At 38.2% G+C, this 144,179-nt stretch overlaps 2 protein-coding genes across 2 annotated transcripts; one reads left to right on the top strand and one right to left on the bottom strand.

Annotated features, from left to right (window-relative positions):
* Positions 1-29,510: 29,510 nt before the first annotated feature.
* Positions 29,511-31,161, top strand: insm1b (insulinoma-associated 1b). Its single transcript, XM_046856527.1, has one exon. It carries the CDS (start codon positions 29,761-29,763, stop codon positions 31,159-31,161), a length of 1,401 nt encoding a protein of 466 aa, XP_046712483.1. The 5' UTR covers positions 29,511-29,760.
* A 1,873-nt stretch (positions 31,162-33,034) lies between these two features.
* Positions 33,035-137,024, bottom strand: ralgapa2 (Ral GTPase activating protein catalytic subunit alpha 2). The gene is given in 42 exon segments (XM_046855790.1): positions 33,035-35,726; positions 43,902-44,026; positions 59,326-59,453; positions 60,419-60,577; positions 64,234-64,389; positions 64,515-64,638; positions 66,230-66,301; positions 66,673-67,474; positions 68,480-68,663; positions 72,088-72,225; positions 72,402-72,470; positions 72,577-72,687; positions 73,648-73,756; positions 74,492-74,550; positions 74,645-74,773; positions 75,249-75,377; positions 78,305-78,460; positions 78,653-78,751; positions 78,848-79,041; positions 80,024-80,161; positions 81,272-81,356; positions 81,359-81,465; positions 81,889-81,973; positions 82,066-82,160; positions 82,330-82,452; positions 84,874-84,970; positions 84,973-85,046; positions 86,344-86,581; positions 86,716-86,827; positions 87,517-87,665; positions 87,915-88,043; positions 88,665-88,841; positions 89,141-89,371; positions 89,715-89,914; positions 90,554-90,692; positions 92,151-92,266; positions 93,051-93,231; positions 95,019-95,062; positions 97,321-97,378; positions 115,468-115,517; positions 117,625-117,735; positions 136,768-137,024. Coding segments are annotated over 42 exon segments (5,946 nt in total). The 5' UTR covers positions 136,874-137,024; the 3' UTR covers positions 33,035-35,568.
* Between the last annotated feature and the right edge of the window lie 7,155 nt (positions 137,025-144,179).

The raw sequence follows: 144,179 nt of genomic DNA, 5'->3' as shown, positions 1-144,179 counted from the left end.
AAATATCAGTTTTAACTTAATTTCCCAATGTTACAATGTCTTATAAATACAGGACTTTGAAGTTATTAAAATTAAGACTGAAAACTGGATGACAGCATTCACACCTCTTAGTGAACTGACTTTAAAATGTTGTGTTGCTCTGTCCCACCCACTGACAGTGTCCCTGTGTTCTGTCTTATGAAAAAGCAGTGCATGTCAAACCTAATAGTCATGGTTATTTGTCAGGATAGACCTGGAATTTATCATTCTGCTTGACTTCTTTCACATTATTACAAGCAAGATCAAGGTCATGACCAATGGAACAGCAATGTGGTTGAACTGATAGTCCATAGTAGAGTTATTCCACTAAGAAGAGCAACAATATCATTTAACCTTCCTTTGATTAAGGTAAATATTATATCATGACATTTTTACCTACCGCAGGTTGCTGAGACCAGACGCTGCAAAAAAATCATGCATAATCATGGGCTGATGAATTCTCATTGCTGAATGCCAGGTGTACAGTGTGTTAATTCTTTTAATATAACAATATTTCACATTGCTGTGGTATAAGTGGAATAATAAACATAGACTTTCTACAAAATTACTTCTTCAACACGCTGTTGTATTTTTATCTTATCTTAAATAATATATGAACTAATGCACAATTGTGTAATAGTTATTTACTCATAATCATAGCATTAAGGAAATCCATCAGTTTTTGATTTTAGTAATGATTTATTTCATGAAGTGGAATCGAATTACTTTATTTAATTATTCCTATCATTAATGAAGTCTGCCAATAAATCATTTATTAATTAATAATGTTTTATGCAAAACCAATAAAGCATAAACAATAAAAACATAATAATAACAACAAAAATAATGGCATTTATTTTCTTAAAGTAATTGATTATGTGTTGTCCTGACTTTCCAGTCAGAATATTTACAGTTTTTTATTTACAGTAGTCTAGTCACAAATAATTTGTTATATTCTGAAATGATTCCTGGAAGCCATGTTTTCACTTTCACAACCTCTTATTTGCTTCTCATGCTACTTCTTTCTATTCCTCCAGCAAAAACACACATTTGCCAAGTCCCTTGTTAAAGCATTTCCTTGTTGGACACTCTGGACTACAAAAGCTCCCATTATATACAACATGTCTCTAGAAATTATTTGAGGTAATGTTTAAATATACTGGAAAATATAATACAGTAAATATACTGTAATGTGCATCAAAATATGTTCAGTGGCTTTCCTTTTCCAGAAGCAGTGACTGCTTTGACTGCTGCATGTCAAACACTTCCAGTCTCAGTTAAACCTGCTGAATTAGGCTGCCAGATAAAAATTTTCCCCCTCACACAGAAAACAAAACACACAAATATTAAGACGGTCCATATGGAATATGAAAAGCACAGCACTAATTATATTGGCAGCAGTACATTAGGAAAAAAATCGGCCCACAAATCTTCTGGGATTGCAGTCTACCTTAACATGTGTTTATGAAAATAAATTGTGTCTGCTTTTATAGCGTTGCACTCAAATTAGTAAAACCACAATAGTTTGTGTGTTGTTTCGCCAACCTAACAATTTCTATACATTTGCAAATTGTGTTGTCCAGAATCCTTCCAGTCTTTGACAATAAATATTTAATCTCTTGTTCCGCTGTGTGTATTGTCTACATGATGACCCACAAAGCATTTAACATTTACAAAGCTGTTGCAGATTCTGTGTTCGAGTCATGTATAGAGCAGTGATACATCCTCCTGCCTGAGATTATGTTTATCTCTCTCACACACACACACACACACACACACACACACACACACACACACACACACACACACACACACACTCACAATATACATTTATATAGTTTAGGCAGCAGAATTTCAGATCCTATCACTGAGTGTTTACTTTTAAATTCTGCCTTGATAAACATTTAGTTCAAACACAAGTATTCTATTAATTAATTGCACTGAAATATATACACAGTATAGACAAACTTTTGTGGCCACCTAAGATTTGTATGTGCCTTTTAAGCATATAATTCCACAGTTAGTCACCATTTGCTGTTATAATTACCTCCACTATTCTGTTGCACTAGGTTTTGGAGTGTGCTTGTGGAGATTTGTGCTCATTCAGCCACAAGGATGTTAGTAAAGTCAGGTAGAGATATAGGGCGATGAAGCCTGGGGTGCAGCAGCATTCCAATTCATCTTAAAAGTGTTCAATAAGGTCAGAACTCTATAGCAGTCCACTCAAGATCTTCCACTCCAACCTTTGACCATATCTTCCAAAACCATATCTTCATGAAGCTCGCTTATTTATACTGATGCATTGTCACACTAAAACAAGTTTGGGCCTCCTAGTTTAAGTGAAGAGAAAATTCAATTAAACCACATCCAACAGACCAACCTTCTAACTTTGTGGAAGAACCACATGGCTGTAAAAGGCTTGTGTCCAGGGCCATGCCAGTGGGGTGGTGCGGTGGCTAGAGCCACTGCCTCTCTGCCCTCATCAGCTCAAGGAGAGCATGCAAACTTTACTCACAGAAGGCAGATGTGTGATTGAAACCCCCAACCTTCAAGGTGTGAGGCAACTAATTAATTATCATTTATTTAATTATTTTTCTTATTATAATAATCAATTTTCTCCCCATAATAATAATTGAGATAAACTACAACAATAGCAGAAAATATTAAAACAAATTTCTCCTTTCTCCTAAATTTGTAATACTGACACAATAGTACATAGAAGAAATAACCAAAAAGATATATATTTCTAGTATTGCTTTTAAATAGGTCAGTTTAGAGAGTTCAGTAAAAACAGAAAAAAAAATTATTAAATCATGGTTGATGGGGATTAAACCATTAGAGACCAGTGGAGCCAAAAACAACTTCTTCTCCTTTTCCTCTCTGTTTAGAGTTTGAGCACATGTTTTTATTTCTGATTTAGCCTATTCAAAAAAAAGATGTATGTCTAATGAGTTCCAACACATTTGGTGCATTGGAGATTAAACAAGAAGTCGTACATGACAGACTGGGGATCAATTCAGAATTTTTTTTTTTAACAACTGCAGTTCAGCTGCATTTACATTTACCTCATTTGGCTGAAAAGTAGCTTACATTCGAGAATTAAGAGTCTTGCTTAAGAACCCAACTGAGCCAGATTGATTGAACCAGGAACAGATGACTAACTAATCAGTAGCACAATGCTTTAACCACTAGTTACCCCTGTCCCACCACTCCAGCTGCTGGATGTAGTACTTTCAGCTTCTACACTAGTTTCTTTCTTTTGAAAATTACTACTCTAAAGGTGTCCCATTGTAGCTGGAGTAATACACAGATTATAGACTGTATGTTTATACATTGAACGACATACAGTATCTCTGAGTAATATGTGGTTAAGAAATCTTGGGTAAATTGACAATTTATTTTCTATATCTTCTTACCAGGGTACAAGTAACACACAAAAATACTGATTGTTGAATTATTTGTTCCCTCATTCTCAGAGGTCACACACAATCCTAAAATTCACACACTCTTCTCTTCTCTTCTCTTCTCTTCTCTTCTCTTCTCTTCTCTTCTCTTCTCTGTAGAGAAACTAAATTATTCGCTGCACTATATGACATGAAAAGGATTTCACAGTCAAGAACATTTTAAACTCTTTCCAAGGACTGAGATAACTGCTCCACGGTAAGTCTACAGCTGGCTCATGTTGAGATTACCAGAATGAGGGAATTCTAAATTCACTTACTCACTTGTCACTTATACAGCATTTATGGACAATCACAGAATTATAAAGCTACTGGTCTTTAATAGTTTTTATTACACCATGTATTTTTTTTCCAAGCTTGTTGTGTTTCATGTGCAAGGGTTGTTAGCTCATATTATTACAATTCACACAGCGTTCAGGTTAATCCGTTCTGTTAATCAGCTAAATTTTACATTTAACACAGCAAAAATACACATTAAGTCCCAAACCACTAATAAAGGTCTGGTTTTTTTTAAACCTTAATTGACTGTAAGGTTTCTTTCTTTTTTTTATTTTTTCACACAAAGAATGCTGTTAATGAGCTGCATCTTTGGTTCTTATTCTAACATAAACCAGATGCAGATACGTGTCTCCTTGTTTGTCCTTAAGGCTGTCTAGTCAATATATTCTCTATTATAGTGAATGGAAAGAGCCAAAACAAAAGCCAGTGAACTCATTAGGAACTGTGTATGCATGCCATCTTTGACCTTACAACTTTCTATTCATTATGCCTAATTGCCTATTCAAAATAAGAGAAAATAAACATCTTCCCCTTTAATGGAATCTTAATGGGCTTTGCATAACTGTGTTTATGATTTCTCCATCTTTATGGGGAAAAGTAGTTCCTGAGCCTCTGCCTCACATAAGGCTCAACTTGAATAGTGGCAATTTCCCAAGACTATTACATGATTACTTACCCTGTAATCAAACAAATTATCTCTCTACTATTTCCATCCTTGAAATAAGCTTAAATAACAAACATTTGGAATAGCATTAGGAAAGTGCCCATGTGTTTGCTGGAAAAAATAACATATTGACATGTCAGTCAGTGAACCACTAGATTATTAATCTGTGCCTGTTTGATCCTAATTGGTTTAGGATGTTTTTTTTAGGGAAAGATGTGAATTTACCCATTACAAATATAAAAGCGTCAAATCTGTTTTCTTTTCTGTCTCATGCTGTTCTCCAGAAAACAAGTACATCACTGGATGATTATCTGAGATTATCCCTCCCAATAGTACAATTTATCAAAAACCCAGAAAGGAAAGTCTGAATCGTGGTATTCCATTAATTATTTCAGCTCAGGACTAGGAATAAACCTCAATTGATGATTTTGCTATGAGTTTGACTAAATACTCTAGCTGATCTACCACAACTGAGACAATAAATCCAGTCTTTAATGAAATTCATAATCATCATAATATTCATAATTTATGAGTAATGAAATGTAGATTCAGATCAGTTGTTGCCTTGATTAAAAACACAGATTATCATTACTGAATCTTGTCTGCCTTTTCTAATGGCTTTTCCTGAAATAATGTTACCATTGTGTGACAATGTACAGTGCAGAGCAGTGGGGATTAATTTCCGGAGTTTATGCAAATAAGGACTGTAAGAAAAAATGATGAGGACCACGAAGATCGTAATGAAGAAGTTTATAACAGCATAGCAGTGACAAAATACATGAAGCACTTTGGGTTCATCAGAGTCAGAAAGAACCCAGAGCAAACTCTGCCCAGATATTTTATATTGTTCTTCCTGGTATAGACCAGAGTTGTCCTTCAAATGTAAATTAGATGTAGGACATGCATGAAGGAACAACTGGCTGGGTGATCGAGGTGGAGGTCACTGTTGTTGACACCTTTGCTGGTGCCGGCCCACCAGCAGGTCAGGATAGGGTATTGTTTAAATGATAATCATGGTCTCAGACACCTTTTGGTTAGAGATAGTCCTTGAGGCTTGCTGCCTCTCCCAGACTGATTCAATTAAGTATATGATTAAGATTAATACAACTGAAATTCAACATCAAACTACATAACTACTTTTTATCAATTTTAAGCCATTTTGAGGATGAGCTGAATTTGATATAGCGTGGGGTGGAATCTGGATTGAGGAAGTCTGTAATTCTTACAGGACCAATAAACAACCTCCAGGCCCCGGTTAAGAAAACTCCAACAAGTCTTAAAGCAAGATGGTATTTCTTGATTCACTTTTCCATAAGAGTTCTTACTTGTCACTTTTCTCTATTATTTGTGGGTAAATCTGATGACATGGGAGCTGATTTTTAATGACTAATAAAGAAAAACTGAAGGGCTCTGTTTTCATCATTGGTTTGGAAAGTGCTCGAGAAGCCAAGTGGTAGGCAGAAAAACTGTTACTACTGTTTTTTGTGGTTTAAAGGTCCGTAGTATTCATAGACCTCAGGCTTTTACTCTTGAACTTCTCCTGTGTGCGCCTGAGGCACATTTGTACGGTGAGGTTTAATGGGAGAAAATGCACTCATCTGAAAACCACACTTACAAAAGCTACAGTACTAAATAAACCATCAAGAGGAAATTTCATTTTTACAGTTAATTACAAAGGTGAGGTGTACTCTAATGTGGTTAGACTACAACTTGGACTGTTATGTACAGTGGTGGATGACTTACACATACTTAAGTTAAGGCAGAAATGCACTAAGTAAAATATTACACCAGTAAAAGTAAAAGTGCTTCCTTTAAACCTTTTTACTTGAGTAAAAGGACAAATTTATTTACTTTCAAATGATATACTTAAGTGTCCAAAGTACTATGATTTATTATGGCTATAATGTTCCTATTATCATTTTTGTCACAAGATTCTTGCTTAATCAAATCAGTTTATGTGAAAAGACTCTAATATTACTCTTAACACACCAATCTATTAATAGAATGAAGTTGATGAGTCAAACACTGTTTGATATCTATTAAAATTATTATGAGCCCCACTCATTGAAGCTTAACGATTTTCTTTAGAACCAAATGAAATAACAGGATTTGAGAGCAGGCAGTTTCGGTTTGAGATTTATTTGTATAATTACTCTCAAAATGTTCTGCTTGCTGTAAGACTGAAGCTAAACTGTGTATCAGTATGTTTCTGATAAGTAAATACCACCAAGTGGCAATCAAAACAAGTTCAAAACATGTGCTCTACCCTGATTGGTGGCTTGCTGTGTGCTTGACCAGTTACATTTTTATCCACTCATAAATAAAAAGGAACGACTGATTTCACAAAACGTAAACGAGAAAAATATTTGACTTTGCATTGTAGTGAAGTTAAAGTAAAAGTCTCCTCAAATTGAAATACTTCAGTAAAGTACAGATACATGAAAAAGCTACTTAAGTACAGTAACACATTACATTTACTTTGTTACTGTCTACAGGATGTACAAATGAGCAAGTAAAGTAAAGACAGCAGATATGTTTATAAATGTCAATTTCCACCATGCAGTTTAATCTCTGTGCTTATCTGTTCTCTTGGCCCTGGCCCCATAGTTACTACTGTTTGTCTTTCTGCATCCATATATCTATTTATATTTTGACTAAACTCAACCAAGCACCATGTTTGCAAGTGCTAAGCATATTCATCACCTTACCAGCACCACCTGTACAGACCTGCTACATGGCTCACACTTACTCCACCTTTGGCAGCAGCATGGTTCTCAACCTTTCTATGTTTGAGCATGCTTAACATTCCATTCCAATAAATAAGCTTTTGCAAATTGTCATGGATAAAATGTATCAATGATGTAAATAAATTACAAATGTAACAAATCTGTAACAAATCTGTACCTAATGAGATGAGATAAAGGGGTAATGTTGTTTGCTTTAGATCTTATATAAAAAAGATACAAATACTGACCCACCATTATGCATAATCTCAGCTTTAATTATGTGATTTCAGTTGATTTTGATTATTTTTTGTGCCAGACATTCCTGCCTGTATGTCATTTACCTCATGCACAGTTCAAGCTTTAAACTCAAAACACCAGCTTTCATCCATGTGAGACATGTGGAATTGTTCTGCAGATTAAAGAAACTGAAGCTGTTTTAAAGAGTATCTGAGAAACCAAAACATATTGTAGTTATATTCACAAATTATTTATCAGTGTTGCTTTGAATAGTGGTGACACTATTCAATTGGTTTTATCAGGCCATTCGTTGGATTTTCTGGCATGTGTTACTCATCTTCTGCAAAAGTATTCCTCTTTATGTTTGTTGCAGAAAGCATGATGTGCAATCCAGTTAACCAGTTACTATAACATGGCAACATTTTCCTGAGTTAGTTGACATCATTTTTTCCTTGGCTCCAGAGCGTCTGCTAGAAAGAGCCATATGAAGGGAATACATGCCCTCTGTAGTGAGACCTCTTTAGCCCTTTGTGGCCATTGTGGTGGATCATGCATCAGAGGCTGTCTAGACACGATAACAGCCTCCCTGTGATTCAGATATGCGGGGACATGCTCTCAGGTTGATGGATCGTCTTTTTCTTTCAGCTTTAGCATCAAAGCATGTTCCATATATTTTCCTGAGATGTACAGTTCACCATGATGAACAGGGCTTTTCGCCTCTGCTTACAGAGGAAACATATAAAGAAAAGTACAATCAGTGTTATGTCTAAGGTTATGTCTATATTTTCTACTGCAATTATAACTTTAGTGTTTACTTATGCTTTTTCCTGGCAATTACTAATATTGTTTAATCATTTATTTAGTTGTAATTTTCAATTTATATTTTATAGATATTTTTCTATTTAATTTAAAAAGAAACCTAAAATGAGCTTTGCAGTCTGGGTCAAAATCAACAGAAAGTTTATAGTTTCTCTAGTAAGGTCATTATTCAGACATGTGAAATTAAAATAAATGAAACACCTACCTACATATTTAGGTAAAACTCAATTTCTGGTATATTGTATTATGAGTGAGATTTTTTCCTATAATAATATGAATAGCAGGAGGGTGTGTTGCAAAACAGCTTGGTTTAATATTTCATATTCATGAATGATTATTAATCAACTGCAATCTCACACTTCCAAATATAAGAACCTGGACATGGTTAACATTTGTATGTTCACATGTGGGTGCAACAACTCTGACAGTCCCAATATACACACTGTTCAGAATTGGCACTCTAGCACAGATCACAAGAATACTTATTTATTTCTGGAGACCTTTCCTGAAGAAGAAAACACTTCTCTATTTTATAAAATACTGCTTGAAAATGTATATTTTTCTTTTTCGATATATATATATAATATCTGTTAAAGGCTGATATTCCCACAACTAGTTAGTAGAAATGCTTAAGTAAACATTTTGTAGTTATGTTCATTATGTTAATAAAAATTACTTCCACAAGATGTTGTAAACATTACTTTAAACTTCTGGTTCATCCTGACATCATGCAGTTCCTCCATAAGTTCTTGCTGTACTTCTGGTTCTATCAAAACCTGAAGGAGTTCTATTGGATTTACTGTAGAGCTCTAACTCTGACAATGAACTTGTTGTCATGTTCAAGAAAGCAGTTTAGGATGACTTTTGCTCAGCATATAGCACATTTTCATATTTCATAGTGGTCATAAAGGGATGCACATGGTCAGCAACAATATCCAAATTGTCTGTAGCACTCAAATGATGATTTATTGGTATAAACATCCTAAAGTGAGCCAAGATAAAATTCCCCCACACCATTACACAATCTTCATCAACCTGGACTGTTGACACAAGCCAGGTTGGGTCCATGGATAATGGTCTAATGTTGGGAACCAAAGTCTGACACTACCATCTGTGTGCCTCAGCAGAAATTGAGATTCATTAGACCAGACCACATTTTTCCAGTCTTCAACTGTACAGTTATGGTGAGCCTGTGCCCACTGCAGCCTCAGCTTTCTGCTTTTGGCAGATAGAACTGGAACCTGATGTGGCCTTCTGCAGTTGAAGCCATCCACCTCAAGGTTTGACATGTTGTGCATTCTGAGATGCTTTTTTTCTCCCCATAATTGTACAGAGAGGTTATCTGGGTTACTGTAGTTTTTCTGTCAGCTCAAACTCGTTTGGCCATTCTCTAATGCTCTTTTTCATCTACTTGGCATTTCCATCCTTTTTATTGCACCTTTCTGAGGAAACTCTCAAGACTGCAGTGCATGAAAATCGAAGATCACCAAAGCTCAAAGGTTAAGCTTTTAATAGTTTTAACAAATCATTGGTCAGAACATTTTTAAGATAAATAAATGCTCTCCTGAGACTTTGTGTGCCACTATTTTTTTGTTTACTTTTGCTTCAGTGAACTGTTTGTAAAAAAGCTAGGAATTCGATTATATAGTCACAAAGGTGCAAGTTTAATAATAGTAAAATGTCTTCAATTCCAATCAATATGATATGGAACAATTATTGGGATTGACTATTATTTCTGTTAAAAACTGTCTGCAAGTTTACCCACAAGGCTTCACAAATCAAAGGGGAAAGTTTTCCCATACTAAGTTTATTATTCACACACATTAGTTCACATAGATTAAGTTTGCAATTTTACATGCTTTATGTGAAATTATCTTTCATTTCCTGACCAATAATTTGGGCTTGCCCCTTTTTTTCTCTTAAACAAGTTTGTCTAACAACAATAATCATTCCACAGTCAAAATCACTGAGACCACATTTTTCTACTTTCTGATAGCTGATGTGAAAATTACCCAAAGCTGCTGCCCTACATCTGCATGATGTTATACATTGTACCACTGCTACATGATAGAGTGATAGATAACTGCATGAATGAATAAGTGTACAGGTGTTGTTAATAAAGTGCTGTGTGAATATAATTTGGTCTGTCACAAAGATCTGCTCTGGCCTACAGCTTTCTTTATATACACTATACATTCTATGTAAACATGGTATTGGTTTCCACTGCTATGATAATAACACAGTTTTGTGTTTCAGCAAAGCCAGTGACAGACACCAGTTTAATCAAGTTGTGGAATGTGTTAAGGACATTCATGCTGGATGGTAAGTAATGAGAAAGGACTGTAGCTTTCTGATTAATTGTTGGTTTTTCAGTTACATCATGTGTGGTAGTAAAAGATCTTCATATTTAACAGTGCTTAATACTCATACTTCTGTTACTTCTGTCGTTTCTTCAGCCTAATTCACATTGTCACTAAGTACCTATGCTAAGAGAGATGATCCCACGGATATCCTGAAGAATTGCACTTCCAAAAATAGTTTATGATAATTGCTCCCTCTTGTTTTAATGGATAATCTCACCTGGATGCTGTAGATTTGTGCTTCAAAGAATTGCTGCTATACTCATAAAGACTGTCCTGTTTACTTTAAGTCTTCAGTATACTATAATTTATATTTAGGGTCATACCGAAGAGGATGAGTTCTCTTTGAGGCTGTTTTCTCTTGAGGTTTCTTTCTTGTGTTGTCTTAGAGAGCTTTTCCAGGCTCTGCTTGCTCTTTAGTGATCTAAATTTACATCCAACATTGTTTATCCTAAATGCATTATAGAAATAATGTAAAAGTTGTTTTCACCATTAATTAGAAAGTCTTTGTGAAAGTCATTAGCAATGCTAGCAAACACATGATTGTTCTAAAAGGAATGTTATTTAAGAAAAGGCTTCACAATGTCTTAACATGCATTTCTGAGAACTGCAACTGATGAGTTTTTTAGCACGGGCTTAGATGTCATTTCAATTAAAATTTGTCAGGTTTCTAAACTTTACTCTGCTATCTCCTATTGCTATTAAAATATTATTTAAAAAAAAGAGGGCGCAAGATTTTATTTTACCTGGTTATGGCTGTGATGCAAGAATACAAAAGATAAACATGTTTTATGATATCAAACTAGTGAAAATCAGAAGAAGTGGTGGAGAGAAAAAATCACAGCAGAGAGATTTATACACACCACAAGACCTGCAAAAGTCTTTACACTGACAGACAATATTTAGATAAGAGCTTGGGCCTGTCAGTTTAAGGGTGAGTCAGTGGTAAGATGTTGGGAAGAGGGGAAGGAAAGAAAGAAAAACATGTCTGTCATATTTCTAAAAGGGAATTTATTTTCACACTGCTTTTCCCTGCTCATCAGAACTGTGTGGTTTTGGAAGCTCTTCTTTCTCCTCCAGTTCATTTGTAGCCTTAATAACAGTGAGCAGAGGTTTATTTTAACAGCCAAGCTGTTCATCAGGCCCGTACACCCTGCTACTGCATACATTTTACATTTGCCTCAGTCCTACTTAGCTAAATCCAAATGTTACTTGACATGTTTCATTGACTAAAAGCCATGAATTGCTGGATCGGTTCCCATACTCATTAAAAAGCAATAATTTGACTGAACAAATCAAGCAACAGGAAGTCAATGGCTTCCTCCTTTCTCTGCTAACTGGCTCTGCAGTTCTAAAAGGCATAGTATTGGAAAGAGATGTTAACTTACTTAGACACAAATGTTTACACTGATTATGCCACTGAGAAAAGAATGAGTATGCTATTGTTATAATGTATTTATCAGTGACACTCTGAAAACTAAACATATTGTTGAGATTAGATACTTACGATATGCTGAAAGCAATTGATTGATGGTTTTCATGAAACCATAAACACTATAAATATTCCTATATATATTCAGTGAAAAATTGCATCTTCAACTAAACTAAATGATTAAATAAAGCTTGGACACTTCGTATTGACTCAGATATAGTGTTTTTGTGCAATTCTGTTTTATGACACACTACTTGTTTTTGAAACCTTGATATAATATTCAGAATGTTACATTTACACTGATTTTATGCAGAACCACAGTGTTTTATTAGGCAACAGCAGCATTTGGATACTTACTTTTCCATTGGACTGACATGCTTCTTTCTTTTTTTAATGTTACAATAAGTGCTCACTGTATATACAATATTATACTATACAAAAGTAGTGTATATATAATATATAAACACTGTGATTAAATGTAAAATTCTTACAAGGCTCCAGATCCGAGGCCAGAGTCAGTGTAATGCAGAGTCAGTGTAATGCAGGGTCAGTGACACTGTTCTCATTAATAATTGTACACTTTTTTGTACTATACAAACTATTGGCACCACATGGGCTAGTATGTGTATTCAGAAACTGATGATCTCCTGGGAATTCCACTTAAAGTTTATACAAAATAGTGCAAAAAATTAAAAACATCCTGTGTAACAGCATGTTGATAAGAGAGATCAGAGGAGAAATAGCAAACCCTCCTTAGCTGACAGGAAGTCCATAGTAACTCAAACAAACACTCTTTACAAACCAGACTGAGCATCTAAAAACACACAAAACATCAAACCTGAAAGTGGATGGGCTACAGCAGCAGAAGACCACATCTGGATCCACTCCTATCAACAAGAGCAGAAGTCTTTTCCCTGAATTTAGATGGTTGAAGACTGGAAACTGGCCAGGTGATTTTGGAGAATCTGTGACCATGATAGCCTTAGATTCATGCTCTTGAAAGAAACAAGTTTTTAGGGAAACTGCTGAGAGTATGAGACATTGATATGAGACATTAACATCTTAAAAGCTGGTACTCTCTAATCAGCACGATCGTATTTGGAAAAAACACCTTACGCACCACATAAATCGACACACAGGCACCCTGCCATACACATGTCATCAACTGAGCCCACACTCATGCTCACACATATTGCAGACAGGCAAGGATTAGAATTACTCACACTCCCCAGGCAAGAAATCCAGAAGAGAGGTTGTGCTAGTCCTCATTAATGTGCATACAGTGTTTAGCCTTGGGGGGTGTAGGTGTCATTTTTGGATTGTTCTTGGTTTCTACATGTATAATTATATGTAGTGTACAATACTAAACTTGCTATGCTATATTTCATGAACACATACAGTAGGATGTAATACTTGATGCTGTACAATGATTAAGCTAAATAAATGGGCTGGCTGGGTGGGATAAGAGCTAAAAAGAATTTCCATGACATTTCAGTATGTCATGCCAAAACACCTAAAACAGGAAGGCAGTGCTTTTCTAAGCCTCACAGTTACTGTTTAGATTGAGTGAAATCTGTTCAGTGTTATTGTTCGTGTGTGTGTGTGTGTGTGTGTGTGTGTGTGTGTGTGTGTGTGTGTGTGTGTGTATTAATATTACTATACACAGTCTTAAACAACTTAAACGCCCAGTCAACGTGTGTGTTTCTTATAAAGCCTGTGAGTAAATCCTCTGTATAGTACCAGTGCTTTTCTCATCAAAATAGTGCTGCTTTTTCTAGGCCTTATGTTTAGCCGCATCAAAGCCATTTTACATGCTCAATGTTTATTAAATGCTCGTCAGTTAAGGCACATGATCACAAGTTTTACTGCTTCATCACAGATGTAAACACAGAGAACGTGACACAGCGCCGAGAACGCCACACAAATGTAAAACAAAAAGTAAAACTATTTAATGTATGGAAAAAATAACGAGATTTATTTTAGACTTCTCTTTAGCACTGTAATAAGACAGGTCCTTTTTTAAGTTTGAATTCAGATTAACACAAACTAACACACACTTTATGATCATTTGAAATGTCCTGCATCTGGCAAAATTGATTTAAAATCAAAACGACCGAAATACTAATATCTAAATCAGCTTTTATACGAGCAATTATATTCGTTTCTATATTAATTTGTCACGTATAATCTTACTCTCATATCTACAGTAATAACTCCAGCATGTGTGTGATGACAGAGTGATTGTAGTAATTACTCATGTGCATTCATCTGTTTCCTGAACAGTCTGATCATCTCTGCTTTTCTCCTGGCCAGCCAGACACCACATGTCCACATTTGCTAAAAGGGGCGTGCCACATTGCCACCTAGTGTTTTTAAATAAAACTAGCAGTTTAGGATTAGTTCCACTGAAATGTTATCAGTTTTATTGTGTAATTAGCAGAATGCAGTTGTTACTAAGGGCAAAAAATTTGAGCTTACCTTACATCTCAATATACTTCTACTAATACTACTACTACTACTACTACTACTACTACTACTACTACTACTACTAATAATAATAGCAATAATAAAAATAAAAATAATGTAATTACTTATGATCACTTCAGAAAGAGGTGCATTTGGTTTGTGTATTACCGTTTTAGTGACTGTGGCTTTGCAGAATTACAGAAAAGCTCTCTACCATCTATTAAGCCGTGTCCCTGCTGACTGAGCAACCTCCCGCTGGATACTGTTTATGGTGACTGCCACTGAACAAAATATACCATAACAGTCATTTACTGTGTTTATACCTAACGTGGCCATGTGTTTGGTTTTTGCTTTAAGTGGTTTCTCTGAGGAACAGATGCATTTTCCCTGCCTCTTCATTGATGTTTACGTTTCCATACCAGCCTCACGCTAGGCAAGGATGAGAAAGTTAAAAGGGCAACATGTTTATGGAAGGTGGTGTCCTTGATTATATCCAGGGGGTGGAGTCGGGTTTTTTTGTGTACACTATACCACAAATGTACAGGATTATGTTACAGTTATAACAGCATAAAAGAGGTCCTAGTGACAGTTACTAGGATTCAACTAGGGTTCACGTCGGAGGTTCGTAAAACTACCCAAACTTAAGTGCTGTGTCACACAGAAATGCTTTGATTTATTTATAGGATATTTGACTGCATCCTTAAAGGAGAACCTTTCTAACATAGGCTAACAGTCAGGACAAACTACACCTGTGTGAGTTTTAATCTGAAAAACCCACCATATATTCAAACTATTTGAATTGATGTATAACTAGGTGTATATTTTAAACATGTAACTAAAATGTGGTAAAGTTAGCAACACCATGCACGGATTCTACAGTAGGTTCTTTTACAAGGACGTTTTAAATGCTTTGAGAGATTTTTTCCCATCTGGAACAAACTTACCCATTTTTCCCATCTTCTGGAACAAAGTTGCTGTTGAGTATTTATTGGATTTTTTTTCCTTTCCTTTTTCCTGCAGTTATCCAGCATGGGTGAAAATGGCTTCATTTGATGTGATGTTATCAAAGTGAAGCTATCCCGGGGCTAATTGAAAGCAGCCCAGTGCAGGAAGGCATGTAAGCTTTCTATGTTTTCAAGCAGGCCATAGAGCACCTAGACACAGCTGAAGAAACAGCACTCCAATGTGACCTGAGACAGATATGATACACACAGAGATTGTTTTTATCTAGCCTGGACTTTTTGGCTAAACATACTAGTATGTTTTAATCCTTAAGTCTATGTAAACTATGGAAAGAGTAAATAATCATTAAGAATAAATAGCTCAGGTTTATTCTTGTAAAATGGTCGAAGCTTAAAATGATGTAGTAGTTTTAATTGTGAGAGATTGTGCTGTCAAAGTATGATTGATAAACATCATCAAACTCACATAAACAAAATGATTTTTAGTTCTTATGGCCTCAATCAAAATGAGCATTGCATGACTATGTTGCTGTGATTGTGGCAGCATAGAGCTTAAAATGTTGGATTTGCATCCAGCCTTAAAAAAGCCAGTCTTGCACAAAGTAACACATCATTTCCAGATGTGTCTGAGGAGGACTGTATATCATGTTGCATTAGGTCACTTTAGGTTGGTTTGACTTATTTCCACATTGAATGTATTTTATTTCTAGCATTTAAACACATATACAAAACAAACAAACAAAAAAAAACGTGAACATTCTCTATATCAGCTGTGTCACTGAACCCTTTTAATATCAAAATACAACTAGTATGATGTTGACTTGCACATGTAAATTTTATAAAACTTTTTAAATCTTTGTTACATCAGCCAGATAAACCAAAAGTAAAAAGAGAGTCAGCATGTTTTATACATATATTTGAAAGGAAAAGACAGTTATATCATCTGATATATGTAAGTTGAATGCTTGTTGTGTTGGCAAAAAAGGAGACCTCAGCATTATATAACATCCAAAACATGTGGGCAGTGTTGCTCCCTCACAGTTTCACAATTTAATGGTTACTGTCTGTTGAGTTTTACATGCTCTCTCCGAGTCTGTACAGGTTCAGATTCCCCGGTTTCTTCTCACCTACCGAATACATCTCAGTAAGTGGACTGAGAATGATTAAATGCCCCTAGGGGTGAATTCTGAGTGTATCTCTACCTTGTTCCTGGTGTTCCTAGGATAGATTCCAGATCCACCATGATCCTGACAGTGTTGCAGTCAGAAATGGGTGAAGACAAATTAACAGGTATCACTTACAGTATAAGAAACTGTTGTGGAGAACAAATCTGGAATATACAGTGCAGGAAAATAAAATGTGACATTTGAAAAATGATGTTTACAAATAGGAAATGCTCAATCAAGAACACAAATAATATAACAAAAGCTTAGAAGTCAGTGGGAATGCCAGATTTATTCAGGTGCTGGAAAAAACGCATGAGAAACAAGTTTGTACAGTATGTGGATCAGACCAGAATTTAAAAACATAAATGTTGGTATGAAGCAGGCCTGTGAAAAGCACCACATGGCCATAAAAGACCGTATGTCAGAAGCTGTTACTGTGGCTAGATGTACATTCTAGTGATATATAGCACATTTACAGAGCTCCGCATTCCAACCGCTGCATGACTTTATAGAGACCAGGACATTTTTCCCTGTATTCATCTGTTCTTAGTGCTCAATCAAACTACACTATGACTGATGCAGCTGTAGGTGTTGTTTTGTGTCAGACTCCTGAGACTGATAAGGCTGAACTTAAACCATTGCCATGACAGTTCAGTCTGCACAAAACACCACACACATTTACAAACAACCTCTAAACACTTGCAGAATCAGGAGCATTACTAACCAGTACATTTCCACACAGACTCTTCATTCCAGATGTGCTTCCAGATGGGATATTGGCTCCAAATGCTTAAAGCATTTTAGGAAAACTTTGCATAATGTACAATATGTAAGTTAACTATTATCAATAACAAGTTGATAAGATATAAGTCATAATCTATTATCTGTCTATTAAAAATGAGAAGTGAAGTATGTTGTTGTTGTTGTTGCTGTTGTTATTTGTTCTGGATCTCTTTGCATGCAAGTGTACTGCTAATGTGAAACAAGTGTTTAGCAAAAAGTGAATCATGTTCTGCTGTCCATAATCTGCAGTGCAGTAATGCACGGACTCCTGATATCACGCAATGCCAAGTAAACAAGGAAATAGCCAAGCATTTCAACAGCAAATGTTTATCACAATAGTCAATTATCTACAAAGCTGCAGATGACGGGATGCTTTGGATGACGAGCAGCAGGTACACAGGTCAGAGCCAGATGCATTCTTTAACCTACAGAAAAAAGCAGTATAGGGCCACAAGTACATTTTGTTCACAAAATCACATACCTTAGCATTACAACACAATGCAACACAAGAAACAAACAAACAATGCACATAGTTGTACAAAACCTGAGAGAATCATTCAGAGAATCATTTAGCAGGTCAAAGTTTAGTGTTACGCAGACCACCAAACAGTCAAATCTGTAGAAAGTTCTGTCTGTGTCATGCTATAATCAGAATCAGAACCAGCTTCACACACCAAGTGGGATTCACATACGAGGAATTTTAATTTTGCCAGTTGTTTACTTTAAAACAGACAATGCAACTAGCAAAAAATGAAAAAAAAAATATAAAGAACATAAATAAATAAATAGTTTTTTTTACGTCTTCTTTGCTTTATGTAGAAGAATACATGCAGCATATACAGAATGTTACAATTTGGATCTGACAGTAACAACAATTCAGTTCTCTTTTTTTGAGAAAAGCTTTTCAAAACTAAAACGTGAAAGAAAATTGATTTGAAATCTATTGTTAAAGACCAACATAAACATGAAGGGCATACATGTACAGTAACATGAAGACATAGCATAAGATGGCCGGTAGTCTTATGTATGTGTGTGCGTGTAATAAAACTGTCACTGGTGATGAATCTGTGGGCAGAGTGAGAAGCCGAATCCAAAAGCTTGGGGTAACTGAAGAATGTCTGTACATACATATTGCATAGATATAATCATGAACAGACTGGAGAATTGTCTCAGCAATTATTCACAAGTTCCATTTCATTAAAGCAATGCCTCAGTTTGCTTATACATTCCACTTACATGTATAGTACTTAAAATATTTAAAGTATTATAGCGTTTTTCTTTGTTGTTTTAGAGGTTTGTGATGGACAGCCTGTTGCAGAATTTACACTGTCAGAAGGTTGATGCTCCTATATAGTGGGTTGGCTAAAATAAAGTAGACTGTTAGTGAGGAAGTGAAGGCAGATACTATAGGGAAAGAGCAGAGCTTTCTGGGATTTTTAGATGCTGCAGGAAATGTATTCTCTGCCAAGGATTCAGGGACGGTCTGTGGTCCCCAAAAATATGGTTGCACGAAATCTGAAATGTTACCTAGGTTATTGTTGATCCATTAATTGGTGTGTATAAAATTATTGTTCCCCATAGGCATGGGAGTGTTTAGCTACAATTTGTTGCCCATTACACATGATGGGCCACTTCTCATCTATAATATATGCGTCAAACTAAATAATGGGATAGATGTTGGTGTTCCCCAGTGCAAACAGTGTTATCCACAAAATGTAAAAGAACAAGCTGCACAGTATGTCTTTTTGACTACTCGTGAATTGTTATTCCCCACTATGACCAGAAGAGGGCAACCTTATTTTGTGTCTACATATTACTAAAGCTGTACACTGACAACTCAGTTATTCATCTGTGTGGTTTGTTATTGTTACCACGCTGCTGATAGAGGTATCATTTCTTTTTCAGGTATCTTAAACAAAAATTGTATATGTACTTTGGAAGAACGCACAGAGAAGTTTAAATCTCAGGGCTGCTGTTTTTACCCTTAACTCTAAACACTCAAATATTGGATTGTAAATTGTTTGAGTGATAAGTCACTTTGGATAAAGACTTATGTAAAATAAATAAATGTCATTTGTAATTATGACCTAGCTGTCACATGGTGAGCATAGTTGATTGGCTTTTTAAAACCGAATAAGCAGAAATATTCATCTAAATTTCAAATGAAACGCCCAGTAAAATCAATATCACTCAGTGGAAAGCATTACTTTTCTTTTTTCCATTCGAGGAAAAAACTTACTGTGTGTGTGTGTGTGTGTGTGTGTGTGTGTGTGTGTGTGTGTGTGTGTAAAGGCCGAGAGAAAAGCTGGAGTGTGTGAGGAGATTTTCAGAGGGATGAAGGCTTCTCTGGGGAGGATGTGCTTCTGCACTGAATCCTTTCAGAGTGTCTGTTAATCCTGCTCCACTCCTCGTGGAGAGCAGCTCTCCTGAATGCACTGCCACTATGACAAACCCCATTCACATTAGCTGTGTGAAACGTCCCAGCTCTGTATGCACTACCCAATACTGATTAGAGATTAGTGTCACTCTCTCTCTCTAGGTTCTCAAATTGAATGCCTCATCTTCTCCTAACACCACAATTAAGTATGGCGCAACCCCTCACTAGTGTAGAGACTTCCTCATATTGTTAATTTTCCTGAACAAATGTGAATCAGATAACTTGATTAGAAGGTTGGAACAGAATTACAGTGATCCAAAAGGAAAGGTGGAAACGAGGCAGAAGAGAAACAGAGAAAAACGAGAGCGCAGCAGAGAAGTCCAAATGATGTGCTCTAACTAAATTAGGCAGTGGAATTCTAATGTGGATCAGTAAAGCATGGCTGTGATTAATTCTCAAAGAAAAAAAAGAAATCCTTCAAAAAAAAAAAAAAAAAAAAAAAAAGGAAAACAGCTCTCCATGTCAGAGCTCTTGTTTTCCCCTTTCCATTCCCATAGAGACAGTAATGTAATTACTCAGCTAATTAGCATTATTAGTACTGGCAGCTGTAGATGGTTCATAGCTAGAATCTTGAAAGGCTTGTTTTCAAACAACCAAACCAGGCTTTGCACTGAAACGCCTTCTACATCTGCACCTTCTCCCTTCTTTTGTATTTATTTATTTATTTATTTATTTATTTATTTATTTATTGTTCATTCAGAGATCAAAAGTTAGGACAGCTTGCATTTACCTGACATCTCCACAAAACTATCTGAGGTTCCTTATAATTACCACAAGAGGGCACTAAACCACAAAACTGCTGATCTACTGAAAGCTTCTGTACTACTGAAAGATTATTGTACTGAATAGGTTCGATTTGACGAAGTAAGTTTTCCCCCATTACTATTATTCAAAGGATGACCTGGTTGACTTGCATGGAAACATATTTGCTCTTTAATATATTACAACTTCTATATTTTTTTTATTCCAAATTCTAATTCCTAATACAACTTTCAGGTGTTTGAAACTGAATCTAATAGATACACTCGTATTATTTTTTTATCAGCCTTGAACATAAAGTGCCATTTATTTCAATACCAACTTTATATAATCAATTGCATGTACTTTGTAATAATGCATGTAATAATTCATTACATGTTTTTTATTACAGCTGCCTCAATTCTTTAAATTTTCTCATTTGTTGTATAAGACGACATTGAATTTACTCTTTAACAATAAAATCTTATTTTAGATTATGGTGTTTTTAATAATATTATTATCATTATACAAAACCCATAACATTATACACCAGACAACTATTTACAGTTAGTGTTTACTGTTTTTAAGATATAAAATATACTGTAAAATAAAAACGTTTAATCTTCAAAAACAAAGCTAACACGATTGATATTGATGTTTAAATTATTGTACAAAAAAAAGAAGAAGAAGATGAAAAAGAAGAAATGAATACTTACTTGATCTCCACAGTTTAATTCCTTATGCCTCCAATGCAAATAATGTCACTTCCTTAAAATCTGGGGATGTTTTTTTATTATTTAATGACGTGACAAATATGTGATTTGATGTATTACAATTATTGATACAGTATATTTATTGAGAGTAGATTTCATTACTGTAGATTTTTTTTTTTATATCAGTATAGTTTGGCTGAACTTTGGGGACATTGAAAACCCTTGTTTTGAATAAATCAAAATATATATTTTGAATATATATATATATATATATATATATATATATATATATATATATATATATATATATATATATATATTCAAAATATATATTTTGATTTATTCAAAAACTTTATCACAGGCAATACTCATACATTATAATTATACAACAGACATTTAAAATGTAAAAGTTTTAAAATATTTTATAAAGCAGCGATTTGGTATAATAACTTATGGATCTCAGGTGCATAAGATATTTCACAATGTCTTTAAGTGGCATGTTTAAGGAAAGCATTTGTTACTTTGCTCCTGCACAGTTTAAACACACTATTTATGGTAAATTCAAATTCAAATTTATTTGTCATGTGCATACTTCCCATCAACCGTGACACAAATGTAATATTAATAAGCAACAAAACAGACATTTTGATGAGCTGAAGTGCATCCCATGAAATTGCTTTTTTTTTATTGGCAACCTCTCGTGACAATAGGCAACCTGTATAAGGATTGTGTTCTAGAGGGTATAGGGAAGTAAATGTCATGCACTGCTTGTCTTTATTGAAGACTACAGTATGATCTGCCCTTTTCCGTTCCTGGGTGCTGTTGTTTAAATAGGCACTTTTAATACTAGGCACCAGATGGGCCCTCAAACAAGTGTGGACTGAGGCATGTTTACCGCTCGGCAGTGTACGAGTGCGGAACAGGTGAAAATATCAAATCCCCTGCACCGATGGCTGCACGGCAGATGCCGGGCCTGTAAAGCTTTATTGGGCATATGCAATTGTTTAGGCAATTTTTTTTTTTACCACAGGAGGTAAGACTGGATAAGAAATGTGTAATGATCTGAAAGACAGTCTGGTGTGGAGCTGCGGAAATTCTACTGTGGGTGTATAATAGTAGTTGTTTTACTAACAAAAAACAATTAATTTTTTGTAAAAGTTAAGTCTCCTTTAAATCAAACTAAACAAATAAATAACATTTATTCAATATAAGATCAGCACCTTTCTTGAACAAGTCTTTCCAAGCCCAGAAGCCCACTCTTTCCAAGAGTGGTTCACACAAAATATTAACTTTTTTTGCTTTACATTTTAATAAATGTCTTGTTATATATGCACTCTATGTGCAAATATATGAGCACCTGGCTCATTCTGTCAGCAGAGGATCAGATTATTGTGTACATGGCAGATCACACATGCAACCCTACAGGGTGACACAAAAAGCTGCACAATTTCCTGTAATTAAAACTAACACACAGTCCATAACACGCATAACTTCGATTGACCTACCTCACAGTTCTTGACAACCGATTTATGGGACTCTGATTAATGTAATGCAGGATGCTGTGTTAAAATAATTCAGGTGCATTGAATTGATTATCTACATCCACGACAATATACAGAATTTTAGGAATATTAAGAGGTGACTGCTCTGATAATGCTGTGACTCATTAACTGAGACCAGTTTATATCTTGATAGTTTGAGTTTTTGATCCATTCATTGGATATGTTGATGTTGATTTTTCTTGTAAAACAACCACCCAGACTGCAAATATGAAGAAGTGCAAGGCCAGTGGGAAAAACCCTCCAACACCAACATAAAAATAAAATGAGAGATCAAGTGTGCAAATATTCAAACTATATAATTTACACTAGCAAGCCCAGGCACTATTACATGCAATTACATTAAATAGAATTCTAGTTGTTATTGAATATAATAATGACAATAAATTAATAATAAAGTAAGCCACAGTGGTGCTCGGAGTATCTCACAGCTCCATGGGTCCTTTGATCCTTGGCTTGAGTTTCTGTGCATGTTCTCCTCATGTCCGTGTGAGTTTTCACACAGTTCTCACATGTGACTGGCATCCCATTAAGTGTGTATTCCTGCCTGATTCATAATGCTCCCAGGACACACTGAGACTTAAGCACTACTAAAAATGAATGAATTAATAAAAGTGTTAATTTCAGGTGAACTGTGTTTACTTTACCTGTTTAGATACATTTTAGACATAGTATTATTACAGGGTTGGGCAAAGCTACATCAAATTGTGTTTTAAAATGAAATACCAAAAAAATTTACTTTAAGTGTATCAAACATAACTACAAAATAAAGCAGCCACACCATGTATCAAAATAAACTACTGTATTTTTGTATTTGTAAAATACAAAAAATACTTTTACAAGGGACCATTCCATTTATTCGCAAATTTTCCATCAATTGGCCTGTTTGATCTTCTTCACCATTACACTGACTCAGTTTATTAAGTTACCAATGTTTGATAGCAACAGCTTTTCTCTGGCGGATCCATCAAATAAATGTGACAAATGCAACCAGTTAACAGATCAAATATTCACATACAATATCCCAGTGATCTCCCAGATAAAGGTTAGTTTTAAAGTGACCAACAGTTTAATATTTAACAGTTTGCAAATGTCTCATATTTGTATTCTAATTTAGTTACTTGGTGCTTGGAAACGAATTACTACTTTACATCAGCAACACTCACTGACAAACAAGTCATTCATAAGAAGACAACTGATGGCATTTGTATTCATAGCAACTAGTTTCTAACTAATCATTTGATTGTTATTCATAAATATAATAATATATTATGTGTCAGGCAGCCATTCATGCAATGGTATGCAAATCACGATCATACTAAACAGCTACTTTAATTAGGGTGTAATATCCCACAATTAAATATTTATTTATCAATCATTAGACACCTTTTTGAAAACTGGCAGCCTGCATGTTTCTTACATTTACCACCTTCTATTATATGGATCAATTTTCTGTTCTGATCTCAACAAGTCTGGGCAAACTAGTGTTAGCCACATTTTTATGGTATCATCATGAAGACAAAGTATTTTACAGTATTTTCAAACTACAAAAATACAAAAAACTAAAGTATTTTGATACAAAATATGGTGCCATTTTCATCAACCCTATTAAATACAAATTACATAATTTGATTTTATATTTGAAATATGTATTTGAAATACATGTACCATAAATACTGCCCATCCCTAATTATTGGTATGCTTTTACTGTACAGTACATGAACATCTTGAATGCCTCTATGTGGTCTTCACATACTTGTGATGAAAGAAACATAATGAAGGGTCAGGTCCTTTCTGCATTTATGCATGAACAAATGATTGTTTTGTAGTAAACATTTAATTATGATCGCAATACAATTATGGTGAACATATAAATGCGTAAACATGCATGCATAACATGTTGCCCCTTTAATCTTACCAGCTGCTTCTGACCCTTGATCATGGCCTTTGCTGAGATGTCTCGAGCTCCTCTGCAATCACTCACATGGACAGCTTCTTTTTCTAATAGAATCAGACAAACAGCCCCTCCTAATCCCTTCCAAGACAGAGACAAATGGGGTCCTGCTGACCTGCACCCTCTCTCTCTCCCTCACTCTCTCTCCGCAGTCTCAGTCACAATGGGCATCTGTCACAGAGTAATAATGGCAGCAGCCAATGGCACAAAGATCAGGTCAAGTTTGGAAATTTCCACATGGGGCCACAATCAAGCTCATCAAATCCATCATACTGCACACTCACTGTCAGTGTACACATTTCAAATGGATAACTTTGGGTTCGGATCACCTTATTGCCCAAATTGCTGTTCATTACTTGGTGATGTTATTTGCTGAAAACACTGATAAATTCTGAAGCAGAAAAAAGGAACTGCACTATTCTGTCCAGATCTTAAGACCAACAGGAACTCCTGATATGTGAGTATTTGATGGGATGGGCACAGCATCCCTCTGTCCCTTACATCTTACAGAACATCTGTCAGCTCAGCTGGCCCACTGCTGACTGTGCTGGAGGAATGCAGCTGTGGATTAGACCCTCCTGCCAGGCAGAGATACCAGAGCACTACATCACTGACATTTCCACATGACATTTGAGATCCTCTCTTTCTCACAGGAGTGCATTTCTCTTGTATGCAGTCATGTTGTTTGAAGGATAGATCAAGCTAGAAAACAATAAACACTCACATTTGCACACCACACCTGCAAAGGAACTGTGCTATGATCGACAAACCGATTAAGGTGTATATTGTTTCAAACAAATGTCTGGTGGTATCCAAACAAGAGTTTGCATATGCATAGGTTATGGGGTGAAATGTGATTTAATAAGAAGGCCAACAGTGAAACAAGATAAAACCAAATGAGAGGATTTTTTTTAATTATCTAATCACATGCTTTGTACATCCCATCAGTCTTTTGAAATTCTATCATTCTTGATCATCATGGCTGATCATGAGTAGACAGTTAAAAATCAGCTCGGAGAATCTTAAGTGCTATGCAGAGAATGGGAGTGATTAGCATGACAACAATGACTATGAGTTTATTTTAACTCAACTAACCATGCGGCAGCTCATCAACAAGCCTTGATAATCAAGAAAATCAAGGGTCATACAATATTTTTTGAGGTCTCATATCACAGAAAATGCTTATTGTGCAGTTCAACTTGTGTCATTTATATATATATAAATATATATATATATATATATATATATATATATATATATATATATATATATATATATATATATATAATAAAAAAATTATAATAAAGACCTTACACAATAACAATGCTAAATGTCATTACTTCATTTCCAGTCTTGTATTGATCTTATCCAGAACTTGATTGGTGTCACTAGTATAGCTACTAGTAATCCTGTATTTTGTGGTTATAGATCTTTAGCTAAAATTCTCAGTGATCTATGAATCTACACGCAACAATCAGTACACACTCAGTATCTCGTCTGCACTGTGATATGTCAGACAATCCATGAGGGAGATGTAAAGGCATTGCCTGAAGCACAGGGTCTGGTCTCATTTGCTGCTTCTTATTATGCAAACCACTCCCTGACGCCCACCTTCTAATTAGGCCTAAATTAATTTGAGTACAATCTTTCATGTCTCAGGCCTGGGCTGTGGCTCTTCCCCCCATTTACAGAATCATATTAATGTTTGTGTGGGAACACTACTCCTGCAGATGAAAAGACTGATACAATTAATTAAGTCCTGCCTCTGTTTTTCCCCTCCACTCACAGGAGAAATGATAAGTGTGATGAGCAGGCTCTGATTAACCCCATTATATTGGCTAATAAGGAAGATCATATAAAAATCAAGGAAGCTGCACAATTATGAGGGAATGCAAATTATGCAAGCTAACGAGTTACATGTCAATTTAGGAAATGCTTTGTTGAGGAAAATGTGATGTTCAGCATTCTCAACACAGGGTCATTAATTAATTTGTATGTATGTGTGTGCATGCATAATTGCAAGAGGCATACGAGTGCATGCATGTGAGTTTGATATTGCCTTTGCAGCTCTCTCATGCTGAGTCTGTGCACTGCAACACATCAGAGACACCAATGAGAGAAGCTTTCAGAACCATGGACAGCAGCAACAGACCCATGTATATACCTTCTGGGCTGAAGAAATGTTGAGAAATACATCAAATTAAATGCGTTTATGCCATTTTAAGTTAATTAGTATTATTTAGTCTGGCAATAATTAGCGTACTGGCTACGTGTTCAGAGATTGTACATTGATAATTCTAAAATGGGAGTTTGCTTACTGCTCTTAACCTCACACACTGTGATATATAAAGCAAAAGCATAACCTTTGTACACCACCTGACATATTTACTAAGAAAGTATGCCAGGGTTTTTATTAAGATGAATAAATTACATGGAAATCTGTTCTGAGAGATTCAGATTAACACACACACACACACACACACACACACACACACACACACACACACACACACACAAAATTGCATTAATTATTTCATTCTGACATTTCGAAAAATATTCACAGGATTTTGTGTTGCAAAGTTTTAGCATCTCTTAAATTGTACAATGTACAGTACAGTACAGTAAACTAATGCCTGCATGAAGTTCTAAAAGTATTCAACATTTATGAACGTCACCTCTGCATTTTGGTTTAAAATAAAAATATGTTTAAATCACAGACAATGCAACATTCATCTTGTTTTGAACAACTCAAAAACCTGTTTCAAACAAAGATTTTATATAAAACAATACTAGCAAATGAAGCTTGATAAAACTCTAGGCAAAGAGTTTGCGTGGAGAGTCTCTGGGGAAAGCCTATGGCAGCTGTATGCAAATGAGAGGCCAGACAAGCATGCGCCACAGAGCAAACACACACACACACACACACACACACACACACACACACACACACACACACACACACGCACAGAGGAGCCTACACAGTCTCTTTATAAATGCCATCGAGGCAAAGAATCTGCAGCATGACATAAGACTGAAAGAATATTAACATTAAACTTGAATCAACATAAACATTTGTTAGTGAATATAAAAATATAATGTGTTATAGTGTGTAATTTAACAATGCAATTGAAATTACCAGTTCTTGAATAGTTTGTCATACATAATCAGTACGCTGCTATTGGACAATCTGTCAGGCAGATGCTTTATGGGTGCACAATTAAATATTCCAGCCCATTCTTCTATGTGCATGATGTGAAATCATACACTTTTAATAAGTGCTGAAAGCAGAACAATGAAGCATTGCAGCATTGCAGCCTGGGGCAGCAGGAGTGTGATGAAGGTGGAGGCCTGTAGCTCACAGATGATTACAGCACGCTCATGCAGTACAGCTTTATGCTAATAAGCCCCAACAATATGCCATGATGCCTGCACATTCACCAAGATCGGCTTTCCCCAAACAACCTGACCTGCACCACTACAATGCAGTACAGTTTTAATAACTACACACTTTATTCTTTACAACATCAGAGTAAAAGACAAGGCTGGACTTGTGACCTAAATCAAGTCATCTATATTAAATTTTTTCCACTTTTTGTAAGAAATGGTTTATGAATAAACATTTAATAGTGCATGATTTTGTTGTGTTTGTCTTAAAACTTTTAAAAACATTGTGAGATTTAAGTCCAGGTCCAATAGTGTGCTTAGAAATAAATGCTTGTGCGCTGTGTAGAAACAAAAGCCATCAAACAAACAGAAACTGCACTTTCCTGTCAACCAAACAAAACCAAATGAAGCAAAACAGGTACACAATGCTGGATAATGATCATTTCCATTCTTTCTAAAACATGCTCGATGAATCTATTGCAAAACATGGTTCCCGAAAACAGTTGAAATGTGGTTAATCCAGGGGTTAGAAAGATGTAATGGTGTCTAACTAGTGGAGTGACCTTGAGGGCAGCACCCATCTCCTGATTTCCCCCAGCACGCGCCTATATTTGGGCCAGATTGCTTGTGTGTTGTTTCACAGTGGAGAGGTCAATTTGCTTTTCAAACGCAAAAGGCTCTGACGGCTGGGCAGACGCGGCCATTGTGTTAAAAAAGATGAGAGCCCTTCTTATTACTTATGTATGCGCTAGCCGCCTGATTTATAAGTTAAGTTAAACTACCGGGAAAGACACGTGCCCTGTTACATATGTGTCTGTCGTTCGATTTCTTCTACAGATGGCCTTGTTTTCAGGTTGTAGTAAAAAAAAAAAAAAAAGTGAAAATTAAAAAAAAGAAATTGTATGCATATATACATTTTTTATTTAAGCTTTAAAAAAAGCAGGAACAAAAAAGAAATAAAAAGAAAGGACAAAATAAAAAAATGTATATGCCGTTACGGCATCTGAAGGAGAAAAAAGGTTGCCTCTTTTTATTAGCATAAAGTGCTCTATCTGGATTCCATTTAATTGTGGTGCTGAGAAGCGTTCCTTTCGGCAGATCGGCGGCCCCTGAAGACACGCACACCGCCGCGGCACGTGTTCCTCTCTATAGAAAGCCATCAGACCGTAAACGGAGAAAAAGTCCCGGCGTGTGTTCTCTTGAGGGAGGGGCTTCGAGGGCGAATTAATATAATAAAGCGCAGGTACATCTGCTCAGCAAATCGCCAGCGTTTTCCTGCGCAGCCCCCAGCCCAAGTGCTCCATTCCCTCCCACGGGCAATTCCACAGAGATCCTCCGGGCGCCTGATTGGATGAGAAGCAAACGGTAAGGGGCGAGAACAATAGCATCATCCCTCCTTAAAAAGAGTGCAGCTATGTATTAAGAGGGAAGAACAAGAAAAAAAAAAAAGAAAAAAAAACCTTACAGGGAGGGGAGGGAGGCACACCCTGAGCAAAAGGTACCGCACCCGGCGTGTTTGGAGGCGAGTGCACCAGCCGTGGATCACATTCAACACAGAGCGCATCCTCCTCTCCGAGTGCCTTTCTGCATCCGCCCGCCGACATGCCCAAAGGTTTCCTGGTGAAAAGGAACAAGAAAGCGGCGCACGTCTCTTACCGGATTCGTTGCGATGATGAGGATGGACAGGAAGCGACTCTGGAATGTCAGATTCAACGCGGCGCGTCCCTGCCGCCTCTGTCCGGCACCTGCAGCCCGGAGATCGCAGCATCATCACCATCCGATGCAGCGGACACGCCGGCCCACGGCCACGGAGCCAAACCGGTGCAGTTTGGTAATCCAGAGGCGGTTTATCAAGCCCTCTACAGCCCCACCCGCCCCATCAGCAAGGACCACGAGAGGAAATATTTCGAGAGAAGTTTTAACCTGGGCTCGCCCATCTCTGCCGAATCGTTTCCCACTCCTACCTCTCTCACCAGCCTGGACCACCTCCTTTTCGCTCCAGTAGACTTGAAAATCGGCTCGAGCAACAGCAGCGCGCTGAACTCGGCTGTCAGGAGCTCAGGGAAAAGGCCCTCCACAGACAACGAGCGCAAAAGTAAAAGCGGTGCCAAGAAACCCAAAGCCATACGGAAGCTGACCTTCGAGGACGAAGTGACCACTTCACCGGTGCTCGGACTTAAAATCAAAGAGGGTCCCGTCGACCTGAAACCGCGAGCCTTATCAGCGGGGGGCAACAAACCTTTGGGAGAGTTCATCTGCCAACTCTGCAAGGAAGAATACGCGGACCCGTTCTCTTTAGCGCAGCACAAGTGCTCGAGGATAGTGAGGGTTGAGTACAGGTGTCCCGAATGCGACAAAGTGTTCAGCTGCCCCGCGAACCTGGCCTCTCACCGCCGCTGGCACAAACCGCGCGCGCAGCCTGCACCCGGCGTGCCAACTTCTCAAGCGGCCAAAAACGAGGCGTCCAAAATGCCCGCTGGCTCCAGAGGCTTCGGGGAGGAACTCAAAGACGGAAGAGAGTACTCGAGTGAGAGGGACTCACCGAGCCCGGCTTTGTCCGAATCCGGCTCAGAGGACGGGCTGTACGACTGCCAGCGTTGCGGGAAGCGGTTTAAACGCCAGGCGTACCTCAGAAAGCACGCGCTGGCTCACCACGCGCTGCACAGCCAAATAATGGGCGACACTTTTCAAAGCGTCGAGAGAGGAGAGAGTCCGGAGATGGCGCAGCGCTCCGGAGAAGGCAGCCAGACTCCAAATTTGAGCCCGCTGAATTTAAGCCCCGCTGAGTGCACGCAGTGTCCGGTCTGCGGAGAGATCGTGGCGGACAGGGCGAGCTTGGAGCGGCACGTGCGCGCTCTGCACGCTTCGCAGGTGTTTCCGTGCAAACACTGCCCCGCCACTTTCTACAGCTCACCGGGTCTGACCAGGCACGTCAACAAGTGTCACCCCACAGAAAAGCGCCAGGTTATCCTGCTGCAGATGCCCGTGAGGCCCGCGTGCTGAAGAACAGCGAAAGGGTGGGGGGGTGGGTGGTAGTGGGTGTAGTGGTTGGGGTTTGCTAAATCTGCAAATTTCTACACTCTACAGTGCACCAAGAAACATAAAGGCGTTTTATTATTATTTATTTAATTTACATTCGAATGCGCTTTCTTGCAGTTTTAGACGTTGCACAGCTTCACCTAATCTGCAATTTTTTTTTTGCCATCGATCTACAGTTGAAATGACTATATTTTGAGATTCCTCACGCCAAGTAGCCTAAAGAAGAGTATTAGTTTGGTTGTGAAATGGTATTTTTCTAGGGCCGACGCACACGTGGTAATGTAATAGCTTCTAGACCTAAGATAACGTTCAAACGTTGGTGTACCTCTGTGAAAGCCTCGAATTCACATGCTGTACGTTTCTCTCGTCTGTAGCTTTAATCTAGTATGTGAATTGCAGGATGTGAGAAGTTCTCTCTCAAAAAGGTTCCCTTTAGAATAGCCAGAAATGCCTTTAGAGACACACATCACACACTTGCTGTATAACTGCCTTAAGAACTCGGTGTAATGATTGTTTTGGATTTATTTTTTTTATTTTGTTTCTTTTTTTTTTTTTTTTTAATGTCGGCACATATTTACAATTGACTGTCATTATGTAAGATGATTGTAAAATGTTTTAATCGTTAATATTTATTTATGTATTTATTTATTTACAACTGTTTCATGTAAGTTATTGTGTTCTTGAGTAATTGAAATCCCCTTTTTGGTAGTCAATGTTGTGGTCGGGTTTTGAGTTTGTGTAGGCCTGTGTCTGCTCTTACAATCTGATCAGCTTTTGTAAACGTGAAGCTCTTAGAGATGCAATCCTTTTCTATAAACAAGCTTATTTTCTTAAATGTTTGTAACTAGCGCTGTCCATGTTGTGTTGTCTACTGAAATAAAAAAAAAAATATTTTTAAAAATGAATCTACATTTATGAGTGTTTTATTAAATACTGGGCATCCATAATTCTGGGAAAAAAAAGGCCAGATAGATGTGTAAAAAAACAAACAAACAAACAAACAAAAAAAAAAAAAACAACAAAAAAAACTTTGACACTTTCTGCAGTTTAAATCTGTTTCTTTTCACAAACACTTGTGTCCATATATTCCTTCATTTTCCAGTCTGTGCGCATATAAATGTAAATCAACATAACCTAATTTTAAGACTATAAAAAATTTATTTTATTTGACTAAGAAAACACGTTTTTGTACTTCAAATGGACAGGCAAGTAATAATTCTTTGCACTTACTAGCCATAATTTAGGAAAAACACAACTGACTCGATCAAAATTTCTACTAATGACATGAAACTAAAGTAAACATAACAGGATTCAGACTGGCTTCCACAGGTTCTTAAGTACACTCTTAGCTGTGTTTGGCAGGTTTTTCTGCAGCCTTAGGTGTTGGAGTGTGTCCACCTTTTGTGTGTGTGTATGTGTGTGTGAAGGGGATCGCCTGCTGGAAAGTAGTGAGGAGACAGATGGAGGGGGGTCAGGTTACCCCTGCTGCGCTCTGGGCTGCAGTTAAAGAACAGGACAACCTCTAACCCTCAAAACACCCCACAGCCCCTCCCACAGCAGGGCCAACCTGCCAGCGCATCACCCGCTGCTGAGGGCCTTTTCACTCATTCACACATCTCCAAGATACATGCAGAAATGTCCCTTTTCCCCTCACAGGTAAATAAAACAAAAGGAGGTGATTTATTATTTCTTAAACTGTTTTGAATGATAAAATATGACAAAGGCACACACATTCCTTTAAATCTGTCAAATCTGCAAATCGGTCAGAACATTCAGAAGAAAATAAAAGTGATAAAAAAATAGATTATCCAGACAATAATAATGCATTAGACATTTGGATGTTTCTAATATTTAAGATTTAATTAAACATAAAGATTGAATTATATTAGTAGGTAAGTACTTATTTATACACAAAATGTAAAGTTTAAGTTAATAAGTAAACATTAAGAAAAAGGCATTGAATAAATACACTCAGTTTGTAAATCTCATTCTGATTTAATGAAATGTTCTGATTTCAGTTTCCTAGTAAAGATAATGATTTGTTTCCCCCATTAAAAACAGTCTGATATGTTAACAAGTCATGATGAAATCGTCACGGTTTTGTTTCTGTTTTCTTTTCCCCAATATCTTTTATAAAGGTTATATTACAGGCATTAATATAATTTTATCCTTCAGGATTTGGAGCCCTCACAAAGGACACAATTTACAAGAACAACAACTAAATGTAGCATAAACACGGATGACACTTCACGTTAATCAGGCCGGTCGCAGTAGGACAGATCCCTGGCACAAACCACATCAGCACCTTAAAACCTAAACACCAATGGAGCCTACATAGTAACCATACAAACCTAGAAGAAATAAGAGTGTGTGCACTACATGCTGCAGTGCTTACAGTTTAGAGAAACTATCTATGGCCAGGTGTGTGTTTGTGACTTGGAATAGTGCTGTGGTTTGTACACATTCTTCGGTATTCTTCATTTGACATTAAGGAACTCCTATTTTCCTTACCAGTGTGTACAGGTAAGGCAAAGTAATGCAGCACGTGTCTTGCTACTACTTGGGTGCGGCTTATGGTGTGTATAACACCTGGCCTCCATGGCAACTCAGCTAGGGTGCTAGGGGAACAGAGGGTAGGTGTCATGGAGTTGGCAGCACCGGGCTGCCGCCTGCTATAGGGAGAGGGAGGATTTTGGGGGTGTGGAAAGAAAAAAAAAGAAAGATGAAAAGAAAGTAAAAGAGAGAGAGAGAGAGAGAGAGAGAGAGAGAGAGAGAGAGAGAGAGAGAGAGTGTGTGTGTGTGTGTGTGTGTGTGTGTGTGTGTAAGACAGAAACAGAGATGATGCCATTTGCCCTATTTCCCTGATGGTATGGTAAAGGGGACTCAGAGTGGCACAAGGGAATGAAGCGGAGCAGATGGAGGAGGACTGGCGTTTATAGTCCAATCAGCTCATACAAAGCAGTGAAATGTATGGAATGATCCCTGAATCCCTCTGCTCAACAATTTCTCCCAAAACAGAAAAAAGGTGTTAGATAAGTGAGGTGAGAGAAAAACAAAAACAAACCCCCCCTCGCCTGATTGCAGATAGTAGTGAGCAAAAACTATGAAGTTCTTTACACAGGCACTGTCAGCTTTCAAAAGTTATCCAAACCCCCATTCCCTACCACCCCTACACACACACACACACACACCCCAGTGCATGGAGTTAAAATTCACCTGAGGCTCCGTGGCAATTTAGCATGTGGTCGGGAATAGATCATAATTCTAAGGGTGGATATTATGCTGTATAAACACACACATGACACAATCAAAAATAGCAAATAAAAATTCAAAAATATGTACATACAAGAATTCTAGGAAGAGAGCAACAAAAACAAACAAATTCTCTGTGAGTGCAATAACACCCCTGAATGAAATGGAAAATGGAATGTTATAATAGTATTACAAGAGCAACAGGACTTAATTTAAAGATTATGAACAGAACCATTAGAACCGATACACATATACAAGCACAATTATAGTTGCAGAACAGCATGATTACATAAATCTGACATAAAACGGTTACATCAATAATTTAAAAAGTACATGATCGCATAACCAAAAAAAAAAAAAAAAAGAAGAAAATAGAAACAGACATTCCAAGTCATCCCATCTTAAAAAGGCCATGCACTTCCCAGATAAAGTGGGTCATTTTCATAAACTAATAAAGTATATTCAAAACTTGATATGAAAATTGGACGTAGTTCTTCTAGAGGACCTTTTTTAGAACAACAGACTGCTTTAAACACCCATTTTCTTTCGAAAGAAAATGAGTGAATGGTCAGTGGAGAGCCACAAAAGACAAAAGTGTTCCACACATGTTCACACACCTCCTCTTAATGGCTTTGCCATTTCTTAACCTTTCAGTGTTTAAGACTTGGTAGGGTAAAGGAGATTCACACACGCTACTGGCAAAGGTTTTATGAAAAGGGTGGATTGTTGCCTATTACAGTCAGTCAGGAGAAAATCACATGTATATCCCAAAGTTTCAAAGCCAAGTTTATATTATGTGCATCATGGTCAACATTCAAAGACGTCTGTTTAACATTTATTCCAGCAAAAAAAAAAAAAAAGGAAAAAAGAAAGGGACGAGACACAGAGATGCCACTCTGTACGAGAACTCAACCTTACAGAATCATTGCACTAATGTGACACGGACTCATCTCCCAGTGCTACTGAAACTAAACTAAACAAAAATCCAGTTAGAAGTGACAAGAACACTACTCACAGACACACACACACACTTGCGTGCGTGCGCACACACACGGCACAGCTTTACGTTCTCTGCAGTCTGAAGAGGTTGATGAAGTGCTTATTTGTTAAAAGAGGAGCTCAGTTGGAGGACTTGCTGATGGCGCTGGCCGAGCGGCGGAGTTTTCCAGAAACCCGGTTCTTGGAGGCGCGCGGCATGGTCGGTGACGCTTGCTCAGTGGACTCGCTGGTCGTCACAGTAACGCTTAGCTCAGCACTCGTGCTGCCAGTGAGGGAGCCTGAAGAATGGCAAGTGACAAGACAAACATCAGCCATGGTGCTGTGACTACAAATCAGCTCAACATGCTTGCTTATGGAGGAAAGCTGAATTTATGTGAAAACATGCCACTGTAGGTCCGGAAATGTCTCTCAAAGTTGAAGGAATTAAGAGAATAGTAATAGTCTTAGATTAAAAAAACAAAAACAAAAAAAAGAAAAGCACAAATGCATAATTGAAATGCACCAAAAAGTTTCAGTGAGAATAGAAGAAGCAGGGAGATGCTACAGGTTGACTTGCTAAGCCATTACAAATATCCTAATCTGACCTGTAATGCGTTAAAAAACAAAAACAAACAAAAAAAAGGATTTCCCTTTTTTTGAAGCAACATTAAATATCGAAGACACCACAAATACTCGAATTGTACATTAAAAAACTAGTTCTTCCAGGCCGACTTCTTGAAATTGTGAAATTAAAATGAGCTTTCCACATGGTAAAGCTGGCATCTGCTCGGCTATTTTATTTCTGTCGTTCTTTTCTGCCATTTTCCTTCTTATTCTTTTTTTTTTTTTCATGGGCATCTCAAATTACTGAGAGCAGATGGTGTAGGGAACATGTACTCAGCAGAGAGGGCCACAGCCTCTGCAGCCTCCCTGCCCTCCACTCCAGGGCTTCTCGGAGTGAGGGGGAGGAGAGTGCAAACAACGCTCCCTCAGCGGCTCAAAGGATGATGAGAGGAGGGAATGAGGGTGGGGAGGTGTCCCTTCCAGGCGTCATCCACACAGAGTGCTTTGTTAAGCTGCCCAGCCTGCAGGATGCCAGCAGTGAGGATGTAGACTAATCCATATGTCTCTCGCATGGCGTAAAGCTCGCTTGCTAACTCTGACTCTCAAAAAAGTTAGATATTGTGCTTCTGAGTCAGATTTCCATTTATTTACTTATTTGTGAAGTTGACTCTTTTTTAATGGAAGCTGTTTGGAGAATTAAGTATGGGCAAGAGGAAATGAAAGTGAAAATAAAGGCGAATAAATATAAACTTTTTACATTGCTAATGCTTTCAATTAAAGGAAAACAGAAAAAAACACACAAGTGTGAGAATTGCACCTTAAAATAATAATAAAACATGGTGGGGAAGATAGACAGACAGAGAGATAAAAGAAGAGAGAGAGAGAGAGAGAGAGAGAGAGAGAGAGAGAGAGAGAGAGAGAGAGAGAGAGAGGTAAAGAGAGAAAGAAAGAGGGAGGAAAAACTAGAGTAAAATAGGCTTCATCCCTATTGGCTCCCAGCAGCAATCCAAACAAAGCGTAAGTGGCAAAGACATTTTCCAGTAGGGCAGGTGTTAGTGTCAGATGTGGCCCCAGGCAAATAGGCACACGCCAAAGGACAAAAAAACAGCAGGGAGAGAGAGAGGAAAAAAAGAAAGGATAAAGCGGGGACATGCCAGACAGAATAAAGAAAAAACAAAACGCAATGAGTACACCCATACCATACATGCTGCTACTGTGTTACCGGTCCAGCCGTGCATTTCTCTCAGTAATCTTTACCAACCTGATCTTTACCATCCCCAAAACAATCGTCGCTCTGCATTCATTTCAAAGCTCTAGGCAAATGCGGTTCATTAGTGAAATAAAGATAGAAAAATGAGTAGACCAGCAAAAAAAAAAAATAAAATTAATAAAAAAAATTAAGAGGTGGGCTTTCTGTGACGGTACACAAGCTTTGGGACAAAGGGGCTCTTACCTTCATTTACTGAACTGACACCTGTAACATTTCTAATCTATAAAAGGAGAGAAGACAATAAGCAACACGTAAGACGCACACAGTAACAGAGAAGAGGGAGGTGTGTGTGTGTGTGTGTGTGTGTGTGTGTGTGTGTGTGTGTGTGGAGAATAGGAAAAAAAAAACAGGCAGGAAGAAGCAGGGGAAGATGATGATGAAAGGTGTTGAGAGAAAGTGTGGAAAGGCTCAAAGAAACTTGTGTGTCGTTACAATGTGTTAGCAGTTTCCTGTGAATAAAAGTAGGACATCGGGAAAGAAACGCATATAGAGAGAAAAGAACTTAAAAACAGGGCATTGAATCATGGTTATCAAAAAACTCAAAATAGGAAAACACCTGTTATCTGTTCAGTCTGTCCTACTTCAACCTTCAGCATAGTAGTATTTTGGGGGAAAAAAAATATCTTTCACAGTAGAAACTCTTTGTGCAAAACTAAAACGGTGAGAAAACAATCGCCTTCCACTAAACTAACACACACACTATATGAAAAAAACTTTGTAAACACCTGATGATTAGATTTGTATTTGTGCTTTTTGAACACCCTGCTCTAGTCCCCATTTGCTGCTATAGTCACCCCCACTTTCTGGGAAGATGTTCTACTCAATGTTCTCTAAGGATCTTCTCAAGATTTTGGAATGTGGTTTGCAGATTTGTGCTCATTCAGACACAATGGTGTTATTTGAGTCTGGTACAAATGTAGGGTGAGGAGCCTGAGATGCAGTAAGCATTACATTTCATCCCAAAGGTGTTCACTCCAATCCATGTAAACAATATTTTCATAGAGCTTGCTTGTGCACAAGGGTATTGTCATGCTGGAACAGGTTTGGGTCTTCTAGTTCAAGTGAAGGGAAAATGTCATTTTACTGCATCCAAAGATTCTATACAATTGTGTTCGAACTATGTGGTAACAGTTGGGGTCGGGGACATATGGATGGAAAAAAAAAGTCAGGTGTCCCAATACTTTTGTCCATATAGTGTGTGTATTAATTTACTTTTTGCCTATTGACTACTACCTGCTAAAGCAAGAAAGAGTTTGCAGCATTACCATTACAAAACAGAAATAAAAAAAGGCAAGGGAAGTTATTTTATATAATTTTACACTAGATATTTGGATATACTGTAGCTTTGATAGATTTCAGATACATGATTGGTTCGTAAATGCCTGTAAGACTGAAGCTTTAAAAAGGTGCGCTATATGCAACTATAGGTTGTACACATGGTACCACCCAAGCGACAAGAAATAGCATGGCTTTAAACTTCTCTTATCTGCTATCATGCTGAGCATTCATTGCTATCAGCGCATTCAATACTATAAGAAACTGCTTTTACACTTAGCAAAAAGTTAGAGGAGCATCATCCTCAACCAGCTGTAAATGTTTGATTGTCTCACAGAGGAACGCAAAAGAGTCTCTTCAGGTGCATATAAGTGCATGTGAAGCTGAAGGAGATGAAACCAATTAATACTTCAAATGACTGATGCCGTTAAAACAAGTAACATTCGTTTCATGGGGTAAAAAAGTTCAGAGTGGCAGATAATTTCTTGTTCCTCATGTTTTTTTAATCCACTGCTCCCGTAGCAACAGCTAGTAGATGCTATTTGAGTACAAATTTAAAATTAGAAATCCTCCATTCGCATAGTATGAGAGTAGTCGACAAAATGATTAGCCAGGCTTCTCTCGAGTTCTCTGATGTAATCTCGTATAGAAAAGACAATAAGTGAATCTTGTGGTGATGCATGAGTGGTCAAGGGTGACAGAACTGATCCCTGTGTTAAAAAATTGACAGGTGGGGCAGCTTGAATGGTTGCATGCTGAAGCAGTGCCTATCAGCTATACCTGATACGGTCTCTGACATTTCTTCCTGTCTATAGGAGATGACAGATGTTCTCAAAAAGCAAACAGTCTCAGTATATAATCTGAGCCAGTTTTCTAAGTGATAAGCAACAGAGGAATGCTCTCTCTCATACCAGTCAGGTGATCATTGGTCAAAACAACTGTTCTCTCAGTGAATGGTAACATGTACAGGCGCAGCAAAATGCTTTGCCTAAAAATCTACTGAAACGTTCGGTGCATAACATTTACCACATCTACTATTAATATGTATGATACCGGGCTATTATACCATTTCTGTTCTAGTCTGTGACCTGCATACGCTGAGGGCCAACTTTTAAGATGGAATACATGACTAAAGAGCACGAGCAAGATATGCAATAAGATATGCTGTCGCTTCAATTAAATCTGAAACGGCTCAGACACACCGGGCATGCCTTTTTCTTATTCTTCATGTACATGCTAATACTATTCCTGTCCCTGTCCAACCTGCTAATAAAATATCTTCATTTGTGATACTGGAGATCTGTTGTTCAAATATGTTCAAATCGAAAACTGAATTACATGAGAATTCAGCAACTACTTTCTAAGCAGAACTATAAGTGTATGATTCAGTGTAAACTGAACTGGATTCCTTTTATACATATTACTGGCACCTGTCATGAAGGGAAAAAAAACAGATTTATTATTTTTTTTTTGCTGAATAAATATTACATATCTAATGCTTCATTATGATGCGTGTGCGCATCAGTTTTACACGCTTTTCAACAAAGAGCATATGCATCACTCTGACCCAACATAGCAGCTTTACTAAGAACTCATTCTCTCCCCAACCACCATTAAACAGTCTACAATTTTAAAGGGTTTTTATTTATTTATTTTTTTTTAAAAGAGGCTCACACTATATGAACAAAAGTACTGGAACACCTGAGTCCTCCCACCATATATGGTACTCCCCTAAACTGTAACCACAAAGCTATTGGAAAAACAATTTTATAGTGTGTTTCTAGATACTATAGCACCCTTCACTTAAGCTAGGAGAGCCAAAAATTTTCCAAAATGGAAAAGCCCCTGTATACAAAACAACCCCTACGAAAATAGAGTTTACATTGGAAGGAATAGAAGATCTTAAATGGCCTGCTAAAGAGCTCTGTGCTCAACCCTACACCTTGGGAATTGGAATGCTGATTGCCCCCGAGGGCTCCTCATCCCACCTCAGAACTCTACACCACTGAAAAATCTAAACATCTTTCCAGACGTTTCGAGATTATTATAACAGCAAAAGGGTAACAAAAAGTAAAAATGAAATTAATAGATTTATGAACCATACATTATACATGTTAAACTGCAATTACTACTCCTACTACTGAATTATTTATAATAACAATTCGGGCACTGAGATCAGTTGTGCACAGCCAGCATTCAATTGCATCCCAACATTTATCAATGATGCTGAGATCAGCTACAAAATGCATATACAGAAATTCCCCGCTTTACCGCTGTTCGAATCTCGTGCTGCGGTTTATCGCGCAATTGAACTAACTGATTTTCCCGGCCTCTCGCAGATAGCACAATAGACCCAAAAACTTAAAGGGAATTGCTTTAATGGAGTTTTATGTTAAAATAAAATGTATTCATGAAAATATAATTATTAATTTCAAAATTTAAGTAAAATGTTAATACAGTACAGTACTGTATATATAATATATGGTTTTTCGTTTATCGTGGGCGGTTTTGGAACGGAACCACCATGATAAACGAGGGATTACTGTATTTTTTACACAGCTGTGTGCTTTCAATTTTGTAGTAATACATGAGAGAAAGTAATTGATATGATGGTCAGGTGTCAACAACTTTTGGTCACACAGTGCAACTCTGAAGTCTAGCCATTCACTGTGTTTATTGCAACACTACTTTCAATAACAATTTCAACTTTTATGCTACATTAGGCAGTTTGATGGAGTTTCCATCATGTTTCTCTGAAACATGAATTAGGTGAGTGAGTAGAAAATAAGTCGGATTCCTAATTCTGATTTCAAGAACAACCCGACCAACCAGCTGACAGCAGGTAATGGCGAATATTTATGGAAGTCCTAATAGACCATGCATTAAAATATATTTTTCTTTCTTGATTTCTCGTGATCGTTTGTGGCAGCGGGCACGCCTACGTATTATTCATGATCCATGAAGTTGTGATCCAAAACAACTCGTTTTGTCAAGATGACGAGAAAATTACTTTGCAATCACGAGATACCAAGAAAAAAATATTATAATGCATGGCTTCTTGGGACTTTCATAAATATTAAAAGGTTTTCTGGAAAAAGGAAAATATTAAAGAAAAAAAAACAATCACAGATCAACAGTAAACATGGAGGATGCAATCTGACTTGAAACTCATCCAAAACATCCGCCTTTATGACGAACATAATGCTACAGGTGGTACACAAAACACTGGCTCGATGTGTATACAGAGTTCACAGTGTCACTGTGCTACAGGCACATGCAGGGTCAACCAATCTGGAGAACACTTGAAGGAGAAAGAGGGTTTGGGTGATGAGGCAAACAGGGATGACATGCCTAAATAAGGAAATGGGGAAAAAAACAGTCTTACACTCCAGTTTAGCCCAAGAGCACTCCATGTCCCAAACCATGCCTGGCCATCTCCTGCCCGCTGTCATGGATGAGATGTTAATGAAGAATGGAGCAGGTATACACAAATTACACACACTAACAAACACATACACACAGTTAGAGCAGCCTGACAGTAATGGCACTTTTTTATTCAAGACACAGTATGAAGGGATTCCTGCTGGGAAAACAGTGGTGGTTTAATATCCAGCCCAGATATTAAAGCTAAATTACTCTCAGCCACAAGTACCCTTTATATATATATATATATATATATATATATATATATATATATATATATATATATATATATATATATATATATATATATATATAAATAATTTTTACATAATAAATAAAACACATTTCCACACATTCAGCATGGAATACTTTGTATGATTAAAGTGTGTCAAAATACACTTCCATATTGGGAAGGAATTACGTGTTTGTCTATTTAAATTCTGTTTTTCCCATCAGAATTCTTTTTTTTAAATCACCGAGAGGGAGAGAGAGAGACAATAAGAGGGAAACCATTTTCTTCTTTTCATATTTGCAGAATTATAACTAATGGCAAATTTCTTCAGAATAAGCCTTTTCCATTAAACCTTGACTATCTTCATTTTAAACCTGGAACTGCATTATGTTCAACAAAGCTTCTGCTTTTGCAACAACCATCAGACCAAGCTCACGAGTGTTATGTGGGTAAAAGTGTGCACAATGTGAACTGTCTCTCAGGTCATGGTCTAGATTGGGACTCCACAGCATTAGGCAACATGTACAAATGTGGGGAATGTTTACTATGGAGCTTTGGGTTAACTGTGTGGTGGTTTTCATCGGCGGTTTAAAAATAATAAAGCAGTCGTTGCTACGAAAACGTAACCTAGCAGACATCTGTAATGCAATTACTATAGAGACATAGAGTGATTATTTCCATTCCAGCTCTCTGTAGGTGCCTAAATAAATTGTGGCTTGAAGATGACTTCACCAGTTTTTAACAGATTACACGGCATATCTCATTGTGCTTCTTTTATCCGAAGAATGTAGCTATTAGTAAATACTCATAATTATTTAAAATAAATGAGCAACAGCATAAACCAGAGCAGAGAATAATAAATAGCAATCTAGTTCTTTACAATGTGAGTAAATGAAAAGCGAATACCAAGAAGATTTTAAGCTGATGCCAATATCTAGGACGTTCCCTTTCACCTCATCTAGTCTGCAAACATAATAGTTGTATAATCTTCCTTGAGTTGGCATCAGATCCGGTTTAGAATGGTTAAATTTCACTGCATAAAAAAGTGTCGATTTGTCAAAGTGTCGCATTTAATTATATTATGAAGCCACGCTCTGGAGATCAGGCTTACGATTTTAAGAGACAGTTCAACAATATGCTTACAAAGCAATCTTTATGAAAGGGATTCAGCATGAGTAATGATATTTGATGTTTTTTTCCATGAGTCATTGATCCTGATATGCATGTTCACTTGCAATTTTCTGCTATGTGCTGCTGCCCCCACCTCACGCATTTTGGTTGGTTAACACAAACTCTGTACAACATCAACACACCTGTTACACGAAGACTGAGTGAATGCCTGCTTACTATTAGCACATCATTATACTAACACATTTAATTCACTAGCATGAGCGCTGTATGAGTGAACAATCCCTTTAAGATCTGGTACTAATAGTGCCAGCTGGACTGCGTATATACACACACACACACACACACACACACACAAACATTTTGGTAAAGAGCAGGATGGGAAAATAGCAGGGAAGAGACAGGTGCTGTAAGGACAGGGTATGTGTCAGGTCTCTATCTCAATTTGATAGATTGATAGAGAGATAGATAAAGTCAGACAAAGAGACAAAGAGAGAGAGAGAGAGAGAGAGAGAGAGAGAGAAAGAAAGAAAAAGAGAGGCAGTGAGGGAGGGAAGCAGAGACTGATGAATAAGTTCTTACCTGTTCCACTCATTGGATAGTAGATGGGGGATGGTGAGAAGACCTGAGCAGCAAAGTCCTCAAATGTCAGGTTTTCCTTGTGGTTCAGAATTATGGCCTCCAGGTAGAGAGCCCGCTCCTCATAGCTGAGAGAGAGTTTGTTAGGGAAAATGAGTCTGGTAGGAAGAAAGAGCAATATGCGTAGCATATACACTAAAAACTCCTAATCGATACAATCTGGTTTGGTGAAAACAAGGCGTTGAGGTCGGCACAAAATTGCTGGTCATTTTTTTATTAACACAGTTTATCAATATTAATAAATAATTAAACACTGATAAATGTTTGAACAGTTAACTTATTAAAACAATTTAAAATAAAATGCCTGCTTGGTAAAATAATATATAAAATAATGTTTTATAAAAATCAAATAAATCAAATATATATAAAATATATTTTACACTGGAAATTGTTCTTTTAATATAACTTTTTTAAAGTCATGTTTCAATAGTTATTTGTTCTTTTTTGTGGTTGTTTAATTGCGGCTGAGGAGAGGTCAATGCTGAAATTGTCTGGGAAGGCAATGTTTACTGATAAAATTATATCTTGGTGGAGTTTATTTAATTGTTATATCTCAGTAAAGAAAGGACATTGTGAATAAATACGTGTTGTGTTAAACATTTTAATTTCACCTCTTTTATATTGATTTATTTTTATAATGAAAAAAATGGTCAAACAGATGTGTGCGCTACATTAATCGCACACTTAATTTGCGTTAACTTGTTATTAACGTGTTAGTTTTGACAGCTCTTTATATATATATATATATATATATATATATATATATATATATATATATATATATAAGAAATAGCTTTAATTACAAAGGTGCAATTATTTCTGGTATTCACACATTCTGCAGATCAACAGACAGCATATTATAATACGCTGTAAGCAAAAGGAAAGCTCAAGACTCAATTCAGTTGAAAAAAAGAAAACCAGCAGAATACAAATCACATTAAAGCCTCTTCTTATAATCTCCTCATTAAATCTGAACAAAGAGCTCCAAATGTAAACTTAATCTGCTTGTTTAAACAATGAGCTCATTTACAGCAGCCTGTGCAACAAATTACTCATGCCATATGAGGCAAACTGAACTGCCTGCTACATTAACACAAGGATAACTAACAAAAAAGCTAAATAGTTTTCAACTTTTTAAAGAAAATTTGCTATTTACCCCTTTATTGTATGATTGCAGTTTTGGGGTATAAATGATTAATAATTACTAAAAGGCAGAGGGGGAGAATAAATGATAAACAAGGCTGATATGTGTAGTAGAGCTTTTCTTCTGTAGTCTCAATAAACAAGGGCCTGGTTCAGACAGTGATTGGGAGCAATCTATTTTACTTTCATTCATGTGCAGCATTTCAACGATGCCAACTGGTGGCCCGGAGCACAACGGGAAAACATACTCGGATGTCCCCAACTCTCCTCACAGGCACTTAATCCAGTCTTTTTTCTTCAAGTGTTTCACTCATGCAAGTTGTCCCAGAATTCATCTTCACATGGACTACACTGAACATTAAATAATACCTGTGGCTTCATGTGGAGCCTTTGTTTTGGTCTAGGATGTACAGCTATAGTAGAATATTAAAAACATTGTCGTTCTTCTAACTTCTAAAACGTCAGGTGGACCACACTGTAGTTCCTTTCACAATTTATTTCTGAGTTTAGGTTTTTAGTCTTTAAGAACCTAAAAAAAAAAGGAAGTCTCTCTCTTTTCCCCCCATTCACTTCAGATTTTTTTGGATTGTTTAGATTCTGTGCAGCTGACTTTACACAGATCCAGTTTTGGCACTAAAAAAAAAATTATTAGATATCGCCAAAGTGTTCTATGTTTTTGACTGTCGTCTGATGGCCCTGTGCAACTTGCACAGAAGTTTCAAAGCCATCATGTACTTCTGAATGGGTTACCTCTGCCAATAGCAATTTTGACTTGATGAGACTTGATGAGAAGATCCTGATCATGTAACAGGGAGATAAGGTGAGTGAAAACCAGCAAAAGAGATAAAATCATTCTGCTAATGAAATTTAATCATGCTTCTAAAGTGGCTGGCTTATGAGTCACCCCAGATATTAGGAAAGTATCTACATTTGCAGTTATCAGCCACATGCTGGGTGTCGACTTGCACTGCTACTACACTTGACCTGTGTGCTTTCCTACTCCATGCTCTCTCAGCTTTTATACAAACCTGTACAACAATTGTGTCAAATAATGGTTTATGCCACTGTGCACTATAAGGAGCTGTGTGTTTTTGTGTGTCACAGCTGAAAGGTATGAATAAGTGTAGAAAAAAGAAAGCACATAATGAAAAATACCACGTGTGCATGTGTTTGTGTGTGTGTTTGTGTCTCTGTGAGCAGAGATGCTGATGACTCCACTCTAATGACTGGGCTAGAGTGGAGGCCGGGCTGTCTACACGCCTGCCTGCTGAATTTCTGAAGGACCCCACTGATGCCATTCCCAACTCATTAGAGAGGCTGCTTATGCTGCCAGGAGCTAGACTGTTGCCAAGCCCCTGCACTTCATCATGACCATGCTGCCTGTCACACACCCCTGTGAGTATGTGAGTGAGTATGCGAGTGAGTGTGTGACCAAGTGTGTGTGTGCATGCCACGTGCCGGCGCAGCAGGGGCTTAGGCAGCCATGACAAATTGTTGAAAAGGTCCCTCTGAACCCGGCACTGACAAGCACCTGAGCCTGAAGGCTGTACACAGGGATAGAGCAATCTGCTCCACTCCTGCTTTCTTTCTCTCTTCATCCCTTCATCACCAAAAAGTGGGAAAGAAAAAAAAAGTCCACAAAAGTCCTATATGGCCACATACGACATTAACGTGTAACCAGCCGAGTCTTGGAAAGAAAACTGCTGAGTTGGGCTATGACTTCTAAAAACTAACTCACTTAGCTGCTATGGCAACGTGGGTCATATTACAGTAACAGGTCACTTGTGGGGGGCTTAAGGAAGAAAAGGCATTCTCTTAAATTGGGATATAAATTTCGGCTTGTGTTTTAGAGAATTAAACGAAATGAGGAAACATCTGTGCCGAGCGAAAAAGAAAACAGTGAAAGAAATACCAGGAAAAAGAAAATGGGATATGAGAACAGAAATAAGGATGAGGGATAATAACCCTGATCTCACTAGGTCAACACAGCCATATGGTGCTCCATTATGGGCTACGCAGATGACACAAGTGTGCCTCTGCTATTGAGATTCCTAAAACAAATATTGACTCGAGGCCGAACCACCGCTGCCCGCAGCCTCCAGCCTGCACTGTGCTTCCTGTGTACTCCCCCGCATTTCAGAGATGAACAGACGCAGTAAAAGAGACAGAGGACGCAAAACAGAGATGATCAATAACAAGCATGCACACCTGACAAACTCTGAAGCTAACAGGTGAACAGGCATGACTGCTTACAGATCATTTATTAGGAACTTCTCTTTAGTGGTATGTTAACAATACCATTCTGTAACCTGGTGGACACGGCCTTGGAATTTTTTTTGCGTCATTCTATCTCATTTTCCCCTCACTCTCTCCTGCCTAGACACTCAATCACTCTAATTGTTGTGCACTGGGTACAGCATGTTCTGATTAATACATGCGTTATGGAGAGGTGAATGTTGACTATGTTCATTAATTCAATAAAGTGGATGACCGTAATGTGGGCAGGAGAGCAACCATCAGTAAAACTATCTGTGTGGGAGGTTAGTTACCCAGAAACCTGCAGCTGTCAGCATCTAATCCAAATAATAGTACAACGATCAGCACACTATATCCAAACAAACAAACAAACAAAAACATTAAGCATGCCTATAATTACACTTGTGTTTTCATCTTTATATACTGTAGATTCTGCATGGCTTAACATCACAGAAGGTTTGGAATATTCCAATGGACGGTAATCCAAGTCATCCTTTAAACACCAAGGACGGAAAAACACGTTAAGTTGGTAACTAAGCAATGAGCGAGCAGGGAATTTCCAAAAGCATTCATTGCTCCAGGGTCTCTCTGTACACTGTATGAAAATATGAATTGTTCGAAAGGCTAAAAATAAAGGTGAAAGGAAAAAAAAAAAAACTTCTAAGAAACATAGACCAGTGTGGCCATGGTGAGAGGAGCACAGTTTTAAAACCACCCTGCCATGTAAAATAATGTGATGACCTCACTGGCCCACAGGTCAGACTGTGCAGAGATGGGAAATGAGGGGGAAGGAAGAAAGACAGAAAGGAAACACAATAGCACTCTTGTAGCAGAGAAAGAGAAACAGACAGCTCAAATCCACTTAATGGAGAAAAACGTCCTCTATGCATTTTACAGAAGAGCTTTAGGAGATAATGCTCTTTTCCTACTCTTGGTGGCTCTTTGGCCACCCTGTGGTGCACCAGGTGATGAAGCAGGGCATTAAGAGTCAGATAAAGCAGAAGCCTAGGGAACAACTCTGACTCACCCCAGCAATCAGAGACCGGCATAAACAAACTCCTCTGCTTAAATTAGTAGGCTATGGAAGGACATGGAAGCAGAACACTGCAGGCAATGCAGTGAAAACCTGATGTTAGAGAAAATGTATTAGAGGTCAGAAGAGATGCTTTCAGATGTAGGTAGCCATTTACTGGTGTGTGTTTAGGTGTGCATTTGTGTGCGAGAAAGCATGACGTGTACGCAGGTCTGAGACCGAGAGTGCACAGTGTTGTCCAGATGGTTAGAGGTGGTCAGTGGGGAATTGAAAGGTCAATCAGTTTGCCGGATCAAAGCCAAGGTCAGGTGGCAGTGGTGGCCATGTTCAAGGTGCATGGGGACTCAGATGGCCTCTCATTAGCAGTCCACTCAGGCCCCAGCAACCCCAGGGACTTTAGAGGCCACCCCACCCTCATACTCCTCCCCTTTAGTCCTCTGTCAGACTACTCAACAATAGAGCTCGCCACACTGGAGACCAGGGCCTTGTACAACCTCATTGACACAGGGTCACAATGCCAGCAAGACACCACACATATATCTGCTATTAAGTCATATGCATAAAAAAAAGGTTATGACCACCAATGACAACAGTGAACTGAGCGTTAGATGTATAACCTAGCTGAAGAATACAGCGAGCCATTCAATTACAACGGAGTTCAGCATTCTGTCCTTGAAATATGGGATTTTCTGTGATTTATGGAACCATTTCTTTATTTAGGAAAAGCCAAGCTGGTAACAAGTGCAATTTCTAATGAAAATAAAGCTGAACTTTATAAAGCTATCTTTATTATATCCTTTTAGGGAACTATTCAAAGTGTGAAAAACATCACTTCAGTGTTCTGTCTTCACATGTATTTAACAAGGAGCTTATTAAATGTGTGAGCTGAAAACTTCACTGGAAAATCTGAGTAAGGACCAAATACATCAGCATAAGCACCAATCGAGTTCAAAACTAAATGACGTGTTTATACCGCAATTTACCAGGAAAAAGTGCTAAGTAACTCAACTGATTATACAAAACATGCTACGTTCAACCTAAATAACAAACTAACCACAATTAAACTTGGGCCTTAACATTTTTCAATTTCTGGCATTTGGAGATACAATTGTACCGCAGATGTAGTACAAATTCAGTGTAGTATGCAGTAGGCTTTTAGAGAACATGGATATTTCTTCAAATGACAAAAATGTATTGTGAGGTGAAACGTTTGCCAGTCTGGACAAACACTTACATACAAGATATACTTTATCTATTAGAGAAACTAGGTGCTTAACTAGGAGAATTTCTAAGCGACACCATCAGTGTGATGCCAATCACTTCAATGCTACATTAGGCAGTTATTAAGCAAATAAAGACAAGGAAAATCCTTCACTTTACCAAAGACATTATCATGACCAAAGCCAAGGTTAACAACACATTTCCTTTTCCTTCTTTCTGGTGGTGACTAAATGGGCTCTTGTGTGAAGAGTGACAAGTTGAAGAAGTAGAGAGTGGCCATGCATGCTCGACCTCCACTCTAGCCAAGCACCAGCCATTAACCTCAGCCAATCACAATGACCTTGCTGTCCGGCCAAGGAAGAGGATAATTGGCTAGTTAGAGAGGAGGGAGGGAGGGAGGGAGGTAGGGGGGGGTGTCGAGGGGCGCTTTTGAAATACTGTCTGGACTAGTTTATTGCTTATACTCTCTTTTTCTTAAATTTGGGATTTCATTGCACAAAAAGCACATCAAGTAAACAGCCACTACATTCTAACTACTGTTAGCACTCCGTAAGATAACAAGTAGATGCAAAAGAACAGGCACTCTGATTGCACTCTAAGGCTACTAAGGTACAATAAACCCTTAGGACATCTAAGCGTATCAATGTAAGAGGTGCTACTGTTGCTAACAAGAAAATCCCAGCGGATAGAGAAAGAAAAAAATAACTGTAAACTGTAGTATCTCAGTGGACAAGTTTTCTTTTTTATGCTCTATTTATGATTTCAGCATAAATAACAAGCTGAACAAATGCCCAACAGTCCTATTCTTGCTGACAAAAGTTCATAAATTCAAAGTTCACCTCAATAAAGTAAAGCAAAAGTTTTTTGTGAAGCAAAAGTAAATGCTACCAATGATAAATACTTCCCTCTTGCACCATATACTTTCATCTTAAAGTGTAAGGGCTGTTCAATAGGAAAATGTTTACGTTTGATTTAGTTGTAGCTTTAGCTGAAATATCAGCCAAATATCAGAAAAGCAGTTTTCTGGTACCTCCCCGATTGCAAAAAAAAAAAAAAAAACAAGTTGGCACCTATTTTAATCCAAATAACTACTGAATACATTTTGTATGGAAATATGCACGATTAGAGGAATAAATCTCATTAAGAATAAATAGAATTCTAAAAAAGACAAAAAACTTTCCTTTCACGCCTATCACCTGCTTCACACATTAGACCATTTTATGGGGGGAAAAGAAAAAAGACTACATATTTATATATTTTTTTTAGCCAAGCCATAAGAAGGAGGAAAAGAGGAAGCGAGGTATTATGTCCCCGGTGTTGGACTATATGCCGTTTTCTGTCAGCTACATAAACCCATGGGACAGCAGGTGTTGATTGGTGAATTTCTGGGCCACTGCTGCAAGGGTACCTGTTGTCACGCCATTGGACTGAGGCGTGAAGTTTGTCCCAGTGGAAAAAACCAAGAGGAGGTGTGAGGTGATTATAGGTTGAAAAAAGAGACACAAAGACAGAATGACATGGAAAAAAGAAGAAAATATAGAATAAAGGAATGAACAAAAAATAAAAATGAATATAAAAAAAAAACATGCACAACAACAAAGATAACGATTTTTTGAATATTTTTTCCCCTCAAAGATGCCGAATAGCCGGTAAACTGTCTCCAAAAGCAAACAGAAAATGTATTTGTATCGACAAGTATGTGTCTTTACACACCTAGCCTAATTAAGCCCAGAGCTGAGGGGCTGAGGTGCAGGGAAGGGGTGAGGGGCGAGGGTAAGGACAGGTTAATTGAACCTCCAGGGGGACGTCCTTTACATCTCACCTCACCAGCATCCATCTGAGAACCAGACGCAAAGAAATGGAATTATGAGCATGACATCACTGCCAGCGTGGATTCCCACAAAGACCCGACAGTCTCGGGCTGGCATGAACACGGATTTATACGCTCACTAAATCAAACGTCTGTCACGTCCAGAGTTGAACACGTAACATTAGCTCTCCTAATAGCACAGTAACTATTGATCCGAACCAGGGAGCAAGGAGGAGGGCTTGTCAGAATGGAGTGAGAATGGAAAAGGTCAACAGGTTGCACCATTCTAATAGCTCCAACGAAGGGACATGGAGAGCACTCATATACTACATCACTGAGGAGTGGAGGACCAAGGAAAGGTGTGAAGTGACTAAGCACTTTATTCCTCTGAGATTCACAAATCTAGGTTACTCAAAAATTTGCATCATCAGTATTTTTGTAACACTTGGAAATTTATTTGGGCAATTTCTTAAAATGAAAATCTGAAAATGTTCACATTTGGATAGATATTTATGATGTTTTATGTGTTGCTAATCTGAGTTTTATTTTTATTCCATCACCAGTGTTTTGCTGGTTTCCTGTGATGCACATTGAGCCTTTTTTTTTTTTTGTCAGATCTGAGCTTCACATTAGTTGTTCAAGATTTGGTTTCTGGTTTATCCAGATGAGCTCCTGAACAGCCTCACCACTCTTTTATAAGAGCCCTTGTGCTAACAAAGCAGGGCTTTAGATCTGGAACACAATGAGGGAAAATATAATTAAGCAAACAAGCTGATACTATAAAAGGCAATCAACAGTAACCAATGCATTACAAGGAAGTTATAACAAGATGGATGCATTAGTGCGGACGAGCCTCAAGTCATAGGCGGGCGGTGTGGACCCTCTATTTAAAAAAAAAACGGCTCTTTTATATCCGACACAGGGATCCTCAGGATGAAAAGCTTCACCATTCTCATCACTCTTCATTTAAACAATGAGATTAATTCATGAGCCATTGCACACAGTGAATATTTAATAATTGGCTAAACACGAATCTCTCAATAGACTCGGGTTGACAGAGACTTTATATTGTTAATCATGATGAAAAAAGCGGCCTGCCATTAGACTTGAAAGTCCAGTCAAACAAGACATCTTTGCTGAAAAGGAGAAACCTACACTACAAACTGGGTGATGGTGCTGTGGACAGCTCCTTGCATATTCACGGTGGAGCAGGGTCAGAGGCAAAACCTGGGATCTAGGACACAGACGGAAATACATGAATGCAGCTGCCTCAAAAATTTAATCCAAGATGGATGACAATCCATTAATCCTCCATCTTGTGGATGAAAGGACTTGGCTTAGTGTCAAAACAGAGAGGGCCAGTCCTACCTGAAAACGTTAGAATAAAGTAAAAGGCAAGAATACATTACATGAGCAAGGAAAGGGAAGGAAAAAAAAAAAAGAAAGGCAGCAAACAGACTTCTGGTTCAGCTTTTCTTCCCCTTCATCTTCTTTTCTTCCTTAATCCTCGCCTTGAGGCATTCTGTGCAATCAAGCGCACTATTACATGGCAACAATTAGCTAGACTGTGGAAGCTGGCACCTGGTCCGAGGCATTCAGCAGCTTTCAATGGCAGCTGACTGTACAGCCCCCCCCCACCAGGTGGTCCTCCTACAATGACATTAGCCAGTCACTCCAGGGTTAATCAAGAGCCCGTTCAAAACAAGTAAGCCTACATGGAGCTCATTTAGTTAGCCATAGACGTCAGGGATGAGGTCTTAAATGGGCTAAACAGACAATGAACTTTTACAACTGCTTGTAAAAAGGACAGATGATGGTTTGAGAATGTTGCTTCATTCGTCAACAGAATACAACATTTTGAACAAAGCTTAAATTCAACCATATAAAGACTTATAGCGGTTTACCCCAAAGCTGCAAAATATTCACCCAACTCCTTTTTGATAGAACTGTGCAACATAAAGTGACTGGTTACAGTGACTACAACTACAGACGTTTGAGCTCAGCTGGGATGCTGGTTAATTGATTAAATCTGTTTGTCACCATTGTCTGGAGTTCTCAGGATAATAGGGCTTTTCACAAGAAGACAAAACTGTCAGAGGATATGCGAGGATAAACACAGTTAGTGGAAGAGTAGACACTCTGACTGTGAAAGTTTTTTGAGACTGGACACAAACATAAGAGGGAGATACTACTTTATATGCTGAAGATTCTTGCAAAGCTGATGGTGTCCTCAGCTCAGGGATCTGTGCACTCAGCATGAATAACACAATCTGAATAACAATAGCTATAGATTAGTAGGGTCTCTCAATACTAATTAGGGGCTATATGCACTGTTTGTTGCAAAGATGTGCATGTTGAAATGAGATGCTAAGTGCTTTATTTCAGAAACAAATTGTACGCCTTACAGTCCAATGAAAGAAATGAAAGAAAGACCTTTTCTACCAAGTATTTACAAAAGGTTCTTTGAAGCCTCTGTTGATGTATGTGACAGATGGGGAATGCTTAGTAAATAATCGGGAAAAGAAATATGAATAATGTAATACCCAATTATTTTCACATGGACTATGGCATGAGTATGAACACAGGCCAGTTTTCTGTTCATGCCTTTACACACCAGTGTGCAGTTCACTCATCAGAAACACAACAAAACTCCAAGAAAATCAATGATGCATTGCAACCAAGCCGTCTGCTGTCACTCTTAAGCAACAGACTGCAGTCTTCTACTTCAGAATGTAAAGAAACTTCATTTCCACATCAAAGACCACCTCTGGTATAGAGAAGGGCTGGGCAAAGGCACGATGCACACTTTTATGTTTGTGCTCGCGTTTTCTGCTGTTGTGTTCTGTTTATCTTTAAATGCAGAGGACTCCATTTTGTACAAAGATGCAAATGGCAAACATAAGGACATCCTTTAGCATAATACAATCATGTCCAGCTTGTAGAGGAGCCCTCAGTGCCTTTGAACTATTTAAAGTGGCATTAATGCAGAACTTATAAATAATCAACCAAACCATCCTCTTTTAAGATTGGCAGTAATGAGAAACTGAGTGAGACCCTGGTCTTTAAACAAACAGCCCTGAAAGACCTGCAATTCGCTATCGAATAATCTGCTTAGTCCAAATGAGTCTAATGAAAAGATCTAAAGTGTGAACTAGACTAAATGTTACAGCATAAAAAAAACTTTAATTTGCCTGCCTATTTAGTTTAATGTTCAGTGCATAGCACTGAAAAAAAGATGCTAATTAAGAAAAATAACAGCATGCAATAAAATTTATAATGATTATATTAAATTAATAAAATACAATCCAATGTTTAAAATACTTGGAGCCATTTTTCAGACTGTAATAAAAAGTAAATAAATAAATAAAAAAAACGGAGCATAATACTGGTGGGTTACATGGCAGGTGACATTTTTGTGACATTTAGTAGAAGAATTGGATATGTGTAGGATAAGCAAGGATAAGCGAGCAGTGCAGCGTTCTATTCAGGCCCAGCCTGGTGGGACAGAGCACAGAGGCCTGCTTGGAACCAAGGAGACTGAATAGTAATCAGTGTGGTACTGATAATGAATGATTGAAGGCTCTTTCTCAGCAATGGAGAATTTCAATATCACAAGAGCCCTAGAGGCAGGATTCTTATCAGCACAAGACTCAGACAAAGGAATCCACAGAATAGGAAATGTGCTTAAACACGGGCCAGTCGTGAATGACCAGGCCGATTAGCAAGCGGAAAATCAGAGATGCATAGAAGGACGTGCTCGCACGCACACACACACACACACACACACACACACACACACACACACACACACACACACACACTAGAGGAAGCATTTGGGAGTGATGATCACATAGAATAGAGCAGATCCTGATGAGAAACAAAACAGAACAAACTAAAGCCAGACTGCCAGTCATACTCTCACAATTGCAATCACACTCAAACATCCTCTCGCAGTTTCAAATGCTCCTACACTTAAATACTGAAGCCTGCCTGTGCTCGCTCGTTATCACCATGTTTTAGCAGTGAGTAAAGCGTAAAGCGTGAAAGACAGTTCGGGAAATCCCAATACAGAACGAATCAATGAGAACACCGTTGCATTGATGGGGACAAAAAAAAAAAAAAACCACCACAAAGCAACATCCAATTGATACCTGAGAGGACTAACAGCTATGTTCCAGGGTTAGCAGTCTGGCAAGGAAGGGGAAAGAAAAGTTCATTAATTAAAGAAAGCTTGGCCAGACAGATGGAACGGCTAGCTGGATACTAATTACTCTGAGAAGACAAGTCGGTTTAACACTCCCTCTCGTCTGCTATGCCGTCAATCACAATTAACGTGGCTCCTAAACGCTCACCTAGCTCACGCAGTCAAACGCAAGCATGATCTCAATCATGCCTTCTCTAAACGACTGGTAGTGATTTATTATTTTAACCCCAGAAGGAAAGCACTGTTAATTGTGCAGTGCGCACGCTCATTATTTAAAACTGCAGCGTCTTATTCTCTTTTGAAATAAAGACATTAAAAACAAACAGTAAAACCGTGTAATAATACTCTCGCAAGTTCAAGTGTGAATTAACAGATCCATCCTTCATGCTTAAGGGGTGATTAAGTAACGTTTTCCCAGCTTGCCTGTGTGTGATTCCTGAGGGAGCAGTAATAATGGAGTGAGTTCAAAGTAACTCTACCCCTGCATGTCCGCAGAATTCCCCATACTGGAGGATCTCACCCAGATCTAGCCACACCACCCCCTTCACCCTTCACACTGCCAGAACGTAGACAGCTGTCAGGCACAAATGCCTAGTGGAGTTCACTACTTTTGAGGGAGGGGCGGGATTGTTTTCGGCGGGGTGGGGACCATATTTAAAGACGCAGTGCAGGACTGTGAAGCGAGGAAGGAAGAATTGTTAGGTGATATTTTAAACATGCGGCTTGTTTTTATAATGGATCGCTGCAAATGAAGTACACAGCTAATTTCTTCTAATGAGTGGTGTTGAAAGACAGTACTTGATAAAGATCATTCAATGCTGAAGAGTTTGTACAACAACACACACACACACACACACACACACACACACAAACACACAGAGCACCATTGTATCCATTGCCACCTGCCAGTCACTCAGTTGTTTACAAACTTATCTACCTGTGTTTAAGCTATTGTTAGCCAATAGAAAGCACCGCCCCAGAGTGATTTGTGTGTGAATGTTTGAGCTTGTGTGTGTGAAAGAGAAAATACAGAAAGGGAGAGATGCCTTTGTTCCATCATGAGCAGAAGGAGAGTTAGAAAAGAGAGAGAGAGAGAGAGAGAGAGAGAGAGAGAGAGAGCAATAATGCCATGAGTCATTCAGCATTAGAGGAGTGCAAGAGAGAAGAGAGGGAGGGGAGAATGCTTGTGCATTTCATATGAAGCAGCAGCTATACGCCATATGCCATATGGGACTGAGTGACTCTCTAGGCAGGGCTGGGCATGACAGGCCTGTGGATGAGAGCCACCCACTTCTGAAGAGTATGCATCTGTGTCTGTGTGTGGGTTTGAGAGGTCATCAACTTAAAACCAAATGTACAGACCCCTCTTGTAGGAAAAAGAGCGGGGTCAGACTTTATGAGTTTGTGCTAAGGTTCTAAAAAGAGTGGGTGAAAAAGTGGGACCGGGATTCGTCAGAGGGGGCTGCAGTGGGGTACGGGGACTCCCAACACATTTGATATTGTAAGGAGCCTCTGGGAACAGCTGGTGAGTTGGGAGGAGCAGAAAGGCAGGCAAAAGGCGGGGGTGTACTGGAGGGAAAATGGGATTAGAGTCACCACAATGTGATTGGGTGAGGGTACCGGACTCTTAACTCACATGCGCCTGCCTTGGACACCATACATATAGGCACTAAAAGTTCAATACATTCAAAATAGTAGATGTTAAATATTTACTTCACCCCTGGAGAAGAGATATTTTTGACAAGTAGAAGGGAATTAAATTTTTGCTATATAATTCCTGATTCTAACTGGGTGGATAATTTTAGAGCCTGGGCATGAGCATTTCTTTCTCACAAATATATCATAAAATACTTATTAAAATGTAAAAGCCTTGACCAATTGTGTCAAGAAGCTCATTAAAAGTGATTAATGTGAAAATAGCAATGAAGAACGTATCAAGAAAGGGTATTACTACTTGGTATTAACCCTCCTCCCTCACTTCTCCTTCTGATGAGTGCTGAAAGCTGGAGCTTGCATGACTGGCGATGGGTAGGAACAGATTATAGCTATTGATTGTTGCCTGGAGCTGGATCTGACTGAAGAAAAAAGGAAGAAAGGGCCAGAGCAGGGAGGGAGCAAAAGCGAGAGAAAGAAGTCAGGAAACATGCTAACACCATCGATTCCGGTCAGCAGGGAAGCTAGTGAGGCAGACTCGCTAGGTCAGTGAATCTCAGTCCATTGCTCTCAGTCCCATTGTAATCAATTCTATGGAATAACCATGACAGAAAGTCATGAATATTCAACAAATTAAAATGCCAGTAAGCATATATCCTTAATGAATACATAATTGTATGGCATGTATATTATTTAAATTAAGCTTATTCACATGCATTCTGGCCATTTCATTCTATAAAAGACTCGATTTGTGACATTATTTTTTCTTGAACATCTTTCTTTCAGGACATCTGTGGGATGAATTTTGAAATTACAACCTGTCCACTCCCACTTGGAAAAAAAAAAAGAGGATCTGGCATGCCAGACTTCAAACTCACAGCGGCTATTTTTTTTTCCAGTAGAGCTGAATCAATAATAGATGACACATTATGTGTGATTTGAAAGGGCTGTGTAATACAGTGTCAGCAGGAGAGAGGCTTCTCTGTCCAAAGAGCTCCCACCAGGCCCTCTGGAATAACACTACTCTTTTGGCTGCAGCAACCTGAGAACAGCACCAGTGCACAAGGTGTGGCAAAGACATACGCATGGGCAAGAGCACACTCAGCTAGACAAATGCACAAAACATGGCATGGGGCAGTTTAGGGCAAGGAGGTGGACTGCAGTGCACCTTGCCAAGTGCTGGTGGCCATTTCTCTACAGCCCATCCAATTAGAGGTGAGTGATAGTGTAGCAGAGAGGTGGGCTGCTGGAGGCCTCTCCAGAGCAGGACCTCCTTTTATCAGCCTGCACCCCGAGCACAGCCGCTTCCTTTGAAGAAAAATTCAGCTAATTACCTTGGAGCACTGTCGCACAACAAGACGGTAGATTGCACGGACCCCGACCATTGTTAGATGAAGAAACTCCAGAGGAGATTTCATCTCTGCACGAATACAGTCGGCTTTCAGTGACAGAGCCAAGGCTATTGTTCCGACCGGTGGAGGAGAAAGAGACATAAGGCAAGAGAAAGAAAATAAAAGGAAGTATTCCGAAGAGGCAGAAATCCTGAAAGGGGTAAGAGCAAAGGAGGCGGACAGAGATAAGGAGAGAAAAAAAATGAAGGTCTAAGTGGATGTGTCCATGTATGTGAAAAAGGTACTTTAGAGCAGCTGTTCCTGCAATGAGCATGAGTCAGACAGTTTAATTATTCATCAGAACAGATCAAGCCTTTGTTCAAAGCTGTGAAAAGTGACCATCTTTTTGCCCTCTTATTCCCCTTTTCAGGAGACATGAGAAACAGAACTATGGCGCACACACACACACACACACACACACACACACACACACACACACACACACACACACACACACACACACAAAATATAAACTAGATATATAAAGAAAAGCTGAATCCTGCTGTGTGTTACCTGTTTCTGTTTAAACACTAGGAATACATATAATCATATTACATTTTTACAATTAATCTTTTTCAGATCCTACCTTAGTAACCGTCTTATTTTTCCTGAGTGCAGTTAAATTATTTGAGATGTGAAAAGTGCTAAAAGGATACAAGCTCTGGTAGAGCGTTAGTCGAGACTTTACTGCCCTGCTGGCGTTGATGCATGTGGACCGTACAAGACTCGGCAGCAGCGTCCCTGTAACTATTGCTCCATCAAACAGAGGGCCAAAGAAAGGGACCTGAAACAGGAGGAAACAATTTGATTTAAAGGCATCCATCAAAGGCAGATGATTCTTCAAAGGAAGACGAAAAAAGCATTAACAGAATCGAGGGATGAGCATGAGCCCCTAAAACAAATGCATATTATCACATGGCGGCTAAGCTGAGATAATGATCGCTCTATTGTAGCTCTATGGCGATTTCACATCGCCAAAGAAAATCAACAAGAATGACAGACCAAAATGACTCCAGTCAATATGGTATGCTGCACTTTCCTCTCTCAAAGCTTGTACTCATTGAACACAGTATTGAGTTATTTGTCTTGGCACTGATGTAGCCAAGGGAATTTCAAGTACAGCTCTGCCTTCTGTGCTTTTATGGATGCTTTTACCACTATGGAGCCACAGGATAATTTACTGTGTATTGTTTTTTTTTTTTTTTATACTGACTTTCATAAGTGCTTAAAATATGATATTTTTACATTTAGTATCTAAATGCTCCCCACGTGTTACTGTATAATTCAATTAGTCTGGCAGAGAAATCACTAGCAGCCCTATTTCAGTCATTCGTGAAGCTTTTGACCTATCTGATGTCCAAGCAAGCAACAGATGTGTATGTTTGTGTGTGTGTGTGTGTGTGTGTGTGTGTGAGTGAGTGTGTGAGGGACAGTGAGTAGAGTGAACAGTGAAGATGAAAGCCAGTCTGGCAATGATGAGAGCGGCAAGCCGACAGTCCAGTAATGGTCTCAGGTATGGGAGGGGGCGTTTATAGATTCTTGAGTTGAGTAAGGCATGCAGTGGAAGCAGGCAAACAAACCATCGAGTCAAGCAACCAAAGATCACTGAGTCAAGGCGAAAGCATAGAGCTCTAAATATTCTGATATTGATGTATATTTATAACAGTATTAAAAGTTATGAACATCACACATTAACCTTTTTGTTGTCCGTGAGAAAATGCAGCATGTAGACATGAGCAGTGGGCATACCTGTGGTTTCTTCAGGATCTGAATAAAGAACATGTGGTTCTTCATAGGGTAGATAATGATAAGAACGTCTCCAAAGTCAGTAGGGATGATGCCCCGCCGGTAGTCCCGCGTGTGCTCTGACCATACGATGTGCACTTCATCGTTTCCCAAATGACGAAGCTGGATAAATGAGCATAGACAGAGAGAGAGATTGATAAATAAAAACAAATTAATGTAATGACATCACACATTACAGACAAACTAAAAAACGAAGCGTCTGAGTAGAAGATAATAGATGTGCCTCGACAGATTCTACAAGCCATTGAAACTGCACTGAAAGGATAGACATTAAAGCATATTCTGTCAGCTGGAGTTTTTTGATGATGGTGGAGAACATGTTCATACAAAATATTCCACAGGGGTTTATTTATACTTATACAAATTTAGTATAGTAAATAGATAGTAAAGAATGTCTTTGGTAGCATTTGATTTTCCCGTTGCTTGAACTAGGAGACCCAAACCTGTTCCAGCATGAGAAAAGCCCTGTGCACAAAGCGAACTATATGAAGATATGCTCTGGAGTGGAAGATCTTGAGTGGCCTGCTATAGAGATTTAACCTTAACCCAGTTCTCTGATCTTAAAAGTGCTAATCTAAACACCTTTGGGATGAGCTGGAACGCTGACTGCACCATAGGCCTCCTCACTCTAAATCAATGCCTAACTTTACTAATCCCTTGTGGCTGAACGAGCACAAATCTCTACAATCCGACTCCTAAGTCTAGTGGAACCTCTTCTCAGAAGAATGGAGGATTATTATAGCAGCAACGAATATTACAGTCAGGTTACTACAAATTTGTGTCTATATAATGTAAGAGTGCATACAGAAACGTGCATACAAACTGTGAAAAAAGCCAATGCCCCGGTCTAAGGCTATGTCTAAACTAATCCGGCTACATTTGAAAACGGCATTTTTTTCAACTCTTTCATTTTCAATCATTTCCCAAAAGTTGCATATACACACTGAAGACGCTTTCATCTGCGTCATTTCCGCCTGCCGAATATTTACTTTCCGGCTCTTTAAAACGATCACTAAAAATTGTTTTCATATTTATCCACTTTGGAGAGTGTTTTCAAAATCTTTGTGGAGTAAAAAAGGCATCTCAGTGTGGACGAAATACCAAAGCGGAGAGAAAATGATGTGTTTTGAAACAAAATGTATCAGTGTGGACACTTTGTTTAAGGCCAACTAGCAACTCATCTTTAGTGAGTTATTTATTTTATTTTTATTTCTTAAAAATAAACTGACTGATCTTTAAAGCACAAAATGTACTATAGTCTTTTTTATAGTCTTATTTAATTTAGCAGGAGATAGTTATGATGTTATATAATTGTGTTATAATAATGTGTTAAATCTGAAAACTGTGAAATGTGACACAATGCTATCGAAGTGATTAAGCTATAAAAACCTAAACTTGCTCAAGGTCCAGCAAGCACATGTGATGTTACTTTAAGAGCCCTTCGACCTGATTCAAAGAACACACTAATGATTCAATTTCCACTGGACACTGGCGATGTGGACACACTTTAATCAGATTTGATTATGAAAATTTGTTTTGAAGAACCACTAATTTTAGGTTTGGGAAAAAAGGCCCTGCATCTTCTAACAATGCTTTCAAATGCAGAGAAAAAAATAAGTGTAAGAAATTGGATTATAATGAGTCAATTACAGATTAAATTGACTGCTCTGCCTGTCAAATTGCTAACATTTTCATTTTATATTAAACTAGGAAATGCATTTCAAGAAAATATTTTTTTTTCTCTAGTTTGTACTTGGAGGTAAAACAACCATTACAAAACTAAACGCTAGTGAATGAATTAAATTGTAGTCCAATCTCGTAGCCCAATCTTACAGACAGCACAGTTTATATTAGCATAAAACAATAATTATACATATTAAAAAATAAAAAATAAACACTGTTCTTTTTATTAAACAAAAATATTCAGTCTGAACTTGCAATGATGAGTATGTAGTTAGAATGCCAGGTTCGATCATGTAGCACAAGTTTAACGAGTTGATATTTCAATTATTTTTCTATATACGAATATATGCAAATGGCTGAAATTGACTGAAAACAACTTGAAGCTAAGGTAGGCTCTTTTGATAGGCTGTCGAACATCTGCCAATGCACTGGCGCCTAATGAGCCATTAGTGAAACATGCCCTCTCCAGCAAAAAAAAAAAAAAAGAAATGCAATTACTACATTTCCCCCAAAGCCCTTAATTATGCTAATGGCCTAGAATTAAATAAATCCACAACAAGCTGATTGGGCCAGTGCAAGCTGATCCATTTCAGTGACAGCAGAAGAATCAATGGCATGTAAATAGGTCAGGGGAAAGAGAGGAAATACAACATGTTGTACACATATTAGAGATTCCAACTCAACTAAAATGTGGCAGGTGTTAAAGACAACATTGTGATAATGCATGATTTGGATGACTGAGAGCTGAATACTGGTGGAGTTCTGAACGGCAGTCTTGTTGATGTGAATGTTCAGTGTTATTAGCCTCATTTAACCCCCACCTGGCTTCATTTGCAAGAGTGAATTGCACATACTCACAATATACTCTCCAAAAAAAAATAAATAAATAAAAGAGCTACACACGCCTCTAATACAACAGTTTTCCTTGTGCTCTCATACACGCCGACTGCATGAGGGAGATAGGAGTATGAGAGTGTGAGTGGGTGTGCTTGTGAGTTTGTGTGTCAGGCTGACCGGCTGCCTCCTGACAGGCTGTGGCCTTGAATGGCTGAGCCCTTCAAATAACTGCATTACTAGCACAGCCAGCTGCTCTGCCCCCCAGCACAAAATTGAATTCAGGAATTCCTCTCTTTTTGCCTTTCTCCTTCTCCCATCTCCCCCTCCTCCTGACTGAAAGTTACATTTGTAATTTAGAGGGTAACTTCCTGCCTGGCTGTGGCTGATAAAGCGGAATTATGACCCCCTCCCTCTACACCCTTGCAGCACATACTCGCCCCCTGGTTACCACCAGAGAAGGAGCAAAGCAATTAAGAGTCCAAATGAATCAAACACAGCTTACAGCACACACCCTTCCACCATGAGCTTACACACACACACACACACACACACACACACACACACACACACACACACACACACAACTACACTCTGCCGGACCACGCCCCCAGTTTCCGGGAGAAAAATCGAACGTGGCTGAGACAGACTAATAAAACACTAACAGTGAGCCGTGTCAGTGTGATCTTCCTGATGAATCTCCTCTCTGTGGGTGCGCACATGATCAGATTGGCGGCATTCGCAAAGCAGGGGCCTGGTGGCTCATTTCGCCAGTGCTAACGAGCTAACGCCTGTCGATCGCTACCCCGCCAACACGAGCGGAATTTGACAGCAGGGCATCTAGCAGGACCCTGGCCCTGGCACAATGACTTAATGGGATGATCGGGGCCCAGGTCACAGCGCATGCAGGAATCGAGAAAGTCAGAACCATTACTGAGGCAGGACATGACTACTGCTCTCTTTGGCTCTACAGCGCTTCAGCTAACAGCAAGCACACAGCGCATGGTAATCAACAGCACAGTCACAGAGTCACGCCTTACATGTGCCTGTCACATGCTTTGTGAGACTAATCTACTATCAGCCTAACAGTTCCCTAGACTTGGAAATTGTATTAATATGTAAACAGATGCAGAATAATATTGCATGGTTAGTTGTGGCAAAACCTGTGACAGTGCTTTTAACTACATAAAGACAATATTCTCTAAATATTAGTGAAGATGAAAGGATGTGGTTAGCGTTACTTTTTTAGTGATGGAGTCATCCGAGTCAGAAGGCATACGGGTGGACACATGAAAGATGACCTCCACGTTTGAGGTAGCGTAGTACGGTGCAGTGTTTCCCGTGCTCCCGTTCCTCTGCAAACCGCCCATGAACCCACAGTGCGTAGCCAAGTCCACCTGCGGGGTTCGAGACAAGAGATTCATTCAAGAAGTGAAAATACAACATGTTATGGCATGTGTTTTGTGTGTGTGTGAATGTGAGATGATGTGGATGCGGCAGAGAGCGGATGTCTGATTTGTACCTCCCATCCGAGTCCAGAGACAAAGTCCTCATAAGCCTGGCTGCCCTCACTATTGGACAATATAGAGCCCTTATCCTCCTGGCCTTCAGCAATATAAAACACAGCAATTTTGTGCGTCTCTCGACTGAAACACACGAGAACAGCAAAATTACTGATGCTCCATTTAGACAGCATGACTTTCATGTTATTCAGAATTATTCAAAAGAAATTTAGATCACAATTTTCATACAGAAAAAAAATGCATGAATCATTCAAGCACAAATAACTGATCTGGAATCCAACATATATAATATCATGTGTCAAACATAATTATTTACAGCAAATAATATTGTCTGGAAAATCTTAACAATAGCAATAAAATGCAATAAAATTATACTGCCAACAAACAAATACTCCAAACTAAAATATTGGAACACCTTATGTGGTTCTCCTTAAATTGTTACAAATGTGGAGGCGCACAAATGTATAGGATGCTTTCAGGTATGGTAGCATTAAATTTTCCCTTCATTTGAATTAGGAGACACAAACCTGTTCCAGCATGACCATACCCCTGTTCACAAAGCCAGACCCATGAAGATATGGTTTACATGGGTTAGAGTGGAAGATCTTGAATGGCCTGCTATAGAGCTTTGACCTTAACCCTATTGAACCCCAGGCACATCAGCATCAGCACATGAATTTTGCACACCTTTGTGGCTGAATGAGCACAAATCTTCAAAACACAGTCCAAAATCTAATGGAACATCTTTTCAGAAAATGACTTTATAACAGCAAATGGGAATTAAATATGGAAGGGAATGTTCAAAAAACACAAGACAAATCTTATGGTCAGGTGTCCACAAACTTTGGTTCATGTAGTGTATATTAGTAACACGATATGGCACAATATTAAAAACGTCTTACAGAATTTTTACATAGCTGACCAAAAGGGAGACATGCCAACTTTTCTTATATGAATGAAATATTTTTTATAAAAAAATTAATGAAAACAAGTGTTCATATATATATAATGGAAGGAAAGACAAAAGAGGACAACTCAAGTAAAACGAATAGTCCTCTTCTCCATCAGTTGAGCAGCGTTGCTGTGGAAGCACCGTGCCCTGGCAATGTGATGCTTGGCATGCTCAGACAGCGGTTGCTATGCACAGGGCAGGTATGCGCACGGGGAGAAAGTTTGGGCCGATCCTGGGGGTATTCTTTAATAAGCCTCTGTAATTAGCCACTCTGAGTGCCTATTGATCGGGGAGGTTTGAGGAGTGCTGAGCTGTGTTCAGCCAGAGATGGGCAGGATTAGGCTAGTGGGGGGTTGAAAGAAAGGAGTAGCTAAGAGTGGCCTTAAGACATGTCTCACTAATAGTGCTCTTAAAGGATTTAGCCTGCTGTCTGTAGTCACACTGGGTATTGCACTAGGTGAATTTATTCACTAAATGCACGCGATAATTAATGATTAGTAATCAGCGTGGTGCAATAATGTATCGCAAAAATGACAGCTTTACAACTGATTTTGATTCGACTTTACCAGTACATTAATGGGGTAGTTTCATTCTGTGCTTTATCATATCCGAGCGTGCTTTAGTATTTTCCAGTGCAATTGTGAATAGATAATATGGCTAGTCTTTGTTCACAAAGAGTTGGTAATTGGAGATAAAAGCTTGCATACCATCTGAAACCTAATGAAGCACTTAAATATGAGCATGAGAGCATTTGAAACCTACCACTGCCTCGAATCCAAATTCTTCAGTTCCCTCAAGAGCTTGGAGTTCTTCTTTAGGAGATGAAAGCTTTTTCTGCAATGAAGAAAACACAGTCAAGGCAATATCTCTATAGAATGATTTAATGCATTTCATTCGCTCGCTTATCGGTATTCTTCTCTCAAAGCCTTTCGAACAACTGTTCTAGTGAAGATAAGATTTACAATATGTATGAAACTGACAGTATAAAAAAAAAACAAATCATTCATCCTCAGGTGGCCACTCAACACTGCCAATGGCATAATCTTTGCATTAAAGACAATGGAATATGGTGTTCTAAGTTCCTCCATGAGTTTATTATCAGAGATTAAATAAAATAATTCAATAAAATAATTAGTGAAAACATTGTGAGACAAAAAAACCTCTTTCATTAGTGGGAAAATGATTCTACGCTTATGGACATATACCTGCGGTCCCAGGAGTTCATGCCAAGCTCATTGAGCAGAAGGCGACAGAAATAGAATGGTGCTTTGGGATCCTGGTGAATGGGTTCCCTCTGACTGGCTGCTTTGACACTCGGGTCTTCATTACGTCTGCAGGTTTGCTCCTCCTCCTCCTGCTGTGCTTGTCTACGAATGGCCTCCATGATGGCGCCCTCCGTCTCTGGGTTCATGCCCACAGGTGGTGGAGCTGGTTGTACGAGTCTCTGCTGAGGCTGAGGCAGGCACTCAGGACTGCTGTGACCTAATTCCTCCAGAAGCTGATCCAACACATCCACACCATCTTCAGCCTCCAGCTCTGATGAGCATCTACTTGCATGAGATGAAGTCTGCTTGAAGGATGTGGACAGATAAGGATGTGAACACTGATCCCCAGTACCGCTACAGTGCAAGCTGGTCCGGTCTAAAGTCTTGTAAAGGACACTGCCGTCCCACGAGTACTTCCCCGAGATGTCCCGTACAATCACTCGTACCTCAGAGGGGTTCTCTTTGGAGTTTGTGCTAGATGGAGACGTAGCATCGGACGGAATCTGCAGGTAAGACACGAGTGTGCTGTCGTTGAAGACAAAGAGCTGCAAATTGGGGCTCTTGAAGACCTCCGAGGAGAGTTCAGATGACTCGACGTAGGGATTGTCATGATTTTCGTTGACCATGCTGTGCAGTAGCGCAGGGCCGCCGCTGAGGGGTTGGTGGCCCAAATGGTTGACAAGATGCGTCATTATCATTCTAGCCGTCAGGGGAATCAACTCCATATTCCTACGTTTCTTTTCTGTATAAAAAAAAAAAAAAAAAAAGATGTACAATTTCAGGAACATGAGTACACGTGAATATGAGGCTCAACATAAAACCAGCTTGATTCTGTAGAAATGTATATTCCCTCAGCTAGCTCCACTCATGGTTATAAGATACTCTAATATAAAACGACTGTGTTGCTTTAGCATGAAGAGTCATGATACATGCTATTAGCACTAAGCAAAAACCTCTCTCCGTGTCACTTTTGTGCCGTCACGTTTGGGTTTTGGTTGTCTTTGGACTGAATCAAAGACACCTTCAAAGGATCTATTCAGTCTCCACAATAAAGAGGAAAAAAGTACTCAAAGAGCTGCACTAATGAGCATCACACCTTTTACAGTGAGCTCAACAGTACTCTATGAATAACAGCTATGCAAATGCTGAGGGCCGCTCAAAGGGGAATTCTAGCATTGTGATTAGAGTGAAAAGGATGCTCGCACACGACAGTGCCATCAATACCATCACAACCATTAAAGTGAAAAGAAAACCTGTATAGGAAAGCTAGTGCACTGCATTAAGGATGGAGAAAGCTTTGAGGTGAGCTAATCAATACGAGGGTGCGAGAATGTTGCTTTTAATTTTTTTTTTAGCAGGGGTTGTTTGTTAGGTGTGTAGATGTATGAAAGAAGCTACATATACTATGATAAAAGGCATGGCTACTGATAAATAGTTCTCTGTTAAAAACCTATTAGGTAAGTTTTAAATACTTACCTAATAGACGTAGCAAGGTCAAATAACGGGAAAATAAATTTGCATTAATGGTCTGCTATTGAATAGAGGACTAATGCATTCGTTTTAGTAGTTGAATCTTATAATGTATTTTTTGCATTTTTTTGCATATTGTACTCTCAAAATAGCTCTTATTGTCTAAACACACAGTATAATTCAGGACAAATACATTACAATTGTACATAAAAAAAAAACATACTAAAGTTCTTAGAGCCCAGTTTAATCCAAGTCATTAAGCATAGCATGAACTTACCCTCGGCCACTGTGAGAAGGTTGCCAAATTCTCCTGTGCTATTGTGCATCAGTGGTGGCTCAGAGTTCTTTACCTGGCCCAGTGTCAGAAAAGGGTCATAGTCTGTAGACAGATCTGACAGACTCAGGAGGTAGTGGCTCTGTTGCGTGTGCAGGTTAGAACCGGATACACAGCAGTGGAGCACCTTTAAAAAACACACACACACAAAACAGAAAAACAGATGTTACTGTCTAACACAGACACATGTTCCATGGGGGCTTCAACAGCTGGCCATACACAGTAAAAATAAGGATGAAAACGCATTAGCAAGGATAGAAAAACACTGAGCTTAATATATTTCATTCAGTCACTCATTTACACTTTTTTTTATATTTGATCACAAAACTGTTCAAGTGTAAAGTAAAAGATTTAGATTTCTATGTGATATTTATATAGTCATAATATTTATACAAGTTGTTTTATGCTATAAAATATCACAGCACATATGAGAAAACATACTAAATACATCTACCATGAAAGCGTTTCAATTGTTTTAACCTATTTGAAAAAACACATTCAAAAAAAAAAAAAAAAAAAAATTAATAAAAAAAAAAAAAAGGCATGATCCTAACATTATCATTTCGATAAGACAAGAGGCCTTTCAGTTAATAATCACCACCACAGGATCGCATTTATTACTATTGAACACTGAGGTAATAACGTTTAACACGTTTAATGAAAAACATGCAGACAGATAAATGCCTCATAAAATATAAATGCGAATACTGTTCAAATTCACCAAAAAATTTATTCTCAGAATTCTGTCTGTGTTAATTAAGCGCTAGGAAATTTTAAATATGGTTTACACCGTTTGAAAGTTTCATCAGCTAATTTTTCTTGATCTCTATAAACGTGCTTAATGGAAAGTGTTATTTTCAGCTCCTGATGGTGTTTTGGCGTGACAAAATCAGAGGGGGAAAAAAAAAAGCAGAGAGGAACATTCTTTTAAATCGAAACATTATGTGAAAATGTCGCCACATGTGGATTAGTCGAGCTGAGCCCTACAGTAGGCCACCATATGGAAGCGAGACATTATTTACTGTGCTAAGCCAGAAACCCTAATCAGAGTGGCTTTTATGGACTAATAATCAATTTCTCATGCAATATGGCAGCGTATGAATGTGCTTAAACAGATGGCTGTGCCTCTGTTGGCTGGACAAGATAAGACACGGTCCAGCACAGTTTATCACAGTGCCTGAACAGGGCTGCTTTGTTTGATTTAATTAAGACTTTATCCCTTTGGCTCCTTCTCAAACACAGCACACACAAGCAACAAGCCCAGAAGGTAAACAAACATGATCAGATATTGCCTAAAATCTATATTAAAAAGCTTTACTGATTTGCTATCTGATGTAAGTCACAACATGTTACTACTTCATTATTTCAGCATTTCCAGGGACGACAAATATGTCTCTGCATGAAATAATTGTTCCTGGACTCTATATGGACGGCACAAGAAATCCTATAACGCACAGTTTCACAAACCTACTACATCATATACAATTAGATCTCGGTGATGAACGCTCAATAGAAAACGCGCCACTGCTTATTTTATCTAAAACACAATGAGAAAGCTGAATTTTTAGCATGAGAAATGAGGCAGATGCTCTCCTAAGAGGTTGTTTGCTTGGTGACTAAGTGGTTGTCTTGCATAGCAACAGTCCACTGGACAAGAGTACAGGAAGCTACTCAAATAGAGCCATTTGAAGGTTTATACAAACCAAATTTCATACAGATTCATTTTAAAGCTGCACCATTAGTAGAACACACAGTGTATCATAAAAAGTGGAGAAATCTAGACTCTCAGCATTTAGTCCTAAATTATGGTTAAATGATCTTTTGTTGTATTTATATCATAGAGCTGTGAAGGTTCGTTTGTAATTGGCTACAGGATGCTGGTTTACTATTTCTAATTGTCTCTAACAGCACTTCATTGATAGTACCGACCGTTGCAATATTAATATTATCATCATACATTTCTGTTTCTAAAGGATTTAAAAAAATTACATGAAATTTATTTAAACTATGAAGTTAATAATTTTTGGTTTTTGAGCCATTTTATAACAAGCAATGCCATATTACGCTTCTGTTCCAAGTGATGAAACGGTGGATGGATGGATGGATGGATGGATGGATGGATAGATAGATAGATGTATAGATAGATAGATGTATAGATAGATGTATAGATAGATAGAGAGATAGATAGATGTATAGATAGATGTATAGATATATATATAGATAGATAGATAGATAGATAGATAGATAGATAGATAGATAGATAGATAGCCCAATCTTTTACCACAAAGTTAAAGAGACACAATTTTATAGGATGTCTTTGGATGCAGCCCAAAACTGTTCCAGCTTCACAATGTCCCCCGTGCACAAAGCAAGATCTATAAATATATATTTAGATGGGTTGGAGTGGAAGAGTGGCCTATAAAGCTCTGACCTCAACCCTACTAAACACCTCTGGGTTGAATCGTGACGCTGGCACCACCCCACCTATATTAGTGCATGACTTTACTATCACCCTTGTGGTGACAAATCTCCACAAGCACACACTAGACTTTAGTGGAACATCCTCCTAGAAGAGTTTATTAGGAGGGAATTATGACAGCAACTAAATGTGGGATGGGAATTTTGAGAAAGCACTCTGCTTAACTGCTTGGTAAAAATGGGTGATGTTAAATGGTCATAAAAACAGATAACGCCTTTAATAACAAAGAACAAATTTGTTCAGTACATGCTGTTATTAGGAAATAATCAATTTCGGGTTTGCACAAGGTAATCCAATTTGCATCGGACCATTTCAAGTCATGGATTATTTTCCTATATCCGCATGCCGTCTTAATTTATTCACAGTGTATTATGTATTGATGAACACTCAGCAGTTCTTGAACTACAGAGTTTCTCAGCAGACATCGTTAAAAACCATTGAGCTTCATGTAAGAATGTGTTTTTTTCTAATCAGCTGAAACTAAAGTGTCCTCCAAATCCATGCACAGTTTCACGTTATCCTTGCAACAAAAGACAAATTAAGGCAGGAGTTAAGTGCACTTGCAGTGTACTGTTAGGATTAGTGATAAATTGGAAAATAAAGTAAGCCCACTGTACATATAATAATTAATTGCAAATGATTAATGGTCATATTAGTGAAGGCGGAAACTAATGACCTTTATTTCATCCGTATATATATTTTTTGTCTTTGCACCAGGTGCAGTTTCTCTCATATGATGATGAGTTGAATTCTGAAGTTCAGCATTCATTGGCAGGCTTATCAATTGAACAATAGGGTATTTAAATAATTTGGCCATTTTTTTCTTCTGAGCATGACATCTGCACAAAGGTCTGCGGCCGACCGCATCTGCTCAACAGCAAGGGACTAATATCTCATTCACTCTGTGCCCCGGTCCCCTCATCAGCGCACGCTTTGGTGCTTAACTATGAGCTTTCTCTGCTAGAACCTTTGTCTGGAATCAGGGAAGAACACACCATACCATTAAAGCACTGCATTTGATTATGCAATACACTATATTGAGGCTTTTCGTTTATTAAATGTGGACACTCACCCTGTATATGTAGTCCAACAAAGGGGTTTTGTGAGAGGCAGGGTCATCCAGCATTGGCATGGTGATGGGCTCCAGTAGTATGGATAGAGGGACAGTCATGCACCAGTCAAGCAGGCAGAGCAGCAAGGATACCATTAACTACAGCATTAAAACGAAGGGGAAAAACACTTAATTCAGCTAATAAACACAGCACCCTTTCATTAAAAAAGTGAAGGGGAAGACAAGAAGACAAAATGTATGAAGAAAGTGAGAGAGCCACAAGTAAAACAAATAAAAAGGTACAAACGGTACTCCTTTAAAGCATCTGAACTTACCTTTTTATCTGCCTCTACTGTAGAGTGCTCGGCACTGGGCAGAAGGAATGCTAACGTTGCGACAAAGATCTACAAAGGGAAGAAAACAAAAATCAATCACTGGTCTACCACAGTGAAAGCAAGGCAAATTATGTTCACATTTTGTCCAGTCAAAAGGAGACCCACATGCACTTACTTCAATTATTCTTTTAGGAAGGGACTGCTCCAGTTTCTGCAGGTGCTGCCAGTGACAGATCAACAGCTGGAAGATGTCGCATGCTACATGGGCCACAACTTTATTGCCAAACTGAAAAGAGGGGGGAATATTTAAGAAATATTTAAGAACTGAGAAGTGTGAGGAAACTGTTCCAGATGAAAAAAAAAAAAAAATGATGGACAGAATTAATAATATTATGCTGCATGCTTTTAAGATGATCTAAAATATATCATTACTTGTAAATAGAAAAATGAAAGCAAGAAAAACCCGGCAGAGCTACATGAATTTTAGTGTAATGGATTTTGACTATTGCTATATACACAATTATCTCTAAGCCTAGGGTTTGGGCTTTTGGAATTTGATTAAATTCTCCAGTATTGCATGAATGGTTTTCTAACCATGACCTGATAGACAGTCTAATAGAAGACTAAATAGCGAAAGAGAAAATAAATGATGCTCCAATAATCCTCTAGCTGCTTTTAGTGCTCTTAGAGGATGGCTCCCTTTACCCACCACCTACTACCTCATTTTTTTTCCACTCTATGTCAAGTTGTGCACCTCAAAAAGGTCGATTTTTGGGTGGGAGAGGGCAGGGAATGAAAAAGCTTAAAATGGGATACATCATCCGAGTGTAAGTGGCTGAGAAATGATTGTACCATGTCCCTGCACTTTTTGTCGCTCTCAAAAATAAAATATAAAAAAAAATATAGAAAAAGAGAGAGACAGCAGAGTGGTCTATTGTTCTCCTCAGGTATTTCACTAATCATGTGTTAACACACATGGACACTCATGACAATACAACAAAGCATGTTCTGTTTGCAAAGTGGGGTCTACATTATATTTATTGTTGGGTTCTTACAATTACCGTTGCTTAACTGGTCATGTGAATTGAAACACGTGTCTTCATAAATAATGAATGGAAAATATTTCAATAGTTGTATTATTTAAAACAAATTGCCATTCATTTTTTAAAATACAGGGGCCTCTGTCTCTAAACCATTAAGGAAACCACCACACTGGAGGACTGGACATTACAGGACACACACTAACCTTCAAAGTGACACCAAGAACATTAATGGCATCGTTCACGTGAAGGTGTATCTTCTCATGACGCAGCTCCTCACACACCCAGAGACCCAGACTGCAGATTGCAACACACCTACAAGGATACATAAACAGACACAATTTAAAGCGCAAACGTTGATACACACATACAGAAAATACACAGTTTGCAAACACATGGAAAATTATAACCGTTAAAAAAATCACTTATTTTTAACCCTTGGGTTCTGTTGGGTCACAAGTAACAAGTGCAATAAATAACACTAAAAGCAGGTTCTTGTGCTTGACTCAGTTTCACAGATGGACAAATTATATATTATATTGTAATCTTTTAAAATTATACCATATATTATAAAAGTTTTTTTTTTAGTTTGCTTGATGCTCAAAGTAACAAGGTAGTGTTATGAATGCCTGGTGAATCGCAATGGTGGTGTGTGGGTGTGTGTGTGTGTGTGTGTGTGTGTGTGTGTGTGTGAGACAGAAAGTAGTGAGTGAAGCTTTTATTTACACTTCTGCACACACGTCTACGCGCTTTTGGGACGGCGTTTCAATCACCACTTTCAGCACGGATCATCGAATATTTATATAAATGCTACATTTGTATTGCCATAAATCATTCAGAGATGGCATGGAGCAAGAGCAGTAGAATAGAGATTTCCAAACTAAATCATAATGACAAGTTACTTTTTGATAGCAATAAAGCTCAAAGATCAGTGGAGATACAAGGGGTCTTCTTTATCTAGCAGTTTATATATTAGTAATATGTTCATATCTTTATATTTTAGCAGTCCATACTATTTTAAAGAAAAATAAAGCAAATGATTCAATCTACCTGGCTCCTTCATTTGGCTCATTACGTGCCGTCTTCAGCAGGATGTTTACTAGGTAGTCCTAAGAAAAGCAACAATCACGTGACTGAAGGCATTGCCATGGCAACTAACCAAAATAAGGTTACATGGCTAGTGAAGAAAAGACCATAGCATACCTTCAAGTCGTCTTTGCCGACCGCAATATCCTGAGATTTTGGTGTAGACTGCAGTGAAGGCATTTGCTGGTAAAGGTTGGGGAAGCAGACCAGAGAGCCGAGTACTGTTTGAGCTTCAATTCTTGGACACTATTAAACAAAACCAGTTCAATTACTTTTAATAACGTTTACTATTTCACGTTTTATATAGATGAGAAGTGGGAATAAATAAGTCAAAAATATTTTTAACAAAACAAACTACATGTCCAGTAGCATTTCATGCCTAATCTGTGTGGCACATTAGCATAGGCCAATCAGAGAAACATAAATATCATGTCCATACTTCCATATAGAGCACCGATTAAGCTCAGTGTTGCCACAGTCTTATAAATCACTACCAATTATAGTGTATCCTGTATTAATTATTTAAGCTTAACAGATCATTGGTTTTCATTCTTATTGTTTCCAGTGATTTTGCAACACAACTGTCGGGGGGAAAAAATAAAAAATTAAAATAACTCCACTCCAGTCAGACAAAACATTTCTCCAAAAAGCTTGAACTAATGCCTCTGATAGTGCAGACAGAGCTAAATTAAAAGTGTGCACAGGATACAGGCTTTAATACCTCAGAGTTATCTGTGATGAGGACGCGAGCAGCAGCGGCGATGAAGTCCCCAACCAACATGGTGAAGCCGGGCATGCCGAGAAAGAAGAAACGTGGTGAGCACCACCTGATCATTGTGTTCAGCACATCCTGGATGTAAACAGGGAGACAAAAAAGACATTTAATAAAAGACACTTTACTTTTATCTATACTGTAGAAGACAACAGACTGCACACAGCATACTTTGTTGAATTTGTGTATAAGTAGGTTTTAGAGTAAAATGCACTTTTTAACAGAGCAGACAAAAGAGCAGTCACAGCCGTTACATACAGTAACAGCAATGACATACAAACAGGAACGCACATCCGGACAAAGGCACAAACACACACAGCCGACATGCATGACTGCTTTGTGTCTCTGCATTCATCTCCCTTAATTGAGTTCTTTGTGTAGAACGGTAGGCAAAAATGCATACAAAACAGAAAAACACAACCAATAAAAGATGAAGAGGGATAAAAAATAAATAAAAAAAGAGAGAGAGACCTGCTGTGATAAAGATGTAAAATTGGTAGAAGCGTTGAGTTCACATAGACATTTTATGCTCATTTTGCAATAATTGACCTTTGCGATGCAGAGCAAGTAGTAGTAATTAACTGCCATAAAACTGCAGGATGATTACTTGAAATGAATGCTTTGCAGGAAGCGGCAATTCTGCCAAAGCGGTTCCATTATGCAGCTGTAAATACAGCAAACTCAATCAGAACGTAGTTTGTTTTGAAAAGGAACACGCAGACCTAGAGTTTGGGGCTACTGACAACAGTGTGCAAACAGAAACAGCCTTGCAAGAACTGAGAATCAGACTTATATCTGATATTGCCAATTACAACATATTTATCCCTTCTAATTATTCCACAAACGCCTCTAATTTAATATTTAAAAAAAATGGGTGACTTTAAAACGCCTAAAACATGTGTTAAAATCTGTGTGGTGTCGATCAAGTCGCCACACACCTGCCAGATTTGTTGACTTATCGTTTCCCCTTGTAATGTGCAACAGGAACTTGCTAAACATTAACCACAGACCCTATTTGAACAGAATAGCTTATCTATGAATTGAAAGCATCTCGGATTGAATTCTACATCCACACGTGTCGTATTTATGCAGTTGCAGTGATATCCATGTCTAACAGCCAAACACAAAGATATCAGGCATGGACTGAATATGTGGCATTATATATTACGCCTAAAATCTAAACTCTGTGTGTCCATCCAGTTACTTTTTGAGCATACATTGGTTTGTTAAGGTTTACCCGTCTAGTAAAGGGTCACAAAGTTACTCTTGGAGGTCATGTACTGCTACCAATGTAACCATCAAACTTTACATAATCCCACACACACATGACAAAGGAGCTCTCATTAGGCTTATTTACATAGAAAATATTATGATACCATGGTCAAAGTAGAAACCCTGATACTATATATATAAATATATAGATGTAAAGTTCTAAATTTCTTTTCTCACAGAAAAAAAAATGCTATTTTAATAGTAATGCCATTATTTTTTGTACATCATGTCACACTTTCCTCTGAAGACAAGCAAGTGAACAAATACATTTATTAACACAAGAGAAAGCAAAAAAATAAACACCTGTATAAAACTAGCATTAATACTACAAAATTAAAATTATATTCACTAATGTATTGATAATAGATGTAAATACTGCAAAACATACTGTGACATTCCAAGTTCACCATCTAGAATTTATGGCAGTTATTACTAGAGTAAAAAAAAAAAAAAAAAAAAAAAATATTCATAGCACAGACTACAGCACCATCTAGCGGCGAACGCTTGATAAAAGACTTCTCTTTACATTAATCGATGAAAAACGTAAGTAAAATCAAACTTGTACTTCGTAATTTAGATGGTTAAGTGTAAATTAAGTTTAGTGTGCAGTGGACTGCTTTAAATCAATCAAGAACAGCAAAATACAGTGCAGTCAATCAGCAAGTTACCACAGACCAACAACGTGTAGAACAGGGGTCCCCGACCACTGGGTTTCCATGGAAAAATTGTAGCGTGAAACTGGTCCGTGGTACAAAAACAGGTTAGGGGCCACTGATGTAGAAAATACTGGCGCCCTCTAATGTTCAACCTGTGATTGCAAGACTTCTTGCCTTTTAACTAATATAGAAACATCCATCAACCAGGAATAATGACCAGGTATAACATTATGGCCACCTGCTTAATATTGTGTTGGTCCCCCTTTTCTGCCAAAACAGTCCTGCACCTTAGAGGATTAACAGAATTAACTTCCACAGCAATTTGAGCCACGGTAGCTAGTCTGTTGGTTCAGACCACGCCACACTACACCACACCACACACTTCGCCTAATGAGGCTTGGCCACCCATGGCCCTGTCGCCAGTTCACCACTGTTCTTTTTTCGGACCACTTTTGATGGAAACTGACCACCGCAGACCAGGAACAGCCCACAAGAGCTGCAGTTCTGGAGATGTTCTAGCCATCACAATTTGGCCCTTGTCAAACTCTCTTAAATCCTTCTGCTTGCCAATTTTTCCTGCTTCTAACACATCGACTTTGAGAACAAAATGTTCACTTGCTAGTTAATATATTCCACCCACTAACAGGTGTCACGATAAAGAGAGAATTCGTGTTTTCACTCCACCGGTCATAACGTATTAATGCCTGGTCGGTGTATATGACACATATTAACAGCAAGTGGTGGCTCAGAAGTTAAGCTTTAATTACTTATCAGAAAGTCAGGAGTTTAAGCCCCAACAACACAAGCATTAGCAGGGCCCTTAACCGTTTTTGCTGTATCGTGCCTGACCCCGGACCGTTCCTAATAAACTGGGATATGCAAAAAGTTAATTAATTAATTAAAAATATTTTTTTTTAATTGTGCGTCAATGTGTATGTGACAAATAAATGTATAATGTACTAGTAATGAAGTTACAAAAAATTTTTTTCCAGCTCGACTTTGATAAAATGAAAGAAGACAAAGACAAACAAGGACAAACAATGAGTAGAAGCACTTAGTTCCCATGTAAACTGAGACCTGGTCATCGCTGGTGAAGCCCTCGTGCATGACGTGGTAAAGATGTACCAGGAAGTCACTGTTAGGCGGCACATCTTGATGTTTAGTCATCATCTCACAGATTAGCCTGTAAGCCTGCAGTTTCCCGTTCTTAAACTCTGCAGGGAGCATGGTGGCCTGGGGACACAGAGAAAAGCACAGGAAATCAATAAGAAAATGTGAAAGCAATGATTCATAAACACCTGTGGATAAAGCCACACCAAAAAGGATAAAGCTCACCCTTCCGTAGATTACTCAATCAACATTCCAGTTCCATACCTCGATTCAATCCTCACAGAAACACGCATGCTTCAGAAATACAGGACTCACCTTAAAAAGCCAGGAGGCTAACATTCGAAGCGGTGGAATGAACAGGGTTTTAGGCAGAGCTGACTGGTTATCCACACTGATTCCCAGGTTATCTCTTATCTGGACACAAAAAGGCATTTTTAATATGCTTTCTCCGATTAGACTATATCTGAGTCACAGAACATCAGATCTGTCATGAATAATCAGAATGATCACCTTTGCCAACTTGTGCCAGAGCTCATATAGGTAGCTGAAAACCTTGGAATGGATTCGAGGGCACCGGATGTTGTTAACATCACCCAGGATGCCCAGAATCCTCCTCCAGAGTACAAAGGCAGAGTCTGCATGCCAGCCAGTCAAACAACCACCGGCAATGATGCTGATGTCATCAGCCAGAAACTCGCTGCTGTCTGTAAGTAAAACAGGTCAGACATGAAGGTCAGCGAGCAGGACAACAGACAAGATTTTAGCAGTGAAATGATTTAGTTTCTCAAAGGAAATAAAACAAAAGCAGAACTTCTGAAAGGTTTCGACCAATAATTTTCCCCTCATACACTATATAGACAAAAGTATTGAGACACCTGACTTTTCCAGCCATATGTGGTTCCTAACCATTACCACAACGTTGGAGGCACACAATTGTATAGTATGTCTTATGGATGCGTGAGCATTACATTTTCTCTTCACTTGAACTAACCTGGTACAGCATAACAATTCCCCTGTGCACAAAGTGAGCTTCAGGAATATATGCTTAACATGTGTTGCAGATTTCTAGTGGAACAACTTATGACTGAGGCTTTATAACAGCAAACGGGGATTAAAAGTGGAATGGGATGTTCAAAAGCACATAGGACACTCATGGTTAGGTGCCCACAAACTTTTGTCAAAAAAGTGTATTTGCTAATTTCCTGAGTGATTTCTAAATATCTGCATAAGCGGTCTCAAGAGTTAATTCCTACTTAACAATAAGAAAATAAAAGCAGGCTTTAAAAAATATGCCAATATGTTTTTATGCCAAACCTGATTATTGTCGACTACATTTGAATTTATTGTTGTACTTCTTTGACAGTGGATGGTTTATTCCTCTAATAACACAGCAATGTGCCCTACATTTAATTTATATATATATATATATATATATATATATATATATATATATATATATATATATATATATATATATATATATATATATTATAATAGAATGACTAATAAGTTTTTCATTTGAAAGCGCGGAGTGCATGTTTCTGCAGAACGCTTTCTTGATTGTTCAGCTACATTTAATTTAATTACTTAATTGGGTTTGACCTGTTTATGTAACAGCATGTGAACAAGAGACACGCGAGTTATTTTAGCGGTCAGCGAAGTTGGAGAGGAAAACTGGTTCAGTACCCAGATCATGAGGCATGTGCATGGCGTCCTCCAGGAGCTGAGGGCCGTCACTGTAACCCTGGGGCAGGAGCAGGGTGGGAGAAACGGGGGGACATGGGGACAAAGGGGCAGAGTGGAGCGAGTGGACACACTCAGAACCTACACACAGTGATGAAAGCACAAGGTGGAGAATCACGCACACAATCAATCCACAGAACACAAACAGGAAACAAATGTAGTGCTTTGATTGATCACAGGGCTGGAGATGATTCACCATCAGCAGCATTACCAAATGTAAGAACCCTTAACATTTGGATGTCATCTATAAAATTAATCTGTTAACGACATGAAGGACTCACACAGGAGGATGGAGAAATGTTCACAAATACAAAGGAACACAAATATGCAAAACCAATGGGATATGGGATACAATAAAAAGCCATGGGACACTCCATCATGCAGAGCAATGGATTCACATATAGAATTAGGGGGCAAGTATGGAGAAAGATAGATAGCATACTTGCTTGCTGGAAAGTTGGATATGGGTTAAAAGATGAAGGGTCAAGATGGGCAAAGCTAAGTTGGGTTGAGATTTTCATATATTCCATTAAGTAATCAATGATATGAGATCATTGATAATCAATTGATAATTCATCTATCTATCTGTCTGTCTGTCTGTCTGTCTGTCTGTCTGTCTGTCTGTCTGTCTGTCTGTCTGTCTGTCTGTCTGTCTGTCAAGCCTCTATGAAAAGCAGATCTCTGTGTCTTTTGGCTCAAGTTCAATTCCAAAATATCTTAATTTCTTCTTACATCAGTGAATAAGTGAAATAATACATAAACAAATACAGTAAGTTACAACTATTGGCCGTAGTGGTAGTGGGAGCATTAATAGTAGAAGTAGCAGTTGTAAGCGTATTAGTAGTTGTTGTAGTAGCAGCAAGGTGTAGTTCTAATAGCTGTGAGTGCATTTTTCATTAGAGGAAAAAACAAGCCACATATTTGGTGGAATATTTGGTATCTGAAATGCTAATCTATTTCGGTTTTCAGAACTGTTGTACAAGTAAAGGCATCGTCACACTTGCAATCACGTTGTATCGGATATAACCATGTCTGTGATTTGGCGGTAGGCACAAGGCTCGGTGGTGTTAGTAAACACAGCTGTGCTAATGTTCATTACAAAAGTGCTCTTGCTTGTGAAATACACCTTCATAATCAACCAAGATGCAGGGACAATAAAGTCAGGTCCTGTTTGTCAACTGAAAGTTGTACCTGCGAGCGCCTCACTCTGACTCAGCAGTAGACTCCTCTGGCTCTCCGTATCTGTGGTCATTCCCAAGTTAACGCCACACTGACATCATTGGTAGAGGAAGAGTCTTGCTCCTCCTCCACGGCCTGCCACGTCAGGAGATTTTCATCAGCGTCGTTGAGGTAGGAGTTTGAGGTCTCACTGCTCACACTCTCACCTACAATAACAGGAATTATTTAGCATAATTACACACCACTATATTTAAATATTACTTTTCAGTTTAAGCGTGTTACCAAGATTAGTATATAATGTACACATTTTTCTTAATTGGAATATACTGGACATATTAGAATTGAAAAATTTCCAGGACGCAGCATACTTATATACACAGCTACAAAAACCAGAACTCATTTTAGATTATGTAGAAAAAAGCTATTCAGTTCCCTGTAGATTTGTACATTATTTAAAATTCTAGAATGAGAAAGAATATTTTTAGTTCAGTCTACTTTACAAATCTTAATAGACTTAACCTTAAATCATTCTTAATCATTATCAAGAATTTTTTTTAAATTAATTGGTGGATTACAGACATTTAGAGAAAAGTCAGTGTTAGAGAAGAATTAAAGCGCAAGCTGCTTACTCTTCTCCCGGATCTTTGTCCTCGCATTCACAGCGTCTCCCGGATAGTCAATATCTCCTGGACTACTGCTCCTCCGAACCAGAATCTAAGTTACACATAAGAGAAACACACAGTGTTACACTGAATGATCTACAGAGGACTAATAGTTATTACAAAAAGGTGTACAACAGTACTGACCATAGGTGTTTCCCTCTTGCCTATTGAGCTGTTGTCACCTATCCAGGATTTACCATCAGATTGGCTTGCATTTGGAGAATCCCCCAGATTTTGACCTACAAAGCCAGAATAAATGATGATAGGGACTTTGTTTATATATATATATATATATATATATATATATATATATATATATATATATATATATATATATATATATATAATGTAGACTGAGTCTAAACGAATGCAATATCTCCACAATGAGTTGTGTATGTGTTTGTGTACCTGGGAAGGAGTCTGTGAGTTGTTGGGTAATATCTGAGGTGCTGCTGCTACGTGGGAGAGGATTGTCTCCCTCTCCCATCTCTCCTTCTCCTCCACATTCAGACAACTGACATTCTTCAACATCTGATGGGGTAAAAAAAAAAAAAAAAGTCATAAAATGGCTCACACATGAAGTAACCAAGACTCAAAAAAAAAAATTTTATTGTTAGTTTGCTGACAGCCTAGCTGATAGCTGGTCTAAAATGCTGAATTCTGTGCATAAGCATGCGGAACAGGTGTTATATTGAATGACATATTAAAATTAAAAATAGGTGACAAAAAAAAAAAAATCAATCCAATCTATGATGCATTGCATAACTTGGAGCATTTTGACACTGATTTTAGGACCTGCTTATTTAAACATCAAGAACCAATTCCTGCTGTCCTTAAAAACATTGGTCTGGTGAGCTCCCGAATGGAGCAACAAAAAAAGTGTCCTTAGCGTCTCTAGATAAGGCGTTTGAGTACCGTCGATGCCACAGCCAAGAGAGTACAAGAGATCAAATTTGGCCAGGGAGGGTGTGGTGGCATACTCTCTCATCACTATAACTGACAGTGACATTAGCTGTGAGCGTATGCATGCTAAATTCCTGTGTGTAGTTACCATGAAATTCTCAAAGTCTGATTAGCAGTATTTATGGGCCAATACACAGGGCTTAGATATTGCTATTGCATTAAAAAAAATCTGTGCTAAGAAGTTTAAAGTAATGTTTAAAAAAGATGCTTGAAAAATACACTACTTTATTTAGCAAGTAGATGAGAAAGAAATTGAAGGTACTGGAAGGACAAACAGACAGCAGAGTTACCTGAGAGTCTGTGAGAGCAGTGAGAGTTGTGAGAGATACCAGGCAAGAAAGAGCTGACAGTGTGCAGCAGCATTGGCACACTCTTGGTGGCCGGCAAAGCTTCACACAGATGTACACAGTTGCTGATAGACTGGCTTCGCTTAGCTACCCAAGGAATGGAAATAGAAATAGAAAAACAGAAAAAGAGAGAAAAAAGAAATAGAAAGCAAAGTCAACCATGTGATACAGTGGGGAAAGAGCGCATGCTGAGAGATTTTTATTGCAAGTGTTGAAAGCACAGAAAAACAATATCACATTTTACAGTGAGAAATGATCCATACAAACAATTCTGTCTACTGTTTAGATTGAAATGCAGATAATCATTTTAAAAATATGGGACGTATTATTTACTAAAGCAATAATATTGCACATATATGTCAGATGCATAGAAACATATTACAGTAACAGCAATGAATACTGAGATAATAAAAATCTGCTTAAATATGTTGACATTTATATCCCATATTCTAGGATGTTCATCTTTATGCCAAAATGATTCATTAAACCAGTGCTTTTCCATATGAGCTCTGCTCAGTTTATCTGCAAACTGTTCGCAAATATTTGTTATTTTCTCTCGAGTCGTAAGGTAAAATAAATTCAAAACATGAATCATAAAGGTAATGTTTTTATATGTCCCTGGTTCTTCTTTGTACTCCCACTTGTACACCCACAAACAAGGCTCTTTTTTAATAAAGGTTACAATGGTATGTTTAAAAATATTAAAGCAATAGCGTGTGCCGAGAGACATAACATTGCAAAGAACTGATAATATGCGGGACTATTCATCGAGCTTAGTGGCATATTTCATAAAAAATACTTTACAGAATGTCCTTATGTGGTATTTTTTTTTATGCCAAATATCCTCGATTTAAAAACGGGATTAGTTACAATAGCATGGATACATGGTGACTTACACAGTGAATCCAATAAACAAGAAATTAATCTTAAAGTTGCTTTTGCAATGTCCAGATTTGGGATTTATTTATTTATTTTTAGATTTATGGGTATTTGCTTTCTCAAGTATGAATCACTTGGTTTAAGGAAAATATGTGAGAAGCATAGTTAGAACTGAATTAGCTTCTCTGCATGTGATAAGATTTCTATTGTGTTAAGACACCACTCTTCTACAATAAACCGGTCTTCACTTCTCTACAGCGTACTTTAATCATCAGCTTTGCTTGCGGCTAACATCACTTTCAATGTATTACCTAGTTATGCATATTAATGTGAATTAATTACATTCGTAATGAAACGATCAAAAACAGCCCACCAACTGATGTAATGGCTCTCTTAACGGAGGCAGCGGAACGCTGGCTTGTTTGAAGATAAATGTGGAACAAATCCAATTAGGCAAAAGGAAATGAGACATATGGAGCCATGCTGTTTCATGTGGCTCCTTCACACACGTTTGCTAACACGCATATCTATGCACAGCTCAAGAGAGGCTCAAATGCATCTGCTCCAAACTCGAGCAGCTCTCCACATAAAGAGATGCAATCTCCTCCTACACAGCAAAGGCAAGGCAGCCAGCGGTAAGCATCTAGTTAGTGAGAGAGTGTGTGTGTGTGTGTGTGTGTGTGTGTGTGTGTGTGTGTTTCAAGTTTGGGGTGAGGGCTAGACAGAAAGAAGGTAATGAAGGAAGTCAGGGTCGTGTTCTGACCTGATGCTTTCTGTCGGACGTTATTGCGAGCCTTCTCCACAGCAGGAGCTCCGGTAGTAGTGGCACTGCGGATGCGCATGGGCTCTGAGAGGCAGGTTGCTCACCTGCATTCCTCCAACTCAGAGAGAATGACCTCGATACCACTGATGATTTCTGAGAATCCTGCATCACTCCTACACAGGCGCACACAGGATTACAATTTACATCACAACCTTATGCAAAAAAGCATGACAGCATATTTGTACGAGGCTTTTACAAATTCTTCAGTCTAAAAGAGGTCATTTCAGAGATAGAACTCGAGCAAAGGAAAAAAAGTGTCAGTATGTGTTTCTGACATCTTAAGGGTCCATACGTTTTAATACAGTATTGCTTTAATGTTGAGAAATTTGGAATACAAGTATATTAGGGGTGTAACGGTACATGTCGTCATACCGAAATCTTTTGGTAATCCTTTTAACTTGCGGAACATAGTTACAATCTGAGTTCCCACGGGAACGTAACTTTGTTTAAACTTTGTCTCGCACTGTTGTGTAGGGGTCACTGTTTCTTTTTTATTTATTCTTATTATTAAACTTGAAAACATACACAATGCCAGGGGTATAAAAAAAGAACTGGAGTTAGTGCAGTGTCACTGTGGCTACTCTCTCTGTACCAGAAATACGATTAGTAGTGTGCCAAAATACGATTTGTATTGTGTTGTAAAACTTTTGTTGTGCATGCGCCAAATCGCGCCACTTCCTGATTATCGCTAACGCTATCGATATGGATTCTTCAGCATTTTAAATACAGCTTCAAGAATTTCTCTCAAAAGAAAAAATATTGCCAATTCCGCATATCTAAGGAATGAATGAACAAAGGATGGAAGAAATAATGAGATTTGTTAAAGTATGCTAAAATAACAGTTTAGTAAAACACACACACACACACACACACACACACACACACACACACACATCTGTATTACCCAAATGAGATCTAACAAATATAAACTATTTCATAAAATTTGTTCATGTATTTAATTTGATTTAATCAGTTAAAATTGTCTTAATTAAATTGATTAGTACATGTAAAAAGCGTGTATTGCATTAATTAGATTTATTCTTTTTTTATAGAATATTATAAAATTGTATATATTATTTAACCAAGCAGGCATTTAATTTCAAATAGTTTTAAATTTAAACTGTTCATGTTCACAAATGTTAATAATAATAAACAGCGTTAATAAAAATTGCTAAGCAATTTGTGCATTTCTTCCTCCTAACTGACTCTTTTTCATGTTCATTTAATGCTTCGTGTTTTTATTAAACCGTTTTCTTTCCTAGCATTAATTGAATATAGACTGCAAACATTTTGATTACTAGTTATTATAATAGGAGCCACTGTACCCCTGACCAATTCTCCAACCTGCCGATGTGTCAGCAGTGCAAAATCATGTCAAGAGTAAAGCTGACATTAACACACAACACACACCTCTGCCACGCTGTTTCTTTTCCTTTTGTTCAGAAAGCTTGTCAAGTGGGAGGTTGTTGAGGTCCAGGCCATAGACGCAACGGGCCAGCACAGCGGTCAGAGAGTCCATGATGCTGGCCCACTCGATCACCAGCTCCTCCCAGTGGCTGAGAGAGGACAGCACTGCCAGCAGGTCATCCCACAGCTCACGAGATATGAACACACTGAGATTGGCCCGCACCCACGCCACAATGATAGTCTAAAGAAAACAGGCAGGGTACAATTCAGACCACGGCAAAACAAGAAACAGAATGCAGAGGTCCGTTATCAGTGTACTACAGGCACTGGTCTGTTATTAGAGTACTACAGTCTGTAGCTCCGTTAGCAACTTACTCTAAAAAGAACACTAGCCAGGCTCTGGGCAAAAGCATCTTTTCTTTGTTCATCCTGAGACCGCTTCATGACTGCTTCAGTGATTCTTAACAGTACCTGCAGCATCTGTTCCCTAAAAAAAATACAAAAAAAAAAAAAAAACACATTCAGACGCATGTGAATATACATTTAAATATGAGGCTTCCCACCTCATTAGAGTTTAGGAGCAAGATAAAATGTATTGATAATAACAGTGACAGGCTGCTAAATTATTGTGTTTTCTTCCCTACCTGATGGCAAACAAATCATCTTATGATTATAAGTTCAAATATGACAAATACATAGGAAATATACACCTATCAGGCATAATATTATGAAAGGTGAAGTGAATAACACTGATTATCTCCTCATCATGGCTCCTTATAATGGCTGGGATATATTAGACAGCAAGTGAGCATATTGTCCTTAAAGTTGACGCAGGAAAAATGTTCAAGCGTAAGGATATGAGCGAGTGATGGCTAGACGACTGGTGACAGTGGTGAACCGACGACCGGCTCACGGGTGGCTAAGGCTCACTGAAGCCTGTGAGGAGCGAAGGCTGGCACGTGTGGTCTGATCCAACAGATAAGCTGCTGTAGCTCAAATTGCTGAAGAAGTTAATGCTGTTAATGCTCAAAGGATCAGGACTGTTTTGGCAGCAAAAGGGGAACCAACACAGTAATTGGAATGTGGTCATAATGTTATGCCTGGTAGGTGAATAAATTGTAAATTGCTATGTCACATTTGTTTGTTGGTGCATGTGTGTAATAAAAGAAGGTGTACCAGGTCTGTCGATTCATGTTGTGCTCCATAATCATGTGGCGATAGATACTAAGCACGGCTTTGCACACCTCCACTTGGTTCTCAAGCAGTTTGGGCACATCGTGGCGTGGCTCCAAGAGAAACACGTTAAAAGAGTTTGTCAAAAAAACCTGTAAACGAGAATAAAATGTAGACACCGGTTACAGGTCACATTACTGTAGGACACAGTTATGCGAACTCAAAACCTCTTTGCTATAAGAGCAAAGACAATGCATTAAGACATTGACGTGTTTTTAGCTGTTAAAAAGCCATGTACAAATAGGAAATGTAATCTCCCTCTCCCACCTGTCTAAAGAGAAAAGCTATTTCTTTAGTTGAACTCTAAACACTAAGCAAGTGTACTGTGTGCATGTGTGGACCTGTAGGGTAGGCTGAACCCCAGCTTTTACATCAAGGTTCTGTTCCTTAGTCAGACAGCCTCTGCTGATGGCACTGCTAAATGAATAAGTACGGCCCCAGCTTGATGACCTCTTGTGCCCGTGGATCTCCTAAAAATAGATGCACCACAGGCTCAACAATCAATCCCAGCTTTTCTCTTCCCAAAAATATAATAAAAAAATCGCCTGTCATTAATTTGCACAACAAATGTAAACAAAGGGGGCAAAATGGAGAAAAAATAAAAGCCGGCCAGGCCTATTTAAACCAACCGGCCTGCTAAATCACCTTTATTTTATTTTATTTTTTTTTGTACATTTAAAACTCAAAGGTCATGTTGTATTGTCCCACTCTGAGCAACATTTAGTAACCAGAATACTAATCAGATGATAAACTGAATTGGGAAAAAACACAGATAGCTGGGTTGGATCGCATCGAATCGAATTACTGAACTAATCAAGGGATATTATAAAATTGTGCTAAATAAAATAATTATATGACTTAAAAATATATTAAAAAAAATACATATAATTAAATAATAAATAAATTGTAAATGCTAAATAATAAACAAAATATCAGGGATTTGCCTCTAGAGGCCGATCTTGTACTGACAGCAGACCGAAAAAACTATGCTATCAACTATCAGTGCCGGTCAACCACTAGTAAACACCTCCACGAAACTCTCTCTGCTTTACGAATATTCACTTAAGTAGGCATGTATATGTGTGCTGCACCTGTGAGTGGTGTATACTGTCAATCTCAACAGGTTGCTCAGCCTCCACTGTCTCCTCATCATGGTCAGTTTTTTCAGGCTCGGACATAAAGGCAGGCCTCTCCTGCAGAATCCATTTCCTGTACACTTTAATCACCTTACGGGTGGCTGATGCTTCACAGGATGGCAAAAGAAAAGCCTGAAGGGTGACACAACAGGAGAATTATATACCTAAATATCACTACATTTTTACAATATCTAAACAAATAAATAAATAAATAAATAAATAAATAAATAAATAACAAGCAATCAAAACAGATTTTGTTTACAATAGTCAAGCCAAAAATACATTTGCAAAACAACATTGAAACCAAAGCCACAAATATTATTGCAGCCTTGTTTAAATGCACAAAATGACCACAAGGTGGCAATAATGTCACATAAAACAATGCCAACTGAGCCAATATTAAACAGAAAGCAGTTAGTATTCTGTCTGACCTGGTGGAAGACCTCGTTGACGAAGTTGACGTTATCTCGTGTAGAGAGCAGAATGCAGTGCACCATGTCGTAAACGGAGCGGTGCTCCTCCTCAATGCTACACAGACTGGAGTTGCTGCCTCTGCGGTCAGACAGAGTGCTGCTGTTCGAATGGTTTTTCTCCTGCTCCGTTGGCCCGTTGGGTTCTGACTCGCTACTCTTCTCCTGACTGCTACTGCCTGCAGTTACAGTCTTTTATGAACACACACGCACGCACACACACACACACACACACACACACACACACACACACACACACACACACACACACACACGTAATGCTGTTCTTTAAAGGTTAGTTACTCTGACAGAATTTACCAAAATATACAAATCTGAATTCAAACAAATGCACATCTTTTATTCTTCTTTTTTTTCCAAAAACAAAATTCACAAGCTCAGCTTTTTGGCAAAAAACAGACTGGTTTCCTTTTTCACACGTTTATAATGCTTGGGTCAGTCACAGAGAGGTTTTCCACTGAACAGCTTATTTATTAATGGCTGATGAAATGTGAGAAAAATATCTTGTTGCTCCTACCTGGATGATCTTGGGAAGAACTTCTCCTCCATTCTTAGTGCTGGTTATAACTGAGCTCACATACTTCTTCTCCAGGAAGAAGTTGACCAGCCAGGTGATGAAGGCTACGCGGGGGGCTAGGTACTGATCGCGCGTGCACGTGCCCTCGCTCTGTTGTGACACTCGCTCATATTGAGGTTTTGGTCGGTGGTGGGGGAGGTCTAAGAGAGAATGTTAGAAAGAAAGAAAGAAAGAAAGAAAGAAAGAAAGAAAGAGAGAGAGAGAGAGAGAGAGAGAGAGAGAGAGAGAGAGAGAGAGAGAGAGAGAGAGAGAGAAGGGTGGGTGGAAAATAGAGACAGAACATGATGTTGGGAAGGAGAATAAGATAAACACATGAAAGAACACAAACATTAAAACCAGATATGAAATAAATAAGAAATAAAAAAACCCCGACTCTGCTTGTTTCGTCTGCTCAGCGAATTATTTGTCTAATGAGATATAGCCAGGTGGCAGGTTGCCTTTAATTTTAAAAGAGGATGCTTCAAAGCTAATAGAAATATAAATACAGCTCTAAGCAATGGCATGCTGCTCTCTACAGTTTGTAACAGTTTTGTGAAAAAGCTCACTGCAGACTAAACATTACTGTAGAAATTTTGTAATTTGGCAATAATTCGTCATTACTTATACATACTGACAGGAGGTTCAAGTCTAAATAATGCCAGATATCGAGATAGGTCACTGCTGGTTTAGATTCTAGGGAAAATCTTTCCAGTGTTTACTTTATATAATTTACTTTATTTTACAATCAGGAACACATTTAAGGGGTTAATATGCTTGAATAAGAATATCTGAAGACTTACCTAACAATGGCTTATAGAGGTTCGTGAGCTTGGTGAAAGAAGGAAAGATGTGTGGCAGGTAGTACTTCTTAAAAAGGGCAAAGAGAAACCTGAAGCCTGAGTCCTGTTTGTCTTTCTTGTTCCATTCCAGGCTAGATGCCTATAAATAGAGATTCAAGTCAAAAAAAGCATTTGAAATGCAACAACATTGAGTTGAACTTAATGCTTTGAAAGAAAAGGGAAAAAAAGTGGGAAATACGTGAAATCTGCCTTATACCCAATTTTAGAGTACCGTAATTTCCGGACTATTAAGCGCACCCAAATATAAGCCGCACCCGCTGCACCTGTTTATAAGCCGCAGGTGTCTACATTGAAAAAAATTAACTTTACACAGGCTTTAAAAAAAGACAGTGTCTGTTACACGGCTTGTATCCAAACAGAAATTTCATTTTGATGCATTTTCTGTTAATCCAATAAACCTCATTTCACTACTGAAATATTACTGTGTTCTACAGTTATTTGATAGATCAAAATTAAATTGCTGATCCAAACACCAAATTTTTATACATTTAAATCATAGACATTGTCAGGGGTTCCTAAACTTTTGCATACAACTGTATTTTGCCTGTGAGGAGAATGTTTGTTTATTGAGGTTGAACTGTCAGAGAATGTAATGGTTGCGAAGTTCTTAAAGAATAGTGCAATTTGGGGTCAAGTATCAAAATCTCTAATCAAAAACAATCTATTTGGAAAGTTTTCTAATCCTAAGTGTGGACTCTAACGATATATATATATATATATAATGTGTGTGTGTGTGTGTGTGTGTGTGTGTGTGTGTTTGTATATTATATATATATATATATATATATATATATATATATATATATATATATATATATAAACAAACTACAGTGGTCCTCGACATACAAGTTTTTTGAGATACGAGCGGTCACTCGGTCGATTTTTTGCTTTGATACGCGAGCAAAAACTTGAGGTACGAGCTCGAGACGCCACTGCTAGATGGCGAATCGAAGCCAGAAAGCGAAGATTGTGACGAAAATTAAGATAAGCAAAGAAGAAAAAGTACAAATTTTAAAGTTTAGGGATAAGTAGTATGCAGGAGTGATAGTAAAAAAAACTAGTTTTCCCTCCGCCTCCGCTTAACGCCTCTAACCCCCCTCCACACACACACACACACACACACACACACACACACACACACACACACACACCCACCTGCATTTTCGTTCAAGTCGTCTCATCTCCAAGGAAAATACACTGAATAAAACCTTATTATATCTTTACATACTCATTTCTTATGTTTTTATACAATATTTGTCATTTATAAATAAATTTGTCTTATTCAAAAACACGTAACAAAAACAACTGGGGTGGCATTTTGGGGGCTGGAACGGATTAATGGCATTTCAATTAATTTCAATGGGGAAATTTGCTTTGAAATACGAGCAATTTGACATACGAGCAAGGTTACGGAACGAATTAAACTCGTATGTCGAGGTACCACTGTAATTGTTCAGAGATTTACAATTTAAGCAAACTGACAGGAATCTGCACTTCAATGTTCACAAAGCACTTCATGGTATCACTGCCTTCTCACCTGGACCACCATGAACTTCAGCACAGTCTGAAGAATGTAGCAGGTCTGGTCATCTACAGTCTTCTCCCCAGGAACAGCAGGCACCAGAGGGGTAATCTCCTCAGGGACAATCTTGGCTGCAACACCAAATATAACAAAATAAATAAATAATTACCAGTGTAAAAAAGTAATTTGCCAAAAACTTGTGCTCATGAAAAAAAAAAAAAGCAATTAAATTTTTTTTAAAGCTTTGAAACAACTTGCTTTAAACGCAATGAGAGGAGAGGCAGCATTTGTTCAGAGACAGCATACGTCAAATAATAAAAAAAAAAGTTTTAAAACAGTTTGGGCCTGTAGATGCTTAGAAATTTATTTATCTTTTTCAGTTTAGTAATAAAGTTCTGTCACTACTGAGGTAGTCATGTGTACATTAAAAAGGTATACCTGGGAAAAAAAAGTTTCCATTCAGTCCTTTCAGGTATTTAATCTATTCAGTCACAAAGCACTGCATGAAGATTATTGGGTATTTGGACAGGTCGGGTCACAAACTTTGTGAAATCCATTCACTATCCTGGTCTGGCTTTCTGTTTTGTTCCATTTTCCCAGGTGACATTTGAATGCATCTATGTGCTTTTGTGCAAAAATTTTTATATCTAAGCACAATGAGAAACCGTGTTCTGCTAAATAAGGTCATAGGAGTTAATAACAACATGTTGGATGAAGTCCAGCAAGAGCACACTTTGTAAACTAAACAATGGGATCGATCCATTTCGCTTCCACAGTTCTTACCCGAATTACTGTTTCTAGGGTAAAATGTGGCAGCTGAAATAATGTACAGGTCTTCAATTATCACCACACGCAGCAGATTTAACAGCTAATACAGACCAGGCTACTGTGAGTATGTACTGAATGTGCTCTTACCATCAGGAGGATTGGAGAAGGGGCTGTAGATGATGGTGTCTAGTGTGCAGGGACCTCTGGATGAGAGAACTGCAGGAAAACCAGGCACCAGACAGGCAAAGATGAGCAACTGCTCTTCGGCACAGTTCGTCTGCAGAGCCTGTAGCCACAGCAAGAACAGCCGCATGCCCTCGCAACGAATCTACAGAAATACAAGCATACAATATTATACATTGTATCAAGTGACATAATGCAACACACTCCCTTAGCACATGATTAGGGATACTACACTAATTCTGGGTTTTCTTTTTGTTCTCAAAACAGCCAAATTTCTTCATGGCATGATTTCCACACGATGTGGAATAAAACCGTTTCAGAATTTTCTATGTTGACACGAATGCATCACATAATTCCTATATGCTGCAAGTCTTTCAGATTTCAGCATGATTTAAACATTGCACAGCTCCCACGTGATCAGCTGGTAATGATCTAAAACTGCAGAAATTTGTAAACAATAGCTGTTCTTTACATAGTGCATCCGGAAAGTGTTCACAGCGCTTCACTTTTTCCACATTGTGTTATGTTACAGCCTTATTCCAAAATGGAATCAATTATTTTCCTCAAAATTCTATAAACAAAACCCCATAATGACAACGTGGAAGAAGTGTGTTTGAAATCTTTGCAAATGTATAAAAAAATTTTTTTAAAAAAAGAAGAAAAAAAAAAAAATCACATGTACACAAGTTTTCACAGCCTTTGCTCAATACTTTGTTGAAGCACCTTCACCACCAGGTACAGCTTCTAGTCTTTTGGGTATGATGCTACAAGCTTGGCACACCTATTTTTGGGCTGTGTCTCCCATTCTTCTTTGCAGAACCTCTCGAGCTCCACCAGGTTGGATGGGGAGCGTCGGTGCACAGCCATTTTCAGATCTCTTCAGGAATGTTCAGTCGGCTTCAACTCAAGGACATGCACAGAGTCGCCCCAGTCTGAGGTCTAGAGTGCTCTGGAGCAGGTTTTCATGCAGTATGTCTCTGTACATTGCTGCATTCATTTTTCCCTCGATCCTGTCCAGTCTCGCAGTTCCTGCCACAGAAAATATCCCCACAGCATGTTGCTGATACCACCATGCTTTTGGATGCTATTGGGCAGGTGATGAGTGGTGCCTGGTTTCCTTCAGGCCAAAGAGTTCAATCTTTGTTTCATCAGACCAGAGAATTTTGTTTCCCTTTTGGCAAACTCCAGACCGGCTGTCATGAACCTTTCACTGAGGAGTGGCCTCCCTCTGGCCACTTTACCATACAGGCCTGATTGCTGGAGTGCTGAAGAGATGCTTATTCTTCTGGAAGGTTTTCCTCTTTCCACAGAAAAACTCTGGAACTCTTTCAGAGTGACTATCGGGTTCTTGGTCACCTCCCTGACTAAAGGACTTTCTCCCCCGATCGCTTCTCCAGATCTGTTCCTCGATACAATCCAGTCTCTGATGTCTACAGACAATTCACTGGACTTCATGTCTCGGTCTGTGCTCTGACATGCACTGTTAACTGTGGGACCTCATATAAAAACTTGTGTGCTTACCCAAATCTGGTCCAATCAACTGAATTTACCACAGGTGAACTCCAATCAAATTGTAGAAACATCTCAAGGTTGATCAGTGAAAACAGAAGGCATCTGATCTCAATTTTGAGTGTCATGGCAAAGGCTGTAAATACTTCTGTACATGTGATTTTTATTACATTTTTTTATATAAATTTGCAAAGATTTTAAACAAACTTTTTTCACATTGTCATTCTGGGGTGGTTTTAATTGTAGAATTATAAAGAAAATTATGAATTTAATCCATTTGGAATAAGGCTGTAAAATAACAAAATTTGGAAAAAACTGAAGCGCTGTGAATACTGTCTAGATGCACTGTAAAGTCTATATGTGCAAGATCCATGTGGTTTATGAATGCATAGATATCAATAATATATCACATGGTTATCTCACCTTGAAAGAGTTGGCAGTGTGTAAAAGTTTCTTCAGAATAGAACCTGAAAAGATAAAAAGCAAACAGGGATCTTGTAACACTAACACTGCAGAATAAATTCAAATGTGCATTAAAAAACATTTGTCACAGCAATTAGGAGAATGCTGTAATGAAATGATTTAATGATGTAAAAGATCATTGTCCTATAACAGAGGGAAAATTGCTCGCTGTTCATTCAAATCAATTCCAACCCTAGAAATATGAAGGTATTATGTGTTAGTGAGTCAGAATGTAATATGAAACATATAGGCACTGAAAACGCAAAGAAAAAGTATGTAAATTATGAAGAAAGAAGAGTTTGTATAACTTCCCTGCACTAATAATAAGGTGGGAAAAATTCACCACTGTTGGTGTTTTTAAAACCACTAAGGTAACAGCAGCCCTTGGATTATATATATATATATATATATATATATATATATATATATATATATATATATATATATATATATATATATATATATATATATATATAAGGTGCATCTCAATAAATCAGAATATCATTAAAACATTGATTTATTTTAGTAATTCAATACAAAAAGAGAAACTGTTATATTTCACCGACTAATATATATTACAAGTGTTTATTTCTTTTAATTTTGAGGATTATGGCTCACATTTAGCAAAAACCAAAACAAAACATTTGAATACTCCATAAGAAATTTTTGTGAATTTTTGGCCTTCTGGAAAGTATGTTCATTTACTGTATATGTACTCAATACTCTGTAGGGTAGTAGGCAGTAGGCAGCAAATTTCCTACACTTCTTTTAGTTGCAGTTTTTTTTTTTTTTATGCATCGATAAAATATGCTTACACTGATTCTGCATTACATTGAGTTATATTTACATAATATATGTAATAATTAAAAAAATAATTTAATCCTAGAAAATGTTTAATAGTAAAATAATATGCACGCTTTTGTGGTTATTTATGCACGTGCCTGCTGCTCTAAACCACCATATTCCTGTACCACATACCATGAGGAGGTAACATGTAGGGCTGCTGCTATCGATTATTTTAGTAATCCAGTATTCTAACGATTATTCTGTCGATTAATCATGTAATCAGATAAGAAGTACTTTTTCTTAATTAAAGCGCAATACTAAATAAGAAAGAGACAGGTCTCTTAAAAAGAACAAGTAATATGTTTTTCATTTTTAGAACATTTTTATTGCTGAAATTCAATCAGTGAAAACAAAACCCATTTAGCGCATTTAATAGCGAAATTACATCAAAATACAAATATAGCTGCGTTTAAAAAGCCCCTCTGCAGTGGCTGTATAGAGGAGGGTATGGAAAACTATTCGTAACAGTATCGTTAGGTGCTATTCTTGTCTCCAGAAAAGCTGCCTGAAAAGGTACTCCACTACCTGCTCTGCACCGCCACTGTGGAGAGGCTTTTTGAACACACTGTGTATAAAAAAAAAAAATCAATTCCAAATTACTTTAAAAACGGTAACCGCACTACACTGTTTCCTTAGGTTTTAGTTTGAAATGATCCCTTTGGAAAACTTTCTGGTGTTTTCTTTGGCCGGAATCTTCTCCTCGCCGTTTTCTTCCCTCTATTCTGCAGCGTCTTATGCGTCACCTGTCCAGAGCGCTCCAGAGTTTAGCGGTTAGTGCGTCACTAATAATAGTCCGTGGGAAATGCAGTGCTCTGTGTTTAGTTAAATGGACCAAACGAAGAATTTCTATCATCTAATTACTCGAGTTAAGATGAGAACAGCAGTGTTTCGCCCATCAGTGTGTTTTTGTGCATTTAACAGGAGGTTCATGACTGATAGTGAGGTGCACAAAGTTCAGAGAGCAAGCGACTGCATCGATCTCTGCCTCCTGCAAGAGAAACTATAACTAAGTGACGCATAATTCAATTAGCAATCTGCATTTCAACCCATGCTTCTCGTTTGCATTTTACATTTACTCACTTCACTTCGTACAGCAGTTAATTATTTTCTCTCGGAAACCAAGTGTTAGGCTTAAGCCCGATTACACAGAATAATTTACCTCGACATCTCACATCTACATCAGCCTATCCAATCGGAAGAAACACCAGGATGTGAAATTACCAATAGCATATTATTAGCAAATAATACAGTCTGTGGCCTCTGAACACTTTATTCAAATAATTAATTTTGAAATGTTTGGCGGTCTAGGTAAACCAGTCAGAAATACAGAAATGATAAAAAATCTATTCTCTGGCAATGTTTTTCTATGTTCTGTGGATGTTCTCTGTTTTTTTATGGCTGTTTTAAATGCACTCACCTATACTGTGGAACTGCCATCGACTGTTGATTTTCTCGGGTAGCAGTTGAAGTATTTTCTGCAAGAGACCACAATTCACACTGTTAGCTCTTAAAAAACACCAAAACCCAGTGTATTTCTATAGAACAAATTTCACAGTCCAAAAATGAAATAAATTCTTTGGTTGAACCCTGCAACATCACAATCTCACGCTACTGCAGTCAACACTTCATCTATTGACTGAATTACTGCGTCTTGCCCTTTTGACACTACATCATTATGGCAAATTCAATCGGTCCACAGGGAGACTAAGAGCCTGGGGAGCTCGGGAAGCGAGCAGGGTAATGACATTAACAGAAGTGTTTTATGGGTAATGACAGCATCGCAGTCTACTTTGAGCTCTTCGTGGTAGAAGAGATAAATAAAATGGACAAACAAATAAAAGATCCATAAGAACAAATGATGACACTTTTTTACCATTAAACATTCTGCAGTCGAAAATTCATCTATTCTCTAGCTGTATCAACTGGAAGTGAATACAAGTCCCCACCCCCCTATCTGTCTCCTCAGTCTCAGGCAAGATGTGACAGGCATCAATCAGCACGTCAGCATCACAGTCTCAGTGTGTCAAGCTCATTTACTGCCGGCTCTGATCTGAAGCGTGATGACACATGAGCTGTGCCGCATTGTAGCACGTAGTTATTGATCCACTGTGTGTGCTTGTGTGTGTGGAGGACAGCTCAGGATTAGAGCCTGTCCTTGCCTTTAAGAAGCAGACGCATTATTAGAGGTGATAGCTGTCGAGGAGGTTTGGTTAAAGTCTCTGCACAGGGAGTCCACAACAAAAGACAAAAGGTTTCAGTAATACTTCAGCCGGGCTCACGACGCTGGCAGAAAACGATCCCCTGCAGAGCCGCACTGGCTGCTGAGACAGTGGCTGTGAGCCGGGAGGAGTAGAGCCCCGGAGTGGCCATGCAGCCCCGGTTGCTGAAGTCTGCTCGTAATCTGCCACGGCTCTCCGGGCATAAGGATGGAGCATTACAGCGGGCTGCGCCTCGCCTGCCTCTGCATTTACATGATCCGCACTCGGCTTTCCTGCCAATGGCGTGCATGACTGAGAATACAGCAGCTCCAGAACACTCTCCTAGCAGGGATTTAGAGCAGCACAACCACAAATACTTCCAGAACTTTTACAGCCCTTAAGAATAAGCAGCACCATAGTAACATCTGAGGATTGCTATTAGGATTAGTCAGAAACAAGCTAAATATTTTGAGAAAAAATCGTTTCATTCTTTAAAAATAACAGTTTTTGTTTCAGTGTCAATAATTCTGACATCACCTGCAATTAAAAGAATAGATGTTCGAGACATTGGGGCATGCACAATCAGATAGAAGCTAATAAAGCTGCATGAACATTTCTACTTAAATGCAAAGAAAAATCTGAGCCAATCAGATTGCCTGTAAGTCTCTTAGGGCCCCTGAGCAAGGCCCTTAGTGCTCCAGGGGCGGTGTATCATGATCGACCCTGCGCTCTTACCCCAGGATATGTGAAGAAAGAAAGAGTTTCACTGTACTGCGTCTAGAGAGTGTCTGGGATTGAAGGAAGGGGACAAGGCTTCACAACACCTATGCTAATCATTCCAAATGAATGTGGCCCATCTCCTGTTTTATCAGGGAGAAAAATACCACTCTATTAGTGTGCTTCTGAGTGTAACTCAAACGCCATAATGATTAAAGGTTTGGAGTAACGTAATTCTGACATCCAGAGTAATTCTAGCCAACAGGCTTGTGTGGTAAAATAATATTGCCCCATACACAAAGTTACACTGCTGTAATATTCACCAATGTTATATGTAAAAGAGCTGCAGAGGTTGTCAGCTAATATATAGTCTATAAAATGTGTTCTGTATAATTATTTTTTCACTGTGCATGCCCAATACATGTATTGTTTAGTTATATGCTGGTTTAATGCTCTACTGCACAGCACTTTGCTTAGTCAGCACTTCCACATTCCTGCCTTTTCCAGATTCTGTAGAGTATCCGTAGAGTAAAAGCAGCTCCTACTGACAACCAGGTCAGAGCATGGTTTCTTAGTAGCATTTTATGTGATAACACTATTAACTTTGATTTAGCTTGGGTTGGTTTTATGTTTTATTAATTTAAAAGTCAAAAGAGAGGATTTTACTACTATTAAATTACCATGCTACAGAAATTCACTACTTCAAACCTGGAGGCATATTACTATTATTAAATAATAATAATTAAATAATAATAAGTAAATAAATAAATAAATAATTTGGGGGGGAGAACCTGAGGGAACCTGAGGCTGTGTGGCAATGTACTTTAGGGATTGGTGCTGGGAGCTTCTCTTGCATTTGATGAGGTTTTCACAGCAGCTCTGCATTACTTTACCGGTCCAGAGAGTGGCAGCAGCACATCACAGTTACCCTCGATTTATCCCTAATCCTCTTAAAAATCTGAGCACTGAATCTAACTGTTGATCTCAGAAAAGACTTAAGTCCTGTAGCCCTGCCATGTGACTACAGGCCACTGAAAAATATGTCCCTTTATAACCTTCAATAAATTATCCATGGAAATGATCCCTGGCTGCATGGAAAGACCATGTGAAATATGTGTCTTATTTTAGTCAGCTGACTGGTGTTTATAGTAAAGGGATGAGAAAAAAAATTTTTTTTACGGCAATTTGTAAAAGATTTGCTCTCCGACTTAAATGTTTTTATGAGACCATTTGAAAGAGTGAAACATAAGAATGATGTGTCATCTGAAACCATCACCAAACTATGGTGCAAAATGGCACATGAAGAAACTTAAAAAGAGGACGAAATGAGTCCGGATTATGACTACATGCATCCACGGTAAAAGGTAATTTCTCTTTAAAGTATCTCAGTGTTCTTTTATTCATAGCCTATTCGGGCCAGTTACAAAGCGGCCTCGTTTTAATGGCCTGCCGGAGTCGAGCCTGAACATCGATCATAGCTAATCTCTCTGTGATCCGGCGCGAAAAGAAAATTGCAGAATAATGAGAAATCCATCGGCCATGTCCGCCTGTGAGCTCATTTCTTAATTTAGTACAGTAGCACTCTGAGCAAGCGTACATTAGCTCACAGAAAAAAATGATTGGCTAAACCTAATGCCTGCTCATGCACTACTGTCTGTTGGTACTGGATCAGAGTGAACCCCTTAAACGCGCATTAGATATGAAAACCTGCGTCATAGTGCCGTTCTGGAGCCTTGACAGGGTCATGTGTTGAGAGAAGGTACGAGGGGGGAGGACTGAGGAAGTGTGTCCTGTTTTTCCTATCCATGCTGACTCATCATTATGCTGGTCAGCAGGTCAAAGAGCACAGAGCTGAAATAAATCGTGGTGATTAGTGTTTCCCACAGATATTAAATATTCCTCGGTGAAAGCAATAGTGGTTGGGGTTTGGGCGGGTGTGTGGTTGATCTGGTACAGTTAATATAATGCTTATTATTCCAGCTGTTCTTACTATTCTACTTATTGTTATTTCAACCTATTTAGGGCATTTCATTTATCCAGAAATATATGTTTCACAGCTTTTTTTTTTAGTAGCTAGCAAGATGGTACTCACTAACCGTGTTGCGTATTCATTAACTAGCATCATAACTCGCTGGTGCCCACTATGACCACTTCACTGCTGTCAAGGACTCCAATCTCAGAGCATTAAACACTATTATCTAATCTAATTTACTGTACTTTTTAAATTCTACATTGCTCATTACCGTTATCCTCTACAGCAGGTTATAGATGACTGCCACAAATATCCACAAAAGGGATCAGCACTTACATACTTATTAGGGATAGATATCAGTTCCCTTAAACATTCTAAATATTATTTGTGCAATTTATATTTCTCCCAACCACACTTTTATTTTTCTTTTTTCTGTGTGTGTGTGTTTACATTCCGCTGCTTGGAAATGATGCGCTCAGTAATTGTAAACTGGCGACGAGACGGCTTGGCAATATTGATTTTTTTTCCCCCTTGCATCCTTTATTCTCATTAGAAAAATATCCTTGTGAGCCTGAGTAAAACAGGAAAACTAGCATTCTTACCAGAGAACAGGAAAAGAGGGTAAAATTGTACAAAAAAAACCCAAAAAAAATAATAATAATTTCCAAAAAGGAAAACTGTATTCTGGATGAGAGATGAAGGGCATCCAAGGAATGTCAAGGCAATGACACAAATTCTTCCTGATTCATATAAAATGATATAAATTCCTATGTTAAATTGCAACGTGTGAAAATACTAAACATATTAGCAGGTCTAATATTACAATAATAACAACATAAACATAAATGGATATCATGGCAACCTTGGCAGCTGCTCAGCAGATCAGTCTAGTTTATTGTTTATGTATGCACAAGTTATGCATTAATCACTGTAGCTGTAAAGTGTACAGAGAAAAAGAGCAAATTATACGTTTTTGCACCTCATAGTTACTTTATATCTACACTCTATGGACTAATGTTTGTGGACACCTGACCATAAGATTCATCTGTACTTCTTAAAAACCATCCCATTCCTCACTTAGTCCCCGCCTGCCGCTATAATGACCTCCACTATTCTAGAAAGATGTTCTACTAGATTTTGCAGCGTGCTTGTGGAGATTTGTGCTCGTTCAGCCACAACAGTGTTAGTAAAGTCAGGTATTGATGTAGAATGAGGAGTCCTAGGGTGCAATCACTATTCCAATTTATCACAAAAATGTTCAATAGGGTTGTGAACAGAGCTTTATAGCAGGCCAGACAAGATCTTCCACTCCAACCCATGTCGGCTGTCCTAATACTTTTGTCCATATAGTGTATTCTCTTGGGTTACATTCATCCCCCATTGTTAGTTTTTCACTGTTGTTAGCTTCTCTCTGCCTTTCTTTACCTTGATTCTCTGTGTATTTTTTAAGGATAATTTTATTGGGGAAACCTGCGAATAAAAACCCTGAGGGACACCAAAAATCTCTACAACGCAAAACAAACTGTTTTCAAGTGTAATTAATTTATTTACACTTTTCCAATGCTAAACTAAATATGCAAATACAAATACAGCAAAGCACAATATAAAATTATTAATGAATTTTGTGAAACAGTTTCAGGCTGAAAAGCAAATTCTAGCTTAAGATTAAATAGTACAGAGAAGCATTTATTTCAGAAAGTGCTGCTTTGCCACTTTAAGGGATGAAGAACTCATTCAAATGTGTGTCTTGTTTTGCCTGACTGCCTCCCCAGTACCATGAGAGGGCCTTTGTGCGTGTGCGTGTGTGCGAGTGTGAGTGTGAGACACCTGCCACAGTGAGACCGGCTCACTGTCTACGAAATCCAAACACTAAGGCACTACTATAGAGAGCTCATGGCAGAGAGGAAGCAGCCATTAATCCTCCATCTGGATGTGAAAGAAACTAGTGAAGCTAATAGCAGTCAAGAGCAGGGACTCTTTAAACATGCTACCACTTATCACACACTATTCATGCACTGGCTATACTTGCCCTCTGATAAGTCTTTTACAAACCTTACACACTTTATTAAACAACAAAATCTGACTAATGACACAGGTCATGTCAAATAGTAATGGCAAATGTTTTTCAATTCTTGTCTCTCTGGTGTTCATTTCTTAATGAATACACTGCACCACAAGGGAGATGCGATACTAACCTTAGCAAGCAACATGAGAGTTTACTGGCCTAACAGACTAATGTCAGAAAATTAGATGTTATGTGAGCACTGAAAGAAACTTGAGAAGAGCTGGATGTCTGAATTATTTACTCCAGTTTCTTGTAATGTGTACCATGCACATATTCAAAGTAATATTTATAGTTTTTTTTTCGCAAGAATATTTGAGAGTAATTATCTGTCTGGCCATTTATATATATATATATATATATATATATATATATATATATATATATATATATATATATATATATATATATATATACACACACACATACATACATACATACATACATACATACATACAGTGCCCTCCACAATTATTGGCACCCCTGTTTAAGATGTGGTCGTGGACTTCAAAAATTCTCCTTTTTTAAAACAACATAGAACCCAAATGCAAAAAGAGAAAATCCAACCTTTTATTTAAGTACATTACTTTGGTGGTAAAAAATCACACATTTAGAAAAAAAAAAAACTTGAAATCATGTGTGCCACAATTATTGGCACCCTGATGTTAATACTTTGTACAACCTCCTTTTGCCAACAAGACAGCACTTAATCTCCTCCTATAACATTTCACAAGATTGGAGAACACAGAGAGAGGATTTTGACCATTCTTCTTGCACAATCTTTCTAGATCATCCAGTGTCCTGGGTCCTCTCTTATGCACTCTTCTCTTTAGCTCGCCCCACAGGTTTTCGATTGGGTTGAGGTCTGGGGACTGAGATGGCCATGGAGGACCTTGAGTTTGTGACTGCTGAACCACTTTTGTGTAGATTTTGCCACATGTTTTGGATCATTATCCTGCTGAAAGACCCAATGACGACCCATCTTCAGCTTTCTGGCAGAGGCCATCAGGTTTTTATTTAAAATATCCTGGTACTTCAAAGCTTTCATAATGCCATGCACCCTAACAAGGTTCCCAGGGCCTTTGGAAGAGAAACAGGCCCACAGCATCACAGATCCTCCACCATACTTCACGGTGGGCATGAGGTGCTTTTCGGCATACTCATCTTTTGTTTTACGCCAGACCCACTTAGAGTGTTTGTTGCCAAAAAGCTCAATCTTAGTCTCATCTGACCAAAGCACACGATCCCAGTTGAAGTCCCAGTACCGCTTAGCAAACTCCAGACGTTTACGTTTGTGAGTGTTAGTGAGAAAAGGCTTTTTCCTTGCATGCCTCCCAAACAGCTTGTTGGCATGTAACCAACAAGGGGTTGGTTCCCTGACTGGGGATCGGGCCCGGGCCGCAGCGGAGAGAGCGCCGCATCCTAACCACTAGACCACCAGGGAACCTAAATATATATATATATATATATATATACACACAGTACAGACCAAAAGTTTGGACACACCTTCTCATTCAAAGAGTTTTCTTTATTTTTAGGACTATGAAAATTGTAGATTCACACTGAAGGCATCAAAACTATGAATTAACACATGTGGAATTATATATGGAATTATATACATAACAAAAAAGTGTGAAACAACTAAAAAATGTCATATTCTAGGTTCTTCAAAGTAGCCACCTTTTGCTTTGATTACTGCTTTGCACACTCTTGGCATTCTCTTGATGAGCTTCAAGAGGTAGTCACCTGAAATGGTCTTCCAACAGTCTTGAAGGAGTTCCCAGAGATGCTTAGCACTTGTTGGCCATTTTGCCTTCACTCTGCGGTCCAGCTCACCCCTAAACCATCTCGATTGGGTTCAGGTCCGGTGACTGTGGAGGCCAGGTCATCTGGCGCAGCACCCCATCACTCTCCTTCTTGTTAAAATAGCCCTTACACAGCCTGGAGGTGTGTTTGGGGTCATTGTTCTGTTGAAAAATAAATGATGGTCCAACAAACCGGATGGAATAGCATGCCGCTGCAAGATGCTGTGGTAGCCATGCTGGTTCAGTATGCCTTCAATTTTGAATAAATCCCCAACAGTGTCACCAGCAAAGCACCCCCACACCATCACACCTCCTCCTCCATGCTTCACGGTGGGAACCAGGCATGTAGAGTCCATCCGTTCACCTTTTCTGCGTCGCACAAAGACACGGTGGTTGGAACCAAAGATCTCAAATTTGGACTCATCAGACCAAAGCACAGATTTCCACTGGTCTAATGTCCATTCCTTTAGCCCAAACAAGTCTCTTCTGCTTGTTGCCTTTCTTTAGCAGTGGTTTCCTAGCAGATATTCTACCATGAAGGCCTGATTCACACAGTCTCCTCTTAACAGTTGTTGTAGAGATGTGTCTGCTGCTAGAACTCTGTGTGCCATTGACCTGGTCTCTAATCTGAGCTGCTGTTAACCTGCGATTTCTGAGGCTGGTGACTCGGATGAACTTATCCTCCGCAGCAGAGGTGACTTTTGGTCTTCCTTTCCTGGGGCGGTCCACATGTGAGCCAGTTTCTTTGTAGCGCTTGATGGTTTTTGTGACTGCACTTGGGGACACTTTCAAAGTTTTCCCAATTTTTCGGACTGACTGACCTTCATTTCTTAAAGTAATGATGGCCACTCGTTTTTCTGTACTTAGCTGCTTTTTTCTTGCCATAATACAAATTCTAACAGTCTATTCAGTAGGACTATCAGCTGTGTATCCACCTGACTTCTGCACAACACAACTGATGGTCCCAACCCCATTTATAAGGCAAGAAATCACACTTATTAAACCTGACAGGGCACACCTGTGAAGTGAAAACCATTTCAGGTGACTACCTCTTGAAGCTCATCAAGAGAATGCCTAGAGTGTGCAAAGCAGTAATCAAAGCAAAAGGTGGCTACTTTGAAGAACCTACAATATGACATATTTTCAGTTGTTTCACACTTTTTTGTTATGTATATAATTCCACATGTGTTAATTCATAGTTTTGATGCCTTCAGTGTGACTACAATTTTTCATAGTCATGAAAATAAAGAAAACTCTTTGAATGAGAAGGTGTGTCCAAACTTTTGGTCTGTACTGTGTGTGTGTATATATATATATATATATATATATATATATATATATATATATATATATATATATATATATATATATAAAAATAATAAAACACAAACATATACATACAGTGCATCCGGAGCAATTGTTTACAGCACTTAATTATTTTCCTTAAAATTATACAAACAATAGCCCATAATGACAACGTGAAAGAAGTTTGTTGGAAATCTTTGCAAATTTATTACAAATAAAAAACATAAAAAAAAAAAACCCAAATAAAATAAAAATCACATGTACATAAGTATTCACAGCCTTTGCCATGACACTCAAAATTGAGCTCAGGTGCATCCTGTTTCCACTGATCATAGTCAGGGAGGTGACCAGGAACCTGATGGCCACTCTGGAAAAGCTCCAGCATTTCTATGTGAAGAGAGGAGAAAATCTATCTCTGCAGCACCCCACCAATCTCTCAAAAGATCCTCAGTAAAAGGTATATGACAGCCCGTATGGAGATTGCCAAAAGGCCCCTAAAGGACTTTCAGACCATAAGAAAAAAAGATTAAACTCTGGCCTGGATGCCAAGCGTCATGTCTGGAAGAAACCAGGCACTGCTCATCACCCGGCCAATAGCATCCCTACAGTGAAGCATGTTAGTATCAGCATCATGCTGTGGCAATGTTTTTTCAGAGGCAGGAACTGGTAGGCTGGTCAGGATTGAGGGAAAGAGGAATGCAGCAATGTACAGAGACATACTTCATGAAAACCTATGAAACCATACTTCATGAAAATGGCTGTACACAGACGCTCCCTATCCAAACTGTTGGAGCTTGAGAGGTTCTGCAAAGAAGAATGGGAGAAACTGCCCAAAAATAGGTGTGCCAAGCTTGTAGCATCATACTCAAAAAGACTTGAAGCTGTAACTGATGCCGAGGTGCTTCATCAAAGTATTGAGCAAAGGCTGTTTTTTCTGTTTTTTATTTTTAATACATTTGCAAATATTTCAAACTCACTTCTTTTACATTGTCATTATGGGGTAATGTTTATAGAATTTTGACGAAAATTGATTCCGTTTTGGAAAAAGGCTGTAACATAACATAAAATGTAGAAAAAGTGAAGCGCAGTGAACACTTTTCAGATGAATTGTATATTCTTTATATGTATATGTAAAGTACGCTGTATAGACTTTGTGGCTGCACGGGTTGTTGCTGGGATCCTCTTCCCTCCTTTAAATTGACATCACACAGCTGCTGGATGTTAGATACATGTCACTTCTTCACCTGCCGATTGAGGATGCCCAAAATGCGCTTATAATCAGGTCTGGATACTTCCTTTGACCTCATGATTCTCATTTGCTCTGACATGCATTGTGATCTGTAAGGTCTTATATAGACAGGTGTTTTTAACACATGAACTAGCTCAGTTTCTGACAGACTGATGCTGTCGAGTCTGGGACAGTGGTCTGACAAAACATAACCGCTTTGGATTTGTGTTAAATATAAGCATAAACTAATCTCTACTGGTAACGATTAAAAAGAGAAAATAACGTTTTGCGTTAAATTTGAGTCGAAGACCTCGTTACCAGGACAAGGACTTCTTAAAGAACCATATGCAACTAAAATGACATCAATTAGTTTTGTAATACAGTAGTAAATGTTTCTTTTGTGAATTCTTCATTGACATAATTATTCAACCCCTTAAAGACTACCACTCTGAAGAACAGAGGTTCAATTAAGTGTTTTCAATCAGGTATTGAAAACACCTGTGGATATCAGGGAGCAGCAATAAAGCCTAATAAGCACCAATTAGGCAGCTTTAAAATGACTGTGATACTCAGCTCCTTCTAGACATTTACTGGTGTGGTTACAAACATGGTGAGGTCAAGAGAATGGTCCAGGAAGACAAGAGAACAGGTGATTACTCTTCACAGGAAGGGCAATGGCTATAAGAAGATTGCAAAGATGTTAAACATACCAAGAGACACCATAGGAAGCATCATTCGCAAATTCAAGGCAAAGGGCACTGTTGAAACGCTACCTGGTCGTGGCAGAAAGAAGATGCTGACTTCGACTGCTGTGCGCTACCAGAAGCGTAGAGTGGAGAAAAGTCCCCGTGTGACTGCTGAGGAACTGAGAAAAGATTTGTCAGATGTGGGTACTGAAGTTTCTGCTCAGACAATACGGCGCACCCTGCGTAATGAAGGCCTCCATGCCAGAACTCCCAGGCGCACCCCCTTGCTGTCCCCAAAGAATAAGAAGAGTCGACTGCAGTATGCCAAAAGTCATGTGGACAAACCACAGAAGTTTTGGGATAGTGTTCTGTGGACTGATGAAACAAAATTAGAACTGTTTGGGCCCATGGATCAACGCTATGTTTGGAGGAGGAAGAACAAGGCCTATGAAGAAAAGAACACCTTGCCTACTGTGAAGCATGGCGGGGGGTCAATCATGCTTTGGGGCTGTTTTGCTTCTGCAGGTACTGGGAAGCTTCAGCGTGTGCAAGGTACCATGAATTCTCTTCAGTACCAGGAGATATTGGATGACAATGTGATGCAGTCCGTCACAAACCTGAGGCTTGGAAGGCGTTGGACCTTTCAACAGGACAATGATCCCAAGCATACCTCCAAGTCCACTAGAGCATGGTTGCAGATTAAAGGCTGGAACATTTTGAAGTGGCCATCGCAGTCACCAGACTTAAATCCGATTGAGAACCTCTGGTGGGACTTAAAGAAAGCAGTTGCAGTGCGCAAGCCTAAGAATGTGACTGAACTGGAGGCTTTTGCCCATGATGAATGGGCGAAGATACCCGTAGATCGCTGCAAGACACTTGTGTCAAGCTATGCTTCACGTTTAAAAGCTGTTATAACTGTAAAAGGATGTTGTACTAAGTACTAAGATTGAATGTCACTTGGGGGTTGAATAAAACTGATAATGATGTGAGCTCAGAAAAGACATTTGTGGTTATTTCATTATAAATGTTATGTTATATTTGTCTGACCTACACATGCCTCTTTGATTTAATTGTAAGCAGGATGACTGAATGATCATAATCAATGTCAAACCGACCAAAACAATCAATTTCAGTGGGGGTTGAATAATTTTGAACACAACTGTATGTTTAATTTTGCCTGTACAATGCATGAATATATATAGACACATCTGTAAATGCCAGCATGGAGCCAGACACAAAGAGATCAGAGAGAAGCAAAGAGAGGGAGGAGAAAACAATAGTCTTCATCGTAACTCTGACAGTAGCCTCAAGGATGAGCCCGTATAGAAGCAGGTCACATACATCACCATACTGAGCAACGCTAACTAATCCTCTATGCTCCAATCATTGCCAGAATATAGCTGATGGCTTTTGACAAAGGACCAAGTTTCCGTGTGAACGCAGCTCTGTTTCAGCGTGATATGGAGATTACCCAGACTGCACCTGGAAATTCCTCTCTTGTAGATCACATCACAATGCCGATAAACAAGCAGCTTTTCTACCAAACCAAGCTTCCATCTTATAGCTAAACTTACACCCTTCTGGTTGACAAGAAGAAATTCAAAAATATGACAAGATGTGCCCAAACAGCTACATTTCTCATATTCAAATCACAGCCAGTTGGAAAACCCAGATCCCCAAAATCACTGTGGCCTCCAAAAATGGCAGATGCAAAATCTCCAACTCCCAACACACACACACACACACACACTCGCCTGCTCTGCACCTCCATGCTACCAATTAAATCTCATGCACACAAATAAATGAGGCTCCCATTCACAAACTCTCTGCTAATTTAATATTGTTTGTGCCGTGCTCCATTGACTTTTCAGGCCTTACAGTTTATGATTGATATCTTGTTGCACACTTGTTCTTTGCCGCTGCTTGGATTCAGTTTGCACATCGCAAATCTTCTGTCTGTGTTTTGCCTGCGTTTTTGCCTATTGATTTGATGACATGTTTTTTCTGCACTTGCTTCCGCTCCTGTTGCTTTCATGACACTTTGTTGGATATTTGGGCTTTGATTCTACAAACCTCAACCCCTAGTTATATAATACTACAGCCCTGTAGAATGCCATTACTGAAAGAAGAGAAGACACGTACAACCGAGGATAAAAAGGGAACGACCATCAACAGTCATTCAGTGTCATATGTTTTATTTTTCCATTTTTATTTACATGTTGGTTTAAAACTATTTTGCGAGTCGCTGAACCAAACTCATTTCCCTGTTGAAAATGCAGCACTATAAAGAGTCACAATCGCAAAGTGAAAAAAAAAAAGAATAACAGACCACTTAGGCCTGTGTACTTCTACAAATAAATGTTGAATAAATGTAAACAACAATCGAGTATTTACTGTATTTACATAATGTTTACTATCTCCTCTCAGGGCTGCGGTTTTTATGTTATAATATTTTTGGTTGATATAGATTTGCCTCCAGATCCAGAAATTATTCACAGCACTTCACCTTTTCCACATTTTATGTTACTGCCTTTTTCCAAAATGGATTCAATGCATTATTTTTCTCAAAATTCTACAAACAAAACCACCCAATAATGTGAAAAAAATTATTTGTTTAAAATCTTTGCTAATTTATTTTTAATAAATAAAAATACTTTTATTATTATTATCATTATTATTATCATTATTATTATTGTTATTATATTTATGCGAATGACACTCAAAATTGAGATCAGGTGCCTTCTGTTTCCACTGATCATCCTTGAGATGTTTCTACAATTTGATTGGAGTTCACCTGTGGTAAATTCAGTTGATTGGACCAGATTTGGGTAAGCACACAAGTTTTTATATGAGGTCCCACAGTTAACAGTGCATGTCAGAGCACAGACCGAGACATGAAGTCCAGTGAATTGTCTGTAGACCTCAGAGACTGGATTATTTCGAGGAACAGATCTGGAAAAGCAACCGAGGGAGAAAGGCCTTTAGTCAGGGAGGTGACCAAGAACCCGATAGTCACTCTGAAAGAGTTCCAGCATTTTTCTGTGGAAAGAGGAAAACCTTCCAAAAAAACAAGCATCTCTTCAGCACTCCAGCAATCAGGCCTGTATGGTAAAGTGGCCAGAGGGAGGCCACTCCTCAGTGAAAGGTTCATGACAGCCGGTCTGGAGTTTGCCAAAAGGGAAACTAAATTCTCTGGTCTGATGAAACAAAGACTGAACTCTTTGGCCTGAATGCCAAGCGTCATGTCTAAAGGAAACCAGGCACCACTCATCACCTGACCAATAACATCCCTACTGTGAAGCATGGTGGTATCAGCTACATGCTGTGGAGATATTCTTCTATGGCACGAACTGGGAGACAGTCAGAATCGAGGGAAAGATGAATGCAGCAAATGTACAGAGACGTATGTATGTCTCTGTACAGAGAATGTACAGACATACACCATGAAAACCTGCTCCAGAGCGCTCTGGACCTCAGACTGGGGCACCGGTTTATTTTCAAACAGGACAATGACCCAAAGCAAACAGCAAAGATAACAAAGAAGTGGCTACGGGACAACTCTGTAAATGTCCTTGAGTTGAAGCTGATTGAACATCTCTGGAGAGATCTGAAAATGGCTGTACACTCCCCATCCAACCTGTTGGAGCTTTAGCGGTTCTGCAAAGAAGAATGGGAGAAACTGCCCAAAAGTAGGTGTGCCAAGCTTGTAGCATCATACTCAAAAAGACTAGAAGCTGTAACTGATGCCAAACATGCTTCAACAAAGACTTATGTACAGTGAAGAAAATAAGTATTTGAACACCCTGCTATTTTGCAAGTTCTCCCACTTAGAAATCATGAAGGGGTCTGAAATTGTCATCGTAGGTGCATGTCCACTGTGAGAGACATAATCTAAAAAAAAAAAATCTAGAAATCACAATATATGATTTTTAAACTATTCGTTTGTATGATACAGCTGCAAATAAGTATTTGGACACCTGTCTATCAGCTAGAATTCTGATCCTCAAAGACCTGTTAGTCTGCCTTTAAAATGTCCACCTCCACTACATTTATTATCCTAAATTAGATGCACCTGTTTGAGGTCGTTAGCTGCATAAAGACACCTGTCCACCCCATACAATCAGTAAGAATCCAACTACTAACATGGCCAAGACCAAAGAGCTGTCCAAAGACACTAGAGACAAAATTGTACACCGCCACAAGGCTGGAAAGGGCTACGGGGAAATTGCCAAGCAGCTTGGTGAAAAAAAGGTCTACTGTTGGAGCAATCATTAGAAAATGGAAGAAACTAAACATGACTGTCAATCTCCCTCGGACTGGGGCTCCATGCAAGATCTCACCTCGTAGGGTCTCAAGCCCAGAACTACAAGGGAGGAGCTGGTCAATGACCTGAAAAGAGCTGGGACCACCGTTTCCAAGGTTACTGTTGGTAATACACTAAATCGTCATGGTTTGAAATCATGCATGGCACGGAAGGTTCCCCTGCTTAAACCAGCACATGTCCAGGCACGTCTTAAGTTTGCCAATGACTATTTGGATGATCCAGAGGAGTCATGGGAGAAAGTCATGTGGTCAGATGAGACCAAAATAGAACTTTTGGGTCATAATTCCACTAAACGTGTTTGGAGGAAGAAGAATGATGAGTACCATCCCAAGAACACCATCCCTACTGTGAAGCATGGGGTGGTAGCATCATGCTTTGGGGTGTTTTTCTGCACATGGGACAGGCGACTGCACTGTATTAAGGAGAGGATGACCAGGGCCATGTATTGCGAGATTTTGGGAACAACCTCCTTCCCTCAGTTAGAGCATTGAAGATGGGTCGAGGCTGGGTCTTCCAACATGACAATGACCAAGCACACAGCCAGGATAACCAAGGAGTGGCTCTGTAAGAAGCATATCAAGGTTCTGGCATGGCCTAGCCAGTCTCAGACCTAAACCCAATAGAGAATCTTTGGAGGAGCTCAAACTCCGTGTTTCTCAGCGACAGGCCAGAAACCTGACTGATCTAGAGAAGATCTGTGTGGAGGTGGGCCAAAATCCCTCCTGCAGTGTGTGCAAACCTGGTGAAAAACTACAGGAAACGTTTGACCTTTGTAATTGCAAACAAAGGCTACTGTACCAAATATTAACATTGACTTTCTCAGGTGTTCAAATACTTATTTGCAGCTGTATCATACAAATAAATAGTTAAAAAAATCATACATTGTGATTTCTGGATTTTTTTTTTTTAGATTATGTCTCTCACAGTGGACATGCACCTACGATGACAATTTCAGACCCCTCTATGATTTCTAAGTGGGAGAAGTTGCAAAATAGCAGGGTGTTCAAATACTTATTTTCCTCACTGTACATGTGATTTTTCGTTTTTTATTTTAAATAGATTTGCAAAGATACAGGTTAATCCACAACATCAAAAGTCCTGATATGTACAATAAAAGTCTCATAGAAGGTTTTTAATCTTGGCTTTAAACCTCATCCCAGTCATTAGGATGAATAATGAATTAACTGACCAGGAGACATAAGCTGGAGGACCATGAACCAGATATGGACCCAGTATTCAGCAAACATAACTAAGTATTATAAATACGAGCTCAGCAACTCCAGTTTCTTTTTAACACACAAACTTTTTCAGTTTCTGCAGCAGATCCGATGTTGTGGTACATCCATGATGTGGTCTCATGTACTATTAAAATTATTTAGCTGAAGGCAGCTCATGAGAACAGAGGACTAGAGAGAATGCATCAGAAAGGGGAGAGGGGTTTGATTTTCAGAGATTAGTTCATTTCCTTTTCTGATTAATAGTCTGATGCTATTTTTAGGAAAAAATATATGATGAAGGGGCAGAGATGCATATTCTGCCTTTATTCTTAATGCACCAAATTTAAAACATATCGTTTGCTGAGTCTGAAATACGAGTCAAACAAAACATAACAAATAGCAACTTTACTTTGCCTTATTATATTTCTAGCCATTGCTACAAAGAAAGTTCCTTCAGGTAGCACTAGTGCTGATCCTACTAAGCATCATGCTATATGGTTGGAAGATAAGGTGGCTATGTTTAAACACCATGAAAAGGTTGCCACCATAGCTAATGTATTCAGCTTGAGCTGGACGACTGTATTGCAGAAGTTTATGATAAGGCACGGATTTAAACCCACATTACAGATGATCCTCCAGTGATGAAAAACATTGTCATCAAAAAGAAAAAAGGCAAGAGCTACAGAGAAATGGAACATTCAAGTGTATAAATGTATTAAACATAAATAAAGTTCATATTACTGTGCTCATTCTAATAGATATAATAATAGAGAATTTCTCCAGAAACAACTCACACAAGCACTTAAGTAGTGTTGTTATTTTCCTCAGGGACTTTAATTAGCACTTTCAAAAGGAGTCTTCAGTGTCAGAGCTTTGTAATAGAAAAGCTACAATTTTTTTAACAGCTTTCAATTTTTTCAACATCAGCTGAAGACTGAACGGTTTTGTTTTCGCATTTTTGTGTCATAACAAAAAGGAAGGCTTTTGAGGTGACAACTGTTTAAACCTGTTTAAACAAAAAATAATAACAGGAACTAACTACTTCTGTTGATCTTTCACCACATTAAACTGAACTATTAATGAATAAACATTGGAACGCATCTTTTTAAATGACTAACAAATAGCTCTTGTTGGCAGGTAGCAGTGGTAGAAAAAGAATGTAAGGGCTGTTATTATATAATAAATCAACTTCATTTATCACAAATCAGTACATTTTAGTGCGACATGTGCACACATTATAAGTTCTTAAAGGAAAAGCAAAACAAAACAAAACAAAACAAAAAAGAACCAAATTCCAGTCTGATGTATTTCATGCACACCCTGAAGTGGCTTCTATACAGCGAATGAAACACTACCGTTTTTCCTGAATGACCTTTTCAGATGACCTCTGTTGACACAATGCAAACAGTCTCCTTATTACCATGCTGCATTTTTCATCTCCCTCTGCAAATGTAACTAGAGAGGCCTTGGCCTGCCAGCCTGTCTGTTTGTAGTGGAAACTAGAGCTGCTATTTCAGCCAGGTGAGAAACAACACATGAATACTGTGCCTCCAGGAGGTGCAAGAGAGCAACACACACCTGCTGATTGAACTGAAACAGCATCACAAAGCCTGAATGGACAAACAGATAATCATGTATGTTTTTTTGTTTTGTTTTTTAAACCAGCATATCTATTAGACAGAACTGAATATCATAATATGCTTACAATTGTTATAATTACGTCTGTACTTTTGCTGCCCCAAGCTCAAAACTGTAACCGTAACAAATGTCCCAACTATATAATTGTTGATATAATGCCATAATGGCAAGGAACACAAGTTTCTATTCAAAAGGTATCAAAATATCAGAATCTGTTTTTCATATTTTTTTGAGGAAACTAATAATTATACATCTCTATTGTTTTGTGAAGTGTGTTATTATGGCATAAAGCACCATATTCACTTCTCTTTGTTCAAAAATTCAAGGAAATAATGACATGATGCACATTAAACAAAAGAGAAAGATCCCTAAAGATCACACAGCTTGGTTCATAATATTTCTCTATACTTACTTCAAAAATAAAGAGGATGGAGTCCAGCTCCTCCCGATGAGATTTGTTCCCTGAAAGGAAAAAAACAAGCTTAGCTACCAATAAAAAAAAAAAGTTCAACTTATCCAAAGATAAATTGAATAACAGACTTGTTGGGCAGAAAAATAATAAACTGATCATTTTTAATGCACACCAAATCCTGTACTGTGGTTGGCAATAATGTTTTTTTTTTGTGTGTAAATATTAATTTTTTTTTTAGTATTGCTTTTAACAATGGACATTGTCCCAAAGTGGCTTTGTTAAATTAAATAGGTTGCTAACATTATTTGTAATATTCTAGTGTCAGAAATTGGTCCCTATACATTTCTCCATAATGAGCAAGCCAGTGGAGAAGACCGTGAGGAAGAACTACCCGAGATGGTAAAAAGAAAAGAAACCTTGAGAGGAACCAGGCCATACAATTAAATAATTCATATAGTTTTATTTTAATGTTTTTTAATACTTTTTATTCACAGCAAGTTCACTTGTATACTCTTTTGTTATTTAGTAAAGTATGACATGGTAAAGTTGTCTATAAGAGTGTAAAGAGAGAGTATAAAAGTTTATTTAGTGCTTATGAAGTCTCGGGTGTCAGTGCTCTGTTGTGGTCAGTAATTTCTCCACCATGGGAAAACATTCAACACGGACATTCTGGTTTCTAATAATAACACGAGAAGCTGTACTGTTTTTTTGTTTTGTTTTTAGTTTTTTTACAGGCTGGTGAGGAGACTACTGTTTCTATCTACTACACTATAGTTCTGTGACTATAAAACTAATAAAGATTTATGTGTTGTTTAAAACTTTTACATAATCACAGACAATTCGCTGTGGTACAATTGAAATAAATAAAACAGGAAGTGAACCCGGTTGATTTATTTCTTATTCGATCAATTTGTCTACTGATGTCTAGCCATGAACGTAACTGAACAGCCTTCCTCACTAACATGAACATTTAACCTGGAAACGTTCATACACTATTTAATGCTCACTCAGACACCTGAAATGTAATACACTATATGGACAAAAGTTTGAGGATACCTGACCATGATATTTATATGCGTTTTTTGAACATGCTCTTATAATAATCTCCTGTTCTGAGAAAATGTTCTACTAGATTTTGTAGTGTGACTGTGGGGATTTGTGCTCATTTAGCCATAAGGTTGTTATAGTAAAGTCAGGTATGATGTATGAGAGGAGGCTTGATGTGCAGACAGCGTTCCAGCTCTATAGCCTGGCACTCAAGATCTTCCACTCCAACTCATGCAAACCAGATCTTCATGAAGCTCACTTTGTGCACAGGGGCACAGGTTCGGGGTCTCCTAGTTCAAGTTTAATCCTATGGAACCCAAAACATCTTATACAATTTTGTGCTTCCATTTTAATGACAATTTGAGGAAGAACTCCATATGTCTGGAAAAGTCAAGTGTTCCGATACTTTTGTCCATATAGTGTATCTCATTATATTTACATACAGGATTCTGCTATAGTAGAGATGGTGACATCTGAACACTGGAATCTATACAATTATTGTTAATGAGAGAAGGATTTTCTCAGCACTTTGAACTGAAGAGTAACATGGCGTTGCTCGATGACGTGATGGTTATAAAAAAACAAAAAGAATTATAATAAAACTCTGTGTAAAACAACTCAAGACCCCTGGCTAAATACAGTATTTCCTGACAGTTGTGTCATAATGATCTCAGTGCAAATAGGCAGAATGTAAGTTTTAATAATTTAAAAGCTCACAGTGCTAATGTTTAATGCCTGCTTGTCATTTAGAACAATTAGCAGACTGATGCAAACAAAGAACACTATACAGGTCATCTCATGCATTAAACAACACTTAAATGTCAGATACATGTTTTTTGACAATGAGCTACATACTCACAACCATATGCATTCAACATAATGTCTTATTCATGTCATGTCTGATCAGTTTCACTGTTCTGCCTTTTGAACGAAACACAGTTCCTAGAACCATCAGCCAGGTCGGACTGATTTGATGCACCAGATCAGATAAAAGCATTATAGATCTGTAACACAATGCTGAAGTGCACACAAAATACTACACAGCTGAATGCAACTCAAGAGGCAGCGGAGTTGCTAAAAGCACTTAAAAAGACATAATACAAAACGTACCTTTTTGTTTCAAGTTACTTTCCAGTGTAACAAAATTTTCATAGAAGATAAAATAAATCTGCGAGCAGTTGGTCTCAAAAAAAGCCTTCAGTTCTTGTCTCTCTGTGATATCTGTGAAAATAAAAAAGAGCACGCGGTTATGATTATGATTACAAGCTTCAAAACATGAAGTCCATTTCCATTTTTATTATTTATATAGTGAAAGCCAGATGTTCATTTCTATTTGTCCCTAATAAGCAAGCCAGTAGCATGATGGCAAGGAAAAACTCCTGAGACAATATGATTAGTGATGGATAAACTACAATATTTCTGTACTTGAGGGACAAAACAGAAACAAATCGCCTGCTTTAATATTACTCCCATGAAAGTACTACCTTCTACATTTGTTTGAATAACAGTAAAAAGATATTATCTTCGGTTCACTATATAGGCAAAATGTATATAGCAATATGTGGATATGCCCCTAAACTGTTAGCACAAAGTTGAACACAGGCAGTTGTATAGGACGTCCTTGAATGTGGAAGCATTTACATTTTCCCTTCATTAGAACCAGGAGACCCAAACCTCTTCCAGCATGGCAATGCCCCTGTGCGCAAATCGAGATCCATGAAGATATGGCTTACATGGGTTGGAGTGGAAAATCTTGAGTGGCCTGCTATAGAGCTCTGACCTCATCCCTACTGAACGCCTTTGGAATGAACGTGATAACTGACTGCACCCCAGGCCTCCTCACCCTACATCAGTACCTGACTTTACTAATGACCTTGTGACTGAATAAACAAATCTCCACAAACACACTCCAAAATATAGTGGAACATCTTCCCAGAAGAGTGGATGCTACAGTATTATAATAAACAATGGGAATTAAATGTGAAATGGGATGTTCAAAAAGCACATAAATCTTACAGTCAGGTGTCCTCCAACTTGTGTCAGTAAAAGTATCAGTCTATGAGATCATACCTTTTTATGGAGAGAGTTTTCTATTGTTACAGACACACAGTGAGAACACGTTACTCCACATCTACTCTTGTAAGAACAGTTGGTTACAGTTGTGGTCTCATGACAGGTTCACATTTAACACATTTTATGTATTTACTTCAAGTGTAGTGGAGTAAAAACAAGATCATAGACTAAATTGCATCCAATACAATAAACTGAAGCTAAATTTCCTAAAATTCTAAATACTCTGATAAAGAACCCCTGCTGAAAAAATGTAAACATTTAAATAAAAAATGAAAAAAAAATTATTTGATACTATCCTCCTTGAAAGGACTCCATCCTTTTGTGGATGAGAGCAGATCGTGAGATCATGAGTGATATGCCTCTACAGCTGTATACTACAGAATTACTCAGTGCTAATATGCGTTGTAAGGATTTTTAATATGGGTCATTTCTGTTTTTCGAGTTTTAAATGTAAGTCTATAATATCAATAATATTAAAGTGTAGTTATCCACTACTCAGTGATTAGTCCTTGAATGTAAACTGTATTTGGCATATAAAATCAAATAATACTATTTAGATAGGGTGAGGAAAACAAAATATATATATATATATATATATATATATATATATATATATATATATATATATATATATATATATATATATATACACACACACACACACACACACACACACACACACACACAGACAGACAGAGAGACAGATAGATAGATCTGATCACTGATTTGCTGGTTGCGCTGCATGATCCTTTTGCACAGAACGAGGATTATAATGAAATCACAGAAATTGTCTGAGCATGTACAGTACACAATGCTGTGTTGTAGAACCTGCTATTATCTGAACCTGAACAGAATGACTTGATTTGGATTCATGAGCAGGACACAATCAAACATGGGTGTGAACATTTACTGCTTCAACATTTAATAGCCAAAAAAAGACTATAAAACACAAGGATGTGTGTAAATATTGGTGTAGTGCAGATAACCATCTGGTCTTGATAATTCTGCATAAGTACAGGAGGAGAATAAAACCAACTGCAATCAGCTGAAACTACAATTGAAATGCTTCAGTCTGATGTTGATGAACCCCCGATAATTTGCGTCTCGGACAATTTGTGGGTTCTCATTTGGAACCTAACTAACAGCAAGTTGCGGATTATCATAAAATTCACAGGAATCCGCAGCGGGACCGAATGTTCGGTAACGTGTAAAGTGTAAAGTGACATGACAATGCCTAGATGAATTCACTAAGGTATCTTAGGGGCAGCAGGGGCATCCAGAATTTGCAGATTTTCAGAACTCGTGAGGGGTCTTAGAACGGTACCCCCGCGAGTTCTGGGGGACCACTGTATATTCATGTACTATATTGACAAAGATTTGTGAACACCTGACTATAAGATTCGTATGTGATTATTTCTTAAACACCCCATTCCACATCAGGTCTGCATTTCTTGTTTTAATAACCCCCACTTTTCTGGGAAGATGTTCCACTAGATTTTGGAATGTGGTTTTAGAGCTTTTACTCGATATCATACCATGTAAACCATGATGGAACAGGTTTGGGTCTCCTTGGTCCAAGTGTAGCACAAACTTTGTAGTAAAAGTCTGGCAAAGAATCACGTACATCTGGAAAATTCAGGTGTCCCGATACTTTTGTCCATATCGCAGGTATATATATTTGTTATTACAATATATTGTTTTGCTCAATCTTGAACACAGTTTATTGATTACTGGCTAGCATCCAAACTCTCAGGTTAATGAACATCCAAACACACATAGGAAAGGAGTACATGTTATTGCTTCAGTTCTCTTATTAGTTTGCTGCTGTTGTGCCCTTCTTTCTCTCTCCTAATGTCTTTATCTCTCCTCTCTCTCATCTTTCTGAATCACTCTCTTCCTCTCGAACGTAAAAGTCTTTATCTCCTCTCTTATATGCTCTAATCACTCTATGCCTCTCCTCTCACAAGATTCAAGCACATTTATTGGCAGGCTGAAAGTCTTTACATTGTCAAAGCATTTGTAACATAAAATTACAGACTCTCTCTCTCTCTCTCTCTCTCTCTCTCTCTCCCTCTCCTTTTCTCTCTCTCTCTGTCTGTCTGTCCATCTGTCTGTCTGTCTTTATCTCTCTCTCTCTCTCTCTCTCTCTCTCTCTCTCCCTCCTCCCTCCTCCCTCTCTCTCTCTCCCTCTCTCTCCCTCTCCCTCCCTCCCTCCCGCCCTCCCGGCTCTGTCCTCTTCTGCTGTCCTTTCTTTCATTAATTTCACTAATATGCAATTTTCACTAATGCTATTTTGTGGCACTTTTTCTGTAAGTATGTAATAAGAGCAATGTCTCAATCTCCCCACACACCTCTCAGCACTCCAGCACTACGAATCCTACACTAATTTCCAACAGTATTAGGGAATGAGATGGTATGGCAAAATATTAGGAGAATAGGTCTGATAAGGGGAAATATTCAGCTGACATCAGAAACATAAAACAATTGAGTTGCATTAACACCTAATTTACGATTTGCATAATTTTCCTTTTCCTGACTATACGCCTCTCTGCGATACACAGCCAATCATTCGGTTCCATCAAATTACTTTTCACTTTTTCACAATTATCAAAGTTGTATATAAATTCAATGAAGGAAGGAAGCTGTTGAATTTGAAGCACACACAAAGGAGCAGAAATGATCTAATGGGTGGATATCATGATTTCAACACTCCACACTGTGTTGTTTTCTTTCTGGGGAAATAGGTTGAGTCTAGCAGCAGCTACAGCCTCAGAGAAAGAGAGAACAAGCAGTATAAACTGTGTAGAGATGGAGAAATGAAAGCTGGCAATGACAACATCCTGAGCTGGAGAGCAATCAATCATTAAACACTCAACTTAGGAGGAACGTTATATTGCGCTAACATCAGCGATGCCTCGTACACTTCCTCTTGAACTCGTGAGGCTGAATGTATGCTACAGGATTTTGGCCTTACAAAACATTTCCTCATAACATTTTCAGTAGCTTCGATTAGGTCGATACTGAAGGTATCTGAACAGCAGACAAACTGTGAGAGAGTCTGTGTTCCTCCAGTGATACAATCCCAACACAGTGCCAGCCTGAATATCTCTTTACCTTAGCTGCTCATTATTATAGGAGGTGAGAACATATTACATGAATACCAGCAACTGCTTCTTCTTCTCTCGGCTGCTCCCATTAGGGGTCGCCACAGCGGATCATTTGCCTCCATACCCCTCTGTCCTCTACATCTGCCTCTTTCAACCAACCATCTGCATGTCTTCCTTCACCACATCCATAACCCTCCTCCTTGATCTTCCTCTTTTCCTCCTTCCTGGTGGCTCCATCCTCAGCATTCTCCTACTGATATACCCTATGTCCCTCCTCTGCATATGTCCAAACCATCTCAATCTCACCTCCCTCACTTTGTCCCCAAAACGTCCTACATGCGCTGTTACTCTAATAAACTTGTTTCTAAATCCTGTCCATCGTCGTCACTCCCAACGAAAACCTCAACATCTTCAGCTCTGCTACCTCCAGCTCCACCTCCTGTCTTTTACTTGATGCCACTGTCTCTAAACCATACAACATCTCAGGTCTCACCACAGTCCTATAAACTTTCCCTTTCACTCTCGCAGATACACTCTCGCACAAATCACTCCTGCGACTCTTCTCCACCCACTCCAACCTGCCTGCACTCCTTTCTTTACTTCTCTAACACACTCCAGCAATACCAGCAACTAACAAAATCAATTAAACAAAGAGGCTCAACAGGAGCCTGACTTTTTCAGTCATGTGATTCCTTTCCAAACTGTAACCACAAAGTTAGAGGCACACAATTGTACAGGCTAACTTTAAATTGCAGTAGCATTCAATTTACTCTTTCCTTGAACTGGAACTCCCAAACCTGTTCCAGCATCACAATGACCCAGTGCACAAAGTAATCCTCAGTCAACAAAAATGTTCAAAGACAATGATAGAAGTCTTAAGAAGTGTCTTAATGGAAATTGTTGCTTCATGTCTGAAAAGCTCCGTCAGCAAACTTTCAGCAAAATTATTGCGCAAAAAATAAAAAAAGGCATGATGACCAAAACTAATGCAAGTATGTAAAACATTCTTATACATCATTAGGAGGTATACATTTCTTTAGCTGTGGAATTTATGACTTGAGGCAGTGTGTTCAAATGGACATTTGTTTAGGAAACAATTTCATGCTGATTCTGCAGGAAAAATGCTGATGCAGTGTTTATTGTTTTGTTTATTTTTTTATTTATTGATTTTTTTTTTCACGAGAAATTGATCTAAGGTACCTGGTGCTGCACTTATATATTTAGAGAGAGATCTATTTGAAAGTGTTAAATATTGAGTGCACATATTTGCTTGAGTGTTGTTCTAACAGACTAATAAAACATGTGGCAGGTTCAGACAGATGTAACTTTTCCATCCTGCCACAGAGTTCAGGTCTCAGATCATATACATTACTCATAGAGTAATATCGTCATAGCACTTGCAAATAAAATATTATTTTCTTGAAAAAAAGATTGGGTTCCACCTTAATATACAATTTTTTTTAATAGATGTGTTGTCTAAAATGGTTTGGTTAAATTTACTGCAAAAAACTTTTTTTCCTGTTCATTTTCTGGGCAAATACCAACAGTAAAGTCATCACAGCATGACCTTATGTGCGTGCCCTATAAAAAGGTCTACATGTCATCAGATTTAATAATTGTTAATAGTTTGATGCCATCCTGCCATGCTCCTGTGTTCAGGACACAGTACAGTGTTGTCTCACATCCAGAGATCCTGGAACACCAGATCCGCTGTGACCCTGATCAGGATGAAGCACTGACTGTAGATAAATAAATGAACATCTTTATGATCATTCTTTAATCACAATTTTTCTTACTTTTGTCTTATTTTTGTCTAAAACTTTAGAGAATATCCAGTAGCCTAATATACGGCTATGGCATAATTACGTTACATTGCTCTACAACTGCAAAATTACAGACAGCAGACTCATGTATTTTTGTAATCATACTTGCACATGTATCATGTTTAAGTAGGAAATATAGAAACATCTCCTCCCCTTCTTCTAATACAGCCAAGTTTAGCTCAGACTGAACAATGATGGCACTTCAGCATGGCACGACATCGGCATGCTGGTGAAAGTGAAATGCAATTATATTTAATTATATTCACTTCTGAGGAAGGCAGGATTAAATGCTTTAAGAAAAATCTTTTTTTTTTTTTAAACGGTCAAACGAAGCAGGAGCAATGCACTGACAGATTGTTTTTCAGTGTATAATGTTCTGCATGTTCTGTAATAATTCACAGCGATACTTATAGTATATATTGACTTTACCATTTTCTTTACAAGTATGATTTCAAATAGGGAACTTCAACAGAAAAAAATTTAAACTGTATAATACAATAAAAAAAAAATACTATATAAAAAATTTCAATTTCTTCTACACTTTTGACCCCTAATGATTTCATCAGAAAGTTACTATCACTGATTGCGTGCATGTGTGGGCACACAAACACACACACACACACACACACACACACACACACACACACACACACACACACACACACACTTTTCAACACAAAAGCGCCATAAGTAGAAAATGTATCTTTGCTACTGTTCGGCAGTTAATGTAACATGCTATTATGCTATAATAGTATGACTTTTTTTCACACAACTGCATTTCTTGTTTTTCATGACACATGGATCATCGCACTGATTTCAAAACACCTGCATGAGGGTTGTCTTTACTGAACAAGTAATTTAAAGTTACAGGTCACTAACTAGAATGGATTTTTAAACATTAATGCAGAAGGATCAGCTCTGGTTTGCACGTTCCCCTAAAAAAGTGCAACTACGCTGTTATGCCTTGGCTAAGCACTACTAAGGAGCCACAGACACACTAATTTTCAGCTTCCTTATTAATATGCTTTAGAGAAAAGACGGGATGATCTGCTCAGTTCTGCACAGCTCTTCATTACCGTGGAACCTGACACAAAACTGGACAAAATGCTTGGCTGAAGGCATGGGAGTGTATTTTGGGATTGTATTTAATACATAGCAGAGGAAAAACAGGTTCAACGACCAGAGAAAGAAAATAAACTGAACTTCCTATTGACAGAACAAAGGTTTTCATTCCCTATGAGCTGTGTTTAAACTCAAAACACTGAGTTCTTTTGGACATCATACTAGTGTTACTATAGAATCTACTCAGGCTGAATCCCAGCACCTGATGCACGACTTACATTAGCAATTTTTACTTGTTGGATTAACCATCATGTCCAGACAGTTTTTGAGATTCAGAGACTATTAACACCTGATGGTATTGTATGAGGAAGTCAGGTGTGTCAGAGAAGTATGTGAGGGTGGTGCAGCACATATATGAAGACAGTGTGACAGCAGTGTATTGTGCAGTAGAAACAACAGACTGGTTTAAGGTGGAGGTTGGATTGCATCAAGGATTGGCTCTGAGCCCTTTCCTGTTTGCAGTGGTGATGGACAGGTTGACGGACAAGGTCAGACAGGAGTCTCCATGGACTATGGTGCGGATGATATTGTTATTTGTGGTGAGAGTAGGGAGCAGGTGGAGAAGAGCTCAGAGAGGAGGAGGTACACGCTGGAGAGAAGGGGAATGAAAGTCAGTAGAAGAAAGACAGAGTACACGTGTGTGAATGAGAGGGAGGGCAGTGGAGTGGTGCGGTTGCAGGGAGAAGAGGTGGAGAAGGTGGAGGAGTTCAGGTTCCTGGGGTCAACAGTGCAAAGTAATAGAGTGTGTGTTACAGAAGTGAAGAAAAGAGTGCAGGCAGGGTGGAATGGGTGGAGAAGAGTGACAGGAGTGATTTGTGATAGAAGGGTATCTGCAAGAGTGAAAGGGAAAGTTTATAGGACTGTGGTGAGACCTTCGATGTTGTATGGGTTAGAGACAGTTGCATTGAGTAAAAGACAGGAGGTGGAGCTGGAGGTAGCAGAGCTGAAGATGTTGAGATTTTCATTAGGAGTGCCGACGATGGACAGGATTAGAAACGAGTGTATTAGAGGGAAAGCACATGTAGGCGGTTCATGGATGTGGTGAGGGAAGACATGCAGGTTGCTGGTTTGAAAGAGGCAGATGTAAAGGACAGAGTAGTATGGAGACAGATATCCGCTGTGGTGACCCCAATGGAAGCAGCCAAAAGAAGAAAAGAAGACGATGACGACTATTAACATCTGAACATATAATACTAATCAACTTTTTACACACTATACGGACCAATGTATTAGTACATCTGACTTTTCCAACCTTAAGTGATTTTTCCAATAACTGTTACCACAAAGTTGGAGGCAAACAATTGTATAGGAAATTCTCTCTTCACTTGGAGACCCAAACCTGTATGACAATGCACCTGTGCACAAAGCAAGCTCCATGAAGATATGGTTTACATTGGTTTGAGTGAAAGATCTTGTGTGGCCTGCTAAAGAAATCTAATGTGGACTAAATGTGGAATTGGATGTTCAAAAGCATGAATCTTACTGTATTTTAATACAATTGACATGAAAACAGCACCCCCACACACGTGTTTGTTGTGCTGAATAGATAATTGGTTACTATCATCAATGTGAGGCTATATGACCCACTTTCACCTTCTGTATGATTTTAAACCACAAGCAATTCTTTGAATTGATATTTCAGGTTAGAATGGTTATTGGATCCGGTCTTTTTTTCTGCTTTCGGATATCTAATCCACCACTTTCTGCTGGTTTTGGCCTGATACCCGAGATCGATGGTACTGAGGAAGTACTGCTCAAAAATAATTCTGATATAAACACAGATTCCAACTAAGCCAGTGATTCCAACTAATGATTATAGTGATATTTTATATGACAGATTCAAACAGTTTTTAGGCCCTTGGTGATTTTAGACCATTTTCAAAAGTCAGATAAACAACAAGTCTTTTAAGTTTGCTACATAAAAACAGTATAAATCTACGTTGGAAAAATATTTCAGATAAACGGTTCCTATTTTATTTCTGTTCTGTTTACAGGCAATTTATTTTGCAAGCCGCCTGTCCCCTTACTGCCTCACCCACTGTCCAGATTCAATTCAGATAACCCTTAATAATCCAAAAATAACATTAAGAACAGTAAAAAAAAAAAAAAAAAGAAAATTGTGTTCTGCTCCCGTAATGATGCTAAATGAAAGCATACTATTCACAGATTATTTGCCAAACAACAACGTGATTTTTACAAAGCTTCATCTCTGGTCATTCTAATGTTTCTCGTGGCTACATTGTGTAAGGATTCAGAGAAGAACTAAAGGAGAAGGGCCAAAAGATCAGCTATAAACCTCAACCATGTTCCATGAAAATCAACTGATCTTACTTAAAAAAAAGAATAATTGTCATTTTAATACTAAAAAAAAATCACAAGTTGCCAACTAATAGCATGTCAGTGCTTTATTCATTATACTAAATAAATAAAAACATTTCCTATTTTATAATAAGAAAAATTTCCATTTTCCTGAAAACTACCGCTGCTATGTACATGTAAAAATACTTAAAAATAATAATAATAAAAAAGCACATAGTCACTAAAGTGTTTGAGTGTTTTCATCTTATTTAATACTAAATAATCTTCATAAATGTTTTTAAAAGAAACTCACATACTCTATGGACAAAAGTTTGTACCTACACCTGATTTGCATGTGCATTCTGCAATCTCATTCCACATTTAGTTCCTTTTTGCAGTTCTAAAAGCCTCTACACTTTTTGGATCCACTATTTTTCACTAGGTTTTGGAGGGTGATTGTGGAGATTTGTGCTTATTCAGCCACAAGGGCCTTTTGTTAGAGCTCTATAGAGGCCACTCAAGATCTTCCTCTCCAACCCATGTAAAGCAGAACTTCATAGAGCTTGCGTTCTATACAGGAGCATTATAATGCTGGCACAGGTTTGGGTCTCCTAGTTTAGTTGAAGGAAAAATGTATTGCTACCATATTCGAAGACATCCTATACAATTGTTTGCCTCCGACTATGTGGTAAGAGTTTTGGGAAGAACCACATATGGCTGGAAAGTGTGCCAATATTTTATGGTGTAGAAAATTCATAACTACCACCACAGCTTCTGCCAAATATAATCAACTAGTAAAACCTTATAAACTCTCCTACAAAGTTCATATATACCGGTAAGTAGCACAACACATAAACCACAATTATATTCCAGGGAGCGTGTAATGGTTTGGCATAAAAGCATTCCAGTTTCTAGCATAACATATTTTAGCTACTTAGCGTAACGGAAGGGGAATGTAGGCGTTGCAATTAAACTGTTATCTAGGAACAGGCTTGATCAGCCTACACCACTCCCTGCCCTGCTAAAGCTCTGTCACATCCCTTGCAATAATAAAAGCTGTCAGTAAAATGAGAGCACTCCTTTTGGCCTCTGAATGCCACCGAACCTGTACTGCACCACCTAATAGCTTACAACAAAGAGCCTGACATCAACACCAGACAGGATAAAGTTGTACTGACACACAAAATGTAACATTCGATCGCAAAAAGAAAGTAATTTTTCATTTGATGGCTGCATCATGTCTCAAAAAGGTTGGGAACGTGACAACAAAAATCTGGAAAAAGTAAGTGTTACAGGTCAGTAAGATGATTGGGTATCTTTCAGTCAGAGTCTCTCAAAAGTAAGAAAAAATAAATAAATACATTTTTAAAAAAGGCTGCGCTTCACCAATCCAGAAACCAACATCCTCTCTGGGCCAAAGTTCATTTAAAATATACAGAGGCAAAGTGGAAAACTGTTCTGTGGTCAGACAAATTAAAATTGTAAATTCTGTTTGGAAACCATGGACTAAAGAGGAGAGGGACCATCTGGCTTGTTATCAGTGCTCAATTCAAAGTGCCTGTGGAATGGGCAGCTTGCACAGTTGGAAAGACTCCATCAATGCTCAATAGTATATACAGGTTTTAGAGCAACAAATGCTTCCATTCAGAAAATGTCTTTTTCAGGGAAGGCCTTGCATATTTGAGCAAAACAATGGTAACTGCATACTGCATCTATTACAGATGTATTTGAAGAGAAGACGTGACTGCTACAGAGTGGTAAACATGGCCCTGTCCCAGCCATCAAATTCAAAATGACCTTATTCTTCTCCTTAAAATAATACATATTCTCAGTTTAACATTTTTTTGATTGTGAACAGAATATGGATTTATGAGATTTGCAAACATTTGCACAAACACATATTTTAACATCTGTGCCACCAGCATTGGTGTGTAATTCTCCTAGAACTAAAATAAAAATAAAAATTTAATAAAAAAAAAAAAAAAGATTTGTGGTAATTTATTTAGTTATTTGTAGGCACTGGTTTGTGGTTGAATGAGCACAAATATCTACAAGCACACTCCAAAATCTAGTCAAACATCTTCCCAGAAGAGTGGAACATGTAATAACAGCAAATGGGGACTAAATGTGTAATAGGATGTTCCACAAACTTTTGTCTATAGAGTGTATGTTCTTTTATGAAAACATCTATGAAGGTGATTAAGTGTCCACAAACTTTTGTCCAATGACATGGTGAATTGGATTAATGTCTTTAATTTCTATTTGAGTTAGAGACTAAAAACATTTCACCAGCCTACCAGTTTTGCTTTATACTAAGAGTGGACAAAAATATGTGCATATCTACTATCCTTATATTATTTTGCACAGAAACAAAGAATCGTGTCATGAAGCGAATTCGGTTCTAACAGGCCATTTGCTCATTTGCATTAGTAAGCCAGACATTCAAATAAAAATGCAAATGCAATGGAAATTGACAGATCTGTAGATAACCTGTCAGAACACAGGTGACCTATCCTTCACAACATTTATACCTTTATAGAGAAAAGGGTGCAAGGTTTCTTTAACATGACCACTAAATGAAATCTAATTTAAATATGAGGACACTGTTAAATATTTCACAATAGAATTCATCATGTTTCAAGTCAGATAAGAATTATAAGTGATTGATTGATGGGTCAGGATTATCAGTTTGGTGTGAGCCACTCAAACTACTAGCTCTCTATAATGGTTTTCATTTTTCAAAAATGAAGCTTGTGTAAATGATTTGTGCAGAACTAATTGTAAGTCATTTGAGTAGAATGAGCATCTTAATAATGCTCGTCTCTGCCAGCTGTTGTACGAGAATATTTAATGCATTTTTCTTGCAAGAGCTCAGACTGAGAAACCCTTCGCAAAAATGCTCACGTACTATCTGGCTGTGAGAAACGGACAGGGGCACTTGTAAACCTGATTTTACAATGAGAGTCATGCTATCTACAACTCGATCCGAGATGGAGATGGAAATCACATTACAAATGTGCTCACTCTGTGAGAGTGCATCACGGTGCAGCTGCGCCCGGACAAAGTTAAATGTCAATACCATTAATAATTACCCCAGCCTGGAAATGGTTACAAACAGGTGGTGCAATGGCGTAATTTTATGCATTAAAACGTGAAAAAAAAAAGAGGATAAATCTAAAAAACTTTACTGATGCTGCTCAATTCATTGCCTTGTTTCTTTTAAAGATTTGAGTAGATCAGTCAGGACTTGTGTTGCATGTTGACTTGCTTGGGACTTGAATCAGACTTGAATGACTCAAGACTCAAGTCTCTCAATTTTGAATTTCCGATTGACCAAATAGATCAATAAACAAACAAATAAGCAAATGAATAAATTTACCCCCCTCCGTTTGGAATTCCTGTTTGGAATCTTTGGAAGGTCTCATCTTTAAAAGTCGAATCAATACAGCTCAAGTGTAAACACACAACCCTGTATAAAAAATAGTGGTTGCTTTATCAGCATGCAGACATATTAGCCTGTGGAAATCTATAACAGTGACTAAGCAGTTTGCTGCTTCAAGGTCAACAAACATCACTCATCTACAGCTAGCTAGAAGAGTGGGGTTTCTGACAAAAAAGTTCAACATGGAGGTGTCTGTGGTTTTCACTCACGTTGCTTAAAAACAGTTAGTAGTCAGGTAAAGATGTAGGGTGAGGAGGTCTGGGGTGCAGTCAGCCTCACTGCTAGTCGTGTGTTTATTAAACGGCCAAAATGTGTGCATCAAGAATGTTCTGTTATTACCTTTTTTTTGCAATTTCCTCAGCCAGTTAGCAGTTCCTGACTGCACAGCTGAAAACATGACTCTACCCTTCTATACTAAAACCAGAATGCTAATAATTTTTCATTTTCTGTCTGATCTTTCTTTCTCTAAATAGTAAATTAATCAGGGAAAAGTCCCAACCTTACAGGACTAAAAAATCTTATTTTGTTAACCAGAATTTTGCATGGATATGAATCACCATCCAGAGAAGAGGAACTAAAATCAAATGCAACAAAGTAAATTTCCTGGTAATGTCGATAATCAAAGTCTTCGAGCATGACCATGCAACAGCTTTAACTTTAATGAGACGACAGCAATATATAATTAAAAACTTGCAACAGGCAGGAACATGTTGGAGGGTCTTTACTGCTCATGTCTCATTGGGATTCAAGATGATTATCATAATCACTTATATCTTCTAATAATGATAATTCCATCTAAGTAATCAATACAGGGGATCTGTCACAGAACAACATGACAATGTTAATGATTACAAAGTCACAGATTGGCTTTAACTGATGGTGCTAATGGTTGCTCAATTAGGCAACAGTAACCAACACCAGAAGCACACGTCTGATATGAATCAAATTCAGACACTGATCACATGATGCATTTTAATTTTTGGACATCTGACATCATTTGACAGCTTGGGCAAACACATTTATAGGACATTTCTTTCTCACGCTGTGAAACAAACACCATATGATTCATATTTGATGCAGTCAAAAATCACACTAGATGGTACAGTGTAAGCCTTGACACACACACACACACACACACACACACACACACACACACACACACACACACAATTATTTATCTGGAATGCAAAGTTGATCTGTTGGCATTTATATCTGTCTCCATGAGTGTATTAAATAGAGAGAACTGTCATCCAAAACAAAAGCGATATGAGTGCACAATTGAAAAACAACACCCAGCTGTACGCTTTGCTCAGTTGTCCTTGTTCCCATAACAGGAAAGTGAGTTAAAGACAGGCTGTGTGTGACCAGGTGTTCCAGTAATTACCAAACTCAGCCAAGCCCAACTGAGTGCAACATACACATAGCAGCTTTCTCGCTATAACTAATATCATTTAAAGGTGGAGCCAGAATCTTGCACATGGGTGTATACACTCTGCAAAATCATGATAACCAGTTTGAAATAACCATAATTACACACAGCAGGGCATACTACTCAGATTTAGGGTGTAAATGTGAAATAAATCCTTAAAAAAAAACAAATGACAAGTGAATGAAGAAAGAAAAGAAAAAGGGAAAGGAGGTCTGAAAATCCAACATCCCATCACTCATTTCCTATCTGTACAGGAAGCAGCTAGTCGGAGGAAATCCTCAGTATTATTAAGGGGCAGCACTCTGTAAGGCTAGAGTGGTCCAAGAGAGAAATTTAGGCCCTAAAAGGTTAAACGAACCTGCCTTATCTTGCACTGTGCATGCACACAAAAACAACATGGAGAGAAATTATGGCCGTGGAGTGCTCTGTAAATGCTGATTACTAATCTTGACATTGAAACAGTAGTGGAGTCAGCAAAACATGCACACACTGATATGACGAGCAAAAGGACTCGAAACAGAACAGCTTAAACAAGAGGAGAAAAAAATTAATAAACACATGATACAAGATAAAAATAGACATAAACTGCTGTCTTTTGAAAGCCAAAATAGTCCTGACCTACAGCACACTTACGCTGATTTGTTCAGCCGCAATAATAAATCATTTACCATGTAGTCATAATAAACAACTTTTCCCGTCTGCACAACAAGCAGAAATGACACAAGCTCACAAACAGTAGAAAACATGTTATGACTCAACACTTAACACTATGGAAGACTCCGAAACAAACAAAAATAAAAAATAAATAAATAAGCGCAGGAATAAATGCATTATAAATACAATAAATAATTTTAATTGCTATAATTCTTACATTTTTATGCATCTACTTTATATGGACCATTTTTGCATTTCCACATTTATGCACATATGTAAGAATTTATGCATTTATTTCCTTCTGTATTTCTAAGGGTTTTTTTTCCATCAAGCATACAACACAGACAAGTGTTTAGAATGGATTAGCACACACCAGATTGTTCTGTTCTACAAAACTAATCTGCACCGAGGTAAAACAACAAAGTTCATCGCTTGTTATTCTGCTTTTAGAATAATAACCTGCAGAGAATTACAATTTCTCTTTCTTTAACAGACAAAACATTATACTTTCAGACTCTTTATATAGTTAGTTACTTTTAATGAGAGGAAAATAAGCTCCTTTTCTTTCCTGAATTTATGCTGTAAGGTTGTAACCATTAACCTACAACTCCTAAAACTACCTTCGTACCTCAAGTTTAGCAAGTGGCATCAAATCAACATGGCCGTTTACAGCATCCAGCAGCACTTCTAATTTAGATCAGCAATCAGCAAACTGAAATATATGCAGAAAGAGAGAAACTTGCTGCTAACTTGCGTCTACTTACTGAGGTCACAAACAGCATTATTCCGAGCGCTCACTGCCCACTTCTGCACTAAGTCAAATGCAGTAATAATACAAAAAACAGCTTGTGTCTAGTGACTGACAATGCAGACAGTAAACTCCCAAGACAACTTATAAGTTTTCTAAGTTCATTATAAGTTCAAAAGACATTTCCTTATATCAACAAGAACACATTTTCCAGGTTAAACAACATCTTGAAGACCACACTGTCCTGTCCTATAAAATAGGTTCTGGTTGGTGAAGTCAATCACAATAAAAAATAAAAAACTGTGTGCACATGACTGGTTAGCCAAATCATTCACAAATACCATTAATACTTCCTGTATTTAATTATATCCAATTAAGGGAAAGCATTCAGAGTAGAAGCCTTCCCCTGGACTTACCCAGGAATACTTTCTTAAAAAACACATGCAAAAAAAAGCCATGCAAAATTAGTCAAATCCTTTCAGCTGCTTTCAACCACCAGAGCTCTAAACTCGTCTTCTCGCTGCAACACATTATTAACTGAGGAAAAAATATGCTCCTATATTACCATTTAAATGCATGAGAAAAAAAACTAAATCTGCTGAATCTGCATTTCCATGTGTATCAGCCATCAGGCAAAAGTGGATACAGATGCTAAACCTCAAAAACTGGCCAATGATGTCTGCTCGCAAACCTTTGTGTCCCACATTGTTTAAAATGATGTCATGAGCATTACCATCCTCAGTCTCGAGCACTACTAATCTTCGGTCTGAAATGAATAATTACAATTCAGGCTAAATAAATAATTGACTGATTAAATAAACATTTAAAAAGTTCTAACCCTCAATATTTTACCACTTGCATGAAATCTGGGTCATTCCTATAGGCGTAAAGCGTTAAGACATGAACTGCCAGACAGCATGTGCTTTGACGCCATAGGTTTTTATCAGTAGGAAAATTGCTTGTTTTGCATCTAAGGTTGAGACTGATAACGCATTCTTTTGCGAAAAGCACCTTTTTTTTTTCTTTATACGATGCAGAACACAAAACCATTACTAATGCACAGATTACAAAAATTGTGCATTACTAATGCACAGATTACAAAAATGCAACAAATGCAATGTGCTTATCTACAGAGCCATCTAGACTGCTTTGAGTTAGATTTTATGTACAGATTTGAGAAGGGAGAACATGTGCTTGGACATTTTTAAACACAACATAATAAGCTGTAGGTGCTCTCATCACAACAGGTGCTCTCATCGCTCGCAATGTCGTGAACCTGTTGAACCCATACACATCTTTCCGCTCATTCAATCGTCAGCACCTTATAATGAATAAAGTCAGGTACGGATATGACACTCATTACTACATTAGTGCTTAGCCTTAGATCATTTTTTACTGAAGCGTAAACGCTATTCTTTAGCCTATGCCACGATCAGCATCAGGTGTGTAAGATATCCGCTTTAAGTACCATGAATAGTAAAACGTGTCATGCTACTTCCTGTTTCTGCGTTTGTGATGCTAGCGAAATGATTAATATAATCGCTGATATAGAAAAGCAGACTTTCCTCTATGCTTGACGAGTGCACTGAAATTAGCTCACCGTTGTCATATCAACGCTTTTACTGAGCACTGAATGCTGCAAAACAGTTTCACATCTGTGGTTATACCTAAATTATGATATGTCATGCCAATTTTAAACCAAAAAAAAAAAAAAAAACAAACAAAACCATATTTATAAATATAGCACCTGTATGCACAAGATTTACATATAGTATCATGTAAACTACCCAGACAAACCCTGAGTCAATCATAACTATGGATTCGGGTGTACAAAATTATTTAAAAACATAACAAAACAGATGAGCTCCAATAGAAAACATTGCTTGGGTATCTACAATATGTATACCATTAATCCAGATTCTTTTATTTGTGCAAGATCAGCATGTATGCATCCAGCCTCAGGTGTAAAGCAATAAAACTACAAAATTAAAAAAATGTAAAACTCCAAAATTAAATATCGAGCTCTAAAAACATCGAAATGTTCGGATTTTACCACAGAACACTAAAGCATACATGCATGACAGACTGAGATCCAAATAATGACACACTTATTTTTACCATATTACCGAAAGTACTCATAAGCACCCACAATGAATAAATGATTACCAGCCTTACTTATGTGTGGTCTGCTATCTAGTACCCATGATCAGGCTTCCAGTGCCTTCAGGTGCCATGACTAACTTTTAGGATTTCATATCCCGGGATCGTGTTTACTCTGAGAGGCAAGCGTACCAGATGATTAAATATACATGTTGAGATTTTAAAAAATGCATGCGTGCTGCAATTACAACTGTATTCCTTCCGTTAATTTGACGTGAACATGATTGAGAGTATTATATACTGAGGAGTGAAATCCAAGTTTAAAATGCAGTCATAAGAAACAAGTAAAAGTCTTTATTGAAGAAGGAGAGGAAACTAAGGAATCGCACCTGTCCAAGTAAAAATTCGATTGAGCTAACTTAGTGACTTAGAAATCTTTTAAAGGTTTTTGGTGTCAGTGTAATGCAGCTCTTACAATCTTTCTGGAAGGGAAAAAGGAAAGGTCACTCTGAAGTTGCAGGATGTTAAAGGTGTTTGAGGCGGCAATAAAAAGCAGATTTGTTTAGTTTGTCAGCAGGACAATTGGACTGCTGCTGGTCGTGTGCCTCGGCAGGATACCAGAACAGGAAGTAAAGTGGACAATCCGAGATATCGGGATAAAACCAGCACATGAATCACCACCAGCCTTCAAATCTCCTCATACAAAAGGATATCATTTTGGGTCATATTGTTTGCATTCTGTATTTTTTAATAGTATTACTTGCAAAGCAAACAACAGCTGTTCATGCACATCCCTGAAGCATTGCAGTAGCTTTTATAAAGAGTCAGATCAGCACATGTAGCAGCTCGTGTGCATTAATGCTGGCTGGGACTGTCTGAATGGAAGACCTCAATTCGCTTTACTTACTTCACCTGCTGTTATATTTCCTGACCCATTACTGTGGCTACACTCACACCAAATGCAAAAGCACTGGGAACAGACTGGATTTAAACCATCTGATCCCACATGCCCTGTCTCTGTTGGACAGCCGGCTCGTTTATCCTGAACAGCGGGGTTATAATATCACTGTGCAACTGTGCCAGAAGCTCGCCACCGTAGCTAGCACGCTAGCCAGAACAATTGAACCCAAATGACACCTGACACGGGCTAGCATCGCCACTTGACCGGCTGTACGCCAAAGAACACGGTGTACACCACACGCGTTAAACGTCCCCGAACACAAAGCAGGCTACCAGGTGGCGTTCTTCTCGTCTGAGAGCGTTTCATTCAAGGGGAAACAAAAGGCACGTCGTCTCGCGGCTTGACATGCACACGCAGCTAGCTAGCCTGCTAGCTCCCTCGTCTGCTCGCTGGTCCGCACACCTAGCCACCCAGCCTGCTAAGCTAATGCACGGTCCTGTCTGTCAGTCAGTCAGTCACCGAGTCGCAGAGCCTCTGTCACAGCACCGCAGCTCACCTAAGAGTGACCGGAGATGCTTCAACCGGGTTAAAACGTCCTTCTTTGGGTCCAGAACTTTCTGTGTAGATTTCTTGACGTCTCCATGACCCCTTCGAGTAAACATTCCGCTGTAAAAATCAATCTTGGAGCCCTTTGACCATTCAGTCGCTGTCCTGTTTCAGCGCCTCCACCACCGCCACCGCCGCCGCTGCCGCTCTCCCTCAACTGCTCCGCGCTCGGCTCGGGACTCAGGCGGCCGCCTCTCCGCGCGCGCCCCCTCTGTAAACACGGAAGCGCTCGGATGTCGCTCCTGGCCAGAAACGCCCCTTGGACCCGCCCATTGTTCCCGCCCCCTATATATAACCAGGTTGTTTTCTTAATAACACAAACACTACAGCACGCTCACTTATTACACACAATTACACACGTCCGGAAAAACAACCATCTTGATAGTAGGAAGTACGTTTGGTTGAACAAATGTAATTTCTATCAAACTATTCCTATTATTCCATCCAGGCCTCCCTAATCACCACAGGGCCGGGTATCATTTGGTCACCGGGCCGCACATAAAGAATAAAAACGCTTTAATTTTTATTTTATTTCCAATTTTGTAAATGTCGCGGTCTGCAGGGTGTGTCATGAAAGAAATGAAAATTTCCGACCATTTACCTTACATTTTTTTGTATTTCTTTTTATGCACTGATACATGATAAATCCCACTGATTCTGCATTATGGTGAGTTTGGTTCACTTGTAATATATGAGATGTAAGTATGCTATTAATACAATATGCACGTTATTGTGTTTAGTTATGCGATGACCGCCCCACCCCCTCCCACAAGTGCGTGGGAACAGTGTCTTGCGTGAAACTGGACCGTGGTGCACAAAAGATTGGGGACCCTCTGATTAAATTAACACAGCAGGACGCCATTGAACTTTTACTAGACAATTTGCTTAAGAAACTAAACAAGTCAAGTAGCCAAGTCGTTTCAGTACACACTGAAACAAAAACAACGTGGAAACAAGGTGCTGCATCTTACTGCAAATTATTAAAAAGTAACACACACACACACACACACACACACAAAACGAACTGCGGAACGACATAAATTGCACATTTGACATTTAGTGCAAAAAAATAAACCAACATGACAGTGGACACAGGGACACTCGGAACAGAAGGTCAGTACAGAAGATTTGTGTTAGTGCAAATGCTCATATAATAATAAATACTGTAAATGTAAACACTAAATTGTCAAAGGTCATATGCCATAGTTATTTATTAAACCACCAACACATTTACTATCACCAACTGCTACACCAATACCAGCATCACCAAAACCACAATGTATGTTGTTGTTGGTATTACATATAGTAATCATAAGATGTATACCTGCAGGAAAACTAGCATTTTTTCTCTTTATATTTTATGGCTGTGATTCGAATTCAACCAAGTATGTGGTCAATTTATTGCTCGGAAACAGTCTCAACATCCAGCTATTACTGAGCGTAATACTCCGCAGTGCCATCTGGTGACAAAGAATTAAATTGACTTGAATTTAACTCACATATCAATCTATTTAGATGATTGATTCATGATTAATATATTTCAGTAGCTGAAAACTCTATGTATTTATTTTGCTTTTATACTGACTAAGAAATCTGGCTAAATGGCTTCTTTCTCTCTCTCTCTCTCTCTCTCTCTCTCTTACACACACACATACACACACACACACACACACACACACACACACTCTGGGCTTGAGCCTGAGTCCTTATTTGTTGAATTTTGGATGGCCACTTGTTGAAAGGCATCAGGTCTCTCTACTTGGCACAATTTCTATACAGCCTTTCACTCTTTCACTTAAGCTGGTGACCGGAAGCTTTTACTCGCCAATAAAGAAAGCCAGTTTAACGTTACACATGCCTCTTGTAGTGTGAGTGAACTAAAGGTTTGACTGCATTAAGCAAATTCTACTTCCGGATTTAGGAGATAATTAACATGGCAGTGAATTAACATTCTGAAGAATCTTTGAGCTGACAGTGAGAGAGCAATTTAGTAAAGACAGGTAATTGAATAAACTGTGATAAATTGCAATTGGCATTTTGGATTTGCTTGATATGCTTATCTTTTAATCCTCAGGTCATTTCTGAAAAGGCAGACAGTAGTCTTTTGTTTTCTCTTTCTCTCTCAAAATACATTAGCCTATAGTCAAATTACTACTGCATCTATCTACAGTACCAGTCAAAAGTACCTTATGAGGCTGACTGCTCTTCATCTTCTTCATCTGTAAGAATGCAGGATTAAAAAATTACATATTAAATATGAAATACAAGGCCTTTAGCATTGACATGTAGGTCCAAATTCTGTATTGTACACTATGCACTAGGCAAAATACCTCCTACTTGTTTACATCCACGTATTAGCACTGAGCCTTTTGTTGTGTTAGATGCACAGTCATTATCTATTAAAACAATGAGCAACATTGTGAACAGAACAGGAATAATGTTGCACTGAGTGATATAATGGGCTTGCACACAGCAACACAATAATCATTTTAGCGTAATGTTGTATGGAAGGGTTTCTAAAGGTAAACTAAAAGCCTTACAATTTACATATGTTTTAAGAAATTTATTTTAGAAAGAAAGAAAGAAAGAAAGACAGAAAGAAAGAAAGAAAGAAAGAAATGTATGTAAAAATTTTTAGCAGGTTTTTTAATTAAGAGTACAGATTTTCAGCAGGGATCAGATATGCACACTGGCATGACCATTGACATTATGTTTTGGTGTTGACACTTAGTTTACTATAGACACACACTTCTATACATTCAATCACACAAAAAAGATTTTAGGTAAAATAAAAAAAAATTAACAAAGACAAAATATTTCTCGCTGATTATGAATTTTAGTCAACAAACTCACAATTAATATAGAAATATCACATAAAAAAAAAAACATAAACACACACACACACACACACACACACACACACACACACACAAATATATATATATATGTAACGTGAAAAACGTTTGTTTGAAATCTTTGCAAATTTCTGCACACTCTTTTCTTTATAAGGTCCCACAGTTAACAGTGCATGTCAGAGCACAAACCAAGCAATTAAGTCCAAGAAATTGCCTCTAGACCTCTGAGACAGGATTGTATCGAAGCACAGATGTGGGGAAGGGTACAGGAAAAATTCTTCAGCATTAAAGCCTTCATCATCTGTAAATGGAAGAAGTTTGGAACCACCAGGACTCTTCCTTGAAAGGGTTGCTTGGCCAAACTGAGTGCTTGTGGGAGAAGGGCCTTAGTCAGGAAGGTGACCAAGAATAGAATAGAATTTAGAATAGAAATACTTTATTTGTCACATATACATTACTGCACAGTAAAATTTGTTCTTTGCATATCCCAGCTTGCTCAGATGCTGGGGTCAGCCATGATGTGGTGCCCCTGGAGCACAGAGGGTTAAGGGCCTTGCTCAAGGACCCAAGAGTGGCAGCTTAGAAATACCGGGGCTTGAACTGCCGACCTTCCGATCAGTAACCCAGCACCATAACTCACTGAAGAGAGGAGAACTCAGACTGGGGCGACGGTTCATCTTCCAACAGGATAGTGACCGACCCTAAGCACACAGCCAAGATAACAAGGACTGGCTAATGGATGAATCTGTCAAAGTCCTTGAGTGACCCAGCCAGAGCCCAGATTTGAAGCCGATTGATCTCTGGAGAGATCTGAAAATGGCTGTGCATTGATACTCGCCATTTAACCTGCTGGAACTTGAGAGGTTCTGCAAAGAAGAATGGGAGAAACTGCCCCAAAATAGGTGTGCCAAGCATACAGCATCATACTCAAAAAGACTTGGGGCTATAATTGGTATCAAAGGCTGTGAATACTTATGTACAGGTGATTTTTGTTGTTCTATATTTGTAATACATTTGCAAAGATTTCAAACAAACTTATTTCACGTCATTACGGATTTTATTTTTTATTTTTACGGAAAACAACGAATTGAATTCATTTTGAAATTAAGCTGTAGCGTAACAAAATGTGGAAAAAGTGAAGCGCTGTGAACACTTTCCGGATGCACTGTGTCCTCTGAAAAAAAAGATTTGCAAAAAATATTCATCATCTGCCAGAAACACATTAAGTTTAGAAGATTTTTTTAAAGCGTGCCAAATGTTAAAAAGGTCCTTGATGTACGATAATATTCTAATGAGTGAATGAGTTTAGCCGTTTGTGGCCTTGAAATATTACCTCCATTTATTAATTGGTGGGCAGAATTTATTTTAATATAACTACCATGTCACTTCAGGACACTGATGTTTTACTGCCTGTAATCATTCTTCAGCTCTATGTTTTACTTTATGCTCTGTATTATGTACATACATACGTGTATATATATATATATATATATATATATGTTTACATCCTAGGTAATCTGCATATTATGTTTACATGAATACAATATTTGTACAATTTGTATTATTACTGTCATTTCCGTTCCGTTGAAACGCTCACCTACCAATGAAGCCATGAACTAGCATTGTTATTTAACACCTGACTTCACCAGCCATATGTGGTTCTTCCTCAAACTGTTACCACACAGAAGGCACACAATTGTTCAGGATACATTTTCCCCACTTGACTAGGAGACTGAAACCTGTTCCAGCTTGACAATGCCACTGTGCAAAAAAATATGCTTTATGAAGGTATGCTTTATATGGGTAGGAGTGGAAGATCTTGAGTGTCCTGCTATAGCGCTCTGACCTCAACCCTACTGAACACCATTGGGATGAATTGGAATGCCTACTGCACCTCAGGCCTCCTCCCCTTACATCAGTGTAGGGTTTTACTAACATCTAGTGGAACATCTTCTCAGAAGAGCGGAGAGTGGGGGTTATTAGAACAGCAAATGGGGACTAAATGTGAAATGAGATGTTTAAAAAGCACATACCAATCTTATAGTCAGATGTCCACATACTTTTATCCATATAGTGCATGTAGCTGCACTGAGACGTGAAGATAATTAAGGTTATATATTCAGACACCAGGTGGCGCCATAAGCCCACAAATAAACCTCCTCCAGCGGCTTTTCACTAAATGTAATCCTAGGCTTCAAAAGCACTTGTGTGTGCTAGTTTGACATCTAGAGCTCGGAAATGGTTGACTCTTCTTTTCGTATGGTTATTGGTTTCCTTTTTTCCTTTAAATTAAGTGTCAATTAAGGTTAATGTGCCCCGTTATGACGTAACAAGATGCTGATTCTTTTTCTACTGCAGGGAGAACAGCACAGAGGAATCTGCAGAGTTTCACAGTGAAGTAAGTCAGAATAATTACTGCACAAGTTATAAAACACTTAAGAAAGACTTTGGTTTTAAATTAAAATGCTAAGACAGTATAATGGAAAATAATAATAACTAACAATAATAATAATAATAATAATAATAATTATTATTATTAATAATAATAATAATAATAATATAATAAATTAACAAAAATAAATAACAGGCATCTTTCCACTGGGCCACTGAGTCACTAATACTGTACTTTATTCCCTTAATTGTGAGAGGAAATTACTTAGTGTTGTTCTACACATAAACACCAGGGGTCGCTTTGGAGTTTGCATGGTAGAAGAGCAGAAACACATTATGTACATGTAATTTGATATTAAAAGTCTAATCATTTCAGCTTTTTAATTTGGTTCCTATTACACATTATCAAAATATTTTTTTAAAAAAAGCCTGAAAATGAAAGCAAACATTATTTTATTATTTATTACTTTTTCTCCCTGCATTTTTTGACTCCATACTAATGGGAGCAGTGCAGTTAACTAGTAACAGGGAGTGTGTTTCTCAGACTGGTGTGCTTATCATTTGACTTTTGTTACATCGGGTCACATCAGATTTAAAACAGCTTAGCTTGAAGCAAATCTTGGCCTACATTTGAGAAAACAGAATCAGGCAATATTATATCCTGGCTAAATTTTACTCTCTTGCTTCTAAAAAAGGGTTGAACACACTTAATTAAAAGTCTATGCTGAACCATTTTCTATCTGCACAGATAATCTGTAGTGAAATTAATAAGCAGAGAAAAAGAGAATGATTATAATGGGGAGAAGTTGTTTTAGCTGTATTGCATGGCAGGGGTCTCTTTATCTTTAATGTGTGATACATACTACATAGTAAATGGTTCTTCAGTGGGTTTCTTTTTTTTTTTTTAACTCATAATCTGATTCCAATTTCGCCAGTCATCACGCTCTTAGGAGAAGAACGGGTAGATATTTAATTGGGGTGCCCGTGCTTTAATTGGGTTCACCTCACTGTAAGACTAGCTTCTGAAAAACCATCTGGCATCTTTTAAACTCTTCACGATGGGTTTTCTAGTATACACGAGTTACACTGATGAACGTTCAGCTCATCATGGAAAAGAATGGACCCATCCTTCACACGACAGCATTTATATTTCAAAGACTGAAATTTATCTCTCCAACAGATAAGAATAGCAATTTTTGGTAATTGTAATTTTCATCAGGAATGTGCTTGAGAAATATCTTTTAACACACTTGCGATAATCAATCATAAGGAACTTTTGTTTAGCTTGATTAATATAAAACCTATATTATTAATTAATATTATTATTAATTTTTTTAAAAAATCCATGGCAAATATGAACTCTTCCAGCATCTAACCTAGTTTGACCTTTTTCAAATGTGTTGTTAATATTTTATTAATTAGATATAATAGACATAATTTACTAGTGATTAAGGTTAAATGCAATATGATGTTTATTTACATTACATAGACATTAAATACAAAATATGTGAATAACCAGGATTATTTTTCTATCTACCCAATAACAAAGAAAAGACATGTATTGTAAAATTATACACTCTGACAGGCATCACAGTTAACATTTAATGCCAAAACAACAGAATTTCTAGAAAAAAGCATTCTTGTGTATGAGTGAAGTAATTTATGTGTGTGCCCGTCAAGAGGAATGAAATGGAAGTGGGGTCATTTTTTTCTTCTCCGCAAAAAGGGCTTGTATGTGAATGTATAACTATGTGTAGATAGGAACGACCTACCGTCAGGAACAGCTCACATTAGGGAGTGGAGGGCCACCAGTAGTAAATCTAAGAGTTATGTAGTAGACAGAATTAAGTGGTTTTATCAGAAGCAGCCACATTCAAGCTGTCCTTCATGAGCTCTCATGTGTGTGTGTGTGTGTGTGTGTGTGTGTGTGTGTGTGTGTGTGTGTGTGTGTGTTTCGTCCTATACAACAGCTTATTATCAATCGACAAAGATGGAACCATTTCTGCAAAACATGGTCTCAAGATCAATTCACAGCTCTATTCAGATTTTATAATTAGACCTCTTAGGAGATATAATACATTTAGTCGTACTGCTTGGCACAAAGGTTTTTCATGCA

The sequence above is a fragment of the Silurus meridionalis genome, chromosome 8 (genome assembly GCF_014805685.1).
Source record: "Silurus meridionalis isolate SWU-2019-XX chromosome 8, ASM1480568v1, whole genome shotgun sequence".
NCBI lineage: Eukaryota > Metazoa > Chordata > Actinopteri > Siluriformes > Siluridae > Silurus > Silurus meridionalis.
The sequence above is the reverse complement of the archived record's forward strand: the minus strand, read 5'-3'. Positions and strand labels throughout refer to the sequence as shown.

Coding starts and splice junctions, on each gene's coding strand:
- insm1b (XM_046856527.1), top strand. CDS start 29,761: ATGCCCAAAGGTTTCCTGGTGAAAAGGAACAAGAAAGCGGCGCACGTC.